The 136,414-nt window shown below is 60.2% G+C and overlaps 2 protein-coding genes across 5 annotated transcripts; both read left to right on the top strand.

The window, feature by feature from the left end:
* The first annotated feature begins 5,906 nt into the window (after positions 1-5,906).
* Positions 5,907-14,386, top strand: FXYD6 (FXYD domain containing ion transport regulator 6). The gene is made up of 13 exons (XM_068916448.1): positions 5,907-6,081; positions 7,596-7,658; positions 7,962-8,000; positions 8,132-8,206; positions 8,337-8,373; positions 8,628-8,677; positions 9,261-9,364; positions 11,881-11,950; positions 12,694-12,732; positions 12,897-12,971; positions 13,753-13,789; positions 13,933-13,963; positions 14,195-14,386. The coding sequence occupies exons 1-12, from the start codon at positions 5,922-5,924 to the stop codon at positions 13,955-13,957; spliced, it is 774 nt and encodes a 257-aa protein (XP_068772549.1). The 5' UTR covers positions 5,907-5,921; the 3' UTR covers positions 13,958-13,963; positions 14,195-14,386.
* Positions 14,387-22,219: 7,833 nt separating this feature from the next.
* DSCAML1 (DS cell adhesion molecule like 1) lies at positions 22,220-135,443 on the top strand. Of its 4 annotated transcripts, XM_068916433.1 has the most exons (33): positions 22,220-22,390; positions 31,910-32,227; positions 36,381-36,527; positions 106,441-106,587; positions 107,071-107,349; positions 108,216-108,491; positions 109,155-109,451; positions 111,659-111,931; positions 115,783-116,061; positions 116,326-116,445; positions 116,642-116,818; positions 120,390-120,589; positions 121,335-121,431; positions 121,576-121,704; positions 122,331-122,498; positions 122,759-122,829; positions 123,512-123,752; positions 124,487-124,633; positions 124,713-124,868; positions 126,152-126,291; positions 127,332-127,485; positions 127,712-127,829; positions 127,944-128,107; positions 128,233-128,331; positions 129,669-129,857; positions 129,976-130,263; positions 130,345-130,500; positions 130,647-130,677; positions 131,038-131,156; positions 131,605-131,757; positions 131,854-132,048; positions 133,133-133,444; positions 134,577-135,443. In XM_068916433.1, exons 1-33 carry the CDS (start codon positions 22,348-22,350, stop codon positions 135,020-135,022), a joined length of 6,129 nt encoding a protein of 2,042 aa, XP_068772534.1. In that variant the 5' UTR covers positions 22,220-22,347; the 3' UTR covers positions 135,023-135,443. The 4 variants fall into 4 exon arrangements, with proteins under 4 accessions (XP_068772534.1, XP_068772533.1, XP_068772535.1 ...); XM_068916432.1 differs by having other exon boundaries at positions 130,647-131,156; XM_068916434.1 differs by lacking the exons at positions 22,220-22,390; positions 31,910-32,227; positions 36,381-36,527 and adding an exon at positions 101,197-101,301 and having other exon boundaries at positions 130,647-131,156.
* Positions 135,444-136,414: the final 971 nt, after the last annotated feature.

The raw sequence follows: 136,414 nt of genomic DNA, 5'->3' as shown, positions 1-136,414 counted from the left end.
GTACAGTGTAGTTAAGCTGCCGCCGAGCCAGGCCACCTGTTACAGCTTTCACTTGGGCCTGCAGGGAAAATACCCCCCAGGACCTGTGAGATGTGGGGCTGGCTGCATCTTCCTCCTGCAAGACTTATCTTTCATACTTGTATTTATTCTTGGCTTATTCCTTGGTGCTTATCCACTCGGATCAAACATCACAGAGAGCCACAGTTTTGCCGGGAGTTTGGACTCCTGCGTTGAGGCTGACTCCCCAGCGAAACAAGCTGGAAGCCTTGGACCTAGCCGTTGCCCTGTGCTTGCCACCGGGATGGTTCCCGGCTTGCACGCCGCCAAGGGGCGGCTGACGACGGCGGCGGCGGTCGTGCAGCCGCCTCGCCTGAGCGAGGACAAAGCACTGCTCGCAGCGGGTGCGCGGAGCCGTCCTGCGGGGTGGGCGTGCGGGCTGCTCCGCATGTGCAATCACAGCCGCGCTGGCAGGAGGCACGGCTGCCGGGGGGGGGGCACTTCTGTTTGCCTTGTGTTTGGCGGTGCTCAGAGCTGACGTTAAAAGCAAATCAGAGCAGATCACCCTGGAGAAAATGTCTGTTCTTTGATGCTCTGCTGGTTTTGGAAGTATTGTAGTAGCCCAGGAGACACGGAGGCTTGAAGTAACCCTGTTATTTCAGTGTTTTCTGGTGATTTGGACTTCTCTCACCGCCTGGACCTGCCAGGTAACGTTTCCTTTGCTTTTGGCTTACCTGTTTTGTTCTCGTCGTGCTGATGCCGGGGCGCTGCACTGGCAGACCTGGCCGTGCCCCGCTTGGCCGGCTGAGCCCAGGACTCGGGCGATGGGCAGCGGGGATCGGGAGAGCTGGGTGTGGCTGGAGGATTTGGTAGTTCAGGCAAGTGCATTTGCAGCATTTTGGCTTTCGCGTCCTGACTATCTGTTGCACAAACGAGGAGAGACCAAGAGCAGCAGACTTGGCGCCTCCTAAAAAGAGGTTGTGTTGTTTATTGCCTTACCCCGAGCCAAGGGGGGGTTGCTGCCCGCTCTCCCTGAGGCAGGCAGTGCGACGCCCCCCCGGGCTGCCATCGGCTCTGCTGTTATTGCTCTGGAGATCTGCCTTGAATAAAGGGTTAGTGGAGCTGGTTTGTGCCTGCCACTGCTTATTTGAGGAAACACGTATCATCGCGGTGGGCTGAGGACCGGGGGTGAGCCAGATACCGCCACGCTGATTTGGCTAACGCTCCTCGATGTGTTAGGGCACGATTGCCTGGGGCGGGGAGGAACGCTGTGGGAGACAGGCACGGTGCTGTGCTGCGGGAAGGGATGGAGCCTGGGGTGCAGAGCCGCGTCCTGGCTGCGTGCAGTGGCTCTGCGCGACTGCCTGTTCCTGAGCGCGGCGACCTGCTCAGGGCTGGCTCGGGTGGCGTCTGCCTGCGAGGCCGGGCCAGCAGGCGCTGGGCTCGAGTCTGGGTTCCCAGGGCTCCTGCAAGCACTGGGTTTCCTTTGAATGTCCCCTCTCCTTTGGGGAGATACCCCAAACCCTCAAGGGACAATTTGATCTTAGTAAAATCTGTGCAGTGCTTCCTGTCCAGTCAGCCTTTGAATCAGCGCCAAATTTGGGGAGTGCCGTCCATTTTAGAACAGTGAGGGCCGGAAATCTCTCCTTCTTCCTCATTTAGGAATGAGAAGCACAACAACAGGCACATTAATAGCCAGATTGATGCTGACGTGAAATGGCAGAAGAGCACGTCTATGCATAGCTGGAAATGTCCATTCACACATGCACACTCCTAAATGCTCCAGGCAACGGAGCGGCGCTGTCACGGTCTTGGGGGCTTTGCACAGAAACTGGAGATTTTAACTAGGTCTGATCTTCGGGAGATGCCCCGAGGACCCTGACGGAAGGAGGAGGCTGCCCGGCGTTGTGCCGTGATGGCTGAGACTTGACAGGGCTGCTCCATGCAGAACAACGAAGAGGAAAAGGGTGCTTCAAGATTCAAGAGCATTACGAATTTACCTGCCTTGTTCTAGCATGATTTTCTGTGCCACGGAGAGCTAGTCGGTGAGCAGCAGAGACTGCGTCTGTCTGCCTGAATCCCCCACCCCTTCCCCTCTATCACACGCACACACAGAGTCACGCTAGCCTGATGGCGTGCAGACCAGCGAGGAGGGATTGTCAAGGAAGAGGAGGCTGAGGGAGAGCCGTGGCTGTGCCTGGCGCGGAGGGAGCCCTGCTGGCCGCCGGCTCGCGGGGGCTGAGCTGCCCGGCCAGCTCCGGCGCGCGCGAGCTGTGCCCGCCGGGGTACGGGTGGCTCCCAGCTCCGCCTGTTCAGACCCCGAGCGAAGCAGGAGACGGTGGCCCTGAGCCTGGGTTGCAGGGTCCCCCCAGCACACCCCGTTCCCGGCATTCCCGGGGCTCTGTTGCCATGGCGATGGTATTGGGGACAATAATTTTTCCCTCCTAGAACTGATGAGTGGGTCAAGGTGAGAGGGAAGGAGAGCTGTTCGCCGCTGCCCCGCTTCCTGTGTGTCTGCCATTCGCTGTACCACAGCTCGTCTCGCCGTTCTAACAGGAAAAAAACATGTTTTGGTTCGGGTCACACGCGAAGCCCGTCGCGCTCCCCGTTCAGCGTGGTTTGTACGAGTGCGTTCCGGCGTGATTTGTGATTGCGAACTCGGCGTCTCTAGCAGGGAGAAAATGGAGAAGTTTTGTCTTGGGCGTGCAGGGCCCGGGAGGAGGGCGCCGCGGACGCGCGGCTGGGGGCAGGGGAGCTCCGTCCCTCGCTGTGCAGCTGCTATTTTTCCGCCGTCTTTGTGCAAAGGCGCAGCTGGAATCGCGGCTGAATAGAGGGCAGTGAGCGGCAGCTTCGTGCCTGGAACGGTTTCGTCTGAAGGCGCAAGCAGGGAAAATGGCAAACCTTTTGCAATGTTTGCTCTTCTCACTTTACTTCAGCTTCACCAAAAAGTGGGTGGACGAGCTTAACACAACCCAAAAAACCTGTATCACTTTGCAAAGCATATGCTTCCTTGGAGGAGAGCTGGGCTCATTTGCACTCCAGCATGTTGTGATTGTTTTTCTAGCAGGGACACTGCCAGTCCTGATGGTTAACTCGTGCAGAGAGAAGTTGTAACATGCAACAGTGTGCAAATTTCAAGACTTGGGTCAGCAAAAGAGAGAACGTTGTCTTAAGGAAAAACTAAACTGTGCTGGCACTAAGCATCAGAAAGCAAAAACCAAGCAGGGAACTGAAAACAGCTTCTGCGAGTAGCCGGGCCCCAGGCCAGACCCCAGCGCTGGCCGGCTGCGGGAGGGCGAGCTGGTGAGCTCTTGCGAGCGAGAGCCGGGCGCCGGGCCGCGAGGAGCTGCTGTGGCTGGAGGCTCTGCCAGCTGCCCCGGAGCTCGTGTCCCCCGGCGGCCGCGGAGAGGCCGGCGGGAGCTCGCTGTGAGCCTGGGCCATCTCGCCCGCGGCCACGCGCACCTCACCGCCTTTTCTGCGGTACGCCTCCGTCCGATCCCTGACTTCTGCCAAAGCTGCCGTCCGACGGGGAAGGTCTGTGCGTGCCTGGAAAGGCAGCCGTGATTTGTAACGAGACCTGAGAGCTGGCGGGCGCTCCCCTGACCGCAGGTTTTGCCGTGGCAGGTTTGTGCAGCTTGGATGCTTCTGTCTCAGGGCAGTGAGTTGCTCACACGGGTAATGACCCCGCTAGAAGTGTATGTCTTGTTTCTGGCTGGGATTTGTCTAGCTCTCCGGCTCCCTGCCATGGCATCTTGTTATTTCTGTGTCAGCAGAGAGCCTCCTGGAGCGCTCAGGAGCGCAGAGCCAGCTCTGCGGGCAGGTGGCACCGGGACAGTGAGCGGTGCAGTCGGAAAACATTCGGGAAAACCATTTGGAGCCGTTTGCTGTTTCCTGGGGGGCCTGGAGGGCCGCCAGGCTGCTGCCGGCCGTCAGCCGAGGGGCCAGAGGTGCAGGCGCTGGCCTGTCCTGCCCTGCAGCGCCTCTGAGCCCGGCCCCGCGGGATCGGGGAGTCTGGAGCAGGAGCACCCACCTCTCACTCTGCCTCCACAGCGCTGGGAAAGGTGGGAAACAGGAGCTCGGGCGTGAAGGGAAGAGCCCCAGAATAGAAAACGTGTGAGGGTAGGCTGCTCGCGTGCGATCGGTGACTCGGCCTGAGACCAGGGGTGCAGGGCGCTGGAGGAGAAATGCTGTCGCTGGTCCACCCCTAGCTGCTCACCGGCACAGCGAGGACCCTGGACTCGGCTGGAAGCCGCGAAATTAAAACCTGTCCCTGGCTTAGTGTGTCAGGAGTTATCCGGAGAAAGCAGGTGTTTCGATTGATACCATTCATCTAGTGGTGGCATGTGCTGTACTGTGTCTCCACGCGCACCTACAACACTCACTTCAGGTAGTGGCACTGATTTTATGCGGGTGACATAGGCAGTAAATAAATAAAGGACATAGGAAAATGTGCAACTAAAAGTTACTGTATCACCAGCTGTTGGGTTCTTTGTACATGTTTCTAAAACGTAATTAGGCAGAATTACGTGCCTTGCCGAACGAGGGGGCTGGTCTGGGCGCAGGGAGCCGCGCTGCGCGGCAGCCTGGCAGCGCAGCCCCGCGCTGCACAATGGCAGCGCCAGCTGCAGCCACAGGAAATGAAACCCTCCGCTCTTCAGATAAAACGCATTCGCTTCCAAATGACAAGGCGTGGAAGGGGAGGGAAGGACATGAATTATGATGGGATGCAACTTGTTCTGGTGAATAAAGAGGGTGCTGGGAATGGGTTCCCTGAGCTTGCAGGCCCAACGTGATGCTGGAGGCAGAGCTGGAGGTGGGTTTGTGCCCTGTGGGAACAGCGAGCAGCCCCAAGGCTGCGGGATGGCTCCTGGGAGCAGCCTGCGTCCCCTGTCCCTGCTCCCCCGCATCCACTTGTACTGCCAAGTGCACGGGAGCAAAAGGCGGTGGGACAGGGCTGAAGGCCATGGGTGCTGGGAAGCACCTTCTTCTCCCTGGCATCACCGTGGTGCTCCAAGCAAGCCCAGCATGAGCCCAGCTGTGTAGATGGAGAGATGACTTTTCCCTTGGAGGAGAGCTTATTGCTGGGGATAACTCGCTGCTTAGCAGTGTCACGTGGCCTCTGAACCAATACGCACAACGCTGGCAGCCTTGCCATTGGGTTTCCCATACCTTCATCTCCTCTGGTCTTCTCTGCATGGCTTCCCCTTTGCTCCACTGCTCCCCGTGCTCGCGAGGAGCCTGCTGAGGGGGCAGCCTGCACGTGGCACCGTCGGCAGCCCTCGGCTTCGAGAAAATGAAAGCCGTGGGGCCAGGCTCCCCTTTCGGGTGAGTCCACCGCCTCAGCCCGGCCCCAGGGCAGACGTGCCCGACTGCACTTTCTGTGCACGGTCAGGGGGCGGCGGCAGCCTCGGTGCATCCCCTCTCGGCCCCCCCGAGAGCTCGGGCTGTGCCTCCGGAGTGGGGACGCTGGTGACGGCGAGTGACGGCAGCGAACCGGTGCTGAAGGTAGCGCTGGTGACCGGCCAGGGAGCATCCAGCCGGGCAGGGGCCCCATGCGGGCTGTTCCTGGGCGCCTCGCTGCCAGGGCCGAGGGGCTGCGGGCAGGTCTGGGGGAGGTGGGGGACCCTGGTCCCCGAGGAGGGGCCCTGCCCCGGCAGCCAGAGTGGGCTGCAGCCGAGCTCAGAGCCTGGGATGGGAAGTTGATCCGAATCAGGTCAGGCTCCAGAGGGGCCGAAGAGCTCGCCGCCGGGGATCGGCAGCTGTCAGCTCGCTGAATTCCTGTTGGGTCGTGGGCCCCTTTCTTATCTGCACTAGTGCAGCGCAGCAGCGGCGGCCGCTCGGTAGCGCTCGGAGCTATCAGGGCTGTGCAGAGCTGCCAATAACCCCCTTCCTCGCTTCCCAGGGGGCTGCGCTCTGCCCCGCGTATGGCCGCGGCCCCGCGGCGGCCAGCAGGCCCCGGGACGGGCCCTGCCGCGCTTGGCCGCGGTGCGGAGGAGCAGGGCGCTGCGCCGCAGCGAGCTCTGCTCCAGCACCGGCGGCTCCGCGCAGGGCTGCCCCCGCTCGGCGCGGGGAGCCCCGGACCAGGTGAGTCGGGCGTGCGGGGCGAAGGCCCCCCCGGCCGCCGCTGAGCCCTCCGGCTGCCCCGCTGGGGCCAGCGCTGCCTGGGGGCGCTTCTCCTCCTCTTCCAGCTTTGCACCCGTTAGCCGAGCACGGGTGCCTCCCCCCGCCGCGCACGCTCTCGCAGGCTCCTCTCCGAGAAACAAAAGAGCAGTAAATCCATATGGTCGGGGCACTTAGCAACTGCCTGGCAGCAGCAAAGCAGATAAACACCCGGGCGGGCGAGCTGCGGGTGGCACGAACCTCCCCCTGCCCTCCCGGGCCGTGGGCTCGGTCCCTCGCGGGAGGCGCCGGCCGCACCGCTGTGAAGCCCGCTCCTGCTGCAGAGAGGGGTCCTTCTGCCCACGCCTGTCGGCCAGCCGCCGCGGAGGGGCAGCCAAAGCGCCTCTGCCCCTGACGGCAGGGGAGGAGAGCCGCCGCTCCTGGCCTGCGCGCGTGCCTGCTGGAGGAGATGAGGGGACGCTTGCGGCAGCCTTGCTGGGCTCGGTGCGAGTTAATAGGTAACACGCGCGCCGCCAGGGTCCTCCCTGCGCAGGGCGGTGGTGACCGGTGCTGGCTGGCCCTGCCGCGCAGCCCCACGCTCGTCGTCCCGACGGGTGCATCGGTGGGGTTGTCCCAAAGGGTGCGAGACTGGGTGCATGCCAATGGGGTCACCCCAATGGGTGCATCCCAGCGGGTCGGCAGGGCGCCCGCGCCGTGGGCACCAGCTGCCCCATGGGCTGGGTGCGCGGCGGTCGGCAGCCGGCCGTGCTGCTGCGAGCGGGGCTCTGCACCTGAGGCGCAGGTGACCGTGGGGAGCCCACCCCTTGCTGTGCTTGGTATCTCCAGACCCCCCGCAAGCCACAGCGCATCCGTGCCTGTGAGGGGACAGTAGCGTGCTCAGCTGCGACGTGGGGCTGAGCACTGTTAACAGTGTCTCCGCGCTGCTGCAGGCCAGAGCGGGAGCCGGCGGGAGCAAGCGCAGCGGTGGCCTCGCCGCCCCGGCGGAGCTAGAGGCACTGCTGGCGCCCCGTGACACATAGCGGGGGTTGTGGTACCGTCCGGCCAGGGCCAGGGCCGGGGCCAGAGGCGCTTGCTACAGGAATGTAATTGCTATGCTAATTGGGACAAATTAAAGCACGCCGTGGGAGAAGGGTACAGTGCTGACCTTCATGGAGAGATCATGGCCCTTTTGCTGGCCCCAGAGTGCGTGGTGCAACCTTGAGACTAGGCAGAGGTCTTGCATCTGCGTGCTCAGACCCTTCCTGGCACCTCCTTCACCCCCGCAGAGCCGCCGCCGTGTCCCCGACCCGCTGCGGCCCCAGGTCTCACTGCTGCAGCCCCCGTCTCCCGTGCTCTGCCCGCCCGTGCTGGGGCCCGCGATGGCTGAGCCGGCCCTGGCCTGGCGCCTTGTCCCGCCCGGGGGTGCGAGGGCTGCTGCCCGTGTCCTCCTCCTGCCGCCCCGCGCCCGGCACTGAACCCCGCTTCCCCCCTCTCCGCAGCGGCCATGGAAGCGGTGCTGATCTTCCTGTGCTCCCTCCTGGTGCCGGTGGCTCTGACGGACGGTACGTACCAACGCTTCCCGCGCCGGCGAGGGGGAAGGGGCACCGCGAAAGGCTCCCGGGGCCACCAAAGCTGGTTGCCTCCCTGGGCAGAGGGGCGTGGGGCCGCGGCGGGCGCACGCGTGCCGGGCGCCAGGGCCTGCAGCCGTGGCGGGGAGCGGGACCTCCGGGGCGATGGGCGGCAGCGGGGCAGCAGGGAGAGCCGTGCCCGGGTGCCGTGAGCGGCAGGGAGCTGCCGGCTGCGGGGCTCAGCCCTGCGCGGTCCCGCCGTGCGTGGCTCACACCAGCTTGTCTCTCCCTTTCCAGTGGCCACCCAGGAGAAGGAGAACGATCCCTTTAACTATGGTGAGCGTTGCCGTGCGCGTGCGTGGGGATGCGTGAGCCGGGGGGGTGTGCAGCAGGGAGCCAAAGACACTCCCCGCCTCCCCGAGCCCGGCGGCCGGTCAGAAATGAGCCTCCGTGTCTTCTCCCCCTAGACTACCAGAGCCTGAGGATCGGGGGGCTGGTGTTCGCCGTGGTGCTGTTCACCGTCGGCATTCTCCTTATCCTCAGTGAGTTGGGGGCTAGGGGGGGCGCCGGGTACGGGGCCGGGCCGGGGCGGTGGGCCCGCTCCCGCGGGCAGGGAGGGCTATGGCTCATTCCCTCTTTGGCCACGCTCACAGTTTTTTGCTCCTCTTGCAGGCAGGAGGTGCAGGTGCAGTTTTAACCAGAAGCCCAGGTGAGTGTGGGGAGCATCTGCCTTGGAGGGTCCGTGCCCTGTGCCCGGCTCCTCCCGGGATCCCTCCCGCGGACAAACCTAGCCGCTGGCGGGAGAGCTGTGAGCATCCCCCTCGGATGCCCGGCCCCCGAAGCGGAGGGAGGCTCGGGCTGCGCAGCTCCCGGGTGGAGAAGCGGCGGTGCGCGCCGCGGGGCAGCCGCAGCCGGGCCGAGGCGCGCGCCCCAGCTGCTCTCACCGTGCGCCTCCGCTTGCAGGGCTCCTGGGGACGAAGAGGCTCAGGCTGAGAACTTGATCACCTCCAACGGTAAGGTCTGCCTGCCTGCGCCGTGCGCGTGCTGCCCCTGGCCTTTCGGGGCGCCTGGCTGCCCAGCGAGCGCGGAGCTGGGCGCAGGCGAGCTCTGCAAACCGCTCTGCCTTTCCCCTTGCAGCAACGGGAGCACCGAAAGCGGAGAACTGAGCACGAGCCACGCGGTGAGTCGCGGGCTGCCGCAGACCGGCCCGGCCGGCGCGGGCTTGCGCCGTCCAGGCCAGCGAAGCCTCTGTGCTGCGGAGGGCGGCAGCGGGGGCCGGGGCGAGGGAACCGCTGCGGGGCCCCACGTGGACCAGTCTGCTCGGCCGGGGCTGCTCCGCGTGGTGGTGGGGTGCAGGGCCCGGTGCTGGTGGGGCCCTGGCAGGGCAGCGTGCGCTGCAGGGGTCCTGGGGGTCCCGTGCTCTGCAAGCCCCAGGTGGGGCGGCCGGCTGAAGGAAGCCTCTGTCTGCCTCGGCCCTTGCTTTGCATTTCCTTTCCTCCGGCTGTGGGTGCCCTGGTGCCCTTGCCCCGGCGGCTGAAGGCCCCGGTGAGGGCCGGGGCGCTGCTGCCTGACTCGCTGCCCTCCTTCCCCCCGCAGACCTGCAGGCGCGAGGACGGACGCTCGGACTGCCCATGCCCGCGGCCTGCAAGGAAGCTGAGAGCGCAGCAGCAGGTCCCTCCGAGGAGATGCCAAGACGCTGTGTCTGTGTTCCCCTCCGTATTTCAACACCAGTTCTCTGTTTACCGACCCGACTAAACTCCACTCACCGTCCTCTCTGCCTCCAGTAACGTGTAATGTTAATGTGAGATGACCGTTACCTCTAGGGCTAGTTGTTGCTGATGTTGTAATAGTGACTCTCTCCTCACCTTTCTCGTGCTGTCTGCGTGGCGGGCTGTGCGCGAGCGCCAGGCGCTGCCCCGGGGGCTCTCCCGCAGCCGCCGGCCCCGGGCACGGGCGCTGCAGGGCAGCTCCCTCCCTTCGGTCCCCTCTGCCGCCTGGGATCGGCTGCGTGCCCTTTACAGGCTCCGGCAAGGAGCCGAGCTGCCGCATGGCCCTCGGGCAGCAGCAGCCTGCCCCTGCGCTGTTTGCAAAGCGCCGCGTGCGTGCATGGTGCTGCATAAACTGCAGCCGCTGCCCGCTCGCTCCGGGCCGGCCTGGGGGCTGCTGCAGCCGTGCCCGCTGCAGCCGTGTTTCGGGGACGGCTCCAGCCGCTCGTGGGCTGCGCGCCGCAGCGGCGACGCGGTGCGCGAGGACGGGAAGGGAGCCGGCCCCAGGCCTGCCTCCGGAGCCCCGCTGCCTGTCGCCGTTTCAGCAATAATGCCCCCGCACCCACCCAGCGCTCGCCCGCGGGCGGCCGCAGTCGGCGGGACATCCCAGGGCTCGTCTCTCCTTGGTGCTGGGTTTAAGGCTGCAGGAGCCTCCGAACGCAGCTGCTGCCTCACGCTCTCGGCGTGCCACGTTTGTGGCCCGGGCTGAACCCAAGCCGGCAGCGCGGGATGCTCTGCCAGCCGCGCGAACGCCCTCGGTGCCAGGGAAGCCCGTGAGATCCCCGGCACGGCGACCCTGCGAAAGCGGCCGGGCCGCGCGCCGGCGAGACGGAGCAGAGCCGAGGCAGGGAGCGACGCAGAGCTGCTCGGCGGCAGCAGCGAAGGGAAGGGGCAGAGCGCAGCAGCCTTTCCCCTGCTGGTCCGTGCCCGAGCCCAGTGCGCCGTGCCCTCTGCAGCACCTGCGTGCAGCCAGCCCTGGGGCCGGTGCCCGCTCCTGCCAGCGCGCGGCCGTGCGGCGCCTCCGAGCGATGCACGCCCAGGCCCGTGAAGACGTCCAGACCCCGCAGGGAGGTTTCGAGAGGGCGTTCTGCTTTGTCGGCTGCCGGCGGGGAGCCCGCGCCGTGCCGCCCGTGCCAGGCAGGAGGAGCGTGTCTGGCGCGCCTCGGCCCCCCCGCCAAAGCAGAGCACCCACCACCTCCTTGCTCGGCACGGCTCGGCCGCCTCGGGCACGCCAGCCCCTTGCCGGCCAGCCCTGCGTTAGCTGTGCGCCCGTCCCGCCGTCGGTGTTGGAGTGACCGTGCTGTCCGTAGTGTGCCGTCCGTGTTAACACGAAACAAAGAAAACCTTGTGGTGTCTGGAAATGGCAAAATCTTGACTGTTGTAAAATAAACCCGAGCTATTGTCTTTCCTTCTATGTAGGCAAGTGTGCTGCTGAGGCAGCGGGCTGCTGTGTTCTGCGCTGGGGCCGAGGGGGGAACCGGAATAAAACATCATTTCTATCGGTGTCTGGCTGCGCGCTTGGCGGGGGCTGCGGGTTTCCGGGGCACAGGCTGTGGGGCCGGAGGATCCCGGGCGGAGGCGGGCAGGGGCACAGCACCAGCGGGACGTAGCCCTGGGAAGAGCGGGGGGACAGGCAGACCCGCGCCAGGCGGCCCGCCGAGCCCGGCCTCTCTCCGGCCGGGTGGCTCCCGGAGCACGCAGGGGCTGCCCCGTTGGCAGGCACGGCCGGCCGGCCGGCTCCGGGCATCGCTCTGCCTTGGGCCTTTGGGGCGAGCAGCCCGGGCGGCAGGCGTTTGCCCGCGGGAGCGCCTGGGGCTGCCGGCCGCCCAGGCTGCAGCAGCCCTGAGCGGCGCTCGGCGGCGGGGCCCCGGGGCGGGCGCCGGGAGCAGCCGCGGCGGTACAGACCGGGCTTTGTGCTGGCGGCAGGGACGCTGTCCAAGGCACCTTTGTGCAGCGCGCTTTCCCGCAGCCGTAGTGACAATAGCGCGAGACCGGGCGCAGGGAGGGCGTGAGCAGCGGGCCCGTCTCCGCGCTGCGCCCCAGGGACGTGGGCACAGAGCCCCCTTGTTCCTCCGCCTTCCCCAAGCCTCCCGCAGCGGGCACTAGTGCGGCGCTGGAGGGGGGTGCTGATGGCCGCCTTGCCTTGGCGGCGCCCGGGCCGCCGGGACAGCGCCGCGCTCCCCCTGCCAAGAGCCGGGCTTCAGCCCGCGGCGTGGGAATGGAGGACGCCAGCGCCGGGAGCCGAGCCGCGGCGGGCTGGGGTGCCGCGCTCCCCGGCCGGGGCTCGCCACCCGCACCGAGCCCGTCCCCTGCCCGAGCCGAGCCCGCAGCCCCCTGCCGCGGGGCCTCCCTCGCCAAGGCAGGCGGCAGCCCCGTGCCTCCCCGTGTGACCGCGATAAACATTACACCGTGGCCATTAATGTTTAATGAGCTTTGCCTCCCAATTAAAGCGCTGTCCTGGGGGTGCCCGCTCGCAGAGCGAGACACCCGCCGGACGACGCGCTGGCACGATGGGCGATGGTAAGGACGCGGCGGGGAGCGGGGCGAGCTGGGCCTCGAAAGCAGCCCTGGCCGGGGACGCCGCACCCTGCTCGGCCCGGCCGCCGGGCTGCTGCAGGCAAGGGGTGCCCACGGGAGTAGCGGGCGCGAGGAGGGGCTGCCTCGGACGCCCTTGCTGATGCTCCACGGCGCGAGGAGGCGCTCAGCTCTCGTGGGAAGCGGAGGGACGCGTGCTCAGGACAGGTGACTCGAGCAGCCGCACGCCGCCCTCGGACAGGATGAGACTGCCGGCCTGCAGGGCGGCTGCCGGGATGCACCGCGGTGAAAGCCATCGGCCTCCGGGGCTGTGTTGCACTCCTGCGACACGAGAAAGCAAGCTCTGCCCCTGCCTGTGTGCTGCGCCGTGCCGTGCCGTGCCATGCCGTGCCGTGCTGTGCTGGGGGGGTCTGTGAAGACCGCACTGCCCATGCACAGCCTGAGCGCCCGGCTCCTGCAAACGGCTGCGGCGGGCCGCTGAGTGCAGCTCATCCGAGGTCAGGAGACTCCCCGCATCCTGGAAATGCAGGGTGAACTTTAAACTTGCTGGGACAGAAAATAGGAATTTGGGAATCCTTTACTCACTCAGCCAGATCTTAAAGAGATTGATGCGCACTTCCTTGCCGTCCTCTTTCCTGGTCTTTCCCACCCGGGCGCCCCGTAGGGATGCCCACAGCAAGCCCAGGGCCCGGGCCCTGGCTCTCACTGGGTTTTCTCCTCTTTTCCAGAGCAAGTGCCCGAGCAGGGCCTGGACCGGTTCACCTACGGTAAGTCCACGCGGTGTGGGGCCCCGAGGGCTGTGCGGGCTCTGGCAGGTGGCAGCGCCAGCAGAGCCGTACCAGCGGGTCCTCGCGCCGCGGCATCCGCGGGACCGGCCCAGCGCAGCCCCGCTTGCCCTGCCGAAACCGGCACGGGTCTCCTTCTGCCCCAGACTATGACACCATCCGCAACGGGGGGCTGATCTTCGCCGTCGTGGCTTTCGTCATCGGGCTCCTCATCATCCTCAGTAAGTGCCCTGGGCGGGCTGGGTGCTCTCGGCAGCTCTTCTCTTCCCCGCGCATCATCGCCCCTTCTGCCGGACCGCCTGCGGCCGGCTCCGGGCCGCCCGGCCCCCCGCCCCGCGACGCCGCGGTGGGCGCCCGCCCCAGGAGGGGCTGCCTGGGGGGCTTCCGGCTCGGCAGGCTCCCAGCACAGGGCCGGCTGGGCAGGAGACCACGTAAATATTTAGTGTTTCCCTGCCAACGTCAAGGCTTCAGGTGGAAGGTCACTAATTAAAAATAGCAGAGAAAACGCTGACATTTCCAGAGTGAGAAACCAGCTTTCCCGGAGCCCGCAGGGCGCCGCAGCTCCTGGAAAGGCATGGCGCGGGGTGGGCAGAGCCCCTGCAAAGCGAACCTCACACGCGGGCTCCCCGCCTCGCTCCGCGGGGCAGGGGGCGGCTGCCGCCTGGCAGCAGGGCACCGTGGTGTTACCCAGCAGTTTTGGGGAGGAAACACAGAAACTACCTGCATTGGTGACTGCAGGGACGGCTCTGGGAGAAAGACTGCAATCCAAGAGTAACCCGGGGCTGACTCCCCTGCCTCAGGGGGAAGGTGCAGACTTTTGGAGAGCTTCTGCTGGTGCGCGGAGGCGTGGAGGGCTCAGCCCTGCAGGCTGCCGGGCCCCGAGGGCGCTGGCGGGGGGTGCTTTGCCGGGACAGCGCTGGGGGCGGCAGCCGTGGGGCTCGGGGCTCAGCAGGGGCAAGGCTGCAAGGCACAAGTGGCCTCAGATGCTCCTCTTGCCCCCAGGCCAGCGGTTCCACTGCGGAGGCAAGAAGAAGAGGAGGTGGGTATCGCGTGGTTTCAAGGCAGCCCCGTCTCCCCTCCCTGCCCCAGTCTTGCTGGCAGAAAGGGCTGGGGAGCCGGCTCTCACTCCCTCTCGTCTCACCATGTTGCCTGGCGTAACTCTCCTTGTTTTTCGGTCCCCAGACAAGGAGATGAGGAAGACCTGTAGCTGCAGGTAGGTGGAGGAGGGAGCACGGGGCTGGCGGCCGGGCTCCTCCAGGCGCGCCTGCGCCGGCAGCGATGCTCACAGCCCGGTGAGGTGCCCGTGCATCAAGGAAGGGACTACGTGGGGGGCTGGCTTGGGAAGGGAGGAGGCGGCAGCCGGGCCCCTGAGAGCCGTGGGACGCGCTGGGTAACCCTTGTGTCCCCTCCGCCCCTCCGCGGCGTAACCCTTGTGTCCCTGCAGTTTCAGAGCTACCGTGGCGGTGCAGAGGGAGCGCTTCATCCAACGCAGCAAAGTCCTTGCCGAGAGCCACCCCCTGCCCCGCTCCAGTGGATCCATTACCCTGCTGACCCCGGGCAAGGCCAGCATGCAGATTGCCCTCGTGCTTTCCCCTCTGTTAGATCCAGCAAGAGTTTCTGGGCTAATAAAGTTCCAGCTGAGAGAGGTTAAACTTTGTGCCCGAGGCTTTTGAATCACCCACTCTCCTGGCCCAGCACCAATGACTTTTCTGCCCTACAAACGTCTTGAAACAGAGCCCCAGCACAGGCTCCCGCTGGCCTCTCCGCACACACCCACGCGCAGGGCAGCCGGCCATCTCCGCTCTCGGTTTGGGTGGGCACCACTGCAGAGAGGGACTTCCCTGCTCCCGGCCACCCTGACGCCGTCCAAGAAATGCCCCTGTCACCTGGCCCGCAGGCTGGCTGCAGGCACACGAGCCCGGCCGCGTGCAGCCTTCCCCGGGGTGCCCGGCGAGGGCTTTGCCGCGCTGCCCGCGCGCCCTCTGTGCAGGCGGCAGGGCTGTGCGGGGCGTGGGGTGCGCACGCGTGCTGTGCGTGTGTACCCCACGGCAGGGGCTGCCCAAGGCAAGGGCTGTTCGTCCCGCTCCCTTGCTGGAGTGCGCGAGCTGGGCGTCCTTCCCGGGCAGGAATTTTTGCAGGGTTGTGGAATTTTTGCATCCAGCCCTTTGGTTTCTCAGCCTCGCTCATCTTTGGATACTGACCAAAAACACTCTCCTTTTAAAAAACTCTCCTGCCATTGAGCAGCGAGGGAGGAGGGAAGTTGGCTCGGGAGTGCCTTGGCGCGGGGTGACTCAGGCCGACACAGACATCTAGCGACGAGCTCACGCAACCGCACGGACGGCCGCGCTGGCCCCGGCTGCTCCCACAGGACACGGCGGGTGCCTGCCCCTCCGAACCGGTGCAAGCCGCAGCCTGCTTGAAGCGTTCCCCTGGCAGCTTTGCAGCCGAAAGCGTGCCTTGGTTTGCTTGACAAGCCTCAAGCAAACATGGAAACTAGAAGTTACACGAGTAAGCGAACGAGAGCGCTCCATCCCAGCTTGAGATGCACGCGTCCTCGCTCAGCCGCCCCCCTGAGCACGGGCCCCTGCCCCACAGGGCCGGGGGCGCACGGCAGCCCTGTCCCTCCGCCTGCCCTGCAGCGCCGGCTTGGGTTGCGGACGCCAGCTCTGCCTGCTGGGAGCTCGGCACGCGCCTTTGCCTTTTAGCGCTCAGCCCTCAGTCCTGCGCGGGACGGTCGCTCAGCCGGGCTCACAGCGGAAAAGCGGACTTTCTGAGCAAACCGGGGCGCCGCAGGAGCCCAGGGCTGCTTCAGCGTCTGCCCCATGGCCTGCGGGAGCGCCACGGCGGTGGGTGAGGCGAGGGCGGCGCGGCGGACAGGCTGCTAGTGCCGTCCCGCGCTCGGAGAGCCTCGCACCCGGCGCGCGCGGCGCCGGCGGGGAAGTGGCCCCCCGGCCTTTCCGCAGGGACCTCGGAGGGGAAGCACGTTCACCTTGCAGCAGGAGCGCGACAACGGCTCTTCTCTGAGCTCAAGATCTGTCTTAATGTTTTTAAGTCCCTGCAGATGCAGAGCCCTGCGTGGCTTCGAACACGAGCTGCTCGGTATTCCCGGAAGCCAAATGTCCCCGCAGCTGGCGGAGGGGCACGGGCTCACCTGGGTAGCTCTGGCTGAAATGGAGGTCAGACACTGGCAGTGAAATAGGATTAGCTGTGGGAAGGTTATTAGGCAAAATCCATGCAATTTGTATAATCTGAGGTGCTTATTTAACACAGTAAGGAGATTATGGTGAAATATAATTTTGACTTGACACTGACCCATTAATAAAGACTCGTTACGGCTTTGCACAGCTCAAACGGGAAGCGGAGCGCTTCGGCGGTGGTAGGAAAGCTCCCGTTTAACGGCACAGAGGAGCCGAAGGGGTTGCTCGTTCCCCGCTGCGCTTGCTGGCGAGGAGCGCGGCTCAGTTGTGTTTCCCGAGGGAAGGAGCTGAAGGGCACAGCAGCCGGGGGGGGAGCCGGCACGCCGAATGAAGCCCAGCCGCTCTGGTCCTCCGCGAGGTCTCGGGTGCCTGAGGCCCAGGGCTCCCCTGTCGCCCAGCGCCCTGCTCTGCTGGGCTCGGGGCGCAGCCGTGCCCTTCAGGGCCCGTGTCCTCCGCCTGGGACGGCGACAGCCCGGCAGGCAGGGCCCCCGCAGCTCGCAGCCGAGAGATTAACGGGGGCAAACAGCCGCGTTTGGCTGGCCGCGCCGGGGATGTCTGCCTGGGCACCAGATGGCATTAATAGCATTACTCTGCGCTGCCCGCAGACACGCAGGCGCGCCCACACGCGGCCCTGGCGGGGGCTCTGAGCCTGTGCCGCAGGCGGCGGGACACGCCGGCAGCACCCGCGGGCTCCTCGGTGCCTGGGCGCAGCTCCCGGCGGAGCCTCGGCCTCCCCGCAGCGGAGGGCAGGACGCCGGGGCCCGCGCGGGCAGAGGGCAGATGCGCCGCGGCCGCTGGCAGCCTCAGCGAAGAGGCGTTGGTCTTCTGCCTTGAGCCGGGCAATCTCGGAGCATTTCTCTCGCTTTCCCTTGAGCCATTAATCTGCTCAAAGTAGATCCCCTTGGTGCTGGCTGTTCCCCTTGGTGCAGCCTCCGAGAGACAGGTACAAGGGAGAAGGCTCTGGCTGCACGGGGCCTAGCCGGCTTTTGTGCTTAACGCATGCCCACAAGCGCCAGGGACCCCGGCGGCTCATCACACGCAGTCCGGAGCGCGCCGGGCTGGCCAGTGCTGCTCCACTGTCTCTGCAAGGGCCAGGGACCAGATGGCCACCAAAGAAACATGAAGGCAAAATGTCTCCTGATCAGTGAAAATGAGAGCAGCAAATGGTGACTAATGGAGCCAAAGAGGAGCACCCGGTGGCGGGGAGAGACGGGGCCGGGCTGGCGGGGAGCCAGGCGTACGCCTCGGTCTCCCTTTGTTCTGCCCCGAAAGGCAGCGCATCCATCACCAGCGACGTGTCTGCCGAAACAGCAGCGCCGCACCGTCTTCAGTTATCCTCCTGACCAAAGTAAATAACGTGTCAGTTCTCAAATCCGCGCTGCATGTACCCCAAAGCAGCAGTTATTGCAGAACAGCTGATTGCACGTTAGATGGGTGCAGCGGGGCCGGCAGAAGTGCCGTGCACAGAGCCGCTCCTCAGGCTGGCTCTCTTGCCAGGTGGAAGCAGGGAAGCCCAGAAGGGTCCTCGCGGATGCAGTTTGTGCCTTTTAGGGCTCAGGGCCGTGCCTTGACCCTGCCGAAACTTTGCCGGTGACTCCAGGCTCATGCTGGAGGCAGCGAGGGCAGCGACTGCCACGTGCCTCTCACAGCTGGGACCTCCCGGGCTCGGGGCAAAGGCCTGGAGAAGGGGCTCAGGGCCCCACAGCCCCACAGTACTGGACATACTGTGATCTGCACTTATCAGTGCCTTGCTTTAATGCTGCAACACTAGGGGGAAGCAAAAAACAAGCTTCTTTCCTAGAAAGAGTCTTTGCTGGGCCAGAAGCAGAGAGCTGCCAGAGAGGCTGCGAGACCCCGGAGCATCTGCCCTTGCCCAGCTGTGGCTGCCCCTGGGGTGGCAGCGCGGCCTTGTCTCTGGGCACGGGGAGATCCCGTCGCCCTGCACACGTCTCTCCAGCCCAGGCCTCTGTCCTTGTACGAGCCCCTGTGGTGGGCGTCCTGCCACCCTGTGCGCCAGGCTGGGGAAACCGAGGCACAGAGCGGGCTGCAAGGCACCTGGGGCAAGGCACAGCCCCAGGAAGTGCCCCACGGCACCGCCTCGGGGGTGAGCTCAGCCTGGAGACCCCAGCCCCATTCCTGGCACGGGAAGGGAGCAGGGGGATGGGGACACATGTGACTACAAGGAGCTGAGCCCTGCTAGGGGGGCCTGGCCCTTTAACGCCCAGGTGTGGCTCTGCAATTAGCCCAGGTGAAACAGGGAGAGCAATTAGCCCAGGTGAAACAGGGAGAGCAATTAGCCCCAAAGGCTCTTTAGTCCTCTGCCGGGAGGGAGCTGGTTTTTTGCTGGGGGTTGCTGGTAGGTTTGGGCAGTGGGGCCGTGCATGGGGCAGGGGGCTGTGGGGCCAGGCCCCCTGACTCACCTGTGCTGTGCCCCAGCATGCTGTGGCAGTGGCGAGGGGCTGCAGCAGGCTGTCTCGGCTGGCTGGGAGGTGCCAGGAGGCCACAGCTGCCACCGCGGCATGGGCAGCGTGCTGTGGACGTTGGCAGCAGCTGGTGAGTAGCCGTGTACTTTAATGCCTGCTTGCTGGGGGTTTGCTTGGGGGGGGACAGGTGAGGATGTGGGGCTGGGTCAGCATGCGGTGCCCCAGGCAGGAGGCAGCTATGGGGGGGTGGGATGATCCCTGTAGTGCCCCATGCCTGTCCATAGCACCCTTTCCAGGGGGAGAGGCCCCCAAGCAGGACAAAAGCCTCCTGCTGTGGCAGTTTTGCTCGTTTGTTTGCATTTTAGTGGAAGCAATGCCCTTAGGTAGAGAAGCACCTGGCATGCAAGCCCTGTATCTATGTAATCCTCAGACTTCTGGGGCGCCAGGGGCTCAGGGACTGGGTGTGAGGGCTGTCTGGGGCTAGGGCAAGAGCAGCTTGCTGAAATTGGAGCTGAGAAGGAGTGGGGAGACTGCTCAGGTTGGAGCTGTTGTGTGCTGCTTGCCCTGGCAGTGAGGTGGAAGTGTGTCTTTCACAGAGCAGGGGTGTGGGGATGTGATGTTACAATTCTTTGTGACTTGCCTGGAGTTTGGGCTAGGGAAGGAAGCTGGCAGCACGAGCACAGCCTTTTTGCCAGCAATCCTTGCCGGTAGCTGTAGCAGGTCACTTGGTCCCCATTTGCAGGCTAGTTCCTAGCAGAAGGTGTGCCAAGCGTTACTTTGGCCTTGCTTCCTTGGAGCCTCATACATGCTGCTAAAGGCTGTGTTAGAGCTGCCTGAGGAATTAATTTGATGAATTTTGCCTCTTCCTGATCGCAGCTGTATAAAGCACATGATACTGTTCCAACCCCCTGATTGGGTTACTGTTAGCAGTTTACCAGCTTTATGGTTTCAATGCTCATGCAAAGGAGATGTGCAAATGCTTCCTGCAAGTATTCAAACAGAGGGGCTGCAGGGATGCTAATACAACTAAACTCCAGCTGCTCCATGGGAGCTGGAGCACTGGTGCAGGCTGGTATGAGGTGGCATTGAGGCTTCTGTCCCTCTGCTTCGTTGAGCCCACAGGGCTGGTGAGAGGTGGCATGCATCTGGGGTGGGAGGCTGACAAATGGTCTTGGCCAGATGCTCAGTGAAAGAGCGAAAGGGGCAGCGATGAACAGGGCAGACAGCTCAAGGGCTCACTGTGGTTCCTGAAGCATGGGCCAGGGCTGGTCATCCATCCTGTTGTCTCCACTGGCTACTTCAAACTCTCTAGCAGAAGCTGTTTTGCTCTGGGGGGAGGGAGCTTTGCGTAGCATGAAGCTCTACTACTGCAGTCTGTTTCTCTGGGCTAGAACTGAGGAAACTCGCTGGAGATGCTCTGCAGCCAAGGGAGCTGAAAATGAGCCACTGAGTAGCATTTACTCCCCCTGCACATGTGCCTCAAACGGAGATTTGCAAGGCCCTGCTGGTGTGGTGCCAGCGAGTGTCCCGCCAGCCTTCCCTCTTGCTCCTGCCAGCCCACGTACCCTTGTTTCATTCAGTGCTGTGTGTAGGAGTGCAGAAACTGCACCTGAGTCCAACACGTATGCTGGGTAGCAAAATGCTGTTGCAGTTTTTGTGGCCGGAAGATTCCTGTTACCAGGCTTGCCTGTGCTGCCATCCAGCAGCAGCTGCTGAGGAGGGAACGGGGGCAGATGCCCAGCATGTGTTGGGGCTCCCCAGAGCCTGGGATCTGCTCATTGCCTTGGGTGAGGCTCTGAATATCAATTTCCTCACTAGGTATCAGCTATCATCTGTGTGTGGATGTAGCTGGCAATTGAAATGCACCTCGGCTCCAGAAGGGATGTGTGGGAGCAGGGGGTGTACCAGCTTCTGCTTCCTAGCGTCTCGGGACGCTGCTGCTGCTGAAGCCTCCTGCAGCCCTGGGAGCCTGGTGGGTAGTGAGCGAGTCAGCAGCAAGCAACTTTGGGCTAGGGAACGCACGTGTATGTGTGGGTGTTGCATGCGGGAGAGACACCCACGCACCGTGACAGAGCTGCTGAGGCTGGCTGGGAACGTGCTTTGCTGGGGATGGTGATGGATCTCAGCAGCACAGAGGAAGGTGGAACGCAGCCGTAGAGAGGAGGAGAAGGGAAAGCTATGGTTTCTGTTAAACTTAGACCTGCACAACCCGAGCACCGGCTTCTGCTCCTGGCTTTGCTATTAGCTTGTCAGCACTGAGGTCTGCGTGGGCCTCATCTGGCTCATCAATAAAATGAGGGTTATCTCCACTGTGGCTGGGGGGGTCCTGGTGCTGGCATCCTCTGGTCCTGGTGGTGGGAAGGGTTTGAGAGCATGCCCTGGCTTTTCTGGCATGTGTGGGAGCTGGGGGCCTGTCTCTGGGGAGAAGTGCAGCCTGATACTGCCCATGTTTGAGGACCTGTATGGCTGCTCTCTGGGCTGACAGCCAGGTGGGACAGTGTGCTAGGATGGGGGATGGCCTTGAGTAGAGAGGGGAAGAGGGATGTGATCTCTAGGGCAGGCCAGTGGGATGGGTGTGCTGCACCCCTGGTGTTGCCAGCTTCTGTGTCCTCAAACTGTATCTATCCCTCCCTTGCAAAATGTGTTGCTTGCCCAAGTGGTGCAAGAATTACCCCTCAGGTGTGGGTGAAGTCTCCCTGGCTCTTTCAAAGACCTCCCAGGTGATAAGAATTGCCATGAACTGGTGCAGGTGGAAAATGAAGAAGCTGGTTTTTGTTTTTTTTAACTGGGGGAGAATGTTTAGGGTTTTCAATTAAATCTGAACTGTGTTCTCTGAAAATCCAAGCATGACATTTTCCTACTTGTTTTGCTTAAAATCTGAATACTCCAATCTTTATTTTTGCCAATTATTTTGGCAAGTTGGGGTTGAGAAGGTAGTTCTGGAAAGCAAAGAAAACCTACTATAAGACCCTTGGGCAAAAGAGATTCTGAGGTGCTCTAGTGGTCTGTGACTAAGTCTTTGTGAGTAAGAACTTAGGCTTGAACTAAGCCTTAGATAAATACACCCCAAAGTAAAGCATTAACGAGTATTCATTTGTTACACGTGCACCATTCTAGCCACTGGGTAACAGTCTCCTGGGCCCTATCTTGCTAACAGTTCAGGGGAACAGCAAGGGTGAGTGCTGTTTGCGCTGTGAAAATCTCATTTCTGATCTCTGACTGCTAAGTTTCCAGGAGGCTTGGGCAGGAGGAGTGCTGGAAGCTGTAAATCTTAGGTGACCGAAGCATGTCTCAGTGCACATGGGCTTGAGGAGCGGCTCTGTGGATAGGACGAAGGTGCAGCCGCAGGCTTGCTGTGCAGACAGGATGGAGAAGGTATTAGCTGTATTCCAGTCTCTCAGGGCTTCAGCGCAACACTCGGCTCAGCTTATGGAGCGTGTCCAGCACAAGCTGGCTGCCACTGAACCCATGCGCATGCATCTGGCCCGCACTCCATAGACGGCTGAGCCGTGCTTAACGCTGCTGCCCTGGGTGCTCCTGCGGGCGCAGGCAGCTGCGAGAGCGCCCAGGTGGGTGCCGCGGGGCTGCCTTGGCACGACGGCTGGCCGGGCTGCGGCGGAGCGCGCGGGAGCGCAGCCCCTGCTTGCACCGGGCTGGGTGCCGGCCGCGGAGCCGCGCGGCCCTCGAGGGCGGCCGGGGCCGGGGCCGTGCGCGCCGGGCGGCGGCCGGGGCTAGCGGCGGCGGCCGGCTCGTGGCCCGGCCGGGCGAGCGTGGGCGGGGAGTGCGCGGGAGCCCGGCCCACTCGCCCGCCCGCCCGACGACGCTGCTAGCCGGGGAGGGGCCGGAGGAGCCGCTGCGAGCTCCGCTGTGGGCAGCGCAACCTGGAGAGCACCGCGGCGGCAGCGAGCGCGGACGCCGGGGGCACCGCACGCTCCGCTATTGCGCCGCACCCCGGGGCCATAGGTGCTCTTTATGGCATGTGGCTGGTAACTTTTTTCCTGCTGTACTCTTTGCGGAAAGGTAGGTTGTCGCCGGGGCCGGGGCGGGAGGGGCGGCGGGCACCTGGCAGCACCCCGCGGCCGCCGCGCCCGGACCCGCTCGCCCGGCCGGGCGCCTCGGCTGCGCTGCGCCGCGCCGGGCGAGCGCGGAGCGGAGCCGGCCGGGGCTGCGGTGCGCGTCCCCGGCTGCAGCCGGCCGGGGCCCCCGGTGCGCCCCCTCGGGCAGAGCCGGCCGGGGCCGCGGTGCGCGTCCCCGGCTGGAGCCGCCCCGGGCGGAGCTGGCCGAGGGTGCCCGGTTCGGCCCGTGCGCCCCCCCGGGCTGGGCTGGGCGCGGGGCGGCCGCGGTGCGCCCCGGCGGAGCGCGGTGCCGCCGTCGGGTTGCGCGGCCGGAGCCCTCCCGGAGCGGCTCCGCGGCGGAGCCCGCCGCTCGCCCCCCGCCTTGCGGAGCTGATTGCATGAATATTAAATATCGTGCCGACGTACACAGCATCTTTTTGTGCCAGGCAGGGACCCGAGGGCTGAGGCTCGCAGCGGTACTTTCGAGAGCTTTGTTCCGGTGTCCCCACTTCTCCGGGACTACTTACGGCAATAGTCTAATCCCATAAAACAGGCTAAATCCAGCGCTGCTTTAAAAGTCGCATCCTTCTCTCTAGGAATGCTGTATTAAATGTAACCCAGTGGTTTGATATAAATCAGATTGGGTGAAAAAAAATCATGGAACAAGTGTGTCAAGGAGATGCACGCTTAAAGATTAAAGATTAATTTAAAGTTGGAGATTAAAAGAATGCTGTCCAGATCTGTAGAGGTAATACTCTAAACCCAGTCTCTGCTATATGTGCAATTTAAAAAGAAAGCCGAGGAGCTGCACGTAACATGGGTAGTTAAACCACGGTGCGTTTGTGAAAACAATCAATCGATGTTACATAAAGGAATTGCCCGTTTCTGATACTGCAGGAATTTTTAATTATGTTTTTATAATAAATTACCTCTTTGCATGTTAGCCAACCTGCAGATGTACTGCTGAAAGTGCACACCTTTTGGAAAATTGTGTGCTTGGAGGATATTGAATGACATTTTCTCTAATTATCTCTTCTGGCATTTGACAACAGCAAGAGGGAATTTTTCAGCAATGAGAAAGGGGAGAGAGCTACCTCCTTATGTGAGACTTCTGTTGGTGTCTTAAATTACTCATTTATCATAATGATAATCCAATGAAAAATACTTACTGAGGTTTAACAGGGCATCTTGTCCAGTTGTGTGATAGCGATCAATTATTTAATCAATTATTAATTATGGAATAGCTGCTTTATTATAGCTGGAGTAAAACTGCATTTGGGAGGTTTAACCGAAATAGCTATTGTGTTTAGGATCTGCCGAGATGAACGTGCCAGCATCTGCTTTGCTTACATTTGCATTTTTACTGAGCTAAAAGGGAAAAACAAAACCCAATAACCATCCAGGACACTACGATTCCATCCTCCCCCCCCACCCCCCGACTAAATAATAATGAGCTGCACTGGGTTTATTGCTTTTGCATGTTTTCAGCCCCAGCTTCTTGGAAAAAGGATCTCTGCCCACAGAGCTCTCTTCTGAGAAGAGCAAATTAAAAGCCTCCATTACCATTAGCACAATTCCTCATGGCCTCATTTTCTTAAGAAATAAAATATATCTTTGCTATGGAACAGTTTTGGTGATGGAAAGTGTTAAAGTGAAACAGTTCCAGAGAGAGGACAGCAATACAATGGAAATTTCATTATAGTAGGATAAAAAAAAATTACTTAACGCATGATAAACCTTTCGGATATTTAATATTTCTGGGTGTCGAAGCACAACCTTTTAATATGTTCCTGCTGTAGAACAAGAGCTCAAGTAGAAGCTAAAAGCAAATAAACATTTGATCCAGGGGATCACTGAAGTTCAGAAATCTCTCAATGGGCTATAGCTGCTTATGTCTCCCCTGCTTACAAAATAAACAAAAATAGGTGGTTGACAAGCAAGCAAACAGGGAGTTTATCAGAAAGAAGGTCTGGCAGTGCGAGTTGGAGCAGCCACACTGACGAGGAGGAGGGGATGCGAGTGGCGTGCGGTGTCGTGAAGACCGTACTGTCAAAATTGAGAGCTGCTGAGCTGGGAAAGCATCTCCCTGCCTAATTTTGCTGGGGTTCTCTGCCTCCTGATTTCTTTTGGCATTATTTTTACATTATGTTCCTGTACTGGGTGCAGTGAACTATGCAGCTTGCGTTTTTTAATCTCTCCCTATCTCGGCCCCCCAGTGTGGCACAGGGCTCGTTTGCCTCTGAAATGAAACATGGAATCCTCATTAAATGCGCGGAGGAAAAGCCTGCAGTGCTACGCTCCTCTCTGTGCCCGCTGTTGGTCGCTTAGCCCGCGGATAGCCAACGCTTTCCAGCACTGAGCCACGGTGGCAACTTGCCCGGAGCCATTACCTGCCCTCGGCATCGACTTAGGGCTGCTCGTGCCTTTGAATGGGACAATCAATATATGCAGCCCTAACGTTTCTTGGCGTTTGTGTTTGCCAGAGGAATAGACTGTGCCTCGCTGAAGTTTGCGTGCTGGAGATCTGATACTGAGCAGCCCTTCCCAGAGCCGGCCTGGTTGGGAGCTGTGGATTTAGGGCTGCTGGTGCTGCTTCGGGCAGCCCCGGTGCACCGTGCGTTTCTGCTGCGGCGCTCTCGTTTCTGCCCATATGGTACTGAGGTGGAGCGACGAGGAGCGCTCTGGCCTCCTTTGAGGCAGTGGATGAACCGAGGGCAAGAATAAAACTGGAAGTGTTTCTCTGCGGCAGGAATTCTTGTGACATGGCAGCATGTGAATTTAGAGATGCGCCTTGGATAATATGAAGTCATCTCACACCCAAATAAGCAGGCTGTTAATAAGTGTGACTTCCTAGGAGAGCATGGAGGAGGAAGATGTTCAATTGTTGCAGCAGAAAAGCACGCTTTAATGGGAGGCTTACGCAGTGGCTAGTTTGGGCCCAGAGTGTTTTCTGTGTTTGAAATCTGAATTAGATCCAGCTATGCAATTTTACATTATTATAATTTTGAGTTACCCTTTCCCTGCTTGTAGATTCTTAAGAAATGTAAAAATAACTAGCACGTACGATCTGCATATTGCCATCTTCTGCTAGCAAAGCTCTACTAAATATTTAGAAAATCCATTTCTGAACCCTTGCTAATGTTTGCTGCCCAACCCAGCAATTACCTTTTGAAAGGTAATTGTTTAATTTGATTTCTATGAGAAAGAAGAGGGAACAAGGAATGATCAGAGCTCAGAGGGGAAAAGGACGAGATGAAGCAGGTTTCAGAGCTTCCTTTCACTGGTTTTGCAGATTTATTCCTCTTGTTTCTCATACCTGTCGGCTGCGTGACAGCGGTCGTTCTCGGTGCTTTTTAAAGCTAGCATGAGCTTGGGGCGGCTCAGGACAAAGCCCAGCAGCTGATGCGTGCGGCCTCGGCGCGTCTCATGCCCGGCCTCTGGTCCTCTGCTCGCTTTGGTCCCGTGTCAGGAGCTGCCGGCTGCGGCCCTGGCGCGTTGGCTCAGACGTGGTGCTGGGTGTCCCCCTGTGACTTGGGGGAAAACTTTGCAGGCTGTGCTCAGCATCCCTGAGAGGTGGAGCAGGGCAGAGGCGGTTGCCTGTGCGTCCTGGCCTGGATCCCTTGGGCTGTCTTTCCCTGCCGTGCCGCCTCGCGGGGGGAGGAGAGGGCCCCTCTGGGGAGGGCCGGGGGTCCCAGCGGGGAGCAGCAGGGAGGCTCTGCGCGTGGCAAGGGGGCGACTGTGGCTGCGGGGCCCGCGGCCATCCGGTGCCACGTGGATGGGGCTGAGGCTGGTGCTTTCGGCAGGGTGACGTGGGAGGTGACCCCAGCGTCGCGTTTCGGGGGCCAGGCAGGTCAGTGGGGAGTGCTGCTTTTCCCAGATAAAGGGTATTGCCTCGGCCTGGGTAGGAAATGGGGCACTGGTGTAATAGCTGGAGATGGCTCAGCTCTTTGTTTCCGTGCAGGTCTGTTCAGGAGCAGGCAGTGTGTGCTCCCAGCACATTTGGGCACAGCCTTTTACCCGTGGGTGAGCAGGGGCAGCGTTCTCCTTTGCTCTCTCGCAAGTCCTGCTAAAAGCCACCGTGTGCCCCAGGCAGCTGTGCTGCAAGGGTGGCCGCGCGGCAGCCGAGACGGCAGCAGAGGGCAGGCGCTGCGGAAGCGCGCTCGCCATCACCACCTCTGGTGCCTTGTGGCCGTGTGCGCTGGGCACCAGCTGGATGCCCCAGGCCATGCTCAGCATTTCAGTGGCACTGTTTGTTTCAGTGGATTGCAGAGAAATACTGTGTGCTGCTCGGGTGTCGTCCTGGCCTCCCCCGAGACGGGTCCGGGAGGGGTGTGATGTGGGGGGAGCGCGGCTGTGTAGCCGGAGCCAGGGCTTTGTTAACCCTTGGGCCGGGAGAGCGGCTGCAGTGAGGTGCCACCGCGGGCAGCGGGGCACGGGCTCCTCTTGTGCTCTGCCAGCAGATGCTTGCCGAGCGCTTGGGAGAGCGCTAGCTTTGTGTTTCTCACCTCTCAGCTGCTCGTCTCCTCGTCCGTGAGCGGTTCAGATGTCGCTTCTCACTGTCAGCTCTCAGGTCGCTCCCTTCATTAGGAGAAAAGTTATTAAGTGCCCTGAATATGCGGGCTTGAAGGAAACCCCATCCAGGGAAGGCCGGGGACTGCTCCCGCATTACAGTGCGCGGGTGGCGTGTGACAACTGCTGTCACGTCTTAAGGCAGTAGAGAGGAAAGGTTGGGGCTTGCCACCTACCTGTAATTCCCACCCTGAAACGTGTGCCAAGCTTCAGTGCGTGTTCTCCTTGGACAGGGCAGGTGTCGGACACCCTTAACGAGCGTAACGAATGAATGGTGTGGCTGTGGTTACCCTCGCTTGGCAGCGGCTCTGCTGCCTGCTGGAGTGGGAGTAGCCCTGCTGGCAGGTACTGTCCCTTTGCCTGCTGGCGGGTGGCCTTCCTGCTGCCGTGGGTGCTGTGACAGCCTCTTAGGTGGCCTTGCAGGAAAGCTGCTGTGGGCACCCTGGTGATCTGACCTCCAACCCGGAGGGGGAGGTCTTGGGGAAGGTGCTGCTGGTGGGGTGCAGTGAGCCCTGATCTGGTGCCTGCCTCTTCTGAGATGCTGCACAACCTTCCTTTGAAAGGCAGCAGCACCTCTGATTGTGGCAAGTAATCGCCCCTTCAGTGGTCCCTCCTTTGTAAAGAAGTACTTGGGCACTTGCTGACCTCTGCCACCCTTTACTAACGCTAGCAGGCCAGGCTGGACTGCTCATGCCCAGTGGGCTGCATGTGCTTCCTTCAAATGCCTCTTTAGCCTTTTCCTGTCTGTGTGTTTTGTCAGATCAGATGTGCAAAGGCCTCGCTTGGCTTTCTGAAGCTTGCAGGGTCTTGGGCATGGGAATGTGGAATCCTGAACAAGTAGCTTGCTAACACAGATGACCTATGTGCATCAAGGGCAGAAAAAGACTTCACACGGGAGGGGGAGAAATGGCTACCTAATTGCACTGGCATGACGTTGGTCATTCTCAGCTATGTCCTAAATCCACTCAATTAAAGCAAAGGAACAGCCCTTTCCTATGAGGGTTGGAGCAGAGGAAGGATTGTGTTGCTGGGCTCTCATCTGGGAGGTGATGGCATTTCTGTGCGTATGCAGGCTGGAGACTTCAGCCTGTGCAGCTTCTCATGCAGGTCTCGCACCTAAATCGCAGCTGCCTCTTTCTGAAATATGTGCCTTTGTGATAGACCCTGGGTCAATTTATGGCCGCTCTGCCTTAGCCACTCGTTAGAGTAAATGAGTGCTTTCTGTACAGTGCATCTCTTTGCAGTGCTGAGACTGGCTGTGCTTCTGAAGATATCAGAGTTTGGAAAGTCCAGTGAACAAGACTAGTAAATATTCCTAAGGGATGATAGCAAAATGACTTGCTTCTCCCAGCAGAGATAGAGATATTAATATTTCAATACCTCTAGGTTGTAATTTACTACAATTTAAGAAGATTGCGCTCTGATAACTTAAAATACATGCTTCCCAGAGTAGTCAAGACGGTGTCCGTCTCCACACTGGGCTTTGCGTGCAGGTTCTGGCTGCCAGCAGTCTGGTCTGTGGCATCTGGTCCTGCGTGCCTGCTCTGCTACGTTTCCCCCAGTAGAAATCCTTCCCTTTTGACTACTCGAACCCCATCTTTGTTTCATGTGACTTAATGCCCTCGATATTTAGGTTAGGGTCAGCCCAGCTGACCAGATGCGAGCAGTAATTTCTGGTTTAAAAATATTGCAGTGCTATTTCTAAATTTTTAATCTCTCAGTGATTTGGAGACAGTTTTATGAAACATGGAATTAGGATGCTGCTCATTGCTAAATGGTAAAGGAGATTATGTGGATTTAACTCTATGCGTCTGTCACATAACTATTGCCAATCCCATAACTTCCATTTTCTATTAAAAATCTGTTTCCCCTTTTGACCTGAAAAAGCTTCACGGGTAATCTGAATTTCTGTTTATGAGGTATTTTTCCATTCTTCATCCCAGCCCCTCACCCTTCTCTTTCTAAACCTTCATGAGCAATGCCTGAAGATATTTGCCTGTCAGGTTGTGGCTGCTCTCCTACCATTACTATGGTAGGAGCCTTCTCCAAGCCATGGTCGTACCACGTAGGCCACTGGGCTGAATGAGGCGTGGGGGGAGCCCGCGGTGTACCGCGCGGGTGCCGGGAGCTGCACGATACTCCTGAGCCAAAGCTCGCACGTGGCAGATGTGACTACAGGGAAAGGTGGCTCTTGGGCGCCTCGCCTCTCCGACCGGCATGTCTCCAGCCATCTTGTGCTCTGCTTCGGCAGCAGACGTTACCACAAATAGGGCAGGGCTGCTTTCGCTTGCTTTGTTTTCCTTCATTTGATTGTAAATGTACGTTTTGCTCTTTTATGTCTGGGGAATGAGCATCGGGCTGTTCTGATAAAGGGGAATGCTGATTCATGACGACAAACCAGCTGGGAGATGTCACGAAACGACATCCGCAGGGCCATGCGGTGGCCCCGTAGCTCTTCGAAGCCGGGTGCGGCTGCTCAGGAAGCAGGGTGGATGTAGGGCAGTTGAGGGCGTTTGACACCTATTTCATAATAATTCTGGCATCGGTCAGGGAGGGAGGAAAAAAATAGATGACTGTCTACTTCTACCTGAGCATGGGCACAGAAAACTGAATGCGCTGCAGTATGGGGAGAGATGAAGATGCTTTCTTAACCTATGAATGTGTTTCATGTGTAGGGTCGCTCTGCTGGAGCTTCCTAGGCAGCAAATCCATTGCCTCTGCTAGCTTGCTGTGTAGCTCTGGCTGATGGGATGTTGATGTAGGGCTCTGGGTAGCCAGAGGAGGCAACGTCTGTCATCGTAGATGCTATTTTGACATAGAATATGTGGAGGACAAGAAACAGGCTATCTTGCTTCTGATGTAATGGGTGGTGAAAGAAGCATGAGGTTGCATTCCCAGCTGGGAGAAGATCAGAGGGGAGAAAATTGTCAGTGGTTGAAGCAGGGGGCTTGGGAATTGTTCTCCGCTCTGGGAGGGGCTCCGTGCTGGTGTGGAGGGCAGCTGCTCGGGCAGGAGGGTGGGTTTGCTGATGCTGAGGACTTCACTTCCTGGTGTCTTGCTCCAGGGGAGTTTGTGTGCTGGGCCTCAGCCTTGCTCTCTAAAATGGATGTGCTTGGGCTGCCCTTTGGGAAGGGGTGAGGTGGTTTGGACTTCCTTCTCCTGGCATGGTTGAGGAAGGCATGAAGCAAGCTGGCAGCCCAATGCTGAGCCGGGGAAGGAAGACACTTCCCAACACCCTTCTGAGGAAGATGCGAGTGTGTTCTGGGGGAGGAAGGCGCTGGAGGACAGCTTTGCAGTGGGATGCGAGTTGCTGTGGCCAATAACACTTAAATAGCCTTTCCTCAAATGAGCAACCATGATGCACTCTCCCTGAAGGGGCGGCTTGGAGCTAAGATAAGAATATTCATACAGATGAGACTATTTTTTTTTCTCCCCCCACTCCTGTCCCCTCCTCCCCAAGCTAAAGAAATTGAGGTCAGGGAGGGTCCCCTGTGACTTGTTTTAAACCAACAGTGCGGTAGTTATTTGCTTATTGGCTCTGCGGCACCACAAGTGGTGTTCTCAGCCAGAGCTATTAATACACCCCCGCCAAGGGCCGCTTTCTGTATCAGTGTCCTTCCGCCCACTTGGAAAAGAGTGCAACTAAAAAAAGAAAACCGGATCTAAGTGGCTGGGGGCCTCATCCTTATTTATAGCAAATTTTGCTTGCTTTGGTTGAGAAGGGAGCTGGTCCTGGAGTGGGAAGGAGAGACTGGAGGAGTTGGGTGAAAAGCTCTTTTCCCATTTATTGAAGGGAAGTGCTTTTTTATAGCTGTTGCAGTTGCTCCAGAAGGCTTCTCCTGGGCGTCCAGGTGGTTGGGATCCTCTGCCTTGGACTGTGGCCTGGAGACCTCTGCCTCCGCTTGGATGGTGCAGCGTGGCCTGGAGTGAGGCAGCAGCCTGTAGTTAGGGCAGGGTGATGCTGGGTTTCTCGCTGTGGTCGATGTCCTGCTATGGTTGGGGCAGCGCCTTGGGAGCTGCGAAGGCTTATGTGCGAGGTGACGAGAAGGGAATTTCTCCCTATGTGCCCTCCCTTTCCTCTGGCTCTGGAAAGAGAGCAACACCGAACGTGGCTTTCCTGTCCCCCTCCCGTGGGCTGTGGCTGCAGTGTTGGAGTGGTGGGATGGCGGGCAGAGATGCCCGCCCTGCTTGGAGGAGGCTCGGTCCGAATAGTGCCAGCATGGCCCCTGGACAGTCTGTGCTGCAGCCTGGCTGCAGCCAAGCTGGAGAGCCGATGGGGTATCGGGGTGCTGGCCATCTGCTGCTCTGGGCTGCAGGATGTTCGGGTTTGTAGTAGAAAAAGGATTTGTTGCGTTTGAGTGCCGGGTGCAGGCAGCTGCTGTGCAGAGCTGCACAGAGGAAGCCGTTTCTAGCATGCGTGTGTCCTTGGGCCTGTGGTGCTGCGGCACAGAAGCCTGTGCTACGTGTGTGTGTACACCCCCAGGGCCCTGGGAGGATGGTGTTTCCCCTTCAGTCACCATGCTAGTGATTTGGGGCTAATCATCTGGCAGAGGAGCATGCTTGTGGGAAGGCGTCTTCACACTGCCCCTTCCCTCTTTTGGGCTCCTGACCCTGGGGAAGGCTTTGGGGAGACCTGGGCATGAGGCATCCTACCGTGGGCACCTTTTCTTGCTTGCACAGCCCCTATTTATCCTGGTTAGCTGCTTGTGATCCCTGATCCGTATTGCTGGCAAGAGCACTGGCCTGTGAAGGTGGCCTTTATGCTTCCAGTCTGTGCACTGATGCTTTCTCGGCTACTTGGCTCGGCTCTGCCAAGTGCGTGGTCCAGGGGCTGAGCTCCTGGGGCAGCCCTGCTGGGAGCGGTAGTGATGCCTGCAGTAACTCCCTGCCGTTGTGGCCTCTGCTTTCTCCACAGCACATGCTGAAGATGTTGGAACCAGCCTCTACTTTGTGAACGACTCTATCCAGCAGGTTACCTTCTCCAGCACAGTGGGGGTGGTGATCCCCTGCCCGGCAGCAGGGTCACCCAGTGCTGTCCTTCGGTGGTACCTCGCCACAGGCGACGACATCTACGATGTGCCCCACATCCGGCATGTCCATGCCAATGGGACTTTGCAGCTCTACCCCTTCTCGCCGTCAGCCTTCAATAGCTTTATCCACGACAACGACTACTTCTGCACTGCAGAGAACTCGGCAGGCAAAATCAGGAGCCCAAATATCCGGGTTAAAGCAGGTAGGAGCCTTCTGTGGGGGTGCTGGGGCTTGGAAGGGCGTGCTGGCAGCTCTCTAGTCTTCTCCATAGTCTGTTGGCTAGCCTGTTCAGCAGACCCTGTTTGGCTTTGTGTCTACCTGGCATATCTGCCGTGGGACGGTGATCCTGTTGATTGACAGCACTTTGGCATTGGGACAGCAGTGCTCTTGTCTGACAGAAGGAGCTGGGGTGTTTTGAATTGAGACTAGGACCCAGGAGTCCTGCTGCCAACGGTGTGGCCTTGGACAAGGTGTTTTCAGCACTTTTCTGCACTTCACCTGTGAAGAGCAGCAGGAACGAGTCCCTGCTCACTCGCAAGGGGGCTGCTCTGCGAAGCCTCTCTGCTCCTGAGTCTGGTGGGCTCTGCTGAAAGGTGCTGCTGGGTTAAGTGCTCCTGTTCCTGAGCTTGGAAGGAGAACTGGTGAAGCACAGAACTGGGACTGTGGTGGCCTATTGCACAGGGATCGATTGCTGCATGGACAGATAGCAAACATAAGGGCAGGGTGTTGGATAAACAGGAGATGGCCTGCCAATACATGTTTACAAAACTGCATCCTACCCAAGCTGAGAGCAAGCTCTGTAATTTGGGCCCTGTACTGGCAGGGAGAGCACTATGGAGTGACAACCAGCAGGGAAGAGACACGCAGCTTTGGTGCCTCCAGCTAGTGCCTGGTGGCAACGGTGCGGCTGCAGCCTTGGGGCAGGAGAGGTCGTCCCCCTTCCAGACCATACTGTCGCACCCAGCTGTGCTTGGGGTCTCTTCATAGCCACGTGAGGACCTGGATTGCATCTGTACTTAGTGGAGAGACCCCCTGTACTGGTGTCCCATAGCCCTTCCAAAACCTATCTGTCCCCATTGCAGCATCTAGCCCAAACATACTGACGCTTATTAAGGGGAAAAAAAAGGAAAATGGCAAAGAGCTGATTTCAAAAGCCATTATAGTAAATTATTGACCAGGCTGAGTAGGGCTAATAGCCAAGGAATGGCTTCATTATGTAACCTATTAAAAGCAGGGCTAGCAGAGGGAACATGACAGGAGTGACTACAGGGTTTTTTATTTTAATACCTTGTACTGCAGAGTAAATGGGTATTAACCCCCTCTCCAGAGTGAATTATTTACCAGCATTATCAGGTTAGCTATAAACCGCAGCCCAGCGGGGAGGACAGACAGCAGCAGATAGGGATGTAATAAATGCGGACGTGCAACAGGTAGCTTGTGTGGTTTAGGTATGGCAGGACCTCGGCTAGCTCTCGTGCGGGCCTCTGTCGGGAGGCTGTGGCCCTCCTGGTGCAGAGGGAAGCCAGTGTTGGGGAAGGTCCCTTGATTTGCTCCTTAGCCTCTGGTGGGCCAGGGTGAGTAGCAGCACCTGGGACAGCAGGCTCAGTTTTCCAGGGCTCGTGCAGCAAGGTTGGCTACTGTTGGTGTTTGGGAAGTTTGTGTCCTGGCCGTGCTCCAGGGAAGAACTTGCCTCCAGTCTTTACCGTCCTGCCAGGCAGTCAGCCTCAGCTGTGGCCTTCTCACGGAGAAATGTAGGTCGTATGGACTCCTTGGAGATCACGTAGCAGGTCAGTGGCGGAGCGGAGTCCTCTGGTCCCCCTCTCCAAATACTGGGTTTAATGCAGCATTGCTGTGAGTGGGATTTGAGCGGATGTGCCTGGCTGGGAGTCCAACCTTCTCTGTCTCCTTAGCATGAGACCCGAGGCTGTAGTGGAGAGCCTTATGCAGGGCGCTCAGAGGATCACCGGGAGGGCTCAGTCTGTGGCAGCTTGAACTGCTTTGGCTTTATGGCATTTGGAAATGGCTGTGAAACCTTCCTCTGCTTCTGCTTCCATCCTGTTGTCTTGTGTCCCGGTTGCTCTCTGCTGCTTTGTAATGGCAATACACCAAGTGAAGACAATTTCGGCTGTACAAAGGAAGCAAATAAAGCCCAGTTAAAAACAAAGAAGAATAATTGGGAAAATCGCAAAGCTTTGGAAAAACCTGATAGCACATGGAATATCAGGCTCTTTTGTCTAGCCAATGGAAAGTTTTGAGTGTGCTAGTTGTGATTTTTAAATTACCTTTTTGGGCACAGACAGCTCTAAACTTGCAGGAAGAAGCAAAGGAAGCCTCAGTGCGTGGAGGCTGGCTCATTTCAGAGTAGTGGTAGCTCTTGTGTTTCGGTTGAAGGATGCCCTGGGAAGCCATAGGCGAGCAGAGGGTGGGTGCCTGCATGCCGAGTCTGCTGTCGGCTGGGGGGTGGATGCAGAGCCTTGACTGTGCAGGAAGCCAGACTGGATGGTCATCACGGTCCCTGCTGGCCTTTAAAGCCTGTGAATAAACCTCCTGCTCCATGTGATTTAGGAGGCTTTTGCTGGCTAATCTGCTTGGGCTCTGCAGTCCCTTTCTGTTGTAGGCTGCTCCTGTATCCTTGCTCTGCCAGCCCTCCTCCTCCCAGCACCTCTGCAGCAGGGATGCCTGCTCCAGTCTGGGGCTGGGCAGGCACTATGCCCTCTGGCTGCAAAGCTCAGTGCCCAGCTGGTGTGTTGAATAAATAATCAGCGAGTTGAAGGCCTCTCTGAACCCTCTTTCACTGCCTTTGCCACCCTGGGTGAGAGGCGGGGGCCTCCTGCAGCAGCTGGGGTTCAGCGCTGCTGGGTGAGAGGGTGAGTGAGCTGCTGACGGGCAGCTTACGCAGGAGTAGCTAAGGTGGGGCAGCTCCTACAGCAGCTTGTCATTTATTGCTTTATGGGTGTTTAATGTCTCCTTTGCCGGCCTGCTGGTGTGCAGAGCCTGCTGGAAAGTTTCACTGGGCTTCCCAGAGATGGAGCCTGGGATGTGCTTGCCTATAAATTGCCATCCTGACCTCTTGCAGCAAAGCAGTGTGCCCTGAAAGCCAGGGGAATGGAGGTGGGAACACGATCGCCCTCCTGCTGCTTGCTTGTGTATTTGACATACGAGATGCATTGTCAATAAGTGCTTTCCATGCTGCGAGAGCAGCGTCTTCCTTTTGGGGCTGTGAAACTTTTGGACTTTTATCTTGAGATTTGAGCTGCTTTTGTTCTGGCCAAGGGGTGTCGTTAAATGACCAAGCAAACGCTTCTGTCTAATGGTAGCAGCACACAGGTGCCAGTGTCTTCCAGGACAGAATCCTTATCACAGTAAGGAGGTGCATTTTTGTACTCAAACTTTAGGTGTATACGGTATTTGCTTCTGGAGTGCTGACATCGTTTTGCTCCTGAAGAGGCTTGGCAGATCCAGCTTGTCTAGTGAGTGCTGGTGAGGGGTTTTGCACAAGTCATTGAGGCACTGGGGAGTGTCTTGACACTGTGCAGTCTTCAGTGGGGTGCTTGTGTCCCTGTGGGCAGGGCATGCGGTGGGGACAGCTCACTGCTCGGGGCCCTCACCACTGCATAACTTGCAGAGTTGCCTTCTGCTTCCCTAAGTGTGCCTCCCCTGGGCTTTAGGAGGGTGTCAGGTTGTGTCACGGGTTTTCTCTAGCAGGTGTCTCACTACTGCATATTCAGCCTGCATCGGCCAGTGAAATGAGTACCTTCAAGGTAAGAGGGTGGAACACTATAGCTACTGAGTGCCCTTGGTTGCTGTACTGAAATCTGGGTGCTGGAAAACTCTGCCTTAGCAGCTTTAGTAAAATACAAATCCCTCAGCTTGGCAACTCTGCCCTTTGTGACAAGTTCTGGTCAAGCTGGGGGCTCCTGCAAAACATCCCAGCAGCAGGAGCTGGGCCAGGCGTCGCCTCCGCCCTCTAAGCCCCAGCGCGCGGGTATCGAAGGAGAACCAGCGCCTTGCCCGGGGAGGGGTGCAGGACTGAGCGCGGATGGTGCGGGGTCTGTGGAGCTACCCGCAGACCAGCTGCCCGCGGAGGGAGGAGGCAGAGTCTGCTGCGGTGTGGATCGGGTACCCTGGGACAGGGACTAGACTGAGCATCGGCAACTGCAGGGTTGAGGAGGTAAATGTCTAACTTTTCTCTGTCCCTGCTTCCTGGCTAATGCTGGGGTGAGCCAGGTGCTTTGGATGGAAGCAATTTGTTGCTGGGTGGGTTGGTTTGCTTGGGAAATGTGGTATTCAAGCAGAAGGAAGCTTTGTCGTCTTCTGGCACTGTCATGCTACCAACCATCTGCTTTTCTCTCTAGTTTTCAGGGAACCGTACACCGTTCGTGTGGAGGACCAAAGGTCGATGCGTGGAAACGTGGCTGTTTTCAAGTGCCTCATCCCCTCATCAGTGCAGGAATATGTTAGTGTTGTGTCCTGGGAGAAAGACACCGTTTCTATCATCCCAGGTAAGAGAGGAGCCACTGCTCTCTTGGCAACTCTGACCTGCTTTGCCGGCTGTGAAACCCACTGTTGCGGAGGTCGCTTTTGGTTTATCATCTGTGCCTGGGCTGCCACAGCAAAGGCTTTTATTGATGACTGCCTTGTGGCTTCATCCTGGGAAACCCACGTGGTGTGAGCAGATGCACTGTGTTTGGGGTCTCCTTGGAGCTAAGGCCAGTACTGTGTGTGTTACAGGGCTCACAGCTGTGTTGGTAAGCATGACAACAAGCACTTTGCTTCCTGGTTTCTCCTGCATGCCTGTGACTAGCTCCCTTCGATGGGTAGGGGACAGCTGGGGTTTGGACAGTAGGAAGGCAGTCTGTCCCTGCTCTCAGCCCCCTTTTTCTGCACTCGGAGCTGATTTTCACTGTTAGGGTGAGGCAAAAGGAAATATTCTGGGCTCCCTTGAGCTTTTACAACTGCTCCAGCCATGTTTGAAGCAACTTGGTAGAAATGGCATCCTGAGCTGCTTCCTTGTGTAGGCCCCCGGAAGCCATTTGGCCTCCTACCTTTTCCCAGTGCCAGCATGATCTGCTTGCATTAGTCTGACTCTTCAGCCAGTGCGTGTCCCATTCAGCACTGATGCTGGTGTACTTTGATTTGTGTGCAAGAAACCTGAGGGAAGGATGGTAGTTGGGGGTTTCTTTGCAGAGACTTCGCAGCTCTGGCTGTTTTGCCACTGTGTAGAACTGGGCGAAATCGCTGGCAGCTGAGGGCAACGCTCGGTTCTGCAGGGTGCTGGCATGCTCCGTGCTCCTGCTGTCCAGGAAGAGGCAGCTAGCTCCCCGGGCCCAGCTGGGCAGCAGAGCCAAGGCCTTCTGAAAAAGCCCCAGAGCCTTTCAGTGCAAGGCTTGACTGCCTGGAGCCGGGATAAGGAGGGTCACCGAGAGCTTCGGGCCGTGCTAGCCCACTGCAGAGCGCTGGGCTGGTGCCTGCAGAGTGCTGGCAGGGTGTTCCCCATCCCTTTGTGGCAGGGACAGAGCTTCCCAAGTCCCCGTGGGGCCAGGCAGCCCTTGATCCAGGCCTTTCCCCTCTCCCGCACGACATGAGCGGCACGGGAGGTGGTGGGCTCAACATGTTGCTGCATCCAGGCAGCTGCGCTGTCCTGCGACTCGCTGCCTCGCGACCCTTCCCTGGGGAGCAAGGCTGGGCCCCTGTGTGCCGGGAGCCCTGCAGCAGAGCTCTTTGGGGCAAGGCTGCAGCGGCTCAAAGTGGGAGGTGCCCTCGCTGGCAGCCTGCGGGGGGCACAGAGGATGCTGCAGGGTGCTGGGGTGGGATGCTGATGCTGTTTTGCTGGGCAAACCGGAGCCCTGGAGCAGTGTGGGGGAGTGCGATGGGCAGAGCAGGCTGGGAGAGGTTTGCCAGCATCGGTGCCCGTGTGCCGGGGTGACCTTTCGCCTCCCTCCTCAGCAACTGTATTGATGGCAGCGCTGACCGCCCTGTGCAGCGTGTGTAAGCTAGTAGTAAAGCAATCAATACTGCTTTCCTGGGGGGATCCAGAAAGAATTAAAGGATTTTGCCCATAGTGAACGCTCCGTGGGGGATGTTTGCTCACAGGCCAGTAAGTCCTGGTGCTCCTCTGGGGCTCAGTGTTGCAGTGCTTGTGTTGTGGGGATGCCCCTCGGGAGCAGGGGCTCCCCGGCGAGGTGTGGGGCGAGTGGCCCAGCTGTGGCTGGGAGACTGGGGCAGGGGCGGATCAGGCATGAGAGGCGATTTCCTTTAATCAGTCTTGAAGGGATGTTTCTTTCTAAGGAGCTTATTGTGCAAAGTGCTTCACCTGGAGGGGGCTGAAGGGTTGCTCTTGGGGGCTGTGGTGGAGGCAGCACCTGTGTGCAGCTAACCTGCTGATTTGGCACTGCCCAAAAGCCAGCCTGGCCACGGAGGGCAGGCAGTGCCGGCGGCCGCAGCTCTCCGTCCTTCTGTGCAGGCTTATGCTGCGTGAATGATGGGCCGGTCGCGGCCCCCGGGGTTGCGATGCGTTGGGGGCATCTCTGCACAGTACCCTGCACAACGGGGCGCTAGTCCGGGGCTGTAGCCCTGACCCGGTGCTGCTGTGAAGTGACAAGCAGCAGTCATGTTGAATGATTGAGCGGGCAAGCGAGGGGACCCCTTCTGACAGAGGCTGGGCCTTTTTGGCACTGGCACAGATCCTGTTACAGTTTGTAGATCTGGGGCTGTGAGCCAACTTCCTCCTCTCAGTCAGGATTTTAGTTTATAGCACCCTTCCTCCCCAGCACTGACCCATTTCTGCCAGTCTCGGGATGAAATGTAACATTAAACCTTTTGCCTCGGGAGCGTGGTCTGCCCCGAGACAGGAGTTCAGGATGATGGTCTCAGGTTGCTCTGGTGGTAGGCAACCAGCCCTGGTCTGCAGCAGCCCCTTGCCCTGAAAGGGACCTTTCTGTTCTGCAAATGCCCTTCTTGCATTCTCTGAGAAGTTTTCTGGCGTTTTGGGATGGTTGGAAATATTGCAGTCGTGTCCTTTCCATTTCAGTAGGTGAGAATCTCTGGGTCTCCTTTGGAAAAGCCTGTTTCAAAGCTTTTGTGCTGAGATATGCACTGAAGCCAGCTGGTGTTTGGAAAAAGCAAGGCTCATTCTCGTAGGGTGCAGAGTTGCACCACAGCCTTGTCAGCCCTTCTCTGCTCAAAGAAAGCATGCTTCTGCGAAGCAGCTGCATCTACGTGAATGAATAACTGCAAGGCGGATTTGAGTCCTGTCTGCAGGACAGAAATCCATGAGTTGGTCTGCAGTACCCCTTCTCTGCTGTGGTGCAGGGTGATGGTGTGCCTCACAGGTGTCATCCAGCAACCGGGCTGTGGAGAAGGCCTTCAGCATCAAAACTCGCTGTGCTGGTCCCTTGGCAGCTAGTGCTGTGTTAACTGGCAGTGCTTTCTCTAAACTCAGTGGCTTCTGCAAAATGCTGTGTCGGCCACTTCCAAGAGTGCTCAAAAACCCCACGCACTTTAGAGATTGCTCCGAAGTGAACTTGTCCTGTGCAGGTGTGCCATATGGACCACAACTGATGTGCTTAGTGTTTGTATTACTTTGAGTGATTTCTTAAGCTGCTTTTTGCAAACGATGAAGTGAGTAGTGCTTTGCCAGGGCCCTTCAGCTCTTGCTTCCCTCAGCACCTCTTGCTGGGACGGACTGTGGCAGTTCCTGTTGCAAGAACACGCCAGCGCTTTCGGAGCTCGTCTGCTCTGGCGTCTTGGCTCCTTAGTGTTAATATATTTGCCGGCCGTGCTGCAGTGTGGTTCCTTTTCTGCAAAGAGGAGGAAACAAATGACTTCCAGGGCTCAGCTGGGCCCTGGGGAGGTGCCAGAGTCTGCGATGGGCTGCCCGTGGGTGGAGCGAGGTTCCTGGTGGTGGGGACCCCTCTGTGCAGACAGATCCTCTGGGAAAGCTCAATGACGTGTTCTGCTCTGGGGACAAGTCTGTGTCCTAATGCTGCTCTTGCCTCAGTTTCCTTCTTGCCTCAGAGGCCTTTTGTGCCGGCAACGTGCTTTGTCCTGCTCCTTGGATGAAGGGAGCAGTACGGCGTTTGCAGTGGTGTCCAGGCTTCGGTCGAAGCGCACAGTCGTTTCCTCAGCACCAAGTTTGTGAACTGAGCATCCATGCACTTGCGTGATCTTAACCCGGACTTGTTCTCAAGTTTGCTGTTGCAGTAGATTTTTTTTAATATGATGATTTAATTAGAGTGGAACGATTTTAACATTCTAAAGCAATAATTACCCTAAAGACAGAACATATAAATTGTGTTACAGTGCAGAGTCAACACAAGCAAACATGTTTTGCTGTTGGATTACAAATATAGTATCTGCCTGAAGCTTATTTTTTTTACTTGCTCTTGTGTTAGAGCTAAAAGTGGCTTTGCTGTTACCAAAAACACTGTCTCTTCTTGACCTCTGGTGAACTTCTGGTTCCGTCCTAGTACTTGGCAAGGCAGACAAGGAGTGAAGGAGGGGTTCCCTGCTGTTTTGAGTGAAGGACGTGAGTTTTGAAAAAAGCTGAGATGTGGTTCTGAGGCCTAATAGCTCTCTTTCTGTCTAAAAATGCTCTGTGGATTACAAGATCAAGTGGTTGTACCGATACAGCTCTACCTAGCTCTGCTCCTGTCCACCCACAAAAAGAAAAGGTCTATGGGAGCACTGCAGCTTTTTCAGAAGTAAATCCAAGCCATGTTTGAAGCTAGCTCTAAAACCTAGCATTTTGTCCTCACATTAGTGTACCCAGCTCACTTTTTTCCCCAAATTTTTCTCTAGCACTTTGTAACTGGATTGTGCATCTCTCTAGTAAGTCTAGGTGCATCAGGGATAAATTCCCAATTCTCAGGCTGGTCAAAAACCTTCCTCCAGACCTCTCTATGGTGGAAAACTAAGTGAGTGTTTTCATGGGAAGTTTTTGCTTTCCTTAAAGCTTTTCTCCTTTTCTCCCCACTGGAATGTAAAATATTTTGTAGCTTGGCAATGGAGGAGAAAAGTCTCCTCTGCAAGGAGGAGCGAATGTTTCTGTAGGGGCTGCTGTGTCCTTGCAAGCTCCGGCCTCTGTCTCAGTTAAGTGGGTTGGGTGGCCATTTTACGAGATTTCTTGGGCTCTTTTCATGCTTAATTGGGATTACAGAGCTACCAGCTGCTCCCTCCCCACAGCCCAACCTCTGCTGCTTTGCTTCTGACTCTTGTCTCTTCAGATCCTTGTCGCCCTTTTGGTTGCAGTTTGCTGCTGGCTGATGGACTGTTTGGTTTAGGGTCTGGTTTGGGCTGGTGCCAAAGGGGCTTGCTGAAATGGCCTCAGGATGAGCAGCCCTGCCTGGCCGAGTACAGAAACGTGGCTTTGAAGGCAAGCGCTGTGCAGTGTCTCCTCTAGTTCAAGGTTTGCCTCGCCTCCTCGTTCAGCATCGTTTCAGTCCGAGCCTGCGGACAGAGCCTGGCGCGTGTGCACGTTGCTCAGATAGCTGCTTCTCTTATTGCGGCTCTTGACAGCCAGAAGAGCTCTGCTTTCAGTGGGTGTCTCTGCCTGACTTCTTTCCATTTCGTTCCTGACAAGCATGTCTTTTTCAGGAGCACCTACTGGGTCTGTTTTAGAAGAGATCTTAAAACAATTGCGGAAAGGTGCTTTGTGTCTGTATTGCACTGCTGCAGGAGGGGGATTTTGGTAGTGTGTTGCATTATTAGGTTAACTTGGCAACACTGTAACTTACCCCCAAATCAAAGATAAATTTGTTATAGGAGGTTATCCTGCACATAAATCATCATTAGTGTAGCTCATTTTTGTTTAATGCCTACCTTACTGTGCTGTAGTCCAAAAATGTGTGTTTAGTGAAGTCAAGGGTTGCAGAGAAATTATAGGGTTTTCAAAAACCCATTTACTTGGGTGTTCACATCAAAATCAATCTTGCCTTTAGTTCTCAGCCTTGTAGCAAACATGCAGCATCTGCCTTTTAATGCAGGCTAGTACTTGTTCAGAAAAAAACAGCAGTGCTTACAAAATTGTGGACTGCGTGTAAGATTGCACTTCGCACCAAGGCTGTGATTTTCAACTCTGTTGTTGATTGTTGATGAATCTTAATATTTAGGGGAGGGGAGGAGGACTGCAGCTGAGCAGAGCATCTTACCGGTCCCCCTCCTTCTGTAGGGGAAGAGGGAGATGCTCCTGCCATAAACTAGTTTAAGAACTCAACTTGGTAAACAGCTTTTTTTTAAAGCACAGTCTCCAGGCTAGTTAATGTGAGGCGTCTAGGAAGCAAATCCATGATTTTGATTTGTGCTGGAAGAAGGAGCTAGCATATGTGACTGAAGCTGCTTTGGAGTCACTGTGCTCTAGTTACTGTGACACAGAAATGGAAACTTCTGTGGCAGCGTGTTGTTTTCTACAGGTATTGTTGCAAATGTACCTTGGTTTCAGCAGTCACAGGATCTGCAGAGCTAGGCATGTAGCAGTCGTACTAAGGTGGATCATCAGATATATACTGGCACTATAGGAGTGTGTCTGGCCACACTTCTCAAAAGACAGTAGTGATGTAGTTAGTTAACTTGAGACACTAGAAAGTGGATTTCTGAGACGTTCAGACCCCCCTCTGTGGCAATGAGCTCCCTCCTCTTCTGGAAACATGTCAATTTGAGCTTGGGTTGATTTTGTGAAATGTCACTTGTGATGCTGTGAGCAGCATGTGTGTTAGCGTGTTGATGCCGGAGCTATTGCTCTGCTGGATGAGCGTTGTATGTATAGCTACGTCTGCTTTGGTACAAGTGAGTCTTCTGTCCTGGTTGTGCTGAATTGGGCTGCTGGCCTAGGACCTGGGCTGCTTCCGAAGGGTGAGTGCTGGGCTGGGACTCGAAAGGTGGGTGTCGCTTCATGCCACACGCAGGGCTGAAGTTCTCAGGGTTGGCTCAGCATATTAGCAGAAGTATGATCCTTGCGGTGTAGCCAAAGACGGCGTTGCTTCAGTTTTCCTCTCTCCATCTTCCCTGACTTTTGGCAGCCTATGACCTATGGAGGCAGCATGGAAAGAGCAATTATTTGGAGGCAATAAGCAGCAATGGACTGGCAACCCCAGATCTGAGCTGCTGTTTCATGCTTCAGTGTTATGTACTTGACTGGATTGGAAAAACCTCCAAGTACAACACTTCTCAGCAAGGTGCAGACAGGTTTCTAGGGGGCTGCTTTTCGCAGCAACCCTAATGCATAGCCTCTGAGGGCTGCTGTTTAGTCAGTAGCTAACCACAGGTCCCTTCCCTGAAAACCAAACTTAGAGCTTGTCAAAAGGGTGGAACTGGAAAAATTTCCTTAATTCCGCAGAAATTTTAGGTAGATTTCTGTGCATGTTTTTGACTGAACTGCCGCCCTTTAGCTTAGATAGATCAAACTAAGTCCATATCCAAGCCACTAGAAAGAGCTTAGATATCTAAGCTAGATAGGGTTAGCTTAGATATCTAAGTAGCCCGTTCTGCCCCATCCCCTACAGTGTCGAAGTCTGCGTCTACGGGAGTCTTCAACTCATCTCAGCAACTGTTTAGCGATGAAGGAAGTAAAATGGTACCAGCTTTCTCATGGTTAAACATACCCGTTCACCTCAGTGACATGTGCTTTTCTCTCCCCTCTCCTGTACCTTGGAAGATTTCTCTCCAAAATATCAGAAGCAAGTGTAACTATGTACCAATCCCGTTTTAATCTGCCGCAAAATGTAATGAGTCTAGAGAGACAGCATGAGGCTACCGAAAATTAAAACCACCACTAGTATTTATGGGTCTAATGCTGCCTCAGCAGGTCCCTTTACGCAGCGCTGGAGCTGCTGCACGGCGCGGGCGCTGCGGGGAAACAGGTGGTGGTGCCTGTGCTCTCCCCCAGCTACAGGCGTGCGCTGCCTGACGGGGCCGGGACGGACATAATGGAGCGTTGTCCGTGTATCAATAGGCTTGGTGTAGGGGCTGTCAGTCGCGTGTTACTGGAAAAAAGCTGGAAGCTGGGGCAGAATAAACACTGAGGCGAAAGGCAGTCCTTGCTTGTATGTTCATCTTTGTGGAGATGGTTTGGAGACAGGAGATCAGTTCCTGAGGGTATTTACCGGCTGCTAGTACTTTTGCGTGGTTGGTTTTGCTTGGCTGCAGAACCCCCTCAGCTGGTTCGGTCGGAGCTGGCTGGCAGCGCTGAGCGCGTCGGGGCCGCGAGCTGTGCTGCCTGCCCCTCCTGGGCAGTCACCTGCGGCACGCGCGGTGGCTTTGTGCAGCGCTCCCGGCTCAGCCCCGCTGAGCCTCTGCGACGGGAGGAGGCAGCTCTGCGGCTGTGCGCTGCCCTGCTCCCTCCTGGCGCGAGCGGGGAGGGAAATCCTGGTGGCTGGGCAAGGGTGGAGCAGTTGGGCAGGAGGACTTTGGGTGCCACCTTCTCCATGACTCCTTCGCTTCTGCGTGGCGTGCTTCGTGGTGTGCCCGCGGTGCCTGGAGAGCGTCCCCAAGCAAAGGAGCTGCCTGGGGCCGGCTGTGACCCGCCACCGTACAGCCTGGGGCAGCGCTCGGGGGCTGAGGGACCCTGCTGGTGGGAGCTGCGGGAGCACAGCCTTGGCTGGCACAGAGAGCCTGTGGCCTCTGCGGGGTGCAGGGTGGGAGGATGGGGCCCTTGGAGGAAGGTGCTGCTGGGGCTCACAGCCCACCTTCCTGGCCAGCTCTGATAAGACTGCCAGTCCTTGGAAAGCATCTTCTGCCTTGGGTGGCCACATGCACTGCTGTCTAACGGTTAGGAGGGACGGGCAGCCTAGCTTCCCTTCCCAGGACTGGCTCTGTCCTGGCTCCTGGAGTCTGCAGGATGGTAGGAGCCTGCAGGACTCACTTGCTGAAGTGAGGGAGACCCAGCTGCACCAGCCTCTAGAGCAAAGGTCTCACCGCCTGCCTGTGCTTGCTCCCCCATGCAACTGGGTGGCAGCTGGACGTGTGCATGGGGCGAGCTGCAGACACAGCTTGGAGGTACAAGAGGTGACCAACGGGCAAAGGAATGGCTAGTAAGTGGCCTTTTCAACTGCGTTTTGCAGCTTCTCCCTGGCGCTGGTTGACTTGCGCCATGGAACAGGCTGATGCGATTTAGGTGAGCATTGTCCTACCCCACCCTGTCTAGGCGTACTGCGAAACCTTTTCCTCTGTCAATCCCTACTGCTCTAAAGGTGTCCAGGCTTCTCCCCCACCCCTTGCCACCCTCACTGGCTGCGACATGTGCCCAGACCTGTTACAGAGGGAAGTAGCTCTAGGCGTTATTCTCACCAAGTGGGGTGAGATTCTGTCTGAAATCATTTCATCCTTCCCCAGAGACTTGGCGTGAATTTTATCTAATCGCCATGGCAACAGATAAAAAAAGGTGTGAGCACATCTCCTTTTGCTGTGATAATTCAGATTTATATATTCAGATCAGATTGGAGTTAGAGATTTTAAAAGGAGCAGATGCAGCAGAAGGTGTGACTGCAAATAATGTGGCGAGAACGTTTGATGATCCTGCCCTTTAAGAGGGGAGAAAGCTTTCCTGCAGTTTTTTTGGAATATAATTATTCCATCAAATCCATTTTAACAAGGACTCATTATAGCCCTGATAATGCAGAGTCACGTTGGAGACAATCTCACACACATGCACACACACCAAAAAGGGACTAAAACAAGTAAATAAAATGCATGTGAGTAGCGAGGAGCGAGCGCTCTGTCCCTTCCAGATGCACCCACGGAACAACAGCCCAAGTCTCATAGGTCAGGCAAGGTTTAATTGAGATATAATTGCATTGGCCCAAATGCAGCCACAGCAGAGGACTGTCAGGTGTGCTTCCCCTGCTGCCACATGTTCCTCGTGCCTGTCTGTGCTGCAGCGTCCCTTGCGAAGTCTGTTTGCAGGATGCCACTTTAGAGATGCTTGAAACTAGCTCTTTGGACAGACGAGGCTGTCACGAAACCCCTTAGGGTCCTGTGTGACAAAACGCTTGTGATTAAAGGTCGGGAGAGCTGCAGATTTCTAGAGGTAGCTTTTCTGGGCACAGCTTTGGTTATTTTCCCCTTCCAGCTCGCGTTGTCGCCTGCCAGACGGGTGTGAGAGGCATAATTTTGCAGAGCAGGCTTGATCAGGCGATGCTACCAACGCTGTTCGTCTCCCATGCGGCAGGTCTCAAATGCCCCGTGCCCCAATGAAGCATTGCTCGAAACTGCCTGGGCCGTTCTGCGCTACAGCTATTTGTTGCTTCTGCTGTGCTGTTGTGGCTTCTGCAGGAGAGAAATGCTTCGGTTTGAGATCAGAGGAAGGAAGTCTGACTACTTTCTCTGAAGGGCAGACATGAAAGGACATGGTTGCCTGAGACGGAAAGGCGCTGTTGATCTAGCGTTTGGCATCCGAGTCCCACGTAATGGGCTTGCCCGGCTCCCAGCCCTGCAGGACGATGGAGCGCTAGCCAAACGTGGCATGACAAGCTCCAGGATGTGAAATACAGACAAGCCTCCTTGCTTGGAGCAGCCATCTCTGTGTACACGTAAGCGTAAATCTTTTGCCGCCCTGAGGAATAGCTGTGCTGTAGGGAATGGACAAATGGTGCAGTGAGCACAGGATGGATGGCTGTGGGTTTGGAGCAGACGTGGGAGGCACGTGGGCTGTAAATCTCTGCCTGACACCTTACCCCACACCCAGCAAGAGATGCATTTCATATTTTGTGCCGCTGGCCCTGCATCTGCCTCAGCTGCTGTGGGCTTGGGATTGGTGTCAAGCTTCAAGTGGCAGAGAGGTGAGAAGAGCGAGTGCAGGGCAAGCATTGCTGGGGTGAGAACCCAGGTCCCTGCTGTAGTAGGTGGCGTGCAAATTCAGGACATGGGCATATCTTACAGCTGAAGAGGCAAGAGGTGAATGTCTACGGGTGCAGTGGGAGGTACCTGAAAGCAAAGGGTGGCGAGCGTATCTGCTGTTTGCTTCATGAGTTACTTCACGGGGGAATGCCTGAGGAGGGTGCCTTTTCAGAGTCAACAGCTATGCCATCCATTGGATGCAAACTTTGAGCAACGATTCTGGCATGAGAATGAGGTGATCCATGTGCAACTGGTTTTAAGTGGAGAGAGCAGGGGAGGATGAGATCAGGAAGGGACACAAGGAAGAAAGTCTGCTACAGACAGTCACCAAGATATGTTGCACGGGCTCTGAGTCCCAGGGTGCCTCTGCACACTGTTACTGATTTTGTTCTGGTCACGCTCTGAATTGCAAATTCTGATTTTGCAGGGAACTAGTAGTAGGGGTGAAGAGCAGAGCCTTCAGGAGCAGCCCCTCTGGCACCCAGGACAAGGGGAGCTCCTGGGCAGGACAGGCTTGCAGGTGCAGCCAGCTGCTGATTAGCCTTTTGTGCTGTTGGGTGTCCTTTGCCTTTCGAGCAGGCTGGCTTTGCCTGGAGAAGCTCAGAGCCCCTTGGACTGTGCGCTGCGTATCCTTGAGAGATGTCTCTGAGGCAGCCCCTGAGAGAGGGCTAGAGGGTGCAGCTAGCAGTGGAGCTGAACGGTATAATGAAACCTGGTGCTACACGTGTGCTGTCTGTATCTTGCTGAACTTGTTGCTGCTCCTTATTGCCTGCATAAGTGGACTCAGGACGTACAGGTCCCTGCTAAATGACCTGGGCTCTGGTTCTGACTCTGTTGACAAGGTTTGTCAAGTTGTAATGCTTCCTTTTGTGCTTTTTTTAAACCTTTCCTGCTCAAGGAGGGCTGAAATCCTTTAAGGTATGAATCTCTTGAAGGTGCTGGACCAAGGAAAGGATGTGATGGATGGCAGCCCTGCGGGCAAGGGTGGTCTGTGTGCGCACACGGTGCAGGAATTGCACCCTTGCAGGGGCTGTGGGGACCTCCTAGCAAGGGGGATGGGGGAGGTGGTGCCAAATGGGCAGCTGCACTCTTGAGCCCTGGCCCTGTCCAAGTGCTGGTTTGGCTAAGGGTCCTCGCAAGGCAAACCTGCGTCCAGACTTCTCTGCAGGGCTTCCTGGTAAGGCTGGTACCAGCTTGATGGGCCTGGAAACCACTGAAATAGCTCTTTGAAAATGCCCACGCCAGCTCTGATAAATGTGTTCGGAGGGGAGAGGGTTTGCTTCACCAGCTGTTTGCTGGCGTGTTCAGAGCCTTCACTCTGCCTGAACGCCTTTTGTTTCCTTTTATACCTCATTTTTAATTGTCATCTCATGGAGTCAAGATGGTGCTGGCTCCCATCGTGCTCCCTCAAGATCTCCACGGCGAGCTGTGCCCGCTGAGGCAGCGGGGCAGTGATTGCTGCAGCAAAGCCCAGGGGTGGGGAAAGCTGCACAGGTCAAAACTTGCTTTGAAGCCACATGTTTCCATGAGCTTGAGCCACCTGCCCCTGGGGTCTCATGTTGGCCTGGGGAGAGAAGGCGCTGGGGTGCGTGCAGAGGGAGAGGAACCAGCATCGCGCTTAGCAGAGCCACAACCGTTCCTGCTGTGTGCCGTGGTCTCTGCACTGCCCACCAGAGAGGCAGTAGTGTGTGCGTGCGCAAGGAGCGTGGCCAGCCTTCGTTGTGCACGCCGGGGCTGGCACCCCTGCCCTCCGAGGGCCACTCTGGTGGCGGCGTGGGTGTGCGTTTTCCTCCCTCCTCCCTGCACACACGCGCAGATGCAGAAACAATCATGGTCATTATTCCTGCCATGGTGACAGTGGCAGAGATGCCAGCTTCCTCGCACAGGCTCTGCTTTATTTCATCTCCTCTGTTTTTCAAAGCCTCTTTCATTTTGTATGAGGAGACAGATGTGAAGGGCTGCAGGCTGATAAATTCTGCTGTCTTATGAAAAGAGAGGGTGGGTTTTTGTTGTGGTTGCTTCTCTTCCTCCCTCCCCAGCCCCCTTCCAGCCGAGCAGCAGCAGCCTTTTTAGTGAAAGGATGCTCCCTCCTCCTGGAGCTGCTCACTGTCTAACGGTGGTCTCTTTGGGGTGGGAAGGGCCAGGCTTCTGTGTAAACCTCCAGGATGATTAGTGGGTCTGAATTTCCTGATGTCCTGCCCAGGAGACCTCAGGGACGTGGGGGTAGGCCCCTCAATAGGGCAGAGTGAGCAGCGGTGCTGTTGATGCCTCTCAAACTCATCCTCAGTGCCTGGCACCGCTTCCCTGCGGAAGACCCAGAAACGAGGTTTGCTCAGGGAGGACCTGATCTCGGTTGGCTGAGCAGAGCCCAAAATGGAAGGGGCTGAGCCTTTGCCTGGGCCTACCACCCAGTCATCTCTGTTATTGCTCCTAGGAGCTGGTGTCCCTGCTGAGCTGGGCTCTCTGGGTTGCAGTTTGTGCCTCAGAGGACTCAGGCCGCTGTGGTTGCGGTCCATGCCGCCCAGGGGCTGGTGCTGGGCCCAGAGCCCGTGGCCAGGAAGGAGCAAGGAGAGCAATGCAACCTGCGCGGTGCTGGGGCAGCTACCGAAAGCAGGCGCTTGGCGCGTCCGGGAGCTGCGCGAGCCGGCTGGAGCGAGCGTGGCGGCGGAGGGGCTGGCGGAGCGCAGTGCTGCTCCAACACCTGCGCTGCAGGCGTACCTGCCGCCAGCCCTCGGCAGCGCTCCGTCACCTCCGCTGTGCTGGCCCGCCTGGTTCGCGGCGGGGTCCTCGCGCGGCTTCGCTTCCTCCTCTTCTGCGCTGCTGACGATATTTCTGGTTTAAAAATAAATTGCTCCGTCTTTAATTGCGGTTTAAATAACTGCTTCATTTTTATTTAAATGTGGCTCTGTAAGGCTTGGAGAACAATTAGGAGAAAATACAGGGCATTGCTCTGGTGCATGTGTTCAAGCATATAATTAATTTTTTTTATTATACTGATGTTTGCCGAATCTGGAAAAAGATCTTATTGTTCCTCGTGATTTAGTCACGCACCAGATCTACAAATACACCAGCCATTTCAGGACTCCATTTCATAAGTCATGAAGCCTCGGAGCTTGCATCGCCGAAGTTGGGCCCCCCTTTACCACTAGCGGTTGCCATTTGTGCTGTGGCACGGATGGGCAACGCGCCCCGGGCTGTGCTCCGGGCGGTCTGCTGCCTGGAAGTAGGGGAGATTGGCACCTTCCTTCCCCCAGCCCGCCGTTTCAAGATGGTCTGCAGGGGCTCGGCACCTCCCAGAGAGCAGGCTGGCGGGCCCAGCCTGCGTCCTTGCTGGGGTAGCATCCTCGCCCCCTTCCCAACGCTTCGGGTAACGGCACCTCTTGGCTGGAGGCTGACTTGCTGCCCCATGATCTTGTGCTTTTTGTAGATGCATGGTATTAGAAGGCTAATAAATGACTGGGGATGTCGGGTGAAATCTTTGAAAGGCTCTGTATGACCCGGGGACCTTTTCCACAAGTGAGCTAGCCATTCAGCAATATAAATCTCATTCAGAGTCGATAGGGATTAGGTTCCTAAGTGCCTGACACAGCTAAAGTGCTTCTGAAAATGTTGCTTGTTAGAGGGCTGCAGAGGGGAGCCGTATGTGGTCGGGATGGCTATAAGCTGCTCAGTCAAAGGTGCTTTACTTGGTGACAGAAGCCGCTTGGGGTAAACAAGCGGCTGGCCTTTTGGACTCCGGACAATTTTTTAACCGTTTATTAAAAGAACTATGCGCTCCTCTCAGAAATGAAATCTTAATAGCACACGTGGCATAGATTTTTCACAGATGGCAGCACTGCCAAAAGCAGGCGTTCGAGAAAGCATTCATCAAAAACATTCATTTTTTTCAAAAAGAAACTGACGTTTATAGAGTAGACAAATTTGGGACTCATTTGCTTTGCCTTTCAGTTTCTGGATTTTTAGAGGTCACGTTATTCTGCACCTCGGAGGGCTAGAGACTGGGGTTATTTTTAACCGAAACTGAGATTCCCTTGGTACGGCGAGCGGGGTACGCAGGGCCGGAGAGAAGCGGAGGCGGAAGGGGCTTCCCAGGGTCCCTCTGCCCGGCCGCTGGCCGCTTTGCTTTCGGCTCCTGCCTGGGCTGAGGCGGCTCCTCCTCGCAGCTGATGTGTTTCTGCATCTCTTGGGCGCTTGGGTTTGCTGCGCGTGCGCCCTGTCCCGAGCAGACCGTCCCCGTCACCTGGAGGCGAGGGGGCTGTCACCCCGCGCTGCTGGGCGAAGCGGTTTGCGCGGCAGCGGCGGGTGCCGGCCGGGCGCTGTAGTCCGGCCGCTATCAGGCAGAGGGCTCCCGCACGCTGCCGCTTCCCGGCAGGGAGAGCGGCCCCGGCGCGGGGCATGTCGCGAGGAACTGCCGGCCGCGGCCGAGAGGATGCTTTTGCAGTGTGTTTTTAAAAAGCCAGAAATTCCCTTAAGAGGGAGCAATTCATTCGCTGCTCATCTCCATTTCATCTGAAGGCTGCACCATGCTGGGTTTCAGCCTTGTTATGTTTTCTCCTGAGCAATACCTTTTATTTCTGCAGTGTTTAATATTCCTTTCTGGAGCCTCAGTTGCCTGCTCTGGGTCTTTCCGTTGAAAGCAGCTCTGCAATTATAAATTGCCTCGGCCGAGCTGTACCTGCTGTTTGTGAGCCGCAAGCGGCCGCCGCGTTTCACGTGCGCCCCTCCAGCTGCTCGGGCGCTGGGGTTGCTCCCCGGCCCCCTCGCCGCCGCGCCGTCTCCCTCGGGCCGCGACGGCCGCGCTGGCGCGGCGCTGTGCCGCCGGAGCGGGCTGCCGGGGCAGAGCTCCCGTTGCCCGAGCCAGCCGGGCGCTGCCGTTGCGCGAGGGAAAGGCAGAGAGAAAGGGGCTCGCCCCAAAACAGCGAGAGCCGCCTCGGGACGCGGCGCTGGGGCTAGGCAACCGTTTATCGCAGGGCCTGCGGGGAGGCTCGGGATGCTGAGCGGGGCAAGTTGGCGCTGTTGAAGCTTTGTGGAAAAGCTCCTCTCGGTTTTGCTTCTGCTCGGGAGATGCTTGCAGAGACTCGGTCAGGGCTCGGGGAGCCTGTTGCTGTTTGTTTCTTGCCATGCCGTGGCTGCTGGCCGTGCGACCTGCCTCTGGGTACCACAGGGGCTGGGACTGTCGGGTGGTGTATGTGTATTGCAAATACAAAATTACTGTCTCAAGCGTGCAGCAGGCGCAATACCCGCGCAGGGAATGGTTACGTGGCTTCTGCCGGGCACGTCCTTCCTGTGAGCTTGTCACGGCCTCCCCCTGCACAAACCCACTCGAACTGGCTCAGGGCAGCCAAGAAGTCCCGAGACGAACAGTTGAATCCTCTTTTGCTGCTCGACCTCAGGGTCCGCACCAGCCCCTTGTGCACAGAGGAGCGCCGGGGGAAGCTGGCAAACTGAACGGACCGTACCCAGCCTGGCAACGCTGGCGCCTCCCTCGTGCCAGCGGAGGGGAAGCGCAGATCCTCATCCCCCCGTTGCTGGGGAACGTTGGTCGTAGCAGAAATCAGAAACTTTGCGCGAGTTGTCGCTCAGCCTTCGCCAGACCCTGCTCAGACCCGGGCTGATTGCTCGTAGCTGCTTCTGTCTGCAAACCAGACCTCATTTGCATCTTGGAGGAACATTGTGCTGCAGGCAATGAAAACTGGTGACACCACTGGAAATTGCTTGTCGGATGTCATTTAACGTCCATTTGCCTTAGATCTCTTGCATTTTGTTTGCATTGTTATGCTATGGGCTTAATGGTATCATATGCCAAATGGATGCCTGTAATTGCGGTGCTTTGCGTAATGTCGCTGCTTCCTGAGCGGTTAGGAGCGTTAGCGTCTGTGCGTATCCCCATGCAAAAGCCGCCCAAAGATGTGAGTGCGTGCAAGAAGCCGGTTTTATATTTTCATGGGCTGCAGGAGATCACCACGCAAACTTCTCGTGCGTCCCCTGGGGTAGCTGCGCTACCCGCTGAGCGCAAAGGCGCGGGAAGCTTTTGCAGGGATTTGGTGCCAACCGACTGCCCTGCTAGGTGTGCCCGGGCGGCGCTGGCTGCCCTCAGCTCGGGCAAGCGGGGCAAAGCTCTTGCCCGTTGCCCTGCCTAAGGAGTAGCAGAGGAGCGGGGGAAGCGCTCACTTGGGAAGAGCAGCCGCGGCATCGGTGCGAGCCAGCGACAGCGCGCGCGTGCTGCGCGCTCGAGTAGCGTTCCTGAGGACGTGCTGGATCGGAGCGGCGGGCGCCTCTGCGCGTGCCAGCGCCGGCTCGCGTTGTGCGGTCTGGGGGAAACGAGGAGGAGCTCGCGGCACCGCACCTCCTCCTCCTTACGCCCTCCCGGGCCTGGCTTCTGTCGCCTGTGGCTGCTGGGTGGGAGGCTGCGGCTGCGGGACCGAGGTTTCTCTGAGCTGTGGGTAGCCTTGCTGCTCCTGCGATCAGCTCTCAGGCTGTGGGTTGTCGCGAAGCTGCGGCAGCCCTTGCTCTCTCAAAGGTATAATTGGCGACTCCCTCGCAGAGCCCTGCCAACTTAGGTGACACCTTAAGCAGCGAGGCACGTTCCCTGCTGCAAAGAGCTCACGGTCGCCGCGCTGCTCGGCAAACGCCGATAACGGCCCCGGACGCGGCAGCTCCGGCGTGGCCGTGGCACGGTGCCCGGGCCTCCCTCCCTGCTCGTGTCCCCCGTACCGCTGCCGCTCGGAGCGCGAGCCTTGCGGCTCCTTTCAGGGAGATTATCGCTCGCTTCTCCAGGTAAAGCCACGCTGCCTCTTGGCCTGCTTCCATGTACTTAGCGCTACCCAAGCTCTGCTACTGTATAATCGATCAGACATCCTGGCACGTCCCATTGTTTAAACAAGAGCTATGGATATTGCATACAATATATGTACAACATGCGCGTGATGGTGTCAAGAATTAACTTTGTAATCATCTCTGATCTGCCTTGGCAGAACTCTGGCATAACCTGTCGTGTTGTTTCGGGCGATTACGTGTGAGTTATAGTTACCTCCAGCCTGCCTTTCTGGATAAGATCGATTGCAGGCTTTGCAGCTCCGTTTGCAACAGCTCTATCAGGCTTCCTCCCTGCTGTCCAGCCGAGCCCAGAGCGGCCGCTTGGCTTCCCTGAGGCTCTGGGGCCGGAGAGCACTGGCTCTGATTTGCAGCTGGATAATGTTTCCTTGGATTTGGTGTGGGATCTCCTGCTTAAAGGTTAGGGAAGGACCCAAGGCGTAAGCCTCAAAGACGTCTGTAAAATACTTCCGTAGCATCTTTAGGTCAGCTTTTCAGACACCCAAGGGCAAGATGTAATCACAGATCTTCACGCACATACACACGCACAGAGCGGGCGAGAGCACTGCACGGGCATCAGTCCCTCCAGTAGCTTCTCTGAGCGTCTTTGGCTTCCTCTCTTTAGCACGTGTGCGGGAGAAGCAAGGAGGCAGTTGGAAGGAGCTGCTCGCGCTTGCCTTTCCTTGGAGGTGAGCGCGGCTACGCGCCTTGCCGGACAGCAGCGATGTTCGAGTCACCCGGCAGGCAGAGGGCACGGCTCCCTGGGAGCCCCTGGCCGCTTGGCAGCACGATATACGCTCTCCACCCGAGGCACTCGGAGCGTCGTGTTGATGTTTAAGCCCCCTGCTCTCCCAGTGAGAAGTGCTTTTTGCTTCCTGATAGATGGAGGGTGTAAAAGAGAACAGCCGTCGGAAAGGCGCACGGGTATGGAGCTCACGGAAAAGGCCCCGAACGCTGATTTCTGGTCACGCTGGTGACGATCCCGGTTGCAGGCACAGGCAGCCCTTTCCTGGCAGCCCTGGTGCACACCTTGTGCCTTTACTGGGCTGCGCGCACCTGGCAGCCTGACGTTAACGCACGGTCCGTGCTGGTCCCTGCTCCTGGGCTCGGCGTGTGATGCGGGTGGCTCTGCGGTGCGTCGGGGGGCCCCTCGGGGCTCCTCCGCCTTGGGCACCGAGCAGCCCGGGGGCTCGCTGCCCTGCGGGCTCACCTCTGAGCCGGGCCGGCTCCCTGCTCTGCTGCTCGTGCGGTCCAGTCTGGGTTTGGCACTCGCTCTTCCGTCTTTCACTGAGCATCGGCCTTGAGCTCTTGATCGCTATGGACTCGACTGCTTTTTTCTTAATAGTTGCTTGAGCGCAGGCATTTCTCTTTCCTGAAGGCAAGGAGTCTCTGGAGATCACAGTTTTGTTGCAGTCGATACCAGATTTGACCGAACGCCTATCTCCGCCTTCTTGGCAAGAGCATCTTGTAGCGCCGGTTTCCTGACAAAGGTGAACGGCTGAATTTCCACTTTATTCATTTATGTGTGTATACACATACGCAATCTCTGAAACAAAGAAGTTACGAATGATGAATTGCAGCTAATGCTGCTGTGTGATGGCGATAAGACCTTAATTGTTTGTTTGGGCAGCTTAAGTCAACACCAGCAGCCTGACGGAAAATAAAGCAGTAATTTAAATGTGTTTGCATGGGTCTCGTGGGCTGTGTGACCAAGCATGAACTTATGTCACCGGCTGGTGTGATTGTCATGCTCACGCATGGTTAAAGCAGGGCGCTTGGTACCACTCTTTACGTGCCACCTTAGATCTTGCCTGGGCCTGTGTTTCTGGGGGGAGCTGCCCTTTAATTTATTCCCTTCTGGCAGGTTTAGCACCTCTGCGCTGCCTCAGTCTCGGCACTTCGCTGCTATTATTTATGGTACAGGTAGGATGGCGTGCCGGGAACGAGCCCGTCCAGCCCGCTCTGACGCAGGCTGCGAAAGCTGCCGGGGCGCCCCGGTCCTGGGAGGGAGCGAGCGGGCGGGTGGGTGCCGGGTCCCCGCCGCGCGCCCCGTCCCGCGGGCAGGCAGGGCCTGGCGGGGGGACGCCGAAGGCCCCGGGGCGAGGCGGCAGAGCCCCTGCAGGTGGGGCCGGCATCAGCAAGGTGTTCAAAGCCTCCTGACGCTCGCCCGGTGGCGCGCGACCCGGCTGCCCCCTTGTACGGTACGGTCCTCGGCTCCCAGCGCCTCTCCCCATCTCCGCCGCCTAGACGTGTCCTGTGCGCTCCTGGGCACCTGCCTCTGGAAGCCTTGGTTTTAAGGGCGATCACAGAGGCACGTAATTTATGTGGAAGGGGGAGCTGGAAGCCCCCACCTCGCTTCCCTTTTGCCCTGCTAAATCTTTCATCTCCTGCTTCCACAGCCTTGTATCGGCCGTGCGCTCCTTTTTTCAAGCGTCCCTCCAGACAGCTGAGCCGAGATGCTGTCGGGGCGCTGGAGGTTATCTCTGGCGGTTTCCAGCCGCAAGCGAGAGGCAGCGAGGCCGGCAGATGTGTGCCCTGTAATTAGACCACTGAGCTGTTAGCGGGGAGGAGAGCGGCAGCCCGACGGAGAACAGCGCTGTCCTGGGTCGCTTGGCGGGTTGCCTTCCCGCGCAGTACGCTGCCGCCCTTGAGCTGGGCTGGCCAGCGCGTGGGAGAGGTCTCCAGCACGAGCCCCAGGCGGTCCGGGGGACGGGCTGTGCCCTGCGCTCCCGCCACCTGCACGTTAAGGGGGTGGCGGTGCCCTCCGTCCCCGTGCCACCCTGGGGACGGTCCGGCAGGCGAGACCCGGGCAGGGCGCACCTGGGACGGCCCAGCGTCGCACAGCGGCTCCTTTGTGGAAACGTAGCCTCTTGCTGTCTGATTTCTGTGGCTTTAAAAGGGCTCGCAGAAACCTCCTGTTTCTCATTTGGAGAGCTGGATATGCCCCAGAGGTTCTAGCCAGAGTTCGCAGTTGTGCAGCTTCTGCATTTAATTATAATGAACATTTCAGTTCTTTAATCTGTGTTTAAAATCGGGCAAAAACTCTCTTGTTCCAGTGCTGATCTCTCCTGTCTAAAGACACGGACACTTGGAGCATCTTCTTTCCCAAAGTACCTGCGGGACTCCCAAGTTGTTCCAAACGCGCTCAGCTGCGGCAGCAGCACCGCATGGCTTTTGCAGCCAGTAGTCGAACACGTTTTCACCACCCTCCCTTTGCAAGTGCCTTTTCAGACAGCGCTATTCCCTGAATAGTTGTATTGGTCTGCGCTTTTTTTTTCCCTTCCTAAAGATACAGATTCAGCAACTGCTGCTCGTTAGTCACGTATCTACTTTCTCGTTGGTATGAACAAGAACAAAACTGGTCTTGCTGAAATCTGGAAACACCGAAGCAGGCCATGCTGGAGAGGGGTTCGTTTCAGTCCAAGCTTTTTCTGCAGCACCTCTGAATAGGGGTGTTTTTGAGAAGGAGGGCACTGTAGAGGACGTAGACTGGTGAATGCAAGGGTCAAAAGGTGGATCCGTGGCAGCTCATTGTAGTCCAAGAAAAGCTTTTGCATCCTGCATTGCCAACGTGTATTTAGACTGCAGCGTAAAGGGGAAAAATGCACATAGTATCGACCGATGCACTTTTTATCTTCTTTATGGCTTATAATGCTGTGGCTGGTTTTTTAAAAAACACTAAAAGCACAAGCATTAAAGCAATTTTCCAGAGTAATATAGCAAGAGGTCTACAAAAGCTCTGCAGCGTTTGATAATAGTTGCCATCTTCGGCTGAAGATAATGATGCTAACAAATGTAATGGGAGTAATGAGTGGAGATTCAAAAAGCAGCTTTTGTTTAATTTTTTTGTCATGCAAATGAGTTTGGGAATAAAGAAGGAGAGCAGAAAATAATGAAAACTTGATTTGAAACGAGTCTTAATCCTTGCAGCCAACTGTTGGGGGGTAGGAGGGAAGGAAAAGGGGAGGGGAGGCTGGGCTTTGTTTCAGAGCTGAGCAAGGTAGCGCTGTGAAATTAAACGATCCTGGGAGGGGAATTGTTTAGATGGGTAGGAGGAGAGAGTCAAACCAAGTATGAAATAGTGTTCCTGTCTCGGCTTCGATGTGCAGATGGGATGGGCTGGAAACAGCTGGGTCCCAGGGAGGAGAAGTGCAAGGCTGTAGTTGCCTTTGGTCCTCACTGCTGAAGGATAGATCCGTGTCGGTGCAGAACGTGACCTCTTCTGTCCTTCAGAGAAGACGGGCTACTGCAGTTAACGGCCGAGCTCCTCGTAGGCAATGCTTTGCGCTGATTGCTGCGTCCTGCCGCTCGGGCAAGTCGCTTTGGAGCAAAGCAAGAAGTTCCTTCTTTTTCCTGCTAGGAGGCTGGAAGTACTTTGCTTTCTGCTTCTGCAACACCTTCCACTTTAAAATGATGCAGGCTGAATTCAACCTTGTGGCAGCCCAGTGACTCCCTCTGCCCATCAGAACAAGCAAATTTGCTCCCAGCCAAAGTGATAGGTAGGAGGTTGGCAAACAAGCATGCTTGTGATGAGGACGGGCACTTATGCATGTGCAGAAAATTCAGGTCTGTCAGTTTGTGTCAGCTTGCCTCGCACGGAGTGTTTAATCTCATAACCCTTGGCCAAGAAACGCATTAAGAGATCTGCAGCAAGTAGGAGCTAAAGAACCGAGCGATGCCGGTGCCTGCTCCTCTGCTGTTAATCTGCCCACAAAGGGATGGGAAAGGGGCAGTGGGAGGAAGCACAAGTAAAACCAGGTATCGCCTGCAGGAGGGCTGTAGGAAGTGGAGCTGCTAACTGCAATGAATTGGAGGAACTGAATAACACCTCTGCCTTTTCAACAGGCTCATCTTAAGTGGCTTAAACTGTGTCTGAGAACCTCATTCCCCCTTCGGAACGGGCCTCTAGAAGTACCGGGAGTGAGGTGTGACCCCGACGCCAATATTGGACTAAGGCGATGCGGTTGCACTGGAGCACGAGCCCGCTTCCCAGGCGGTCGGGAACCTGAGCTGGACTGTGCTTTGTCAGTGAGCAGATGGTGGTCACGGTTACTTGAATGTCCTTGGGCACAAAAAGCAATCTCCCCAGCCCTGGGGGATGGGGCACGTCTGTCCCCTTTCGATGCTTAGCCTGACCCAGCTGCCTGGCGGGGCAGGATGGGATCCGCTGCTGATTGCCTTGACCCAGGTCTCGGTGAAACCAGAGCTTGATTAGATGGATTTGGGCTGCTCTGAGGCTCCTCTCCCCCCGCCGAGGAGAGGGCCACCTTTGGCCACGTGCCCTCCACAGCATACTCTCTCCCTGCACGTTGGACTTCATTCCTGTGATAGCTGGTTTTAATTTTATTGTTCAAGTTTCTCTCAAGCTTCTCCCTTCCCCGTGGTACCTGCTCCTGGCTGCACACCAGCAGCCTTTTTGCATTGCTGCCTTTGACAATCTGCGTGTGTCGGGGTGGAGGAACACGCTGGCCGCTGGAAGAGCGCGGGGACCGAGGAAGCGTAGCGTGCCCTTTACGAGCGCAGACGTGCCAGCAGGCAGGCGTCTTCTCTTGTCCGAGTAGCTGAAGAAGCCCCGGGAGCACTGAGCAGCTCCGTAGTCACTAGCCTCACCGCAAAACCGAGTCAGTGTTACTTGGAAAGGAGAATAACGCTTGGGGTTGGTTTTTTTTTAAACTTAACTCCCTGGAACACGCGAGTTTCCTCTTGGGGCTCTCAGGAAAGCAGAGATGTTCAGCCTGCGATCGCTGCCTGGATCACAGGGAGGGCAAAGCGATGTGGCTCCAGGCCGAATGCGACATCTTGAAGGAACAGGCCATGCTGTAAAAATGAGAGACCTTCATGTTCTTGTCTCCTTCCTTTTCTTGGAAGGGTAAAGATGTGAGTTATAGCATCTGGCTGTGCAATTTACAGCTTTTAATTAATCTGAAATTTCAACATAGATTTTTATGATAAGCAGGGGCACCTCTGCAAGCTGGGAGGGAACCTTAATGATGATCAAAGATGAATCTGCCCGATGAAATATCAATGCAATAAACAAGGCCGTATAAAACAGAAATGCAAAATAATAATAAAAAAATGCCTAAGACAGCAAAGCCACGATCTATGAATGAGATCTCATTTTGGAGCTTTTCCTTGTTCCAGCAAGAGCTGTCCCTACCTGTAGATATTTGTCAACTGCTCATCACTGTGATATCTGGGCTAATACAGCAGCTGTCCCTTTTAACAATTTGTTAGCTCTGCAGAGATTATAGCAAGCCTGTTTTTTGCTTTAGCATCTAATAACGATGAAAAGTGAGTATCAGGACCTTAGCTGTCAGTGTGTTTTGATACTCCATCCACCATTGAAGGGCTGTTAGGCCAAAGGAAGGAGAGGTCTGTCGAGTGAGCCAGGCTGGTCCAGTGCAGACTTGAAACCTTGGATCTGGGTGGTTACTAAAATAAAAAGTTCTCATTTTGGTTTCTGTCACAACCAAACTGCTTATAATCTGATTTACCCTTCCTTGCTGACCTCTGGGCCCCGAGCAGAGTAACTGACTGCACGTGCACGTGCGCGGCGGGGTCTGTCTGCTTTCTAGGAGCTAAGCTGATTTGGGAGCAAGCCTCATTTCCTAAAGAAGCAAGCAGCGCTCGTGCCCTCAGTCTGGAGGTGTGCTGGTGAGTGCGTGTTATCCCTTGTACAAGCTGGCTGATTTCTGTTCTCCCTGAGTTCACGGCCAAAGCCAGCCTTCCTGCAAGTCTGCGCAGCCAGCCGTGAGCCTTGGCCTGGGCCGGCCGTAGTTAGAGCGTGCGGTGCAAGGTCAGCGAGCGCCAGCAGGGTGACGTTTCTCGCCTGGAGCAGAGGGACCAGGGACAGAGGAGAGTGGTCCGAGCTAGAAATGTCATTCGGCACGTAGCCCCCTTCCTGGTCTCCTCAAGTGGGGCTCATCTGCGAATGCTGTTTGCCACCGCGTGAAGTTACTCCTGTGTCCTCGCCCCTCTTTCAGACTGCTCTATACTTAACTGCTCTATGCTCTGAGCATGCTCTGTACTTAACGAGGTAGCGATTAGGCAAGTTTTCTTGCACAATTGGGATGGCGCTGCTGCCTTATGTGCTCGAATGCCTCTCGAATTCGTCGTGCTGAGCGTTGTGGCACAAAACGGGGAGCGCTGCTTTGTACGTACCGCTTGTAACGTGCAGTGCTCGGGTTTCCTTGGTGAAAGGCACGCTGCTTTGCGGCCACCGGCTCATGGGACTCGTCTGGGCCTGGGCAGCGGCGTGGAGCCAGAGGTGGGTCCCAGCCCATCGAGCACACGCCGGTGGCCACCCGCTGCTGTAAAACCGCACGTGCGTGCACAGGGCTCAGCTGAGTCTCAGCCTGCTGTGATTTCTGTGTCTGGTTTATGGGGCTCCCTGCGCTGAACAGGCCTCCGAGAAGGTTGACCGAGCTGGAAATGGCTTAATTTGCCCAGCGGCATGAGCAAGCGCATTAGAAATGTGCTGACATCTACCTTGTTTGTTTATGTGTGCAAACCCTAACTACTGCACGGATGGTGGGCTGCAGAGCGAGCACCCGCCGTGTGCCCGGGCTCACCTACGCGGGTGCAGCTGGGGCTCGGTGGCCCCCTCACCCCGTGGCCACTCGGTGCTGTGCAGCTCTTGTGCCGGGGTATGGTCGTGCAAACGGGTGCTCGCGGGGCTCAGGCCCCCCTGCCCATGCTTGCACCCACCCTCGGGCAGCTCCGGCAGTTTAATGCATCTGTTGGTGCACACAGCTCAGGTTCAGTCCTTGCAGGTGACCGGTTTTGAGCGCTGTTGGTTGCAAAAGCCTGACAGAGGGATGGGCACTGCAAACGGCACCGTACTGCTTGTGCCCTTCTGCGGGGGTCCAGCAAGCCCCACGTGGCTGCCGGGGTCCAGGAAGCTGAGAGGAGGCAACAGGATGTTGAGGTTATAGAACTGCTTTGGTCAGAAAGCTCAAAACGAGGCTTGTGCTGTTCTTTTTTTCCTTCCGTTGCTTTCAGAATGGTATATAATCCTCTGTTTTCCTTCTTCAGCCACCTAAACTCTGGAAAATTGCAATAATGAGGGGTAATGATACAGTATGGGGAGTAGGCTTCCATTTAAAGTCTTTTAAAAGCGTATAAACAGAAGCAGAAAACACTTATTTACAAATATTTTCTTAAAAAAAAAAAAGAGGGAGGGAGGAAACAAGCTCTTTTTGTCTCAGTTGGACAAATCCTTTCTTTTTTGTGAGCTTTTCTGCCTGCTGATAGCCTGTGAGAGAGGAAGAAGGCAGCTCAGCGTGCGTGTGGCCAGCCCCTTCTTCCGTGCTGCGGGATCAAATCCCCCGCTTGCCCTGGGGCAGGGAGAGGCGTGCGGGCGCGCAGGCGTGCGAGGGATGCAGCCCGGCCGCGTTGCCCGTGCCTGCCCCAACGAGGGGGTTTTGCTTGTGTTTTGCCAGCCTGATCTGCCGAGAGGAGCGTTACAGGTTAAGAAACGGACGCCGCTCAGCAGCGCGTGTTAGGGCCGCGCCGCGGGAGGCATCGTGGACCTGATGAGGCTGAGCTGCCTCGGGAGAAGCCCTTTGCGCGGAGCTGTCCGTTTCATCCGCGGAGCACGTGCATCCGGCGCTCGGTGCAGCTTGTAGCCTTGCCGGCGGTTCAGAGGTGGAAGCGGGGTCCTGTGCGGGGATTTGTCCTTCGCTGCGAGCCCCTGGCTCTGGCCACGGGTGCTGCAGTGGCGGCGTGCTCCCTCTGCTCCTGCGGCTGCTGCTGGGGAGCCGGAGACGCGCGGTCCTCAGGCTGCGCGATTGGTCCTGGGTTCACGGCCCCTCGCTGGAGGAAGGGCTGAGGGTTTCGGCAACAATCGATTGGCCTTGCGTGTTTGGAAGCTGTGGAAGTGGGTCAGGCTGGGGTGAAGGGAAAACACCAGTGGAGCTGTTTGGGGAAGGAAGAATCGCTGTTTTGCACCATCAGCCAGAAACAACCTTTTGCTCTGCGGACACCCTGGACCTAGTCTTAGTAGAGCTGCTTCTAAACGGACGTCCGTCCTCCCTCCGACATCATCTCCCTGCTCGGGCGCAGCGGCCTGTCCGGTGGCGCCTCCGGAGCGGGTTCCCCGTGGCGTGCAAATCTCATTTGAAATGCAAGTGAGGGGCAAGGCAGGAATTTGCTTTTAACATCAATATTCAGAAATAGTGCATGTAAATAATTGATCAGGCCTGGGAGTTGGGGCCTGTCTGTCTGTCAGAGCGAAGCGGAGGTGACAGGGAGACAGGCTGGGGTGGGGGGAGACTCCTGCCCCTCCTGGGGGACGCCGTCAAAAAAGGCACGCACGCGGTGGGCTCTCGCTTGCGTCTTTGCAAAGGCTCCAGGGCTGCCGTCAGCTGCCGGTGGCGGGCTGGGGACCTCGCCCCTGGCCTCGAGCAGGTCCGTCTGTCCAGCGTGGTCTGGGGCAGGGCAGCAGCGCTGCTGGGCCCATGTGCCGTGGGGCAGCAGCTGCCACCAGGTACTTGCTGGTGTCCTGCTAGGCTGCGGTGACAAAGCCGTTGTTGACTCGATGTTTTAGGTGAAAAATAATCCGTCAGCAGGATTTGCCTGACCTTAAATCATCTCTCGCATCAAGAGCTTAACCCCCATTGCTCTCTTCCTGGGTCAAAGTCTCCTCCTTCCCCCAAGTCAACGTGAGTGTGCTTTTATTTTGCTCTCTTTTCAATATCTTTTTCTCCTCCTTTGGGGTACCCTCTGTCTTGCGGATGGAAGCGCAGGTTCTGTCCTCTTCCAAGCAGGCAGAGGCTGCCGTGTTTTCTTTCAAACACTAGCAATTAGGCCAGATTAGCTGGCTCCCTGATGATGACGTGCTGTGCAATATTGTTAAAATGCTTTCGGTGGCCGGCACGTGTTCCCCAAGAAGTGCGGGTGCTGCAGGACTTGGGCTGGAGGCTGCACCTCTGCAGCAGTTTTAGCCTGCGCCGGTGCCCTGAGGGGGCCGTGGGCGCTGGGCTCCATGTCCTCCCCTGGGCCAGGGAGGGGGTCAGGGCCGCTGCTGCGCCGCGCCAAGGCATTAACCATCGTTTGCTTCGACCGGTCGGCTCTGGAGCACGGTTTGCTTCAAGTCCTGTCTGCAGCTTAGGTTGCCCGAGAGCCTGAGCCCGCAGCTGAGCTGCTCCCCCCCGCAGCAGCTCCTGGGGTCAGCCGAGGCGGTCTCGGCGGCTTGCAATAGTGCTGGGTCGCGCGAGGGAACGCGGTGCCCCTGCCGTGGAGACGGCGGCGCTGGGACTGCCGCGGCTGCCTGAGCTGGAGCGGGTCCAGGCTGCGCAGGGGCCCTTCCGCGCCTCCGAGGCCCTCGGTACCCCGCGCGCGGGGCCGGCGGCGGCGCCTGGCGAGGCAGGCACGCGTCGCTCCGGAGAGGCGCTCGGCTTCGCCGGGGCGCGCGGGCGGCTGGCGGAGTCGCGCTGGGCGCTTGGCGCGGGGACGAGGGTGGGAGGTGCGGGAAGGGAAGCGTGTCCGGGGTTAAGTGAGGTTTTGTTGCTCAAATACACAGACAGTGTTTCCTTTTCCTCTGAAAACATTTACATAAGGTATTTACAGAGCTTATAATCTGCCAGTGCGTTTTGTGGTGTGCGGCGCAAACGCCTCAGTCCGACTGCATTATCATTTATGCAAATGTAATTATGGTGGGGAGAGCACCTGCTGGGCTTGACCCTCGGATCCCCGCGCTGGAGGGCAGGGAGCGGGCTCCCGCGGGCGCCGGGCCACCTCTCTGCTCCCACGTGGGTGCTACCGGGAGGTCGTCCCTTGTGGCATGGCCCTGCCTTGTCTGAAACGAGGAGGGTCTTCAGGCAGGTCCGGCGGAGGCCTAAAAAAACGGCCAAATTCCACTGTTCTGGGTTTCTTGGGAAAACATTCTCAAGATTCGCTTCTCTGGTGTTTTTCTAGGGGTGTGCTGAAAACCAGCCCCTATGCAACGTGTCAGGCGTCATCCCCACCATGCCCCCGTTGGGACGGGAGGCTGGCGAGCGGGGCGGGCAGCCCCTGCCGTTCTGAGCCCTGCGGCGCAGCAGGGCCGTGCGCGTCCCCCTTGAAAGCCTCCAGCCCTTGCCGCAGGAAGCGGGGAAAGACGGACCTCCCCCAGCCGAAAGCGAAGAGGAGGAGAGAGGACGGCCGTGCCCCTGCCGCGCAGCCCCGAACGCGAGGGAGGAGCGGGCTCTGAGCTGCCTGCCGTTCCCTCTGAGCCGCTCCGCAGAGCAGCCTCGCCGCGGGGCGAGCGAGCTACAGCAGGAGGGTTTCAAGTTGTGACCTTAGCAAATGTATTAGACGGGAGAAAAGAGCTTTTTTTCCCTTTCCCCCGCTACGGCGTCAGCATAGCCGTGGCTTTTAAAGCACGTTAGGCAGGCTTGTCATCCAAGATAAAACGTTATTAAGATTAAATGCTACATAAGGAACGGTAGGGCCCTTCGCACTGCTGCGCTCCCGAGCGGCCGGCTGGATGCATCGCCGGCAGCGGCGCTGCAGCCGGAGCCCCCCGTGCTGGCCAGCCCCACGCCGGCTCCTCAGGAGCCGGGGGCTACGCTGGGATTTGCTGGGACCTAGAGGCTGCCGTGCGGTGCGGGGCCGAGCGGCTGCAGGGCGGCCGTGCCCGGCGCGGGGTGGCGGAGCGCGGGGGCGCGGGCGCGAGCGTCAGAGCAGCGAGGGCCTGCGCGGAGCTGACAGCGAGCATGTGGGAGGCCGAAGGGCCTTCCCGCGGCCCCTCCTTCACGGATCACGGGAGTCATCAGCTGCCTCCGTCTCCTCTGGCTTTGGTTGGCGTTGCAGCAGCAGCCGAACGGCCCCGACTCCCAAAGTCATTATCTTCCCATATGCTGCCAGTCGCTCTCGCTGAGGGTTTCGCTTCTCCTCCCGCCTCTCTCTCCTGGGCTATTTGGTCTCAACTACTCCTGGCAGCAGCAGGCGGAGGTGCCCGGGGCGGGAGGCACCGCCGGGCTGCCGCAGGCACGGCTGGGCAGGGTGGCCCCGGGCTGCCTAGGCGCGCCGGCCCTGGCCGTGAGCAGCTCCGTCCTCTCGGCCCGGGCGGCTGCGCGTGCCTCTTGCCGCTGCGCGCGCCCGAGCGCCGCACGGCTGTCTACAACCGCGCCGGGAAGGAAAACGGCGGTATTGCTCGCACAGCGTGCTCTTGTCCCGGCCTGCTTGTTTGTAACCAGCCTGGAGCCCCCGCTCGGGGAGGGTGAAACCGGCCGAGCCTAGCTGACAGCACGTCGATAGCGTTAATGTACTCCAGCCTCGGCTCGCGTCTGCGGGAGGTCTCCCCCTGCCCCTTGCTGCCGCTTCTGCGATGCTGGACGCTTGCGCAGCGTGGCTGCGACGTTGGTGTGCTGCTGTGGGCGGGCAGGGAGACGCGCGAGGCCTCTTAGCAAGGGTTCCTTGGGGTGCGAAGCGCTCCCCACGTCTGCTTTGCTCAGGGAGAGGTGGCCGAGTGCTGACGTTGGCCTCCGCGCCGCCCTTGAGCTTGCCGGCGCTGCCGCATACTCTTGCTCGCGTATCCTCCATCCTGCGCCATGATCTGCTGCCCTCAAGTCCAGCAGATGTGGAAGGTTCCTGCTTATGTGGGGCAGGTTGGGAGGCAGAAGTGGGATCTTTCTGAGAAACTAGGCCTAGTAAAACCCCAGCAAGACTCAATCCCTCTCCGTTTCTTCTTTCTGATGTGTTTGGGAGCCTTTTACTCAGCTTGGTTTGTCCCTTGGAGCTTCTCTTGAGGTCTGTGGACCCATCTGCCAGTGACAGGGACATCCCTAAAGATGACTTGAAGAGGGTATTGCTCCAGCACGTGGCCCTGCTTGCGCTGCGCTTCCTCTGCCGCTACAGAGGGAGAGGGCAAGAGGCGTCTCGCCTCGGCTCCGGCAGGGCTGGAGCGAAGGAGGGACCCTGCGGACCCCGCGCAAACAGAACACGGAGAGGGAAGAGCTGCTTTGACCTGACGCTAAGGAAGGAACAAAAAGAGGGAAGAAAGAGAAGAAAGAGGCGCGTGTGCTGTAGTTACAAGGCTGGCTAATCCCACCGTTGAGCCTGGCGAGTGCTGTAGCTGGAACATTAACTTGTCCTGAGCGTGTTCGGCTTGTAACAGGGATGAATGTAAAAGCAGTGCTGTTAGCAGCCTTATTAAAGGCTTGGAGCTCAGTCAATATGTGTGCGTCCCAGGTGGCTTAGTGCTGTAATTCCTAAAGCTTCACAGCTCTTTGCCAGCACTTCTTGCTTTGAGGTGTTTCCTATGTCATTTAAACCCCCAGCTCTTCCCCACCCGCTTCGTTGTCCTGTTTTTGTCCCCTGTGTGGGGACAGGATGGATAAGGTACCTGGGCAGGGCACGAGAAACCCGGCTGGGCACCATGAGCTGGTGCCGTGGGGCCTGCCCAGCCCGCGTGCTGGGTTCAGCGAGCGCGGCTCACGGGCGCGTGTCGCCCTCGCAGCCCGGAGCGAGGGCATGCCGGCGCAGGCCTGTCGCACGAGCTTGGAAATCACCGCGTTTGGCAGTGCCGCGGTTGCCGTATGCTGTCGCGGCAGCTGGAGCCGGTGGCTCTGGGGAAGCGCCCGCGGTGCCGCTGCAGTTTCCATCATCGGTCCCTCCCTCAGGGTGTAAAGTAGGGCCGGGACTCGTGGTCCTGACCCCCTGCCATGCAAAGCCCCGTTTGATGGACGAGCCTGCGTGATTAAGCCATAAACCGATCGTGCAACCTTTGGTCGCTGTGCGATTTATGAAGCTGCCAGAGTGCACATGATTGAACGTGCGACGCTGAATGCCTGACTCGCATCTGCTGTGTCTGCTCTGGTTAGCAAATATTTGCAGGCAGGACGAGATAATCCCTTTTGATATAGGTATTTACCGATCACATTCAGCTTCCCTCTGATTCCCTGCCCGCCAGGTGGACAGGGCTGCGCGGTCCCTGCGTGCCTGGGAGGGCCCCGCCACGCAAGGAGCCACGCTTACAGGTTCGGTACTGGGGTGTTGGGGGACTCTCACTGCACGCTCAAGGCTCGGTGCAGGTTCCCATGGGCTTTCACCGTCTGTTGTCCAGGGGTTTTTCCTGCTCTCCTGTACTTTTCAAACCCCAAACCTCCGTATAGTGCTGAGGGATGATCCCGTGTGCTGGTAAAACTGCTTTGCCCCCTGCAACAAGCTCTGCTTCGGTGGTGTGTTCCTGCCTGCTCTTCCGCCGCTGTTTGGGAGAGCGGCAGAGCTATCTGTCACCCTCTCACGAGGAGCCCAGTGGCTTGGTCCCTGTCACAAGGCTTAAGGCCTGCATCTGTATGCCAGGGCAGCGGTAGCATGCAAGAGTCCCGCCTGGGTGTTTTCCTAGCAATGTGTGCAATATAAGGAGTGATTCTGTATTTCTTTTTAAGAGCAAAACAGTATATGAGGATCAAGAAAAAGAGAAATCCTGCTCCCTGTATTGCAGAGTTGCTAGACTGTCCCTGGGCTTGAGCCTTGCTGATGGCACGTGCAGCTCTGCCCAGCCTTCTCCCGGGGCAGAGGCGTCCTGCACTGCAGGGTCTGCCCGGAGCTGCTCCCTGCTGCGGCCGGCCGGAGGGATGCCCAGGACCAAGGCGAGAACCAAATGCTGGTCCTGAAAGGGATAAATGATTATTGTTGTTGTGGGAATAGCTGCTCCATTAACACTAAAAGGCCTTAATGGTGCAGGCAGTCACAGTACTAGGCATGCTATTCTCTTAAGTAATGGGTTTTTTTTTAACCTGGAGATGTCCCTTAGAAGCTAACAAAAACGTGCAGTAGCCTAGACTGCCTTAGCTGTGCAACGTTTCTGTTTGCCCTTCCGCCAGCCGGAGTCACAGGCGCGCGTAAAAGCCCGCGAAGGTGGGAGCCCCCTTTCCGCCCGCCCGCCCGAGTTTCGGGGCAGGGGAGAAGGTTTGCACGTGACACGGAGCTTGGCTGGAGCCGGCGAGGGAGGGCCGTGGCTCTGGGGGCTGGCTGCGCCCCCGCAGCTGCTGCCGCGGCGCCGGTCGAGGGGTAGCCGCTCTGGGCTGAGTGGGCTAATCTGTGCCGCGGCCCAGGGCCTGCTTGCGTTAGTTTTGCCCGATCAAATTAGACTGCCAGACAGCAGATCGGATTAAAGCAGGGGAGGCGTCCGGCACGCCACCCCCCGCTGCCCCCGACCTGGCTAGCTGGGGTGCCGGCCCCGTGGCTGGCCGGCCGGACGGTCCCTCCGCCGCTTGTCCCCGAAGCGGAGCAATGATCCTTCCTGGAGGGCGGGCGGGCGGGCGGCAAAGCCCCCGTCCCGTGCAGGTGCATCGCTGCGGCCAGCCCGCGCCGAGGCCAGCGCTGAGCTGCCTTGCCGCCCCCGTTACTTTAATTTCCTTTCCTCGCTCTCACGTGCAGGGCAGACCCAGCTGCAAGCGTTGGCAAGAGGCTTGGGTTTTGTGCGCCCTGAATAGCGGATTATGCAGTTCTTAATCCGGTTGTGTGTTTGGAGGCCCGGCGCTGGGTTTTGACCAAAGATACGCGCAATGGGATTTGGACTGCCTTGAAATGTAATTACTAGCAGAGGTGATCGATCGGGCTATTGATTAACTGCTATTGATTAGCCTTACGTGACTCTGAGACAGCTAGGCTGCAGTCTGCACATAATCCAGCAGTAATTACTTCATCTTGCCGTGAGATCAGTTTCTATTAAAAGATGCGTGTGCACGTAGGGCTGCAACTAGCTGTTTTTATTTATGAAATCGCAGCAGTGCCGCTGGACTCTTTCCTGAGGAGCCCTGGCTGCTCTTGCTGCTTGCTCTGAAGTTATTTATTTGCTCGTGAAAGTAGCTGGTGGCGGGGAGCGAGAGAGGTTGGAGGAGAAAAACGGTTCGCAGCCGGGCAGCAGCCCTTGCCCGGAGGCAGCCTGGACCGGCGAGGCCGAGGGGCGCCTCGGCCGCGCGGGATTGCTTGCGCCCGTGGCCGTGGGCTGGCCGCGCTGCGGGGATGGAGCCTGGCCCTGCTTCCGGGGGTGCGAGCGACCCCCGGTCCGGGGGCGGAGGGCCGGGGAACGGCTGTTTGCAGACGTGGGCTTCTGGGACCCGCTGCCGGGCGCTGCGAAGCTGTCGCCTCGTCCCAGAGCCAGCGGGGCTGAGGCTTTTTCGGCTTGATTGAAGACAGAGGCAGTACAGGGGTGGGACGGCGATCCCTGGGAGCATAATTAATATCAATTTCTCTGCCCTGCTTATTGATTCAGTATAGAGCTAAGTCTTCCAGGATGGCTTCGACCGTTGCATTCATGGTGTTATTTTGTCGTGCTTGTGCTGAAAACCAGGTTTGGTTTGGCCGTGGGAACGTGTGCGCTGCGGACGCCCGCGTGCGCCCCTCCTGCTGCTGCGGCACGCCGGGGCCTGCTGTGGCCGGCGGCGCTGAGCAGCTACAGCTCTAGCCAGAGAGAGCTTGGAAACACCCCCCAAAACCGGGGCTCGTGCATTGCGCCTTGCCGCTGAAGCGCGCCCTCCGTTAGGGAAGCAAACGGCCGATGGCTGCTGCCCCGCGGCGGCCCGAGACGCCCAAGCGGGCTGGGACGCAGGTGGGGAAAGGCGGCAGCGTTCGGGCAGCGGATGCTCCGGGCTCTGGCCCCGCGGCTGCAGCGAGTCTGCGCGTTTCGCGCCCGAGAGCTCGTCCTTGCGGGGAGCGACACGTCCCGGCAGCCGGGCAGCCCTGGGGAGCTGTGTCCCCCGGCTGCAGCGCCGGGTGGACGTGGTGCTGGAGGTGGTGCATCCAGCCGCGGCTCCTGCCGCAGGTTCGCAGGCCTTGTTACGGCTCACCAAAACACGGCCGCTCTGGGTGGCGCGGTGCAGGAATAAATGTTTCAGTTGCGCTATAAATAATGGAGTGAGCGAAGATGTTGTGTAAGTGGTGCTCTGGGTTTTGCCAGAAGGTATGTAGTTTGTTGTTGGGGTTTTTTGTTGTGTTGTGTTGTGTTTTCTGAGCTTGTGTTTTACCTTTTTCCCCCTTTTTTTTTTTCCAGTCCAACACAGAAAGCTTCACGCTGGGGACTTGAGGGAAGGCAGCTCCGCTGCCAGCAAAGGAGAAGATTAAACTGTTGAACTAAGTGAATCAATTCCTATCAGTGTACTTTGCAGCGCTGTGAAGTCAGCCGCGGTGCTTGGACACGGGCAGAAGTGTCCTTTTCCAGACCCCGGGGCCTTCTGGCCGGAGAGCGTCCCTCGCTGCCGCTGCCGCCCCGCGCCGGGGCGCGAGGGTGCCCGCGGCGCCTGCGGAGCGGGTGGCGGGCAGAAGGGGCGCGCGCTCGACCTCAGGAAGGGTCCGATGCGGGTTTGGTCCTGTCCGGAAGGTAGCTGGAGCAGGAGCTAGTTTTCATGCCGTTGCCCGGACCGTAGTTGTTGTGACGCTCTGTTTTCCACCGCTGTTTTGGCTGGCGGCTGCCTGCGTGGCCTGGAGCGGTGGCTTCATCTAAAGAGGGGCAGAGGCCTCCCCCTCATCCCGATCCGGGCTCCGACATCAGCACCCGAGTGCTTCTGGTGGTGTAAAACGGCCCAGAAGCACTAACGCGGCCGAGTAGTGGAGAGGGTCGCTCGCGGGAGCGCGGCGCCGTCTGCTTGCGGACGTGCAAGCAAAGCGCCTCGGCGTGCGTGCAGCTCGGGAGCCTGCCGTGCAGGCAGGTGGAAGAGCTGGCATGTACGCGCCGGATTTACAGCTCCCACGTCCAAACTGAAGGCCGTGTGTAACACAGTGTGTCCGCGGCGCCCGCCCAGGTGTGCGTGTGTGCGCTCCCTGCTTGGCGCTCTCTTGGAGCGCGAGGCGTTTGGGGCCGGACTAGGATGGTGTGGGAGACGGTGATGGTGCCCAGCGCGATTGGCTTCCCGTCCTGTGTAGGGCCTTTTAGTGGGACTGGGATATACATACTTAAAAGTAATTACCCCCAAGAAAAACATACTGTGTAATTGTGACTGGTAATATTATGTTGTTAGAGCCAGAAAACCCAGCTGTGTGTAAGCACCGGCTTGTGTGTGCATGTGCTGTGAATGCAAGATAATTGAGCGCGAGCGCGTGACGCTGAGGTCGCGGGTAAATGGGGCAGTCCGTTTAAGGCTTGCCGAAGTCCGAGACGACTGGAGGGAAACTTTATCTGCTAAGGCTGATGAGAGCCAGCTATCTGCACCTGGATTTTTCTTTGTCATTGTATACCAGTGGCAAGAAACAGTCTCCAATAACAAAGAGCAGCCTGTGCACGTGGCGAGCCCCAGGCACGGGAGCGTCCCCCAGGTGTGGGAAGGGGCTGTGGGCATCGCAGTGGCTTCTCCCGCTGCTGCCCCATCGCACGCGGGCTATTGCCCAGCCTGTTGCCTGCACTCTCCTAACAGGCACAGATACCCACGGTCCCGCGTTGGGTGATGCCTTCCTTTTGCACCCGCTCAGCCGGTATCTCAGGATATCTGGATAGCCTGATATTTGGCCCTTTCTGATGCATTAAGCAGAGTTTGGCCTGTCAGTGTTAGAGCTGCTGCCAAGGCAGGAGGTGGCTGCCCTGGGTCAGAGGTGGGGGCGTGTTGACCAGCTGGGGGGACCCCTGGCTCTCCAAGGCCCTCCATCTGCCAGCAGGAGCCTCCAGCAGCTCCCGCTGTTCCTCCTCCTCCTCCTCCTCCCTGGGCAGCGCACAGCAGCGAGCCTGGCTGCCCAGCTCGTCTGGGGAGCTAGTGGGGGTGCTGGAAGTGAGGCAGCCCCGTGCTAAGCGGGTGAGTGGATTAGGAAGGGGCTTTACTTCTCTCATAGATCAGTGCTTTTAAGCATTCGTGTGGTGTTGTGCGTCCTGCTGAGAATAAGCCAAATGTTCAGACAGCTGGTCAGACCCTGGATTGGGCTAGATTTACGTGTAGGTGTTGCTGCAAACAAGATCTTAATTGATTTATCTGGGCACATGACTCTTAACTTCATGGTGGAGCTGGGTGTTTCCGCAGACGCTCCAGCCTCTCTGCCTCGCGGACAGAGAGGATCCAGGCTCAGACAGGACTGTGCGTGACGTGAGTCCCCGAAATCCCTGCCTGGCCAGGCCCCCTGCGTGCCCTAGCGATGGGACAGCAGCAGGCACGTAGCTCTCCAGGTGACCGACCCGGGGCGGTCGGGGAGGCAGGCGCGAGCGGCGGCCCAGAGCGCTCCACCAGGTCCCCATCCCGGGGAGGGCAGCGTGAAAGCGCCGTGCGTGCACACGCGCGACTTAAAACTGCTGCCTCCAGCAGCTTGCTTTGAGGGTCGCCAAAGGTGGCGGCGGCACTGCGTCAGGAGAAGGCGCTCGCTGTGCAGGGGGCGCGAAGCAGCGTGCTCGGCGCGCTGCGGGCTCGCAGCTGCTTGTGCAGGCGCTGGAGCACAAAGAGGGAGCCGGGGGACGGCTTTGCCGAGGCTCGGCGTGCTTCGGCTTTCTCGGTGCCGTCACTGCACGGTGTGCGTTTCAGCCTCCTCCTCGGCCACAGTCGTACCCAGGCTTTCCTGGTGGAGGAGGGCTGTGGTAGGTGCCCATGGTTTGCTTGGAAGTCCTCTTAAATTGCTGCAACCAACGCGCTTTGCTGGGAATCCCGGAGGGGGAATGCGCTCTGCAGAAGCAGGAGAAAGATGCGGGCTGCCACAGTGCATCCGTGCACTGTGGGACGGGGGTCCCGCGGCCCGTCCCCTCGTGCTGCCCGCCCTCACGCGGGATCAGCGACGGTCGATGCAGCCACCCTTCCTGACCGGCCCCGGCGGCCGCTGCTTCCTCGCCCGCCAATACGTGCTTCGTGGCAGCCGCTCCGCGAGGTGCTGGGAAGCCCGCGGCCGAAGCCCCTCGCTCTGGGCTGGGGGGGCGAGGGGGGGCTGCAGGACGGCCGTCTCGCGGCGACGCTCCGGAGCTGCCGTGCGGGCCAGGGCGGAGGACAGCTCTCCCTCCTGCCCTTCCTTTCTGCTCCGCTTCGCGGGGAGGGGGGGGACACCAGGAGGAGAGAGACCTGGTCGCAGGAGCGGCAGCAGGCATGAATATTTCATGGTGCTCGGCGGGTCTGGCAGAAACGGATGGACGGGGCTGTAATTTCGCTTGACGGGCGCCACGCTTCCCACGGCCTCTGCGCCGCCGCTCCCCCTGCGGCGCAGCGGGGCCGGCACTTCGGTGCCTTTTCCAACAGGAGCGGGGTCACGCGCGCAGCGTAGTGCCGGGGGCCTGTCCTGGCTGCCAGCATGGCAAGCAGTACGGAGAGCCGCAAAGACGGGGGTCTTGGCTTCCAGTGCCACGCGTTGCCGCCTCCTCGGAGGCGGCGTTCCCCGTCCCGGAGGAGCGGGGAGGCCAGGCGCCCACCTGCGCGCAAGCCCCGGGCAGCAGCCCGGGCGCTGGCTGCGGGCGCTCTGCCGGGGAAGGCGCCCGTTTGTTTGTGCCGCGTCGGAGAACGGCCTGGCTGCCGGACGGTGCGGAAACGCCTCGCGCGGCCCTCGGCAAGCCGGCGCCGCGCAGGGCCGCTCCGGGGGCGATGCCTGCGAACCGCCGGCGCGGAGGGGCCGCGCGCCGCTGTTCGCTCAGGCTGTTTGGGAGCCTCGGTGCGGCGGAGGGAAAGAGTTTGGCAGCAGAGATGCCCCCGCTGCAAATGCCTGCCGGGAGCCTGGGGAGCTGTGCAGGGAAAGGTGCGTCCCTCCGCTGCCGCTGGGTTTGGCTGTAACTGCGCGTTACGGCCGTCCCGGACGGTCCCAGATCCTTGGCTGCAGCCCCGCGCCGTTGCTGCGCTCCCCTGCTCCGGGGGGCTCCGCCGCTTGCCCCCGCGCCCGGCGGCCGGGGCCCGGCTCGCGGCAGGCAGAGCGCTTCCCCCGCCTGTCGGATCGCGTGCTCGTCGGCGCGCTTGGCGGCCGGCGCGAGGCAGGCTGAGGGGTTCGTCAGCCCGAGACAGCGGCAGCCGAGGCTTCGCTCTGTCCTCCATCACTTCCTGTAGAAAATCACTTCACTTACCCAGATGCGAGTTTACAGACATGCTGCCTTCGGGCTGCCCTCCGCTCTCCCGCGGAGCCGGAGTCTCTTACGCAAATCGCTTTTCTCGCTTCCTTAATTGAAACTGTCAGATGGGCTTTACCTTTTTTTTTCCTACAGAGATGCGGACATATTAATTCCGCTATGGATATCCCAGCAGCTATGAGAGATCGATAAAGTGAGGTTGCATCTCTGACATATATATTACAGGAGCGGCACCAGCAATATTTCATCAGGAAAGCAGAGCCAAGCACGCGCACGCAGAGCACCGCGGCGTGCACGTTTAGCCATGTAGAAGAGGGAGTTATTTTCTGGTTTCAGTGACGCTGGTTTTCCCTATGTTGTTGTGGAGCCGCTTGCGAGCCGGGCTGTGCAAAGGACAGTTGTCAGTCTGGATCGCACCCAGTGGTTGCTTTTATAGTAGGCTGTGTTTTTAATATAACTTTGTTCAGAAAAAAGAGAAAAGCACGAGGCTGTTTAGGAAAGGGTCAGACAGCACCCGCAGTCATCCGACGTGGGGAGAGGAGCGTCTCCCACAGCATCCGCGTCTAGCGTAGCTGGGGAAGGCATGGCCCTTGGCCGGCGTTGACTCCCCTGGCCCAGCTCTCCTGCCGCGTGAGCGGCGAAACCCCTGCCGCCCTTCCAGGTGCGTTCTGCTCTTGGGGAGGGGAGATGGGCACGGCTGGAAGGGGGCAGCGAGCCGCGTGCTCTCCGAGGCCCAGCTGCAAATCCACGCGGCCCAGCAAGGCTGCGAGGAGCAAGCTCCCCTCTGGCCTCGCTGTGCAGGAGCAGCGTTATCGCTGTGTGTCTTGGACGGGTTCCCTGCTGAACGGTGCCTCCTGCATCCTCTGGCATCAGTGCCATGTTGTTCCAGCTCTTCCCTGGGACGTGCCTCTCCCCTTCCTGCCTTTGGATCCGTGTCTGTCTGGCACCTGCCCTGCTGGCAGCCGGCACTGTCCCCGCGAAGGCTTCTTCTCCAGGATGTTGCCTGGGAGGTCTCTTGTGCCCCACTGATTTCATAGCACCGCTTTGGCTTCCCACTTTAAATGCGGTTTGTCATGGCTCTTGATGTGCTCCTCAGAGCAGTGACAGCTTCGCCTTGCTCGCTCTAGCAAGCGGAGGTGCAAGGGGAGCCGCGTGTGGGCCCTGGGCAAGGCGCGAGCAGGGGTTTGCCTTGCGCGGTAGTGCGGGTCCTGCAGCCCGCTGTCTGCCTTTCGAGCTCCTCGTGGTCCCGGCAGCCCTGCAGGTGGAAAAGCCCTAGCAGAGGGCACCTGCAGGCTTACTCGAGTAGCCATACCTTCTCATCCGCTGCTGCAGAGCCAGGGCCTCCAGCAGCACTTGGCTGCAGCCTGGATTTGGTTTGGCGCGCTTGGAGTTTGGTCTGGCGTCGGGTGTGCCGTGACTGCGCGTGGGGCCGGGCGGGGGGCTGGCGTGGTGGCTCCCGCGGCCTCCTGCCCCCCGCTCGCTCCCCTCCAGAAATCCCCGCCGTGGGGATTTGTGCTTTGATTGTTTTCAAATACTGGTTTGTGTAAAATTTGATTTGAGGAAACATTTTTCTCCCACATGCTGTAGGATTGAGGGCGTGTAATCCCTCCTAAATCGCACGGACGAGGTTTGTATTGCAATGCCGGTATCAGAGCTAACAAAAGGGGATTAGACGGGAAAATTCTGCATGAAAACCTGCCGCTCTTTGAGGGCTTTTAGTACAAAGAAGATAAGATAGGTAGAGCAGAGCCATTTTTAACCCAGTTTTTAATGCACTCGGTGCCTCTCCTTTCAGATGCAAGGCAGAGGGGAGACGGCGTTTGTTTTAACCCTTGTGCGTCCTCTGGATGTGACGGGTGGGCTGCTGTTTGCACGTGCTGACGGGAAGCCCCTGTGCGAGTGGCAACGCGTGCGGGCAGCGGAGCGCTCTGCGGGTGGAAACGCCGCTGGGAGGGACGCCTGCTAGCGGCTGGTGCCCTCCGGGGGCCTTGCCGGCTCCCGCGGGCGCAGCCCGCTCTGCCGCCGCCGCGCTTTCCGAGCGGCCGTCTGGGGAGGGGGGCAGCCCGGCAGGGTGCTCTCCGTCCCGGGCTGCACTGACAGCCGAAGCGGCCACCGCTGCCGGGCGGCCCCTCCGCAGCGCCCGCAGCCTTTGGGAAACGCGGCGCGTGCCGCCCTCCTGCCGGCGGGGCCCGCCGCGCGCCGCCTGTCACGTCCCCGTCACTCAGGAGGCGGCGGTGTGACGGAGACAGCTGTCAACCTTTGCAGGCGGGCAGCCGTCTGCAAACACATGGCAGGAGCGCAGCGAGTGCCACGGCACATCAGACCGGGGGAAGAGATGCTCCGGGGGAGATGAAAGGATCCCTTCAGTGGAATTCATGTGGAATAAGCTTTCCACAGGAGATATTTCCTCCTAATCCTCCTTAGTGCTCAGCTGATGCCTTGAAGCATCAGGGGTTTATATGCCTTTTAAAAATTCATTCTCTCCAATAAAACAGTGGGTATATGTATTATCCACGGAAATACCCAATGCTTTCTGCGTCACAGCTGAGCTCTTGGACCCGGGGACGGTCATGCTGCAGCGAGTTGCACGGGTCCCTGAAGCGCTGGACAAAAGTAACCCCCCTCTTCGTGCCCGTGTGAAATGCCGCTGCCTAGTCCGGCGCTGGGGCGAGCGAGACCCGGTGCTGTGTGTGCACACTGCGCCCTTGGGGAACGGCAGCAGAGGCTGGGTGTCTCCGGAGGCCGGGGGAAGGCAGTGGTGGACGCTCGGCGCCGAGCGCTGCCTTGCGGGGTGGCAAGATGCACTTACTGCTGCCTTCGCCCCCATCCATCTGCCTCTGCTAATTGCAGCTGGACTTGAAGCATAATAGTCCACTTATCAGGTCAAGGGATACATGTTGGTTATTACAGTTGATTACCGCTAAAACCTGTCTGATACCCGGATTTACGGTGTGGCGCGCGAGCCAGGCTGTCTTCAGCTCTGAGCAGCCAGGATCTGGCACGCTCTCGGCCGGAGCAGTGTTTCCATAGGCGTTTGGCCGAGAAGAAAAGGTGAACGCTTTGCCCTCGTGTAACGGGCAAACAATGCCTCGGGAATTGTCTCCTGCCTCCAGTTAGGCGTCAGCCGTGCCAGCGCCGCAGCTCGGCGGTCCTGAGCTGCCCGGTGGAGCGCTCGGCACCACGCCGGGCTGCCGGCAGAAACACGGAGCGACTCCCAGGGAGGCTCGAGGGAAACTTCCCCGCGCTGCTTCGCTGGTTGAGCTCCGCGTGCCGCGCTGCTTTGGAAGGGAGACCCTACCTAGGCTTTCTCGTGGCCGGTCTCCTCTGTCCCGCGGCGCCCGTCACGGGAAGAACCAGCCGTGCTCTGCGTGGCGCGGGCGGCTGCAGCGCCGCTCTGCCGTTGGCACGGGGCGCGCGGGCAAGAGCCGACGAGGGCAGTGCCGGCCGTTACGGGCCCGAAGCTCGCCCGGGGCTGGAAGGGCAGCGCGCTTGGTGCGGCAGGGTGGCCTCGTGCTGGCCGGGAGCGCCTCTCCGCCGGTCCTCTGCCTCGCTTTCCCGCGGTGGCCTGGGCTCTGGGGGCGGGCGGGCAGCGCCGGGCGCTTCACTGCGGTGCTTTATGGGCTCGGACCGGGCGCAGAGAGGAGGGGAGCGGAGGCTGGGCCCGACCGGCGCGCTCCCAGGCATCCCCTCGGCGCGGCGCAGGCGTTGCTTCATGCCGGCCTCGATGGGGCGGCAGGCGGAGAGGAGCCCGCGCGCCTCCTGGTCGCGGCCAGCGCGCAGCGGCTGCGGGACGAGCGTCTCGGCGAGGCGCGGAGGGGCTGCAGGCAGGGCCAGCCGGCGGAGGAGAAGGCGGCTCGGAGCTGCCGGAGGAAATAACGAACCGCGCTCTGCCTGGAACGTGCGGCGGTCTAACAAGAATTAGAAAATTAATTATCTTCTGTAATTAGTGTAATGACCTACACTATTAGAGGTTATTTACAGCGGGAATAAAACTTCCCCCTATAAATGTCAGGCGGCACCACCAGCACGGGAAGGCTGGGGCCAGGGCCCCGGTGCGGGCGCCGGGGGGGCATCGCTCCTGCCCGAAGGGGCCTCGCCAGCCCAGACCGGGACGGGAGCGTGCCGTGAGCCGGGGGCTCGGCCGGCGTCGCCGACACTGCCCGCCTGGTGTCCGGCCCCGCCGGACGGGGCAGGGGGAAGGGGCTACGGTCTCGGTGGGGTCTCCTTCTGCAGAGCCGGGCCGAGAGGCGAGGCGGGCGGAAGGGAAGAGGGTCCCCCCCCAGCAGACGTGAGAAGCTGTTTCTCTGGTGGGTTTTCTCCTGCAGCCAGGGGCTACTGCCCCCCAGTCCTGGGGATGTCCGGGTCTTCCCTTTGCTCTGGGCTAGCAAGGCCTGATTTCCCCGGGGCTGGAGCGGGCCCTTTCCTTCCCCGAGGCCCAGGTCAGCTGCAAGTGCACGGCTCGATACGGAGACGTTTGGCTGCTGTCGTTTCCCTGCCCTGAGGTCTTCACAGCTCTGAAATCGTCCTTTTATGTGACTAGGACATATTGAATTGGTCTCTAAGCAGTGCGTTTCTGGCGCGCTGCACAGGGAGCAAACTGCAGTGCACAACGCCTGGCCGCGGCGGGCGCAGGAGCCTCGCGGGAAGGTTTTCCGCTCCCTAGCGATGTGTGCCTGCAAACTCGACCAGCTGCTGCAAGCGGGACCTTGCTGCCGCACGGCACGGAGGGCGGCGAAGGATGTCCGTGTGCAGCTCCGGGATGCAAGCGAATGGTCCGACTCGAGCATCTGCCCGGAGAGCCGGGCCGCGGCTGGGGGCGAGCGGGGAGGATCTGCCCCCGCGGATGGGAGGTTTCCCAGGGCGGCAGGCGAAGGTGGCCGGGGCAGAGGAGTGGGACCGCCGGAGCAGCGTGGTTGTGCAGCCCCCGCGTGGAGCCCGCTGGCCACGGCATCTCGTTCGCGGCCGCGGTCTTCCCCGGCAGGCAGCTGGCCTGCCTGCCAGCAAGGGGCCGGGACGCGTGGCAGGCGTGCGTGGGCGCTGCACCGCACCGCGCGCTCCCCCTGCACTCCCCGATGGCACGCGAGACCCACTGATGTTTGCATTCTGCAGTTGCTTCCGAAACGGGCTTTTGGGGTGAATCCCTTCAGAAGGAGCACTAGGGCTGTTTTGGCCCAGCTAGTCCATTGCAGCGGTAGGGCAGCGGGCCCTGGAGCGTGCAGTGCCAAGCCTTTCCGCGGGGCCGAGCAGCCTAGCCGGCCCCGTAGCGCGTGCGGCTGGGAGACGGCCAGGTTCCTCCGGAGGCCGTGCTGAACCCCGCCGGGAAACGCGGCGTCGCTGGGCGGGGGGTTTGCGGGGCTGCTGCCTGGAGCCCGCAGCACCCCCCGCACGGGCACGGTGGGGGAAAAGGTCTCATTTGGCGAGGGGAACCTGAGAATTGCTTGACATTTTAGTGCAAAGTATCATGACTCCTGCATTATTAAAGAAGCAGTGATAAAGCGCCTTACCTGTCACTGAGAAGCTACATCAATAATTTAGTTTGGCACCTGGCGATTAAGATGAAATAAGGGCTGGCCCCGCTGCCGTGCAGAGGCTCGCGGCAGCGTTGCAGCGGCAGGGCTGCGTTTCGGTCGGGACTGGCCTGCCCGCGGGCCGAGGAGGCTCCGCCAGCTCTTGGCACCTCCAGCACCTGCCAGGGTCGAAGCCGGAATAGCTGAGCCTGGTTCTTGAACCAGCGGCCCTTGGAACGGCTGCAGCGTGGGGCCTCACGCGCAATTTGTGTTACGTTAGTAATAGAATTGGAAAAGATGCATAAAAGGCCAGAAATTGGGACAAAAGCAGCAGGGGGGCACAGATCGCTTAGCCCCGCGGTGGTGGGCGGGCTGCCGCCCGCTGCAGCCGCTCGCGCCGCGCGGGTCTCGGGCGTGCATCGGGGCCGCGGGCCGGCTGCGGCGCCCGTGTGAGCGCAGCCGCGCGCCTGCCTGCGCGTTGCTGGCCGGGCCCGGCTCCGCTGGTCCGGCCGGCCGGCCCGCAGCAGCGCCTGGGGCTGCTGCTAAACCCCCTTAACGTCTCGCGTAACCTTATTGTGCAAACAGAACAGAACTGCGCTCTTGAAACCGGCAGCGCGTTCCTTCCAACAGACCCTTAATGTAATTTGAATGTACAATCGAGGGTTTTTATAGCTTAATATTCCAGTGTTTGTGGCGCATCCTGGAATTTAAGTGTCTTAAACGTAATTATTGTTAATTGCTCACACAATTCTATAAACTCATCCAATTAAAAAAAAGTTATTAACTTTATAAAATATTGCAGGCATCCCACAGTGCAATATATTTGCAGGAAATAACAGCACAAGCAGGCAGAGCTAATATGTAAAGAGGTAAATCAGTGATACCTTTTATGCATCCCTTTCTTCTGCCCTCTCCTTAAAACGCTGTGGAAATTTGTCTGCTTAACTCGCAAGAGCGCTCCCCGCACCCCGGGCTAGGCTTTTGCGTGCGCCCGCAGCTCAGCCCCGGGAAGGTGCTCTGTGGGTTAGGGAGTGATCTGCAGAGCTTTGCCGCGGACCCCGAGCCGGAGCGTCGCTCCCTGCTTGCGCTGAGGCCGGCCCCGTGAAGTACCTGCGATGGTGTTAGGATTGCACCGAGCGGGATGCAAAGCGGACAGGAATCTTGGGGAAAACGGTCGGGGTGAGACTATTGCCACGGCAGGGACAGGGCCTAAGCGTAGAGCCCTCCCTCCCAGGCTCGGCCGGGATCGCTCCCTTTCCGTGGGCTAGGCTGAAGGCTGCAGCCGGCAACGGGCGATCCTTATAATCTTAGAGTCTAGTGCCAGAATTTACAGCCAGGATTTAGTGTCCTCTGCTTGTTCCGTGCTGCAGTTGAAGTCATGCCCTGCGAGAGTTATTTTACAGCCGTTTTACGCTGCTTTACGCGTGCACGTCTTCTGCAGCCTGCTGTTGCCGTTACCCTTGGGGGCCCCGGTCCCGGTCGCCAACCGGAGCGTCCACAAAATCAGCGGGGCGGTGTGATCCTCCGTTGCGCCCTCTCCCCGCGCGCTCTGCCTCGGTTTCTCCCCTTAGCAGTCGGCGCCTCGGCGGTCGCGGGAGAGGGACGGCGTGGCTGGGGGTTCGGCCAGCTCCTGCGCAGCTGGCGTTTGGCCAGTAGGAAGGTGCCCCCGCCTTTTCGGACCTGCGGTCGCAGGCAGCGGGCACGGTGTACCGCGACCGCTCTTTCAGTAGCGAGCGGCGAGCACACGTTAACTGTGTGGTCTGCTGTCGGGTACTGGCTCCTCCTGCAACATCGCTGGAGGAAGCGCTAGTTGCACGCGTTCAGGGAAGAAGGGGAGAAGGAGGGCGGTGCTGGGCAGAACCTACCCGCTCCCGGCTGCTTTTGAGGCTTAGGGTAAGGTGTCCTTTCCCTCTTCCTTTCCCTTTCCGTCCTCCTGCTTTTGCAGAAAAAGCAGGTAGAAAAACGAAGGGTTTGTAGGAGGGAGAAGAGAGAAGGAGAAAGGAGGCTGTCTCTCAGTCGAAGACAAAATTGAATTCCGTTCGTGGCCAAAATGAAAGATGTGCACAAAAGCTTCATTTTGGTGAAGAAGTATTTCCTATGGGATTGATGTTATACAAAAGCCTGGGTAAAAAAGCTGTTACAGCTGGTCAAATGCTTTCTGTGCCGTTTGCCTTCTCCGCTTGCCTTTGCATCCCTCTCGGGGAGACCTTTGGCGTGCAGGCGCCTGCAGCTGGCGGGGCCGAAACGCTGCCCGGCGGCGCGCGCGGCGAGCCCAGCCCCGGCGCGGGAGCGGCGTCCGGCAAGCGCCTCCCGCCGGCCAGCGTGCCTCGAGCGGCCTGCTGGAGAAGCGCAAGCCGTTCCTCCGTCGTTTAAAGAGCAGGATTTTGCAGGTAGATTTTCCGTTTGGAGCGGCTGATGATACGGCGGCTTCTGGGAGGGTGACGGGCTGCCAGGGAGCCTGCGCGAAGCGGCGCGCCTCCGACTAACGAGGCGTCGTAAACGACACGCACGCTTTTCCCTTCCGCTTGCCCTCGCCCCCGCCTCGCGCGTCCAGGGCGCGGGCAGCCTGTGGAGCGCGTCCCCCGCTCGCGTGCGGCAAGACTGTGAAAATACAGCCCGTCCCCTCCTTTTCCTGGGAAGCTTGAAGCAGCTGGTACTGATCTCTTTATTACCTCTGTGAAGGGCAACTTCCCTTTCCAAGCCAAACCACCTTTGTGTCAGGGAGAGAGAAGTTGAGCTGGAAGTGGCGCCCCAGAGCCTGGCACTTCCCAGCAGGTCTAAGCATCGCCCGTTTTGGCCCCCGACTCTCCCCCTCGGTAATTAGGAGTGTTGTGCCGAGCCCTTTGGCTCTGGAAGAAGCCGGTTGTCAAAGGAGCAACGCTTGGCTCCAGCAGCGTCGAGCGGCGGCGGGGCTCCCGCACCGCGGCGAAGGCACCGCCGCCGGCCCCGCGAGCATCTCGGCGCCGAGCTCCGCGCGCGGCTTCGTTTTAGGATTGTTCCCGTCCCACTTAATTGGCTCTCGGGCTCCCTGTGCAAGGCGCCCAGCGCATCTTAACGAGCGCTTCTCAAAGCCTGTTTTTTTCCTGGGACTGGAGCGCGCTGCTGTTTAATATTCATGCGTAGCGCCGCTCATTTGAAAGGTAACGAGGGAGTCGGGCTCCCTGCCGGCAGCGAGCGGCGACGGGCGCTGGAGCGAGCGGCCCCGTGCCGGCGGGCGGCAGGGCGAGCGTGCGGGGCAGCGCTCCCGTCTCCGCGCGGCTCGTGCCCGGGACGGGCTGCAGCTTGCCACCAGAAGTCCCCGAGGTCAAGTTATAAGCAAAAAGCAACGGGATGCTGACACGCCAGGGCGACTTTGCAGGGCTAAAGTGGTTAAGGACGGGCACGTCTAGATAGAGCCGTTACACCTCTAGCTGCAGGCAGGGCTTGCGCTGCTCTTCCACCTTTCTGCCTAGCCCAGCCCTGCCCGTCGGGGCTTTCTGGAGCGTCTCTTCCTGCCACCGGGCGCTGGATGTGGTGCGAGGCGGGATGTGGCGCAGGCTGGACCCGGGCGCCGATCCCGCTTTCGAAATGCAGCCGGCCACCGATTGCAGCGAGAGCTCGGGGGTCGTACCGGGGCGCTGGGATCGCAGGGAGAGCAGCCGAGCTCCCAGGCCGCGTCGCGGACCGCTCGCCAGCCGTCAGGCAGGCCGGCCTGCCGCCCCGGCGGGGGGCAGCAGCGGTGCTCGCCGCCCATTGCGTCGGCCCGGCCCTGGGCGCAGAAGAGATTTGTGGCTCCTGCTTGTTGTGAGGAAACGGAAAATAGCCATGGGGAGCGGAGCCGTCACGGGGCTTTTGCTTTCCATCTGTTCCTCTGATTTTACTGCCATCCCGATCTGTCCGCACTTGGGGGGCTTGGAGGAGGCGGCTGCGTTGAAAGCACCGCTGGGCGTACGCTGCCTTTGCGCGAGCACGGCAAAAGGGTGGCTCGCAGAGCTCTTTCCAGGGGATAATTTTATTGAGTGCATTCCAGCTGCACGGAGCGGACCAGACCAATTTCATTTGCACACATCGCCTATGCGCCCTGCACCAGCCCTTCGCTCCCCCCCGGCACCCCCTCGCGCTCCTGCCTGGAGAAGCCTTCGGAGCACGGGGCAGACAGCTTGCACCTTGCTCGTTAGAGAATTAAGCTCCTGTTCTTAGAAAAGATGCTTTCCCCGTTTCCCTCTTGCTCTCCTTCCCTCTTGCTTTCCCTCCTTGTCATTTTAGCCTAGATTAAAGAAAATAGGGTGCAGCGCTGTGCGCATGTTCTGAGCGGAGCCTTTTCACAGCGCCGTACTGATGCCAAGCAATAATGACAGGTTCAAGCTTTTCTGCATCACAAATGAACTGCATGCAAATGGCTAGTCTTGAGCGGAGCATAATTGTCAGCATGCGGCGCCCTGCCTCCCGAGGATCCCGCTCCCGACCTTCGGAGGGGTCCGGCCTTTAAACGGTTAATGCGGATGAAAACATCGAGATAGCGGGGAGCTGCCGTTTCCACTCTGCTAGAGCCTAACCTGTTAGTGCAGAGCTGTGTGAAGAATGTCAGGGATTTGTTCCGAGCGTTATCGAGATGTGGCTTTACATCTGTAAATCCTTTTACGCTTCGCAGCTCAGCCGTGAGGCTTCCCCACGTGACGGGGCGCGCTCGCTGCCCGGGCCGTCGCGAACGTCGGCGGAGCCCGGCCTGCCGCGTCCCCGCGTCCCGGAGCCGGCGGCGGATCCGCCGACTCTGGCGGTGGCGGTGCTTTCGGCACCCATCGCACGCTCGCCGCTGCTTTTCGGTGAAACGCTTGGGGAACGTGGCAGCGTTTCGTGTAACTCCGGCTAACGGTGACCCTCGACCAGCTTCTTCTCCTGCGTTACAGTATCTCCGCACCTCATCTACTTCGGTGCCTTTAATGTCGCCCGTTAGCGTCGCGGGCAAACGCGCTGTCTCCATATCTTGCCCGCGTTGATTATTTTTAGTTAGGATCGTGCTTCCGAGAAGCTAAGGGTGAGAGCACGCAGCTGGCTTTAGCCAACCCTGGTGGAGCTGCTCCAGCTCACGTCACCTGAGAAGATTTGCCTTAGCGTTATATCGGGAGAGGAGCAAGTATCGCTGCTGGAACTGGACTGAGAAAGCCGTCGTGCCAGTTTCCAGCACCATCAGAACAACACGCTCCAGTCATTCACTGCGATGTGTGCTGGGGGGGCCGGGGGGCTACGCGGAAAAGACCTGCTCACCCGTCAGCAGCTGCGTGGTACCGTCGCCGGGTGAGGAACGGCTTGCCAGCGGGACCTAGCGTCACTCGCTAGAGACGGGGTACAGCGGTCTCGTTTACTCCTCGGTCTTTCCACCACTTAACTTAGCTTTTGCGTTTGACTTGGCGCGTGAAGCTCGGGCTCATTTTCAGCCTCTGCCTGGCCTTGTGCTCGGTTCTTGCTCTCGAAGCCCAGTCACAGCGCATGGGTAACGCGCACGCGGGAGGCGCGTGCAAGCCAAAAACCTGTCACCCAGGAATTTAGTGAAGTGCCGTTAGGTTTCTCAAAGCAGTGCACGTGTTTCAAGAACGGAGACAGAAGCTATTTCACTTTCACTTCGTCTTAACTTTCCAAAACGCCTTGGCCGTTGCTTGATTTTTAGCTGGATTTTTTTGTTTGTGAGCTTATAATTTTCGAATAAACCTGCAGTTTGGTACGGGGTTTGAGTAAGGCTCTTAGCACCGTTGGGATTGCGTTTAACTCAGAAGAGAAAAGGGGCTGGAAAGCGCCAGGACGTGGAGGTTTCCCCTGCAGAAACGGAGCCGGGGGCTCGCCCGGGTGTTTGGCAGGCAGAGCTTTGCCGGCGGCTTGGGATCCGAGAAGCCCGTCGCTGCGGGTCGGGGGGTGTTTTGCCGCTGGACCTGAGCGTTTGTTCCACCTCGCTGCGCGGGGGTCCCCCAAGCGCAGCCTCGCGCAGAGCGGGGGGCAGCCCGGGCCCCCTGCGAGCTGCCGGGTGCCCCGCGGGCGCCCTGGCCGGCGGGGCTGGCGGCTAGCGGGGCGGCTGCGCGTACCGTCGCGGCGGAGCTCCTGGGCGTCTCTCTCTTTCCACCCCGTTTCTGTGGACAGAAACGGTCCTCTTTGTTTTTAAAAGGAACCCTGCTATTCGCCCGTCCCTTACTGCGTCATCTAAAGCGCATCCTCTCCTCGCTGATTTACATACGCTGGCTTGGGGTGAATTTCAGGCTTGACGCGGGCAAAGGACCAAGTAACATTAAATTGAACACTGGAACGACTAAGCGATGATTTGGGAACAATTCTGCAAGATGCAGGGTAGAAAACAGGAGCATTTGACAGCGCCCGGTTTAGTGCGGCAATGACAAGGAGCATGTCAGAAGCAGCCTTCATGTTTTTTTTACACCAGTGCTTTGTCACTGCAGCTGAGGTCTACGGCACGTCCGCTGTGCTGGACTTCGGGAGAGGGCGAGGAGCGGCCTTGTGTGAGCTGCGGGGGAGCAGGCGGTAATCCCAGGCCGTCTCTGCGCGCGGCACTGGGAAATCAGCGCTGTCGGGCACCGCGGAGGGGGCCCACTGCTTTGCCCGCAGCGCTGGGAAAGCCTGCCGTGTGCGAGGTGGCGCAGAGCTTGTACTGAGCGCAGCGAAGGGCCTCGTGTTGAGAGACGCAGCGCAGCGATAATTCTGCAAATTCCCGAGCGTTAGGGTTATGAAAATGTCGGGCTGATATCTTCCTCAGCGTTAAAACTCTTAACGCACTTTATCCTTTCAAACTCACGGGGTCCGAGTTGAAGCAGGAGAAAAAGCGCTCACCGGGCAGAGGATTAACAAGCAAGCAAGAGCGGGATGCCCTGTTGCAAGGCTGCTGGGCAGATAGCTTCCTTTGGCACTCGTGCCCTTCAGTCAGGTTGAACTCCAGCAAGGTACGCTCGCTTTAGCGGTAAAGGTGTGAAATTTGCTCGAGTCTCCAGAAGGGAGCGTTCATAGCCGCTCAGAGCTTGTAACCTTGTCGGAAAGGAGCTGCTTTGGTGAGATGTGGCCAATAATCGCAGGTGCACGTGCAAACTCCTCCGGCCCACCGCCACGTGGCAGGAGGCAAGCCCCTGTATACCTGGCGGTAGGAACCGTGCCTGGGGCTGGTGGCCGCCCGTGGCCTTTTGCTTATGTCCAGGTGATATCTCAGGGCAGAAACTGCTCAGGAAAATGAAACCCCACACGCGTGGGGTGGTTGTACAGCTTCAGAAAGCTCCTGGCCTTCCGACCATCGTGGACGGCGTTTCCTAATCCTGGGAGCCTCGGGGAGGGGGGCGGTGCCAGTCCATCGGCGGGAGGGAAAGCAGGCTTTGCAGGGAGGAAGAGAGGAGAAGCTGAATTCCCATTTTCCTCTTCCGCCTGGAGACCGCCAGAGCCCCTGGGGTACAGAAAGCTTCGCTGCTATCTTGGGCATAAAAGACACGAGTTGTTTCTGCCGTATAACGCCCCCCTGCAGCCAGCCCCCAAAGGCTCCGCTCCCACCTGCTCGGAGGCAGCGAAGTCCCCCGTGCCCCGCAGCGGTGCAGCGATGCAGCCGGCGCCCGGGGCTCCGGCATCGCCTCTGCAGCGGTTCAGCCGGCAGCGCGGCGTTGAACGCGCCTCCGAGGCACGCGACGGGCTTCCTCCGGCCTCGAGCGCCCGGGCGTTAGAGCCGCTGCCCGCGGTGGCGCGGGCCGCTCTGGCAGAGCGCTGGCTGGCTGCCGCCCGGCGCTGCCCGCAGCGCCGCTCGTCGGGCGCAGGCACAGGGGAACCCGCTTCCCAGGCAGCGGATTAGGAGCGGGTAGCCGCTCGATTTTCATCTCTGCCGTAAGAAAAATCTAATGTAATCGTCAAAACTAAAGCAATGTTTTCCACGTCTTTGCCGTTAGGGATGGCTCCTGCTACTGCGCTCGCTTTCCCTCCTAGCCCCGCTTTGCTGAGGTCTCAGCAGTGTTTAAACCTCATGGAAATGTACTTCTGGATGGCAGCAAAGGGGGGGGGGGGGCTGAATAATCTCTCAGGCTATAAAATTCCAGAAGTGTTGTGTTCCCTTGATAAAAATATTTTTTATTTGGAAGCATAAATGTTATTTTTCCAAAGGCGGCATCCTGCGTGGGGCTATTCTTTCTTGTCCTGTAGCTTAAGAGATTACAACTCTTGGGAGACGTTCTCCTGGTTTAGCAGCCGTAACCTTACAGTTATTGCGCGTGCGGCCGCGGCAGCCCCCTCACATAATTTTGTTTAGGGCTGTGAAATTTGCCTTCAAAACTGAAATTGGATCCCGTTCTCCGCTTTCAGCAGTGTGATGGGTTTCTGTGCCTCGCTCTTTCCCAAGGATGTTTGCAGTTATTGATGCTGAGTGTGGCTATTTATCACAGACAATACAGAACAAAGAAGAATTTATTAATAAGCCTCCTGTTCCCAGACGCCTTCCCGAGGAACCTGAAGCACGCTGTTTTCTTCTTGCCCCATTTATATCTACACGGCTTCGCTCCTGTCCGGGGAGATTAAATGCTGGCTGAGGAAAAGGGCTTGCTCGATAGCGTATGCGCTGCTTAGGGGCACCGCGTGGCGAAGGGCTACGCGGGCTGCCGGCAAAGGAGGCGGCGGCCCGTGGGAGCGTCAGCGGGGCCCGAGCCGGCGCCAACGCCGGCGCGGCGCCGCCAGCCCTCGCCCTCCCGGGGCAGGCCGTTTCGCCGGGATCGGCGGTCCCCACCACTCCTATTTGCGCTGCGATGAAAGGGCGGTGGCCGGTGGCGTGGGCGCGCGGCTCCGTCCGGCGGCTGCCCGGGCGGCAGCGCCTGCGCCTGCACCTGCCCCGGGGGCGCAGCGCCGGCCGCCGCGCCTCGGCCGCTTTGCGGTCGGGCGGGAAACGGCCCCCGCGGGGCGCCCGGCGGCGGTGCGGCCGGGGAGAGCCGCTGCTCGCTGCGAGGGGAGCCGTGCTGACGGTTAGCGCAGGCGTTTTGAACGCAGAACTCGTCCCCGTCTTCGGTGGTGGTGAGCACGGGCGGCGAGCTGAGACGCCGTTCTCCTTTCTCGGTGCGCCCACCACCCGTAACTCGGAGGGGACTGACGGCGCCAGTCGCCGTTCCCGAGTGCGTCAGGCTGCCCCCTCCTTCCACGGCTGCCGCAGCGCCCCGCCGTGAGCTCGGGCACGGACGCTCGCTCGGCTTTTCGGACCGCGCCGCGAGGCTTCCCGGGCTTTGCCCGGCTTCGCCCTTGCCTTTCAGGCGGCCCTGGCTTGTAAGAGTCGCGGCGCTGGGGGAGAGGGGCCGCGCGGCGGCGCCTGGGCCTTTCGCTGGACGCCCGATTTGCCGTGTGTGAAGACCCTTCCCGGAACTGGTTTGCGTCCTGCAAAGCGTTTGTATTAAGGAGAAGGCGTTTGTCACGTGCGTTTGCTGGAAAAGCTGGTGGCAGCTCAGGAGCTCCTTTTATCCATCCGGCGTGAGTAGGAGATGGACTTTGTTTAAAAACGAAATAAATATCACCCACCCACCCCCCGTTTTTAATACAATATGGCCCAGCAATAATCTCTGAAGCAGACTGCAAAGGCCGCAGAAAGCTCCATCTGTGGCATTTTAATATGCAGCATTGTCTCCCTTTTGACTACACCCCTTTTGCCAGGCTCGTGTTTGCGTGACCGAGATGCCGTCATCTTCCCAGGTCACATTTTGATGCTTGAAATTAGCAGAAGCGGAGATGGGTTGGGCTGCGGCGCCCTTCCCGTATTAACACGCATATTTTAGAATAATTGATGCTGAATTCGGTTTGCAGCCTCGTTTCTCCTCAGCCTTCCCCCAGCCGCCTCTTCCCTACACGCAGGCAGGAAATCCTGCCGTGGGTCCAGATGGCAGCGGGGGGCTCCGGTCGCCGCGGGGCCGGGGCGCGCGCTTCGCTAGGCTCCTCGAGGGCAGACGCAGCCGGAGGGGCCCCAGAGGTGCTGGGGTGGCAGGGGGCAGCCCCCGCAGCGGGCCCCGCGCGTCTGCCGGGCGGCGGGGGGGGCGAGGTCTGGCTGCCCGGCGGGGCCGCGCCGGCCAGCGGAGCTTGCGGCCGTATCGGCCGAGCTGCGTCCCTTTGCGCAGAAACGCTTGCGTCGAAGTGCTGAGGCTGCGGACTTGAAGACCCCTTGGAGGGAAGGGAGAATAAGGCTTTTACCCGTGCTTCAGAATAAGACGTTTTGGAAAATACTGTACTAGGGGATCACTTTGGGAATTGCTCCCGTGTTGGGATTGCCTTCGATTATCGTTTGCTGCAAAAAAGAACAGCTGTTTTGTAGCAAAACCTGAAAATTAACACAGGGTTGTTCCACTTTTTTAAGACTATTGAGGAGGAAAGAGCTTACAGAAAGGTAAGCGTGCTCTACGTAGAAAATTGTTTGCGCTGACACTAAGCAGGGCGTTCTTGGCCTTTTTAAAGAGGTTTTGACCGGCTGGATTTCCACGTTTACGGGCTGTACAGTTGTGTTTTATGCCTTGGGGGAGATGCTGAGCATCCCTGCTGCGGGGCAGCAAAGCAGCCCGCACTTGCAGCTCAGCCTGCAAATAATCCTTTGGAGATCAGAGGGCGTTTCATGTGCTTAAAGTTAAGCCTGTGCTTAAGGGCTGGCGGGATTTGGGCTGGAGCGCTGAGTCCCGCGCGGGAGCTGGGCCGCTGGCCTCCGTCCCCGCGGTCGGGGCGCCCCGGCCGGCGGCTCCGGCAGCGAGGGGCAAGGCCAGAAAGGGGACGAGCACGCAGCGGGTGAGGCCGTGGGTTCACCTGAGCCCGCGTAGGCTTGCAGCAATTGGAGTTTTCGCCCCTGGGAAGAGGAAAACGGCGGGGCCCGGGCGGCGCGCGCGGGCAGCCCCGCCAGCGCTGAAAGCCGTGCCGGCCGCTCGAGCGCGCCGCGCTTGCCTCCTTCCAGAGCTCCCGCCGGCAAAGCCACTCGAGGCGTACGCTTCATTATATCTCCGCGGATAGCAGCGGGGAAGTGATTTATTGCTGGCTTTGGTTTCCACCCGCACCTCACCTGCAGGCGGTTGCGCTCGGGCAGCCCTCGCCGCCGCCGGGGCTGCAGAGGGCACCGAGCGCCCGGCGTTGGGCAGCGGCACGCGCGGTGCCGTGGCGGGGGCGCTCGGTGTCCACGGCCTGCGATGCTTTCTGACGCGGTTTTGCTGCCCCGTTTCCCTTCGGAGCACGCGCTCACAAGGACGAGCGTGCGAAGCAAGTCAGCGCCTGGGCGACGCGGCCCGGGAGCAGCCCTGTCCGCTCTTCCGCACCTTTCCAAAAAAAAAAAAACCACCCGCCCCAAACGGTCAGCGGTTTGCATGCAGCCGCCTGGCTCTCGGCGGCCTCCCCGCGCGGCGCGCCTCCCGCCGGCCCGCTCTGCCCCGGGGGGGAGCCTGGCTGCTGTAATTACTGCTGCCGGCTGCAAACGCCGCCGCAATTAGCCGCGCCGCAGAGAGCGCGCGCGCTCGCGCAGCCCTCCCAGGAGCTACCGGCTCCTCGCTGCTTCTTAAGGAAAGCCGACAAGCCGAATTAGCCCGGCGCAGCCCGGGCCGCGGCAGAGCCGAGGCGCCCCGACGCCTGGGGCCGGGCCGGGGGGCTCCGCCAGAGCGGGACGCGGCCCCCCCCGAGGCCGAAAGCCGGGCCTCGGCTGGTTGTAAGCGCCGGCGAGGGCACCGGCTCTCAGCGCGCCCAGGGAGAGGGCGCTCCGCGGGCCGGCCGGCTCGGGAGGTGCCGCGGCCCCAGCTCCCGGCCCCGGGCGAGGGCGCTAGGGAACCCATCCCTCGGAGCAGCCGCTGTGAACAAATCGCTGATTATTTTTCCCCTCGTTATTCACCGGACAGAGGAGCGGGCTGAGCGATTAGTGAGCGCGCGTGAACCTTGCAGTGTTTTTCGGAATAGCGCAGTTGTGAACTGGCTGGGCGCCGGCCCCGCTGCTTCGGTCCCTGCTCTCGTCAAAACGCGTCACCCAGGAGCATCGCTACCCCGCATCATCCAGCCCTCCCTGCTGCCGCCGCTAATCCGAGCGGCGAACGCGGCTTCTTGCAGCAAAAGCACGCTCATCCTACCCGATGCCGTCACAGGTCCCTGCTCTGCTCTTCGTGCAGAACGTGGTCGCGTTGCCTTCCTCGCCGCGTTTGGACGAGGAGCCTCCTCGCGTGGCTATACGTACTGACGCTGGGCTTACTCCTCTTTGCCCAAAGCAAGAAAATCGCCGTGCCGCCCTTAGCCCGCCCGTCCCGGGGAGCGTCGGAGGCACGTGGGTGAGGCAGCAGCTGCCGGGGAAGGGCGCCCGGCGAGGCTGCGTAGCCCCTGTAAGAAGTGAACAATTGGTATGCCCTCGGTTTGGAAAGGCTTGTTGGGAGCTGGAGCTGGCTGCGCTGCTGCAGGGGCAGGGGGCCCTCCCAGGCTGGCGAGGGGCGAGGAGCCGGGGCCCTGCCCCGGACGGGAGGGAGCGCGACGGAGCCGCAGGCAGAAGGCTGCTGGCAGAGGAGGTGTCCCCGTGCCCAGGGTGACGGCGTGCACACCGTCCTCACGTCCCCTGGCCGGGGCGATGCTCCGAGCTGGCGCAGGCAGGGAGCGAGGCATCTCCCGAGAGCGTTTCCGAGAGCAGTGGAGATATCCCGACCGTCACTGGCAACTTTGGGGCAAGATTAGGACAGAATGGGCTCAGGTCTCTTGCAAAACCCTGTGCGTGTGTGCGTGTGCTGCAGGTAAGTGAGATGCTGTAGGTCGCACTTTCTGAGTCATTAGCAAATTATCGGGTTGTAGCTCTCAGGAACCAAAACAGCCTTGAACACCAGGAGCCCGGTGCAAGCGTGGGGGTGTCGTCCTGTGTTCCTGTGCCATTGCGATGACAAACGTCCTTCCGTTTTCTGGAGGGAGCGTGCTTTCTTAAAATAGCCGGAGACCCAGATTGGCTCCGGGCGCAGGAGGACCGGGTGTGCCCAGGCTCTCTCGCGGTGCTCCTGCAGCCCCTCCGGCCGTGAAATCGCCCGGACGGCCGAGGCGTGAGGCCGCCCAGCCAGCCTGCTTGCAACGCCAGCCTTCAGAAAGCCTGACCCCAGGCACGGCAGCTTATTCCAGGGTTAAATTTGTCTAAGTTCAGCTTCCAGGCACAGGATCCTGTTATGCGTTTGTTAGGGAGGTGCTGGAGCTCTCTTCCCCAAGCCTGCAGCCTTGCGCGCAGTGACCGAGTCACCTCTCCCAGACGAACTGGAGAGATTGTGCTCCTTGAGCCCGCCGCTACCTGACTAATTCTTCCAGCCCTGCAACACTTTTGTGATCCTGTTCTGATCTAGCCGTAGTATTTCCTCCTCATCTTTGAAGCATAAACTGTTACTCAACAAATCCCACGACGCTACAGCTGCAGGGACTCACTGAAGCTGGGAGGAGATTGCTTTAATAGAAAGTATCTGTACGCACAGTGGGTAGCGAACTCCTGTAATTTGCTGCCGCAGAAGGATGCGGGAGCAGATAGTATCGCCGGCTTTGAAAGGGATTGATTAGATAAATGCATCAACAGTGAATCCATAAGCTGCTACTGAAAAGACTGGGCAGGGATGTCCCCTCTTACAGCCCGCGTGCCCCGTGGATGCCGGGGAAGCGGGAGGGAAGGGGCTGCAGCGAGCCCAGGTGCTCTCCCCGAGCCAACAGCAGCGGGCCAAGGCTGGGCGGGCGGTTTGCCATTTTGCCCGGGGAGCGGCGGAAGGAGGAAGATGAACAGCGCTGGGAGCGCGGCTGCGAGCCCGCGAGTCCTGCCGCCTCCAGCTGCAACCGCTCGGCCCGTTCGCCTGTGCGATGTTCCTAGTGCCTCCAGCGCTCAAGTGCGGTGCGTTGTGAGAGCTGCTGCCTTGTGACAGCAGCTGAATATGCTGACAGCGACAATAATAATGAGCGGGGCCTGGCAGTGCTCGCTCCTCCTCGTTGGCTGTGAAAGAGGACCCTTCAGCGGGATTACCGCGCAGGTGCCGCCTGCTCCCGCTTTGTTAGTGTGCGCACCAGGCCCCGGCGCTCCGGTGCGGAGCGCTGCTGAGCGAGCGCTTGGAGGCAGCCGGCTCGAGCCTGGCATAATGGGAATTTATGGTCCAGGGGCCAAACGCATATATAAATGCTGCTAGATGAGCAGGTTCCTGACTCCCCGGGCAACGCACTCCTCCAGCGACACGTGCCGAGTCCTGTTGGTTTTGTTGGCCGCAGGTGTCAGGAGTGAAGGCTCCTGGCAAGGATCGCTGGCCGGGGGGTGCCGGGTGGGGAGCCGCGGGGCCCCAGACGGCGGCAGGACCCTGTTTGCAGAAGAGGTCGTCGGTGCTGGCGCTGCTCGTGCGGGTTGCTGGGTCTCTGGAGGCAGGCTGTGCCCCTGGGGCGCGTTTTGGCCCTGTTCGCTTCGGGGAGAGGGAGAGCGAGGCAGCTCCTTCCTTCTGCCTGCGCTGCCCTAGGCTGGTGGCAGCGCTCGGCGCAGTAGCCTACCCGGCGCTCTGCTGTCACCTGCCAGCCCGAAGCTCTCAGTTGTCTTGGAGCGGGGCTTCAAATGTAGCCAGTGGCCGTGATGTTGCGAGGTACCAGCAGCCAGACTGACCCATCTCTGTCCGCCGCTCTCTTGGAAGGGTTGGGGTATTAAACGAAGCCCTCCTCGTGGTTATTTGTCGGGGACCTCTAACTAGGTCAGCACGCATTTGCCGTGTCTTAATAATTATTGATAAGACGCGGCTGATGGTGCGCCGCGCGGGAGCGAGGCTCCTCCTCCGGCTGCACGGTTCCCATCGGAGTCCCTGCCTACGGAAAAGCAGCTCCCCTGGATTTCGTTTGCGCCTGCTCTCTGTTGCGGGGAGCCAAGCTGACGCTACCAGAGGGCCGCTGCTCCCCCCTTCTAACGCGTGCAGCTGCCCAGTTGCTCTCCGAGCCTTTCCAACCCTCAGATTCGGTGGGCGGAGAAGGGCTCGTGGCAAACACTGGCACCTTTTGTGGCTGCGGAGCCGTTCCTGCCTTCTCTTCCCCTCCGAGCCAGACGGCTCCATTGATCTGCCCGGGCGTTTTAATCTCGGCTCTTTATTAGTAGCAGCGAGCTGCGGCGCTCAGGAGGCAGATGGGAGAGGAGCGCAGCCGATGCCTCCGCCACCGAGCCAGCGGAGCCTCTTCGGCTCCCGTCTGCGCCCTCCCCGAGCCCTCGGGGCTCCCGGGGCGGCGGCGGCCCCGGCGGGGCGGCGCGGGGACGCAGGAGAGCGGCGCAAGCCGGGACGGCTGCTGCGCGCTGCCGGGCGCGGGGCCGCGATGGGGCGCTCCTGCCCGCGGCAGGGCACGCACGCCTTCGCGCCCAGACATGTTGTCTGCCCGAGGGCAGCTTTTTGCAGATCCTGCACGCATGAGGTGTTTTTGGGGATACCTTTGTAGAGAGGGGCTTGGTATACTTCAGGCATGCGCGTTGGTAATAAAAAGATGCGTGCTGGCTCTTTGTGCGAGGTGGAAGGCAAAGAAGAGCTCTAACCACCCCCTCCAAGCCATTCAGGCTTCAGAGTCCGACACGAGGTTATGTGCTGGGGATTTCTTTTTTGCTTTTGCAGCTCTAATGAGCTGGGAGGAGGTTCTGCTCTTGTTCGAGGGGTATTCACCACCTCTGCCCCGGCCCCGGTGAGAGGCAAGGAGGGGATGCACCGCGCAGGCACGGCAGCGCGGGCACGCGGGACCGTGGCGGCAACGGCGGCACGGGATCGCTCAGCTGCGCTGCCGGCTTTGAGGCGCCAGGAGCCCCTGTGGTGAGGCTTTTGGCTTTCCCCAGCGCATCTCAACGTGATCTTGGCTTTAGCAAATCCGTTCAGGCTCTGTAGGAGGCCCTGACTTTCGCTTGGGCAGGTGTGCGCGTGCGTCGCGGTGGCTCTGCAGAGGGCAGCTCCTTGCCCCGTTGAGGGCGTTCCTGCCGGCGCCCAAGGCAAGCGACGGCAGGATGCGGGCCGCGCGCGCCGGCCCCGCTCTCGCCCGCCCCGAGCGGCCGTGGCCCCCTGCTCGGCGCGCTCTGCCGCACGCCGCTGCCTGCGGGCTGGAGCGGCGCGGCGGGCGCCCCGCCGGCACTTCCCTTTGCCGCCGCGGCCTCGTCGCGGAGCGGTGCCGGGGGTCCGTGCCCGCAGCCCGTGCCCGCCGCCGTCGCCGCCCCACCCTGCCCGGCCCTCGTGCCGACCGACCGCGCCGCGAGGCTCGCGCGCGGCGCGCCGTGGGTGTCGTGATCCCGTTTGTCTCCGGCTCTCCGAGCCGGGGGGTAGTTTAACCCAGAAGCGGCTTGCGAGCAGGAGCGAGGTTTTAGCCTGCGAAGCTTAACAACCCCCTCTGGCCGTGAGTCACAGAGCTGAGGTCCGGGGCAGGCCGGGTTCGTGGCCGATGGTTACTACGACTGTTGGCTGTACTTAGCGTCAAGGGAGGACGCGTGACTGCAGCCCTTTAATCTCATGGAACGGATGTGGTGGCACGAAGTAACGCATGGAGCTGCGGTGCCAGCTTTGCACGAGCGCTGTGGCTGGAGCTGGGAAGCTGGGGCCGGAGGAGCCGGTCCCCTTCGCACGTGCCTTTTATTCTTCCTGTGTCTAATCAAGGAAAGATTTACTTACCGAGCCGCAAAAATCATTACATATGCTGCTAGTGGCCTGGTTAATTAAGATATACAGTTCTCTGGGTAGGAAAAGACGACCTATATTTACTGTATGTAGGAAGACATCTGTCAGCTCGAAACGCTAGATATCCCAGTGCAGGTTTGTCCTGCTTTTTGCAGGCTCTGAATTGCAACTGTTTGTAAGCTCTGATGCAGACCAAGTTAATTTTGAGATGACTGTTACTATTCTTAACATAAGGAAGGGCATATTTAGACTCTCAGTACTCAAGAAGGCAAAACCCCCTGCATGTTTCTAGTAATTTTTCCCTAACAGTTTGCGCAAAACAACAACAACAAATCCTATTTGGTTTCTGCAAAAGAATATGTTGGAGGGTGATCGTAAAATAGATTATTTTTAAATCTGCAGATGGTTTCCACGTATTCCTCCTCAGCTCGCTGCAGCTTTCCACCTCAGTAAACTGGTTTGTAATTTAGCCGAGGGCTGTGGAGCAAGCGTTCTGCCGTCTTGTTTTCCTTGCTGCCGTTCGTTCTCCCCCCACCCTTTTTTGTCCCCGTTCTCTTTTATTTCCCCTTGTTTTTCCTCCTTCGGCAGCGGCTCGGTGTTCAAAGCCGCTGCTGAGGGTTGCTCGTTTTGCGGCTCGCCTTGCACGCATCCCACCAGCTGAACCCTTCCCTTTGCCGCAGTCCCGCTGGGCTCGGCACCATTTGCCCCGCGCTGGCAGGGAGGGTTTTCTGCAGGGCTCCGGCGGAGCTCCTTGCCGCAGCGTGGCCGGCGCGCTGGCAGCCCACACACAGCGGTTAACCTGCGCGCTCGGCGCGAGCCCCGCCGCGGGGAGCCGCGAGCTCGACGGCTCAGGCCGAGCGCCGCTCCGGCCGCCCGCCGCGGAAAGCGCTCTGGAGTTTCTTGCTGCTTGGGCGAGCGATGCACGGCCCTGCAGAAGATAATTAGAGAAAAACCGCGCTTTCGGTCCTGTGATTGCAGTTATCCCCCCCCCTTACACACACACACACTCCCTAGGAAAAAAAAAACACAGCTTTTTTTTTTTTCTTTGTTCTTTCACGGTTCGGCATTATAATTATTGAGATTTCACTGCAGGGCAAAATGATCATTTGACAATGTAAGCGGGGAAAATAATTCTCGTGTTATCCATCAGCCTTGCTCTTATTATAATTATGGTAAAACTCCTGCAGATTTCAGTGGGGGGAGAGAATTTCCTCCTATGCAGGTATTTGTCTTTTCCAGATTTCTCAGGATGTGATTGCAAAGGTTGGGATTTTTTTTCCCCTCCTCTGCTTTTAATCACCTGAGGTTGCTGATGGACTGAAAAGCACGAAGCACCCATTGTTTCTCCGATTGTTTTCATGTGGCGTTTTCCATTGCTGTCATTCTCCTCGGCGTTAGCCTTGGAGTTGTAGGAGCAAAGATCTGGGGTCAGAGCTGTTCGCAACTGGTGGCACGATAACGTCCACAGCAGCAACCAAACCCAGTTAAAAAAAAAAAAAAACCCCAGAGTAAATACATCACGGGAGATGTGAGGGAAAAGCTGCAAAGCAGTCCATCTGAAGGGGACAAGGGGCCGGGCGGCGGCGGCGGGCGGGGGGAGCAGCGCTTTTCCCGAGCTGGGCATTGTGGTTGTGGGCCGGAGCCCCGCGGGGCTGGGGAGGGGGCGGCGGCGCGTGGGAGCCTGCTGGCAGCCGGGTGGGGTGCTGGCGTCGCGCGAGGGTCCGGCAAGGTTCGCTCCCTGCCTTGCTGGCCCGGGCGGCAGCGCTGGCCGCCGGGGGAAGCGGCCGGGGCCGGGGCCGGTGGGCCGGGTGCCAGCGCCGCGGAACCCGCCGGGCTCCGACGGCGGCTCTTGCCCCCTGCTGCCCCGAGGCTGATGAGAATGAGCTGACAGAACAAGGCAGCATTAGCCTAATTATGGCCACAAACGTTACCGCCGCGCTGGATTCTCCTTTCTCCGTGGCTTCCTGTTTTCCTCTTTGACATGCAAATTTTTGCACAGTCCTCGATCCAGATTCTCTTCTCATTAGCATGAAATCTCGCTAGCTCCGCGCTGCTTTAAATAGTGGCTTGGGGGGGAGGGGGGGGGCCGGAGCCTGGGCACCCCCAGAGGGGCAGCAAAGCCTTGCGAGCCGCCGGGGCAGGGTGTGGAGGGAGGGCTTCGTGGGGCGCAGCCCCCGACCTCTCGGCGCCGCGGCCGGGGCTGCTGGGCTCTCGCGGAGCCGCGCGTTTTGCTTCCTCCTGGAAAACGAGGCTCGTCAGAATAAAAGGCTAAAAAAAAAAAAAATTGCACTAGAAAAATCATTTTGAAAAGCATTTTTCTTTTCTTTTCTTTCTCCTTTTTTTAAATGCCTGCTGTAATGTGTACCCGCTGCAGCGCCGAGCTGGGAGAAGGCTCGTAATATATCTGAAGCAGACGGCACTATTTTGCGGTAGATGTCATTCGAGTAATATTTAACTGTCCTTGGAAATGAAAATACAATTTTCGCTGAAGTAACGGGCACAATTTAGCGATGCAGGAGCGCTGGCAGCGCGAGCCGGGGCAGGGGCCGGCGGCGGCGCGGGAGCCTCCCGGCAGCGTCGGGCGCGCGCCCCCCCACCGCCCCGGCCCTCTCCCCAGCCCCTTCCTGCCCTCCTCTCTGCAGCACATAATGAGTTTGATAAGAAATTGTCTCGTTAACAGGATTAGCCATGGAAATCTCTAGTCCCCTCCTATTCATTCTGTAATGCTCTTCATCCTGTTCTGTAATTTTCTGCTGGCATTAGGCGTCTGTGGCCCACTGCGGGAGCCAACCCCCCCGCGCTCCCGCAGGGCGCGAGCGCTGGCACCGGCGCATCCGGCAGCTGGCGGCCGGGGCCGGGGCCGGGCCGGCCTTGGCGCTCCTTCACGTCCCCCCCACCCAGCTCGCTCCGCGCAGCCGGGTGTCTCGGGAAACGCTCCGTCCCCCCGACCTGGACACCTCCCATCGCCGGGGAGCGCACGGCAGAGACGCCTCTCCGCGCCGCGGGGAATTCCTGTTGGCTTGTTTGGATGAATGAAACCGCCCCAAAATACTCGCTCGATATCCCGGGAAGCATCCATCGCTTATTTTAGCAGTCGTTCGCCCCTGAGAAGCTCCAGTGACTCACAGATGTATGAAAACCTGTAGGGACGAATCCTGCTCTTGTTCGTACCCGTCTGTGTAAATCCGGTTTGGTAGGTCGCATCACTCCGGGTTTGCTCCCTCTGGAAACACGTCCTGCGGTTGGCCCTCGGGTAAATAATTGCTCTCGGTTTGAGATCTCCTGCTAGCCCTGCAGGATACGTTGCTTCCAAGGCCGTTGGCTGAAAGAGCTCCTCCTTAACGACTGCTTTCCCACGTTTGCTGACTCCAAAGTCCGTGTTTGGGAGGCCGCATCTGGATAGCGGCTCATCAGACCCGCGGCCACGAGCTGCTGCCGGTGATGGAACGGGAGGAGGAAGACGTCTGAAGGAAGTGTGCAGAGAGCGTTGAAAAAACTTTTGAGGTGGGGCTTGGACCAAAATATCAGTATATCAGATTGAAACCAAATAGAAACATAAAATACGAAAACAGGAGCAGCATTTCCCTTTTTTTAATGCTAGATGAAATTAACGTTTGTGAAGGTGATTTCCTTCGGCGTGTACCTGCGTCGCAGTTGCAGCTCTAAAAAGCAGCCTTTTGCTTTTTTCATTTGAGAAAAACTCTCATGCACAAAATGGAAACGTCTGGTGCGCGGCGCTGGCCCAAAGAGAGACAAATGCCGCGAGCAGACACGTTGCACTCAGAATAAGAAGATGTGGAGGCTCACTGGTCTTTGGGCCGTAAAATGGGAAGCGGCAGCGCGTCTGTCGTTGAGGCCGGGAGGCCAGGGCCGTCGTGCAGGTGAGCTGTAGCAACATGATTCTCGCTGGGCAGATTCCTTGTGAAGAGAGTAGTTCGGTCATCGACTTTTGCTCCCCTCGATTTGGGTGTCCGTGAGCACATTGACTTCCTCTGCTTGCTTTGAAATGGTTTGTCGGGTGGCCAGCGACTACGTTTTGCAGCGCGGCTTGCAGCGAGGCGGCCGCCTTGGGTGCGGGAGCGGCGGGTTTGCTCGGCCACGCTCGGCTCCAGCGGCGGGCTGGTCCCCAGGGGTGCTATTTCCCAGGCTACCTGGAGGCCACCCTTGGAATAGGATTTCTGATGTGAGCATTTGAGTTTGCAAGTCCAATATTTCTTTCAGTGCCTGTTTTCAAAGCTCTGCCTGAGAAGTCCGTGCTTTTGGAGGTTGCTTCTGCGCAAAAGGTTGGCCACCCATCCACGGCAAAGCAGCGCCCAGGGAGAGAGGACGGGCAAGGCCCCTTTTTTGCAGCACATGAGCAAACATTAACTCTTGCACACTTCAGCACTTTGACCCTGGAAGCTGCCCAGCTGGTTCGTGGTCCTCAGCTTCTCTCCACACTCCTTTACAGGTGTTTGTAGCGGATGTTTGCACGCCGCAGCTCCACCAGCTCTCTCCAGGCTGTAAATCCGCTGGCCAGAACCAAACTCAAAGCTCAGAAAAACCCCACTGCAGTTGCTATTTTGTTAAATCCGTTTTCCCCCAACAGACTGGGGTTCTGCAGGTAATTCTGTAGACTGTTAATTCGCTGGAAAATTACCCGTTGCTCAGCCGCGGCTTTGAAGCGTAAGGAAAGGGGCTTGCCAAGGGATCAGCGTGCGGGGACGCACCTGCGCTCCGGCTCTGGGCGCCGTGCGTGGCCACCCGGGGCTCTGCGGGGCCCGCCTGGGCCGCCGTCGTCACCCACTGAAAGCCGAGCGCGTGCCCAGCCGGCCGCGGGGTCTCGCGGGAGGCCGGGGACGTGGCATCGCGGCCGCCTGGCAGCGGTGCGGCGGCCGGGCGACGGCTGCCTCCTAGTTTGGGCCTTTCCTCCTCTTTTCTGCTCTCCCTCTCTCCCTCTCTCTCTCTTTTTGTTTGTCTCTTGCTCTCAGAAAACCCATTTAAATGCAATCCCATTCTTAAAACGTCTCCCTCATGCATGTCTAATGAATGTCAGGCAGGCGCGCTGACAATGGGCCCAAGCAGGAGCCAATCTTGCAGAGTGTCTACAAGTCATTTGGAAGAAACCCTGGGAGCGCGCCCAGTTTTATTACAGCATAATTAGAAATAAAATCTTGTTGCAAGAGGAGGATGAAGACGGGTGTTAATCCTGTAACAGGAGGAGATAGAGCCGCGCTTCCGAAGGAGATTAAGGAGGGAAGGCGGAAAGGCGGTCATGACTCCCCGACTTGCATCCCTCCTTTTTTGTTTTCCCCTGTCGCCGGCTCGGCAGCCTCCAGCGGAGGAGAGGCCGGCAGAGCCGTCGGGGCCGCGCGGGGGCTGGCTTGGCGTTGCGCTGCTTCCCCGCGCGTCGTTGCTGCCGTGGCCCGCAGCGCGCTCGGGGCTCAGCGCCTCTCGGGCCGGCGCGGGCCGCGCTGCCAGGCTGCGTGGGAAGGCGCCGCAGTGGGGGCCGCGGGGCAGGAGGGTGCGCGCCAAGCCTCGGTGGCTTTGCGTTCAGCAGCCGGAGGCGCCTCTCTCCACAGGCCTTCCAGAAGGGGCTTTTTTCGGGCTTTGCGAAAGGCGGCGGGCGCCTCTGCTCCGCCACGTGCTCCCCTCTGCTGCTGGAGCGGGTCAGGCCCGCTGCAGGCTCAGCGTTTTTCTTCGATGAAACCCTTTCTCAGAACGGTCCCCTTGGGGCGCTGGGCAGAGTGGGGGCTGCAGGCAGAGCTGCCTGGGCATGCGTGCGGGCATGCACGCACGGGGGTGCACGCACACACGGGGGTGCACACACACACATGCAGGCACGGGGGTGCGCACACGCACACACACACACACACACACATGCATGCACGGGCATGCACGTGGGCATGCACGCACGGGGATGCACGCACGCACGGGGGTGCACACACACACATGCATGCACGGGGGTGCGCACACGCACACACACACACACACACATGCATGCACGGGCATGCACGTGGGCATGCACGCACGGGGATGCACGCACGCACACAGGCTCACTGCTGCACAGGGGCAGGGCCGCGAGGCCGAGGGAGCCCCGACGGAGGAGCGGCGGGCGCCAGCGGCGGTGTGGCTCTCCCCGGGACGCGCCGCCGGCAGAGAGGCTGCGGAAGCAGCTCCTGCAGCTTCCTCAAGCCGACGTTTCTAGGGCACGTTAGTCACTTCCACACTAAGCCCTGTTCCTGCTGGATGGAGGAGGAGGAGAGAGGAGACAAGGAGCCCTTTGGTACAAAGCGTGACCCACTTACTCGGCTGGAAGCGGTTATTTTGCAGATGCCCACGAAACTTCAAGGTGGAGCCGTTCTGCTGGGTGCTTGGCTGCTCGCCGCCGCTCGGCTTCACCTGGCTACGTAGGGGAAGCGTGTTGCCTTTGAAAGGCACGGGGAGCCTGTGACTGCCTTACAAGTCCCCTGGGCTTCGGTGTGCAGGGAAACATGTAAATAAATCTGTCAGATACTGTGCAGCTCTTATTAAATTTGCATTGGGCTTGAGTTGCGGTTCCTATTTGACATCTCCAGGATGGATGGAGGGATCTTTAATCGAGGAGCCAAGTGCAGGCGCTCTCCGCTTTGGGTATTTCCCATGGCCTCGAACCTCGGGTCAGCCTTCTAATTCAAGCGCCCCGGTGAAAGGGACCCGTAGGGCGAAGCCGGCGCGGGTCGGCTCACCCTCGCCTCGCCAGCGCCTCGCGCCCCGGCGGGGCTTTGCATCGTGGCGCTCGGAGAGCCAGGGAGGCGTTGGCCACTTGCTTGGGCAGCCGAGAGGTTCCTGCTGAGGGCAGCGCGGTGGTGAGGCGCGCGCGGCCGGTGGTTCCCCCTCTGCCTGGGCTGCGCCGGCGCCTTCACCCGGGGCCGGTCCCATGGCCAGCACGTGGCTTATTTGCAGCTGCTGCAAGAAAGCATCCTTGCGGCAGGCACCGAAAATTGCCAGCTTTGTTCTTTGGGGCTTCCCCCTCCGTGCCCTTCCCCCGGGGGGGCGTTTGTCACTAAAGACGTGGCCAGAAATAGCACCAAGTGGTTATTGAGTTTGTCCAGGATGCCTTGGGATGCATAGGCTCCAAGTATGGCTAATTCATAAATGCTGGCACCTATTGATTCCCTAGCAGTTAAAATAGACTGCGTAAGGAAATATTGGCCCCGGAGCAGCGAGGGAAAGTTATCTCATTAGTCTTGCGAACTATAAAATGTGCTCTCTCCTGAAGCCCTGACCCCATTGTTTTTATAAATCTATATTGGATGGAGCGGTAACTGGTAGCCTATATCGACTGTAATTTTTCTCCTGAAATGGGAAAGGCCCTTGGGACGGGTAGCGTAGGTTCGTGGCCAGCGCAGGCGGCTGGAGGCGGAAGGGGACTGCAGTAGCAGAGCGCTGGCGTGTGCGTGTGTGCCAGGCTCTCCCCGTGCTTGCCGTGCGCGGGAGCTCCCCTCTCGTCCCCTTCTCTGCCCCGGCCTGGCAGTTCCCTGCGCAAAGCGCATTGCAGCTGCCTTGTTGAATTTTGGGGAGCTGCGATTTGGAGAGGGGCAGCCTGTCGGGCCAGGACCAGGGGCCCGCTGCTCCTGCCCGCGCGCCGAGCGGGTGCATCGGGGGCCGCCCTGCGCCTCCCCCAGCCCCGAAACGGCCAGCTCCTCGCTCCCGGCTGGGATGTCTGCTCGTCGTTGGCTGCCTGGTTTGCAAGGGCCGGGAGCGGGGCCGGAGAGGCGAGCGCCCCGGCTGGCGGGCGCTTTCGCAGCGGCGCTTTCAAAGGCGGCAGCTCCAGTCTGGCGCGAAGAGTTATTAGTGCCACATCGCTCCAGTCTGGCCGCATACTTAATCCTCGGCTTGCTGTAAAGCTTTTCCACCTCCTGGCAGGCAGAAAGATCTGATTTTATTCTGCGACCTTCGACGTTAACCTCGCTGGCAGACTCGGCGATAAGTCACTTCGGTGAGGTCTCCGTCAGAGCCGTTTACATCAATTACTGCCCCACATCTTTCCCTTGAACCAGAGTAATGCTGCCCGACGACGGTTTTTTGTCCCTTTTTAAAAAAAAATTGAAGCGGTGCTGTCAGGTTGCGTAGCCCTTACGTTTAATACAACGGCGTCTTCAAAACCGTGACGGGCAAGGGGGGAGATGCCGCTCGGTCCTGCGGGGCAGAGGAGCTGACACTGACACGCGGGGATTTGCTGCACGCCGGGAAGGTTTGCGCGGGGAAAGGCTCTCCCGGCGCGTCTCTGCTGTCCAAGCGCGCGCGCCGGGCTCCGCTCCCCTTCTGCTCGCCGCGCGCCCGAGCTTGGCGCTCGTTAAAGACGCGGGGCGGATGTGGCGCAAGGTCCCTGCGGAGGGTGTCACGTCGCGCCGCTCGTTCCCGCTCTTGTGCTGTCGCCTTGCGCGCTGCGCCGGCTCTTGCAAGTCTTTGTTTCCAGAGGAGTAGCGCAGGGCTGCCGGGGGAGCGTTACCGCAGTCCACCACGCGCCGAAGCGCGGGTGCGTGCGAGTGTGCGGGGCTGGGGGGCACCGGCGCGGCGCTGGAGCAGCGCTTGGCAAAACGCACCAGCTGTTATCGTAGAAGCCGGCTGCCCCCTTCCTTCATTCCGGTGCACCAGTATCCTGGTTTGCTGGGAGCTGAAAAATGCATGCTTGCTTTGCATGCCGTTTCAGCGGCGCTCCAGGGGCCTTTTGCGGCGGTCGGAGCCAGTCCCAGGTGCCACTGACCCACAGCCCGGACCGCGCGACTCGCGCCCTTCTGCACGGGCTCCCGGTTACGTGAGGGCAAAGCACCCGCAGAGCTCAGGGCTGCCACCGGCTCGGCTTTGGCAGTGGGTGTGCTCCGGTTTTCGGGGGGAAGAGTCCTCTGTTCGGGCAACCCGTAGGCTGCCGGGGGGCTGCCGGGGGGCTGCCGGCAGGCAGAGGCGGCTGCGGCCCTGCTCCCACGGGAGACGCCAGGCCCTCCGGAGAGCGCTTGCCTTCCCTGCCTTTCCTCCGCTGACGTCTCTGCTGCCGTCAGGGGTTGAACGTGGCGCTTTCCCTCACCTCAGTCCCGAATATCCAGGTGCTTCCAAGAGATGCTAGGAAAACCCGTTGGTTGTCCCCATCACCTGGATCCTGCTGTAGCACGCGGGATTGGGGAGAGCCGTTTGGGGGTTGAGATGTAATGCTGAAGTTGTGACCGCTTATGGCCATGGCTGATTTAAAGTCTCGGCTTGCAGGTTTGAACCCTAAGCGTTTAGCTCTGCTGACGGCGTACCGCTTGCCTACGCTAGCCGTGTTTGCGCGGCGGCTGCCCGAGACGGGGACGGCGGGCAGGGGGACCGAGCAGCCTAACCGCGACTGTCCCCCGGGACAAGCTCCTCTGCAGCGCCTCCACGCGCCTCGCTTTCCACGTTGCTGCTGAGCTGTGCCACAGTGCAGGGCTTCCCCTTAACCCCTCCTGAAGTTCATCGCGAATTCGAGCGGTGCGGCTGGGCAGGGAGACCGGCTTCATCAAAGCGCCCTGTCCTGCTGCCCCCGGGCTTACGGCAGGGCCCGGAAACCTGGCGGCCGCTGGCGCGGCCCGGGTCCCCGCTGGCCTCCGCCGCAGCCTCCCCCTTGCTCAAATAGCAGCTCGAGCCCTCATTTGTTTTCACACGCTTCTAAGTAAGTTAGGCTAATCGCGCCGGCCGCGGGCGCCGCCGGGCGTCGGGGCCGGCTCGCTCACCGTTCTCCTCCCTTTGCTGTGTGTCTCTCCAGAAAATAGGTTTTTTATTACTTCTTATGGAGGTTTGTACATATCGGACGTGCAGAAGGAAGATGCCTTGTCCACCTACCGGTGTATCACCAAGCACAAGTACAGCGGGGAGACGCGCCAGAGTAACGGCGCCCGGCTCTCGGTGTCAGGTGAGCGCGCGGCCGCGCGCCCAGGCCCCCCGGCGCGACGTGCTGGGATGGGACAGCCGGCCGCCCAGACCGCCCCGAGCGGGAGGCAGCTGGCCTCCGCGCCGCACGCCGCTGCCGGCCCGGCCCGGCCCGCGGCTCTGGGCGCCCGCTCCCTGCGCGGGGTGGCGCGTCCTCGGCTTGATGGGTGGGCGGCCGAGGTGCGCCCGCCGGCCGGAGCCTGGCCAAAGCCCCGCAGCGCCTTTGCCAGCAGTTGGCACGGGCAGGGCGCCTCGTCCCCTCTGCCCGGCCCGGGGCCAGCTCGCCGCCCGCGCGCCCGCTCTCGTGCCCGGAGGAGGAGGCGAGCGGCCGAGGCTGGCGCGCGGGCTCGGTGCTCCGCGGGGGCCGCGCGCGGGCTCGGGCAAGACGGTGGGGTCCGGCCGGTGAAGGAGGCGGCTCTCGTGTGGTCCCCTTCGCCGCGTGAGTTTGTTTCCTCCGCCGCCGCAGACCCGGCGGAGTCCATCCCCACGATGCTAGACGGCTTCCAGTCGCGGGAGGCGCGGGCGGGCCGGCTGGTGGAGCTGCCCTGCATCGCCTCGGGCTACCCCAACCCCGCCATCCGCTGGATCAAGGACGGGCGCCCGCTGCCCGCCGACAGCCGCTGGACTAAGCGCGTCACGGGCCTGACGATCAGCGACCTGCGCGTGGAGGACAGCGGGACGTACATCTGCGAGGTCACCAACACCTTCGGCTCCGCAGAGGTCACGGGGACCCTCACGGTCATAGGTGAGAGCTGGCGGCGGGGGGAGAGGCTTCCCAAGGAGCCCCCACCCGGCCTCCGGCCGCTTTGGGAAGCCCCGTAGATGGTGAGGCCGGTGCTCGCTGTCGTGCGCGGCGCGAGGCACGCTGCAACCCGCCGCCTTGCTGCACAGCCCGCCCGACGCGCGCTCGGAGCGCGTGCAAGGGCTTTGTCATGCTGCAGCGAAATACCTTCGGGCCGGCCCTGATCTACCACTGCAATCGGGGGCAGAAAGGGATCGCTGGAAAATTCAGAGCAGTACCGCGAGCTGGGAGTCGCTCGACTGCGGCGTTGGTTTTATGTTAGGTGCCTCTGTGCTTTGTTCGGTGGATGTACCTAGAAGAAACTCCAGCCCAAACAGTAAATACCATCTGGGCAGGCCAAGTATTTATTGCCTGCTTTGCTGCTGGGGGTTCCTCCCGTCGCCGGGATCCTCGCGGCACCCGAGCCTGCGGGCTGGGCTGTGCCGTGGCCGCCGTACGCCGAGCCAGAGCCGCCCCGGCGCGTCCCCGGCTCGGCAAACGGCTCCGGAGGAGACCTGTCACCCCGTGACGTCTTCTTGCAGCCGCCCCGCGCCTCCCTGCAGCTGCGGCGCAGGCGGGGGCTCTGCCCGCGCCCCGCGCCGCCGGCACGCCGCGCGGCAGTAAAAGCAGGGGCTGTCCCCGCAGGCGGCGAGGAAGGTCTCACTGCGCGCTGGCATTGTGCGCGTAGTCGGGCTGACGCTCGCGGGGGTGGGAAGGCAGAGACGGTACCTCGGCGCCGGGCGTCCCTGCGCGCTGCGGGGTTTATCGCTCCGCCACCCCCCATCACGGCTCAGCCCGCGCCCGGTTTGCTCTCGCCCTTTCTTGCGCAGACCCTCTGCGGGTGACCCTCACACCAAAGAAGCTCAAAACCGGCATCGGCAGCACCGTCATCCTCTCGTGTGCCCTCAGCGGGTCCCCGGAGTACATCATCCGCTGGTACCGCAACACGGACCTCGTGGTGGTGGACGACTACATCTCCATCCGCGGGATCAGCAACGAGACCCTCCTCATCACCGCGGCGCAGAAGAGCCACTCGGGGGCCTACCAGTGCTTTGCCACCCGCAAGTCCCAGACGGCGCAGGACTTCTCCATCATCACGCTGGAGGGTGAGCTGGCTTCCTCGGGCGGCGGCGCCGGGGGCTTCCTCTGCGCCCCTCGGGGCTGCCCCAGCCCTTGCCGCTGCCGTTGCCGGGCCGCGCCAGGAAGCCGTTGGCCCGTCCTGTCTGTGCGGGTGGGAAGCCGAGTCTGCTCAGTAACGCAGCACAGCCGGGGCCAGCGGGCAAGGGTCCCTGAAGCAAGGGTCCTGCCCCGAATTACACCCCCGTCCCCTGCCCCTGGGCCGAGGCGCTGCCCTCCGCAAGGTGTCTTCTCCCCCTGCCTGGTGAGCAGTCTCAGAGGCCCATCTCTGGTGCTTGGGCAAGCAACGGGCGCCGCTGAGCCCGCCTCGAGCCAACGTGCACAGCAGCGGGCATCCCCCGTCGCCTCCGTCCCAGCGCCTCTCTGCTGCGGGGAGCCGGGGCGGCTGCGGCGGAGAGCAGGGCTCAGGCACGTGCGTGCGCTTGCGTATGTGCTATCGACAGGGGCTTGTATCGTGGCTCTGCCAGGGACTCCTGGCTCGTCCACGAGCCGGGCGCCGGGTGCTGTACAAACGCACCGTGCCCCAAGCGCTCCCAGCCTCAGCGAGAGCCGAAAAGCATCCCCTGAGCTGGGGGACTATTGCCGCGTGTGGCTGCTGCGCCCTAACCCCCCTCCCCCTGGGTGCCCCCCAGATGGGACCCCCCGCATCGTCTCCTCCTTCAGCGAGAAGGTGGTCAACCCCGGGGAGCAGTTCTCCCTGATGTGCGCCGCCAAGGGCGCTCCGCCGCCGACCGTCACCTGGGCCCTGGACGACGAGCCCATCCAGAGGGACAACGGGCACCGCACCAACCAGTACACCATGTCGGACGGCACCACGGTGAGCCACATGAACGTGACGAGCCCGCAGATCAAGGACGGCGGCGTGTACCGGTGCACCGCGCGGAACTCGGTGGGCAGCGCCGAATACCAAGCGCGAATAAACGTAAGAGGTGCCTGTCTACTTTTAAATATCAGAATAGGACTTTTACTGGGCTTTTGGTTTTGTTCTGTTCCCCGATAGAGCGCTTCTCCACCCCACCCTCGCCCTTTCCCAGTTGTGCCGGTCTCTTGTCCCTTATGCTCCACACTCCCCCTTCTCCCCGATCCGCCCAGCTTGCTCGCGCACTGGCGACTCGGACTGCCTGGAGGAGTAAGCTTCCTCACGGCTTGCAGTGGGGCATTTAACTAAGTACAGATTAGTCCTGTGAACCTCAAAGAGGTGACTTTCCAAAGGAAAAGGGCAGTGCTCTGGCCCTCGAGACTGCTCTCACCCTGTCGAGCCCCCTGCCTCGGAGCCTGTGCAGCGTCAGCCAGCAGCTCCCCGAAAGGAGCCTGCGTGCAGGCCCAGGGGAAGGTGCTGGCAAGTGGTGCACTGTCCTGTAGTGGCTACGTGCCGCTTGCTTGGATTTTTGTAGCAGGGAAGCGTCCCGGGTCCCCTGTACTGCCTGGCCTGCCCCCAGTTCCTAGCTCTATCCCCTCTCCATGGCAGCGAATGCGCCTGCAGGCCCGGGGATGCACATTGCAAATGATGATGAGCCAGTACGTGAAATTGTGGAAAATGAGCTTTGATTTGTCATGTCTGTACTTTCTTTGTCTGCTAAAAGCCATGGCCACGTTAATCACTGTGTTATTATGGTGAGAGTGTGTTGTTCTGCGCGTTACAGGGAATCCTACCGGGCAAAAATCTAAGGCACAAGGTCCGGTATTAGCCTCTGCCTATTAATAATCAGCAATTAAAGCTTCCTATTTTATAGGTGGAAGGTAGACACAGTCAAGGTAGCATGAATTTATCTACCGAGAAAGAGATGTGAAGGGCTGTGCTTGTCTATGTCTCAGGCTTGCAACGGATCTAGTGGCTTTTTGGCTGGCATCCCAGGAGAGTCTGAATTTTGCTGCCATTTACCGCTAAATTTGGAGCAAGTTCATCTCCCTAGCACGAGCCGCAGTAGTGATGTTTTCAATGAGGATGTTTCGTTGTCCTTTTTTTCCCCCCTCTTCCAGTTCTTGACTGCCTGTCAGTAGATAAGATTCAGGCTTTTTTAGCCCTGGAATCGAGCGAATCCCTCAGACAGGCCCAAGGAACGTTGTGGAGCGAGACCTGAATTTTTTTCCTGCTCCTTTTGGAAGCGCCTGCCCTGCCGTGCTGTGAGCTCCCCAGCGCTGCCGAGCTGCCCCAGCGTGCCTTCCCCTCCGCGAGGCCCGAGCAGCCGCGGGCCACGTTTGCCAGCCGCACGTTTCCAACCCCAGCAACAGAAAGAGCTGGTTTAGGGACGCGGGAGGTCTGTGAAAGCATTCCCATCTTGTGAGGTTCCTTGTGCCAGAAAAGACTTGGGTGAGCCCTTGTGAGACGTTTTTCGTTGAAAGCCTTTTGATAGCGCAGCATGGGCTCAGGTGCGGTACTCTGTGCGTCCTTAAGGCTGCCAGAACTGGGGAGATCTCTGGGATGCTGGAATATCTCTCTTTGCAGCAAAATTCAGGTTGCCAGCGGGCAGCTCCAAATGGTTGGTATTTTAGTGGAGGTAAAACACATTTGCAAATGGAAGTCAGGTGCCTGTATGCAGTTCTCCTGTCAAGGACACTCAGCACAACGCAGGCAGCTTCCTTCGCAAAGAGAGCGGCGGGGAGAGCAGCTGCGGCTGTGTCAGCGAGCGGTCCCCAAATTACCTTCTCGTTTCCTGTGGCCGCAAGCGCGGCTGGAGGAGCCGCGGCTGGACGTGGGCTGGCTGGCCAGTTCCCGCGGCAGGAGCGTCCCGTGCTCCCAGAGAGCGTCTACCGGCTCTCTGGTGAGTAGCAGTGGTATTTCCGGGCTGAGCTTCCCCAGCGTGTAAGCTGCACCTGCACAATTTGGGTGGAATTTGCTGAAGTTGGACAGTGGCTGAGGACCGTAGCACCCCCCCCCCCCCCGTTTCATACCTACGCTTTTGTAGGTGTGTGAGGGGCTCTAGTGGAAGGGGAGCCCCAATGAGTGGCTTTCCCCACGTACGCTCAGAAGGGAGCCAGTGCCTGCTCGTCACCCAGAAAGAAGGCTGGGTCCTAAGTATTCCTGTTGCCTCGTTTTCCTGTGAAGCTCGCTCTGAGATTGCAACAGATCTGTATGCGAACAAACCGCCCTTCGGAATTAACCTAGCCTGCCTCTTCCTTCCTCCCAAATATGTAGGTCCCCCGAGCATCCGAGCGATGAAGAACATAACAGCAGTCGCGGGTAGGGACACTTTCATCAACTGCAGGGTGATTGGGTACCCATATTACTCCATCAAGTGGTACAAGGACTCTTTGCTGCTGCCCGATAACCACCGCCAAGTGGTCTTTGAGAACGGGACTCTTAAGCTGATGGATGTCCAGAAAGGCATGGATGAAGGAGAGTATGTCTGCAGCGTGCTGATCCAGCCCCAGCTCTCCATCAGCCAGAGTGTCCACGTCACGGTGAAAGGTAAGCGGGGCCAGAGGCAGTCCCTTCCCACCCCAGGAAGCCTTCTGCTTTTTGCAGAAGCTGTTGCCCGTTTTCAGCTCCAGGGCCTCCTAAGTGGAAGGAGTGAGCCTTTTCTCCCATCCGGAGCCGGGTGATGTGCCAGGGTGTTCCTAGTGGCTCGAGAGAACGGCTGCTTTGCTGGAAGCTGCTCCTTTTGGGGCCTGGCTGGCTGGAGGGGATGTTCAAGCAGTGTTGGGGATGCCCAGTGTTGCAGCAGGGGTCCTGCAGCCGGGCCGCGGCCTCGCTCAGCCAATGCGACGCAGACGTGAGCCCGGCTCCCGTCGCACTGGGAGGCTTGTGGCAGCCCTAGCGAGCGGGTTCAGTTCCTGCTGCTGAATTAGCTACCTGGACCTGCCCGCGCACCTGCTGCTGCCCTAAGCCGTACCGTATCCATTTCCTGCTACAAGCAATGGAGCGAGAATTTACAGTGTAAACATAACGTATTAAAACATCTAACCTTTGCTCGGATCACCTTCGCTGATGTTTTTCTGTGTGTGTTAGCTTTTAAAAAAATAATACCCTCAGTCTTCCAAGCGCACAGAACATCTTAAAAGCTTCTGCAGGCCATCAATTATTCAGCCCCATTGAGGGAGCTATCAGTCCTAATGAATTGAGCCGGTGCATTCCATTCCAGTGACTTGCTGAGATTGTGTTATGAGTATGCCGTGCCATCCTATCTGCCATCCTCGGAGTTGTCGGGTCGTCTTCGCCTGTCGCCGGCTCACTCTTTGCAGTAAATCATTTAGACAAACACAGCCACGCTGGGGACGGAGCTGGCCAATTGTCTTTCGCTCTGTCTCACTGAGCAGGGTATTTGCGGACTGGATTTTGTTTTGATCCCCCTCCCTCCCCTCCCATCCACCATTTTCTTATTAGGAATCGGGTTAGCAAGGGAGTGCATCAAGCTGATTACAGATGCTACCACTTGATTAGCTAATGCTCTCCTCCAAGGCTTTGCAAACGGAAGTGTAGGCTGCGGATAACCGGTGTAAGGGCAGTGCAAAGAGGACTTATCTCCCCTCAGGTATCCGGTGCGGGGCATGGCTGGCCTTTGTTCTCCACAGCTGACACCAAAATCCTCGTGCGCGTGGCAGCCCCGAGACGCGCCCCGCGTACCTCTGAGAGAGCAACTCGCAGCCAAGACACGACTACCTCTCCGGGCTGCTCCGAGCCGTGGGGAAGGGATGCCTCCGGTTCCCTGGCAGTGTTAGCGTTAGCAGCTGGCCGTTTGCTCCCCGAGGCGGGGATGGGGATGACCCCCGCGCAGTTGCAGGACGTAGCCTCGGTGCGAGAGCTGTGCGTGAAGCGCTCAGAGCGCTCCCCTCCGGCCGGGGCACCGGCATCCCTGGGGCGCCCCGGGGCTGGAGCTGCCTGCTTCCCTAAGGCGGTCAGCACGCATGTCTTGTCCAACAGTTACGGCTTGTTGGAATGGAAACCTTGCTGCTTTTTGCTTAAGAAAGAAAAAGAAAGAAAAAGTTGGAAGACATTTTGAAGTGCTTGAAAAGAGGCCAGAGTTGGCGCGAATGCTGGCGCTCTCCCCGGGTGGACGAGACAGGCGCGGCTGACTCGGCGCTCGCTCCCCCACCCGGAGAGGGTCTGTACGGATGCCCGCACGAAAAGTTAAACAAGGCAATTCACCACTTCTCAGCCACTAGAAGGTGCCAGCAGAGAAAGCGGGATGTTGAAGTTCAGCCGAAGATCCATATATCGCGGGAAGCTACGGCTATGCAAAGCCGCCTGAGCCTGGATTTACTGCCTTGCTTAGTAGTTGGTGACGGTTTGAGGAAGTTGGGCTGATTGAAATGTTGCGCAGGCGGCACGGCAGGGCCGCGCTGACGGGCGCGAGACAGGTTTATTCCGTCTGCAGCGTGCCTGTTCGGGATTTACACCCGCAGCTGCTTAGCTGCGTATTTATTTGTTTTGGCCGTTAGATAAAAGGCCCGTGGAAAAGAATGGAAAATGCCCTGGAACACAATCGGAGCGAGCTCCAAGGAGCAGAGTAAATAAATACACCTGTATAGAGAGAGAGCGTGGGATGGCATGGAGCGCCGTAAAGCTTTTATTGCCGCAAGTGCCGGGCGACCACATTAAGTGCCACGAGTGAGTTATGCAGGTCTTTCCAGGCAAGCGGTAGTAAAAGCTTTACAGCCCCCCTCGCAGCAGCACCTCGCCTGTTGGTGCTCTTTGATTTGATCTCTTTATCCGCCGGGGGCGCGCGGTGCCGTGCGGCGGTGCCGCGGCGTGCCCAGCACCGCGGCAGGGCGCTGCGGGAGCCCTCGGCCCCCAGCCCGCTCCCGTTGCGGCAGGACGAGGCTTTGCTCTACCCCGAGAGAAAGCGGAGCCTCTTAATCCAGGCTTAGCGCTGCAGGGAGGCGGCTCGCTCCGCTGCGGACGGAGCAGCTCCGCCTGGCCCGAGGCCCGTGCGCGGGTGCCCTGGGCGCAGCCGTGGGCCTCGCGCGGCCGCGAGCGTGCCCGGCTGCACAGCTGGCTCCTGCCGCCGTTGGCTTGGTGCGTTTGGGAGCCTGGGAAGTGCTGCCGAAAGGGGAATTTGCAGCGGGAGGGGCGCTGGGAAGGGCAGTTTGCGGCTCCGCTTGAGGGGAGCCGGAGAGGGAAAGCTCTTCTCTCTGGGGCAGGGTGCGTGCCGTTTCCCTGGCTGTTGGGAAGGGGCCCATGGGCTGCGCTGGGGCAGCCACAGATGCAGCAGCTCGCCCCCGCTCTGCGATGGACTGCAGTGCGTTCCCAATTCATTAGTCGTTAATCACGGAGAACGGGCGCCGCTGGCTCCGGCGTGTCAAGCCGCGTCCCTGCGGCGGGCCGAGGGGCAGCCCAGCCCTGCCGCGGCCCCGCAGCCGCTCCCGGCTGCCCGGCGAGGCTCCGGGCTGCGGGCCGGCCCTGTCGGGGTGCGCGGGCGGCCGCCCCGGCCAGCGGACACCTTTGCCGCGAGCTGCGCGGGAAGCCAGCGACGCGCACGGTGTTGCGCCGAGCGGTTCTCTGCTAGGGGCTCCCGCGTCTAGGCAAGAGGGCATCTTATTTCTGCCGAGGGGACAATTGGCAGCCTGCTAATTTAATTATGGAGACTGCAGAAAGAGGATCTCATCTACCAGGTGCTGAGCCTTGTTAAGCTAATTGTCTCCCTCTCCCCGCTTTCTTCCCCCCCTCCCCCCCGACTTTGCCCGAGATGCTGCGGTTGCCTAATTAAGTTAGCAGAAAGATAATGGCTGGTTCTGAATCCAGTGCCTTTAAGAAAAGCATCAATCTAATGACTGCTTTTCCGTGAGCGGATAAGTGCTGAGGTGGGCTTTCCGGTGGGGTGTGCAGAGGGGCTGAGCGCCGCTTGCCCACCGGGCCGGGCCCGCTCTGTTCGGTGGGGCAGCGTTTCCCTGGCGTGCCCTTAGTTCAGCGCTTCTTTCCGGTGGGCAACGTTTTCCTGCCGCCATCCGCTCAGGGGCATCTTCCCCACTCTGCTGAACGCACTGGTGGCTGAAATAAAGGCCACATCGGTTTCTGGCCAGAGAAGGTCCCTTGGGTGATAGGGCCGTAGGTTTCTGAGCTGTTATCTTTATGGAAAACAGCATCGCTCCTCCCGCAAAGGCATGGGCTGCTCCGTGCCCTGTTGCGACGTGATGCTCTGAGAAACGGAGCCGGCGGACCGCGTTGCTCGCTGGGGCAGCGGGCGGGCACGGTGGCGCCACGAACGCCAGGCAGCTGCAGGGAGCAGGGGACGGGCACCGTTCCCCGAGCCCCAACTGTCCCCGGGAGGAAGGCTTTCCGTAGGCGACGCTTACAGCATGCTCTGCCTCTCCCCTTGGCAGTCCCTCCTCTGATCCAGCCCTTCGAGTTCCCGCCAGCCTCCATCGGGCAGCTCCTCTACATCCCCTGCGTGGTCTCCTCCGGGGACATGCCCATCCACATCACCTGGAGGAAGGACGGGCACGTCATCCTCTCCGGCTCTGGGGTCACCATCGAGAGCAAAGAGTTCATGAGCTCCCTGCAGATCTCCAGCGTCTCCCTCAAGCACAACGGCAACTACACGTGCATCGCCAGCAACGCCGCCGCCACGGTCAGCCGCGAGCGGCAGCTCATAGTGCGAGGTGAGCGCCCGAGGGGGAGCCGGGTCCCTGCCGCTGCCTGGGGCCGCGCTCGGCCTGGCGGGGCGGGCAGAGGTGGAGGCGTAACACGGCAGGGAGCGGAGAGAAGTTGGGAGGGAGGCTGAGGGCAGATAACGCTCTTCTGCAGCTGAGGGCTTGCCGGAGCAGCGCGGCGAGAGGGAGGGAGAGCCGGGGCCGCCACGTTCGCTTGCAAGAAGCGGGTGGGGTTCGCGCCGTAGTGACTGTCTTTTATCCCGAATAATGCAGTGCCTCCTCGTTTTGTGGTTCAACCCAACAACCAAGATGGCATCTATGGGAAAGCTGGGGTGCTGAACTGCTCCGTTGATGGGTACCCCCCTCCCAAAGTCATGTGGAAACACGCCAAAGGTAGGCGCCAGGCACGGCGGCGCGGCGGGCTGAGGGTCTGCTCGCGGGACAGGCGCGCGCGGGCTCTGCTTTGGGTCACGTAGCGCTTCGGCCCAGGGCCAGGGAGGCACCCAAGGGCCGTCCCCTCTCCTGGGGACCAGCGCCTCTCCGCCTTGGCTGCGCTCTCGTAGCTCTGCTTCTTTGCGTCTCCTCCTAGGAAGTGGGAACCCGCAGCAGTATCACCCCATACCCCTCACCGGCCGCATCCAGATCCTTCCCAACAGCTCCCTGCTCATTCGCCACGTGCTGGAGGAGGACATCGGCTACTACCTCTGCCAGGCCAGCAACGGCGTGGGGACAGACATCAGCAAGTCCATGTTTCTCACTGTGAAGAGTAAGTCGCAGGGCGGCGGAGGGCCGGGGACCTGCCCGCGGCCCGGCCGAAACGTCGGCAGCTCATCGCCGGCGCGCGGTGGGCCGTGCGGCAGCTCCCGCCGCCTGTCCGCAGCGGGGGCGTCGCGCGGCCGGCCCGCTCTGCCGGGCTCAGCGCCGCACGCCCCCGGCCAGCACCTGGCGAGGGGGGTCGCCTCTGCCCCTCCGGGGACCGGCCTCCCTTCCGCTCCTGAAAACGCTTTGTCCTTACCGAAACCAGGCCATCAATCTGCAGCCTTCAGGAGGGAAGGAAATAGCTTGGCGAATTTGACAGGGCCGGGCCGGGAAGTGCGGTTAGACACCTTGTTTGAACTGTGCTTATTATCGGATTCCTCTCCCGTTGCCGTCAGCAGAATACATAATCTGCAGCGCCTGCCTGCTTGTTCGGGTCGTTGCTGCCAGATTTGAACCGCAAAGGAGGCGGTGGGGGGGGAGGAGCAGTCGAGCCGCGCTCGGCCCTGCGGCGGGCGGCTCGCTGGTGTCGCCGCAGCGCGCTCCGTCTCGGCTCCTTGACGCTGCGGTCCCGAGCCGCCAGCCCTGCCCTGCGTGTCCTGAAGCCTCGGCCTGTGAAATATCGGAGCCGCCGCATCTTAAGGTTGGGAACGTCTTGTCTGGGGGCCGCCGTGCGTGCCCTCCGGCCGGGTTGCCTGGCGGGATGCTCGCTTCAGCCACGCTCAGGGCCAGGAAAGCTTTGGGGCCGCCGCTGGTGGCTTTCCGTGGCCCTAAAGCAGAGCGGGGCGAAGGCTGCCCGCGGCCGTCGGGGCGGCCGGGCCCTGGCTGGGGCGGCCCTCCTGGCAGCCCCGCGCCGCTCGGCCTCCTCCCCTGCCCATCTCCCCGCGCTCTTCCTCTTCCCCTCGCTGCCAGCTGGTTAATTTATCCCGCTGATTGAGGGGTTGCGAAGAGCGACTTCAAACGGCGTACTTCAATGAGGCGCAGGTACGGAGTCGAGGCGATGAATGCCGAGCGAGCGCGCTGAAGTCTCCGAGCCTGAGCTGCTGCCGTGTCCCTGCTCTCTGGTATAATTGCATCCCAGGACAGGGCGCTCGCTGACTTGAATAGCACATAACCTTATTATGCATGTGCGCCTGCCTTTCCTGGAGCCCTCGGCAGCCTTTGAAAAGGTTTGAATGAATAGGTAGACAAAGCGCCACAGCCAATTAAGCATTATATGGGGCTCTTTGTTTTGTTTCACTTTTTGATTTTTGTTTGTTTAGTGAAATGTCAGGCCAATTACAGTGAGATCAGTGCCGGCTTGCGTTTGCAGTCAGGCCAACGTGGACAGAGTTGAAGGGAAGTGAACGCGAGCCGGCGCGGGAGGTGCCGGCGGGGCAGAGGGCAGCAGCCCTCCAAGCGGCGCTGCGGGGAAGGGCCACGGCGCCCTGCAAGCCGGGCCAGGTCTGCACGCCGGCTTCCCAGACGCCGCGGCGATGGGCTCCGCGGCACTAGCCGAGACGGACAGGTAGCACGCCAGCCCACCGGTGCCGGGGCCGCGCGTTGGGTCCTGCCGGCCGGGTCGTGCCCGGGGCTCAGCCCTCGGCTCGCGCGGCAAAGCGGGGCTGCGGCGTTGCCATCTCAAAACGAAGGCAAAGGTGGCGCGCTGAGCTGGCCCGCCCCGAGCGCCGGCGCCTGCCTGGCCCCTGCCGGCGCTGCCGTGCTTTGGGAAGAACCTGGTTAGCATCGGGTGCCGCGTGCGGAGCGAAAGGAGGCGAGCGGAGGAAGCTGCTGCGGGGGGGACACGACGGTCCCCCCGGGGGGGCCGCGCGCGGGTGGGGAGAGCGCGCGCGCACGCGTGACAAATGGGATTTCGCACACGGCTGCACGCCTCGCTGGGCGGCGACGGCGCGAGCGAGGGGCCGAGAGGGTGCCGTGCCCGGGGCTGGGGCCGCGGGGCGGCGCGGCGGTGGGGGGAGAGGGGCGGCTGCCCGCGCGCCCCCGCCGTCCCGGCGCCCCGGGAAGCGGGGACGAGCTCGCTCGCCTGCTCCCGGAGCATAACTGATTGCTTCCGTGCAATTTGAATTAATCTCATGCTTCAGGTGAAAGTCAGCTAATCAGTGTAGAAAGGAAGGCGAAAGGGGTGCAATCACATTACCATGACAGAGGCAGCTCGGAGCCAGGCGGGGGGCGAGCGGGCGCCTTTGCTGCCCTCGCCGCGCAGCCGGGGAAGCGGCTCGACGCGCTGGGTGCTGACAGCCCCCTTTGTAGCAGCCTTATCCGCGCCCGGCGAGCGGCATCAGCCACTTGTCTGGGCCTTGTTAGCAGGGCTACGAGGCGGTGCCGCCGCGCGGCGAGGGCTGCGCGCCACCGCCAGCCGCGGCGGAGGGCGGCGGGAGCGCAGGGGAGCCGTGGCGGCGGCAGGCGACGGCTGCTGGCCGCCGCTCTCCCGGGAGCCGGCCGACGCAGGGACGTCGGTGTGCTTGCATCCGAGGCGCTGCTTTTAATCAAAGGCCAGCAAGCGCGTGGCAGCGAAGCGCGGTCTGCAGCGGAGCTCCTGTCCGGGGGCCGCCGCTCAGCCCGTCCTGCCCGCGGCTCGCCCTCGGCCCCGCGCCGGCCGAGCCTGCCCGCCGGCTCCTGCGCTCCGCTCGCGCGGGGCTGCCCGGCGGCGGGGTCCGCCCGGGGCTCTCGGAGGGCCGGCGGAGGCGCCCCTGCGGCCGCCCCAGCCTGCCGGGCGCCTGCCCTGCGCCCGCCGCCCGCCCGAGAGCAGCGCTTTCCTTAGCTGCTAATTGAATTACATTGCCACAGAAAGCCGAGAAGTCATAGCTCATTAGAGCCTCTTGTGTCCCATTATAACAGTGTGTGTTGCCTTTGCGGATTGCCATTACCATATATTACTGCGGGACTCAGCAGCGCTGTTTGTTTATGCATTGCATTTTTCCCCCGCTTGCCCAGGCTGCGCCCGTTGCCCCCCACCCTGCTTTTGCCGCCCGGCGCCCTGGGCACCGGCTGCGCGGGTGCCGCCCCGCGCGCTCGCCGGAGAAGGCGCCCCGCTGGCGGGCGCCGCGCTGCGAGAGGAGGGGCCGGCGCGGGGCGCGGAAGTTTCCGTGTCGCCGGCCGGGCTCCGGCTTCGGGAGAGGCAAACGCAGCCGGGGGGCCTTCCCCTTTTCCTGCTCTGCAGATTTGGGAGAGTATCGGCGGGTGGGGGGGGGAATCTCTCCATCTGCATCTGCAGTGCAAAGGCTGCCTGGCTGATGTGCCATCGCGCTCTACATTCTGCCCAGGTTTATGCGAGTGAATTATGCAAATCTGTGATGGAAAACATTCTTCCTCTCATCCCCGGGAGTGTAAAACCTTAGTCAATAATTCATACTCGCACGTCTCAGACTGGAGGCTTTCTCTTCATTACAGCCTGCGCTTGGTTATTTGTCTTTCACGTTTTATTGTCTATCCCGGTGTAATGCTATGCATTATAAAATTTATCTGCTTCATTATTTTATGATCCCGAGCTGTGTAAGGCAGCGGAACGATTGCGCTGCGGGCTGCGGTGCGCGCGCCCCCTCCCCGCCGCGGCCCGCTCAGCCCCCTCTCGCTGCCCGCAGTCCCGGCCATGATCACCTCCCATCCCAACACCACCATCGCCATCAAGGGCCAGGTGAAGGAGCTCAACTGCACCGCCCGGGGCGAGCGGCCCATCATTATCCGCTGGGAGAAGGGCGACACCGTCATCGACCCCGACCGCAACATGCGCTACGCTATCGCCACCAAGGACAACGGCGACGAGGTCATCTCCACCCTCAAGGTGAGCGGCAGAGCGCAGAGGCGGCGGTCCCGAGCGGGAGCCCGCTCGGAGGCCCGCGGACCCCGGAAGCTGCACGGGCTCCCAAGGGGGGGGCACGAAGGGGGCACAGAGGGGTGGCACAGCGCCCGCGGGAGGGCACGTCCGCAGCGGGGATGGTGCAGCCTGGTGCTGCCGGCTGGCCGTGCAGCCAAGGCGAACACCCTCGAATGGGGTAAAAGAGGCCCCCCCCCCCCACCCAAGACTCGGGGGGCTCCGGGGGGGTGGCGGGGGGGCTGCGTGCGCCCGCAGTGCCGGGAAGCCGAGGGGAACGAAGCCCGGCGTGGGGCTCACCCGCTGTGAAGCGGGGCAGGCGGGTGCGATGCGGCGCCGGCCGGCGGCCACGGAGGAGCTGCGCTCGCTTTGCTGCAGACCAAGTGCTAAAAACCAGCAAGCGGCCCCGTCCGGGGAGGCGCCGCTGCAGTCCTCCGTCGGCGCAAGGTCTGCCTGCGCCCAGTGCCGGCCCCCTGTGAGACGGGCTCCTGTTCTCGAGGCGGTTTTGCAGCGCTGGAGACTTGTCAGCCGGGGAGCTGAAGGGCTGGGGTCCTGCCCGGGCGGGCAGAGCTCCGCGCGGCGCCGGGAGGAGGCGAGGGCACGGCGCCGCGGCGCTCAGGGCCGCCGCCGCGGAGCCTTGCGGAGGGGAAGTTCCCGCTGTCGCAGCGGTAACCCGACTGAAGCGGCTTCTCTTCTCTCCCGGAAACATCCCTAGCTGAAGCCGGCCGACCGCGGCGACTCTGTCTTCTTTTCCTGCCACGCGATCAACTCGTACGGCGAGGACCGAGGCTTGATCCAGCTCACCGTCCAAGGTGGGAGGTGCCGAGCGCGCCGGCTCGCGCCAGCCCCTCGCCCTGCCGCGCCGCAGCCGGTGGCGGCCGAGGCGCCGGCCTTGGGGAGCCCGGGGCTGCTGGAGGCGCGGGCGGCGTCTCCTTACCTGCCCCGTCCTCCGCCAGAGCCCCCCGACCCGCCGGAGCTGGAGATCCGCGAGGTGAAAGCCCGGAGCATGAACCTGCGGTGGACCCAGCGGTTCGACGGCAACAGCATCATCACCGGCTTCGACATCGAGTACAAGAACAAGTCCGGTGGGTGGCGGCCGACCGCCGGCTCCCTCCCTGCCGCTGTCGCGTCTCCCGGCGGCCGCTGGGCGCCGCGGGCCGGGCCGGCCTCGGTCGCCCCGACGGCGAAGGCGGCTGGCGGGCCCCGGCCGTGGCCGGCGGGACGGCGCGGGGGCCGCTTAGGGTTGCGGCTGCAAAGCCGGCTGCGCCTGGCTGCATGGCTTTTAAAGGGAATATTCTGGCTCCCGCTTCCTTTGATGAAGAAAGGTTAGAGCGGCATTAATGAAATATGTTAATTTACGCTAGATGGGAGCATTTGAAAGGGAATATTAAAAGAGACAATATTTGCAAAAAGCCAAACTCGGAGCAGCACGGAAGGCAGGCGGGGGACGGCGCCCCTCTCTGCGGGGCCCGCGGGCCCCCCAGCCCTGCCCGGCGGTGCCCTGCCCCGGGGCTGAGCCTGGCGCCGGCCGCGGAGGAGAGCGGCCGAGCCGCGTGCCGATGGCCCTGCCGGGGCTGAGCCCGCGTGCAGGGACATCGCTCCCGGGGGCGCGCGGAGGAGCACGCTGCTCGGCGAGCCGCGGCGGCCGGCCTGGGCTTCGCGGAGCCGCCAGGGTCCTGACCCGCTTTTCCCACGCTACTGCTCTTTCCAGACTCGTGGGACTTTAAGCAGTCTACGCGCAACATCTCCCCGACCATCAACCAGGCGAACATCGTGGACCTCCACCCGGCCTCGGTCTACAGCATCCGCATGTACTCCTTCAACAAGATTGGGCGCAGCGAGCCCAGCAAGGAGCTCACCATCAGCACGGAGGAAGCAGGTGCCTCGCGCGGCTCGCTGTGCGCTGGGGCGCCGGGGAGGTGGCCGGGCTCCGGCGGCAGGGCAGAGGGGCCAGGGCACGGCACTCAGGTTTGAGTTTTCCCCTGCATCCCGCTTTTTTGTTTTCCCGGATGTGAAGTTGGCTGCAGCAGAGCTGCCCCGAGAGCCCGAGCACTTTTCCGATTTGGGGGGGGGGAGGCGGGGGGGGTGGTCCTTCTCCGGCGCTTCTCAACGCGGTCTTTTGGGTCTGTTTCACCACAGCTCCCGACGGGCCCCCCATGGATGTCACCCTGCAGCCGATGACATCCCAGAGCATCCAGGTGACCTGGAAGGTGAGCAGGGCCGGGTGGCGCGGGAGCAGGGTGTCGTGGGACCGGGACTGTCGTCAGAGTTAGGATGGCCGAGAAAAATCGACTCGACAAAATGAAAGCTTGGAGGCTGGGTGTGCAACTCGGCTGCATCACATGGGGTCCTTATTAATCATGTTTTATAACAAGCTCATTATCTCGTAGGTTATCTGTGGGGGGCACAGGGAAAGAGAGGATAAATATGTAAAAACCAAGGCACTTGGCTGCAAACTGTTCAGCAAATATCAATAAAATTTAGACTCAGCGTTATTTTTCAGAAGGTGCGTAATGAAAAATAAAATTGATTATAAAGTTAGGACCTCAGAACGAACTGGCAAGCCAATAAATTTGGGGTCCCAGCTTCTCCCCCTCCCCTCCCCTTAAGCGCTGAAAAACAGATTAATGAAAAATAAGATTCACTTGAAAGATAAGTCACTTCGTTTTAGGAGTATTTCGGCGAGATGGAGCGCTCTGGCTTTATAACATAAATTTGCAATCAGCCTTATTGATTTCTTAATGCTTCAGAGAAATATCGTTACGATCGATTTCAGCCCGGCCGCGCGCATTTTTAAGGCTGGCAGCCTGCTCTGCGACCGAGCAGCGCGGGCCGGTGGGAAGCCTTGGCGGCCGCGCTGACGCTGCGCCCTGCTGCCTCCCCCTTCCCCAGGCCCCGAGGAAGGAGCTGCAGAACGGCGTCATTCGCGGCTACCAGATCGGGTACCGCGAGAACAGCCCGGGCAGCAACGGGCAGTACAGCATCGTGGAGATGAAGGCCACCGGCGACAGCGAGGTCTACACGCTGGACAACCTGAAGAAGTTCGCCCAGTACGGGGTGGTGGTGCAGGCGTTCAACCGCGCGGGGACGGGGCCGTCCTCCAGCGAGATCAACGCCACCACCCTGGAGGACGGTGAGCCTGCCCGGCCCCGGCCAGCGGGTTCGGCGCGCCCGGGCGGTGGGGTGGCACCAGCGGAGCGCCCGCTGCCGTCTCCAGGCGGAGGTCCCGGGGGCGCGGGAGCGCCGGCTCGCCCTCCCGGCAGCCCCTGCCGGCCCCGAGGGCCTGGAGCGGCGCGGGCGGCTGCCGGCCCGGCTCTGCGCCGCCGGCGAGAGAGCGCCGGCCGCCCCGGAGTCCTTTTAGAGGCAACAACCACAAAGTTTTGCGCCGCCTTTGCTCGGCAGTTTTTCTTACTTAATTAAGGCTCTTGTTAGCCTGTCAAACCGTGAGCGGTTCCTGGCTGTATTAGCGCTCCTCCTGGGGTATTCAGGGGCCCCTGTTTTAGCAATAGTGTCTTTTCCCTAATTATATTACCTTCATTTTGTTCAAACGGACTATCTGTATTAGTTTATTACACGCAGTCCCTAATTACATGGTGCTTATATTTTTACACCTAAGTAATATGAAACAATAATCATTTTCAAGGAGCGTCGTTACGGTGATGTATTACCATTTAAATGCTCGTAAAAATTAGAGTTACCTCTTCTGGGGCAGTGGGATCTAATTACCTCGCATCCAGCCAGCTCTCCCGCTCTGCCCTCGCCGGGAAGCGCGGCGCCTGCCCTGACGGCCTGCCGCGGCCCCGGGGAGCGGGCAGGCGCGGCGCCCCGCTCCCGCTGACCGGCCCCCGGCCCTCTGCTCCTCCTCAGTTCCCAGCCAGCCCCCCGAGAACGTGCGGGCCATCTCCATCACGTCGGACGTGGCGGTCATCTCCTGGTCAGAGCCGCCACGCAGCACCCTCAACGGCGTGCTCAAGGGCTACCGGGTCATCTTCTGGTCCCTCTACATGGACGGAGGTGGGTGCTCCTGGCTCCTTGCCCGGCCGGGGCGGGCGGGCAGCGGGCTCGGCAGGCTGACGGTCCCCTCTGCTTGCAGAGTGGGGGGAGATGCAGAACATCACGACGACGCGGGAGCGCGTGGAGCTGCGGGGCATGGAGAAGTTCACCAACTACAGCGTCCAGGTGCTGGCCTACACCCAGGCCGGCGACGGCGTCCGCAGCAGCGTGCTCTACATCCAGACCAAGGAGGACAGTAAGTGGCAGCGCCAGCCCTGTGCCCACAGCGGGGACCGGCCACCGCGGTCCCTCTCATCCCGTGCCGGGCGCCTCGGGGAGCTGCTGGCGCTGAGCACCACCTCACCGGGCTGTTCAGGGTGCCGTGGCCACCTCTGATCGGCGCGCTCAAAGCCTCCCCGGCATCTGCACCGTGCAGTCGCAGCCAGAGGAGCGCGGGTGCCTCGGAGGGGTTATGCGTCTCTATAAAAACCCCTCGCAAGGAGCGCAGCGGCCGAGCCAGCGCCTCCGCGCTCAGCCCGCCGGCTTGGCTGCCTGCACGGCGGCGGCCGGGCCGGGGCAGGCGAGGAGGGAGCCGGTGCGCGCCGCTGCCATTTCCTCTGACCCTGATTGATAAAGCAGTAGCACGTGTTAATTAGCAGTAAGACGAGTGAGCGTTGCCATCAGCAATGAGTAAAGGAAGGCGGCTCGGCAGCCCCCGGAGCGGGCGGCCGGGCTTCTCCTGCCTTCCCTGCTCCTTGCGCAGCCGGAGGAAGACCTCCCTTCCCTGGCAGAGCTGCCCTGCCGCCAGGGCCTCGCGCGCGGGGCCGGCAGGGCCGGGAAGCAGCCCCGCGCGGGGGTCTCCTGCTGCTGCGCCTTGCCCTCGGCGGCTGCCCCGGGCTGCGCCCGCGGGAGCGGGGCTTTGCCCCGGGGACTGGGCTCCCGCCCCGCGGCCGCCAGCCGGCCCCGCTCCCGAGGGTCTCCGGACAAACGTATGCTCTTGGGCTGATTAGCCCGACAGACGCGCTGTAGTCCCGGCGCGGAGCAGCAAAGGGCCAGCGTGCGCGCCCGGCCGCCGGCTGTCCTCGTGCCCAGCGGAGCCGCCTCGGCCGGCCGAGCCCCGGCACCGGGCTGCCTTGCCGTCCCCTGCTCCGCGGGCGCCTCGCCCCGGCCAGGGGCAGGAAGGGCGGCCGTGGCTGCTGCAGCCTTGGCGTGCAGCTACAGGCAGGGCATTTCCCTTTTTTCTGTTTAAGTGCAGATATTTAAATATTTACACCCCCTGGCTGCCCTGCTTGAATGCCATTAGCTCGGTTCCAGAGCATTTCCCAGGCGCCCGCTGTCCTCGGGCTGCGAAGAGGCGGTGGGCCGCCGTCCCCAGGTGCTGGGGAGGTGCAGCGCGGGGATATGCCGGGCGGGCACGTTAGTGGATTAGGAGATACACGGGGGCAGCGCTGGAAGGCGGGGAGGCCGTGCAAGCCGCCGTCCGTGCGGGCCCTCGGGACGCTTCCCGCCACCGGCGCTGCAGCGCTCTCCCCTGCGCAGTTCCAGGGCCCCCGGCCGGCATCAAGGCCGTCCCGTCTTCAGCCAGCAGCGTGGTGGTGTCGTGGCTGCCGCCGGCGAAGCCCAACGGCATCATCCGGAAGTACACCATCTTCTGCTCCAGCCCCGGCTCCGGGCAGCCGGTAAGGGGGGGGGGGGCGTGGGGAAGGGGCCGGCGCGGTGCGCGTGGCCGCGCTCGGAGCGCGGCGGCGGCACGACCCACGGCTGCGCGTAGACCCGCCGGCTAGTGCCTTCCTCTGGCCTCTGCCCCACTCGGCACGCCTTGCGGAAGAGGGGACGCGCAAGACGTTTTCCTTGCTGGCAGCCGACCCGAAGTAAAACAGGACTGAAACCCGGCCCCGTCCCTGCTTCGCGAGGGAGAGGCTGATGGGAGGGCTGCAGACTAGTGCTTATCAAAAGCTCCTTCGCAAACTCATTTCACTATCGGAGCCGCTGGTTTCCAGGGCAACATAATCTTTTCATCAAAGCAACTGGTAAAACCGCTGGGATCCGATATTGTTTTCTTGGCATCTTGTCAAAACTGTCATTTGGTTAAAAAAAAAAAAAAAATTATGCGTACGATGCACTAGTCATATAGGTGCCTGCTTGTGGGGTCCGTTTCCATCCGTGGCCCCGGCCAGGGTGCGCGTTGGAAGACGGCGCCCGCGCGGCGAGCTGGGCAGCGCCGCGCACGCCACGCATCCGTCGCGCCGAGCCGTAGCGCCCTCGCTCCGTGGGCAGCCCCGCGGGCGCTGCGCCCGGCTCCCTGGCGCGCGCCTTGGGCCGGCTGCCGCGGGAGGCGAGGGCAGGCCGGGGGAGCGTGAGTTCCCTGGAACACACCGTGCCGCCGCAGCCATCTGCTCCTCCGGCTCCGGCCCCGTCTCCCTGGAGAAATTACGACACCCGCCGGTTTGCGCTGGCATTGAGAGGCGCCGACCGGCGCTGCGGGGAGCAGGAGCCAAGCAAACCGGTCCCGCCGGCGGGCCGTCCTTGCGCAGAGCAGGGCGATGGGGAGCTTAGCAGCGGCAAGGCGGCCGGAGGCGCCGGGGCAGGCGGCACCGGCGCGGGGACGCCGCGGCCCCTGGCCGGCCCGCATGCGGTTCCCCGCGGCGAGCTCGGGCGCCGTCGGCGTGCGGGGGCCGGGGCGCCGGGGGCTAACCGGGGCCGGCCTCCCCCCGCGCAGGCTCCCAGCGAGTACGAGACCAGCCCCGACCAGCTCTTCTACCGCATCGCCCACCTGAACCGCGGGCAGCAGTACATGCTGTGGGTGGCCGCCGTCACCTCCGCCGGCCGCGGCAACATCAGCGAGAAGGTCACCATCGAGCCTGCCGGGAAAGGTACGGCGGCGGGCTGGCGGAGGGGCTGCGGGGACGGGGACGGCCAGGGCCGTGCAGCTCTGCCCGGAGCGGGGCAGGCGCTCGGCTGCGTCCCGGCGCCGGTGCCCCGGCTGCCCCTTGCCTTCCTGTGGCTGCTCCGTAGCAGCTTGCGCCGGGGACGAAGCGTGCCCGGGGCGCAAGAGGCTGACGTCCTCCTCCTCCTCCTCCTCCTCCTCCTCCCCCAAAGCCCCAGCCAAGATCATCTCCTTCGGCGGCACCGTCACCACGCCGTGGATGAAGGACGTGAGGCTGCCGTGCAACTCCGTCGGCGAGCCGGTCCCTGCCATCAAGTGGACGAAGGACAGGTGAGGAGGGCCGGGGGCTGCCCGGCGGGGCGGGGAGCAGCGGCCGGCCGCGCCGGGCACGCGGGCAGCCTCGCACGCGGCTGACGCGCCCTGGGCCTCCGCTCTGCCCGGCAGCGAGGACACCGCCATCCCCGTGACGGTGGACGGGCACCGCCTGATCCAGGCCAACGGCACGCTGGTGCTGCGCTCGGTGAAAGCCGAGGACTCGGGCTACTACACCTGCACCGCCACCAACACCTGGGGCTTCGACACCATCATCATCAACCTGCTGGTGCAAGGTGAGGGCCGGCCCCTGGCCGGGCTCTGCCAGCGGGGCGGTTTCGGCGGCAGCCCGGCCAGGGGCTCCGGGGGGAGGCTCCGCCGGCAGCGCGGCGCGTGACACGGGCGCTGCGCTCTCCCCCAGTGCCCCCGGACCAGCCCCGCCTGACGGTGTCCAAGACCTCGGCGTCCTCCATCACGCTGGCCTGGATTCCCGGGGACAACGGCGGCAGCTCCATCCGAGGTAGGGCACGCGCTGAGGTCGCTGGCGAAGGGCACGCCGGTAATTGCTCGCGTGCCGGCGGCCAGGGCCAGCCCCGGTGGCCGCGCTGTGTCTCCTGGTGCCGGCGGAGCGCTGAGCCTGGCGGAGGACGATTTGTCCCCCCGGCGCCCCCCCGTCCCCAGCAGGCCGGGGGCTGCGCGCGGGCGCTGGGACCCTCCTGGCTTTGCAGAGCCTCCTTTCGGCGCTGATTCAGCTAATGAATTATACGTGGAAGCAGCTGCACTCCGAGGGGGGGTGGCGAGAGGGGAAGGAGCCCTCGCTTACAATTAATTAAAAGCATGAAAGTAATTACAAGCAAATCTCCCCAGCCAGCAGCCTTTCACTCCAACGGACTCTGTTGATAAATTTGGTTATAATTGGATTAGAAATATTAAAAACATGCAGCAGGTACAAAATAAATAAAGAAGTGGCAGCGGGTGCCCGGGCGGCTGGGCGTGGGGCGGCCGGGGGCCGTGCGGGCCACGCGCCCACCTTGCACGGCGGCTTTGCAACGCGGCGCTGCCCTCGGCTCACGGCGCCCCTCCGAGGCGGGCAAGCCTGGCCTGGCCGGCTGGTTCTGCTTGAGACCTGGCAAAAGAAAAGGCAAAAATCGCCAAAGCCGTCAATGTAATGTTAAAGTTGAGGGTGTGTTGGGTTTTTTTGGTTTTTTTTTTTTTTTTGCATAGACAAAAAAGGGTCAAAACCAGTCAAAGTTGCGGTTCCCGCAGCAGCAGGGTCGCTCCCGTCACGTGCACGCTCGAAGGCACGGTGCGCGGCTGCCCTGGGCGTCGCGCCGCCTCGGCCGAGCCCGGGCGCCTGCGGGCAGCCTCGCGAGCCCTTCTTTGGCCCGTTGCTGATGGCGGCGTAAGGGGTTTGCTCATCCAGGACGCGGCGCGCAGCCCAACGCGCGTGCTCACGCGAAGGGCGGCGGCGGCGGCGTGCAATGGCAGCAGCAGCTTCCCCGGGGAGCCAGTTAATGCTGCCGGTCCCTTTACAGCCCCGGCACTAGTCAAGCACGGTTCAACCTCCCCGATTTGGAGGCAAAACCCAGGGAACGGGCGGCAGGCTGCTGCAGGTGGGGCGCGCGCCCGGGCGCCCGCCGCGGGGAAGGCAAGGCCACCTCGAGCCAGGGTCGCCCTGCGCCCGCCGCGCCAGCCCCGGTTTAACGCTCTCCGACTGGAGGGCTCCCTGCGCCCCTTGCGGGCAGGGAGCCGGTTTACTAGCGCAGGCTGCGTGGCACTGGGAAATCGGGGGGCGGGAGGGTGCGGGCACGCGCCGGCGTTCACCCCGTCTGCGCGGCCGCCGCCGCCGCCCCGCAGGCTTCGTGCTGCAGTACTCCGTGGACAACAGCGAGGAGTGGAAGGACGTGTTCATCAGCTCCTCCGAGCGCTCCTTCAAGCTGGACAGCCTCAAGTGCGGCACCTGGTACAAGGTGAAGCTGGCGGCCAAGAACAGCGTGGGGGCTGGCCGCATCAGCGAGATCATCGAGGCCAAGACCCACGGCAGAGGTGAGCCCGCCGCCCGGGAGCCGAGCCGCGGCCGCACGGGCCCCACGGCCGCGCCGAGCGGGGACGCCGGCCCCCGGCCCGGGCCCAGCCGTCCCCGCCAGCTGCTCCTCTCCCGCAGAGCCCTCCTTCAGCAAGGACCAGCACCTCTTCACCCACATCAACTCGACGCACGCCAGGCTGAACCTGCAGGGCTGGAGCAGCGGGGGCTGCCCCATCACCGCCATCGTCCTGGAGTACCGGCCCAAGGGCAACTGGGGGTGGCAGAGCCTGCGGACCAACAGCTCCAGCGAGGTCTTCCTGACGGAGCTGCGCGAGGCCACGTGGTACGAGCTCCGCATGAAGGCCTGCAACAGCGCCGGCTGCGGCAACGAGACGGCGCAGTTCGCCACGCTGGACTACGACGGCAGTGAGTGCGGGGGGACGGGGCGGGCTGCCGCCGAGCCGCCCGGCCGCCGGCGAGGGGCTCACCGCCCGCGCTCTGCCCTAGGCACCATCCCGCCTATCAAGTCCGCCCAGGGAGAGGGCGACGACGTGAAGAAGCTCTTCACCATCGCCTGCCCCGTGATCCTGGCCACGCTCGGCATGGCCCTCCTCTTCATCATCCGCAAGAAGAGGAAGGAGAAGCGGCTGAAGAGGCTGCGAGGTGAGCCGGGCGCTCGGCTGGGCTCGGAGCACCGCGCCGGGGACCGGCCCGCCGCCGCTGCTCGCCCTGCCCGGCCCTCTGCTGCCCCGTTAGGCCCCACATCTCGCGCTCAAAAAGCTTCCCTCCTTTCTCTCTCTTTTGCGCAGATGCCAAGAGCTTGGCGGAAATGCTGATCAGGTGGGTCCCCGCCGCAGCCCGTTGGCGGCAGGTTGCACGAGCTGGGCTTGGCGGCCGAAGGGCTTGCTGTCAGCCCCGGTGCCAGCCCCACCGCGAAGGAGGCGACGGAGGGGTGCATCAGCCTCCTCGCGGCAGGGCTGCTTTTGGGCAGCTCCGCATGCCCGAGGGGGGCGGGAGGCCGGTCCTGGCGCCTGCAGGAGCTCGTCTGGGCCAGAGCCCACCGCAGGCGCTCAGCCGCGGCGCTGGGGGGCCTGGCTCTGGCAGGGAGGGGGGCTGGCTGCAAGCCCCAGCCCGCGGGAGGCCTGAGCCGCAGGGGCTTGTCCAGCAATCGCAGGCGCTGTGTCCTCTCCTACCTTGCAGCAAGAATAACCGAAGCTTTGACACGCCGGTGAAGGGTCCCCCGCAGGGCCCCCGCCTGCACATCGACATCCCTCGTGTGCAGCTCCTCATCGAGGACAAGGAGGGCATTAAACAGCTGGGTAAGCGCGGCGCCCTCCCCGCAGCACCCCGACCCCGGGCACAGCAGCAGCGGGCTGGGGAAGGGACGCGAGCCCGAGCCTGCCCCCCTGCAGGCCCTGAGAGGGGACAGACACGGGCCGAGGTGGCCCCAGGGTGTCCCCTCCCTCCCACGTGGGCAGAGCAGGGCCCCTGGGTCCGGCTGGGCGACTTGCTCCCCTTGCATCGGTGCCGGCCATCGTGGCAGCATCCCTCCGCTCTTCCCTGGGCGCAGCCTGCCGCGGCCCGGACGTGGGCCCTCGGCCAGGCCGCTCCCGCCCCGCCGTGCCCAGAGCAGCGCTGGGGGCTCCCTGCGGTGGGGAAGCCGGGGTGCAGGGAGCTCACCCTTTGGCGAGCTGGGCAAGGGCTAGCGGGTACCTGCAGCAAACCCCCGGGCGGAGGCGAGGTCTAAGCTCCAGCGTCTCTCCCCAGGGGACGACAAAGCTACGATCCCGGTGACGGACACCGAGTTCAGCCAGGCCGTGAACCCCCAGAGCTTCTGCACGGGCGTCTCGCTGCACCACCCCGCTCTGATCCAGAACACGGGGCCCCTCATCGACATGTCGGACATCCGCCCCGGCACCAGTAAGTCGCTGTGGCAGGAGGCGCAGTGCTGGAGAGTGACGCGGGGGCTCTGGGACCAAACCGATTTGACTTTGTCTCGGCCCCTCCCCGCCACAGACCCGGTGTCAAGGAAGAGCGTGAAGTCCGCGCACAGCACCCGCAACAGGTACTCCAGCCAGTGGACCCTCACCAAGTGCCAGGCGTCCACCCCAGCGCGCACCCTCACCTCTGACTGGAGGACCGTGGGCTCCCAGCACGGGATCACAGTCACGGAGAGCGACAGCTACAGCGCCAGCCTCTCTCAGGACACAGGTCAGCCAGCGCCGCCCGGCCGGCGGGTTACGGCCGAGCCCGCGGGGCTGCAGCCAGCCCCCGCCGCCGTACTCGGCTCCTGCCTTTGCTGTACAGCTTGTCGCTACCTGGGACGTGCCAGCGTTAGGCACGCGAGTTTATTTTGAGCAACCACCAGAATACACGAGGATCCCAGAATCCGAGTTCACTGTCAGGGTATTTAACAGTCCATTATTTAACCACTGCTTCTTGTGGTTGCGTTAACATTCGTGATCCAATTTCTGTAGAAGATCGTTAGTAATACACTAAAACAGACACACGTATCTGTCCTCTGGTGCAAATTGTCACCCTTCCCATGCACCTCCATGGCGAGTGGGCGGTGGTGAGGTTTCTTCCGCTTTGGGCTTGGGGCCGCTCAGGGTTATTGGGCATGCTTCAGCCCTGCACTTGTCCCCGGGGTGTGCTTTCCTGTCCTAGCGGTCCATGGCTTAGCTGTGATCATTCACGTTGGCTAGTTCCCTGTATACTGTATGATTTCCTTTGGGGAGCAGAACCGCCCTGTTGTACAAACCTAAGCGAAAACTGAGCTAGAACAAGTTATAAGCAGTAATACAGCTAAAACAAGCTCAGACCCACAGGACCTGACCTTTTGCGGGATTTTTGCTGTTACAGCACACACAGGACAAACAGCAGCCACCGGATCTGGAATAAGCTGCAGGTGCAGCAAAAGTTTATTATATAATTTTTGCAATTACAGCTAAAATCAAGTTTAAAAGGGTTCAAGGCCAGGCAAGGCCTGGTACAGCTAAGTACTGTTTTTGAAGCCTAAGGCCTAACACTACTACTGACAACACTGATTTACCTGCGCCATAGGCTTATACCATCTCTGCAAAGTCTGCTGCAAGCTCCTGGTCCCCCTCCCTGGGGGCTGCTCCATGGGTCTTGCAGTGTCTGAGCAGAGGCGGTCTGTGCCCAGGCTTGGGGCACAGCAGTGTGTGCACGCCAGCTGCGATACCCTAGACGTTTTGACCGCTAGGACGAGGTGAAAAGCAGCATTTCCAGGGCAGGGGAAATTCTGAGGTTTGGACCTGTCCTTCCTCCACAGACAAAGGGCGGAACAGCATGGTGTCGACAGAAAGCGCATCCTCCACCTACGAGGAGCTGGCCCGAGCCTATGAACACGCCAAGCTGGAGGAGCAGCTTCAGCACGCCAAGTTTGAGATCACCGAGTGCTTCATCTCCGATAGCTCCTCAGACCAGATGACCACTGGAACGAACGAGAACGCCGACAGCATGACGTCCATGAGTACCCCCTCCGAGCCCGGCATCTGCCGCTTCACAGCCTCTCCGCCCAAGCCCCAGGACAGCGACCGAGGCAAGAACGTGGCCGTGCCCATCCCGCACAGAGCAAACAAGAGTAAGTGTGGCTGCAAGGCCTGGTGCTGGGCGCGTCCAACCATATATCTGGGGCAGGGGGGAGATGATGTCTGACCCCTCTAGCTAAGATATCAAGGGGGAGCCAGCACTACAAGCAGTCCTTGCTTTTCCTCCGTCCCATAGATGGAGAGGAATTTGTCTCCCGAGGGGAATCCATGTTCCTGGCACATGTAAATACAGGTGTGGAGCAGAAACTCCTCTGTTCCTCTTATGGAAGCAGTGATTTAAAGCTAGCCACCACCATACCGCTGCGTTAACCAAAAGCCTTCAGGCACTGTGCGTGCTTGAACCTCTCACTGCCTCTCAGCTGGTTAGAAATGCTCGATCGCGTTAACTGCAATGAGGTGAGCGTGCAAAGGAGCGGGCCGGTCCTGCCCGGGCTCTGCACTGCAGATGTTAAGTTAGCAACGGCACCTGAGATCAGCGTTGTTGCACGGCCGTAGAAAGCACCTGTCTGGGTGTGGAGGTCTCCACCCTCGGGGGCACCAGGCCTCTCTTGCTACCCGCTCTCCCTCCCTGCTCAGTCCTGGAGCAGCCAAACGTCAGGAAGGTGCACCCGTCAGCAAGCGTGAAGCGCGAGACCCAGACCGGCCCTTCACACTACCTTTATTGCAGATGATGACACCCAACTGAGGCTCCTGCCAAGGAGCAGTATTTAAGGCTCTGATCGGTCTTGGAGAGCTGCCACCACTAAAAACACACAGGGATGACCCCAGAGGGGCTGTAATGAAGCCAGGAAATAATTCTCTTGTTTTGTGATTCCTTGCAGATAGTCTCCCCATTACCAGGCAGGCAGAGCGGCCGTGTACGCCGTATGTTAGGTATTTCCCTTTCGTAGCGTCAGGTCTCATTCATCTTCAGAGAGACGAGTATCAAAGAGCGGGGAGCGCTCCTCTCTTGACCTGCCAGGGAAGCAACAAAGGCAGAGCCAGTTCCCTGGGCTGCAAGCACAGTTCACTTCACTTTGTAGAGAGGAGGGCAGCAAAGAACAGCGGGAAAACAGGCGTCGGCTCTCCCACCCGCACGGGGTCGCGCCCTTGCTTCCAGCAACCAGCTCCCAACTAATCTCCGAGCGTCTCCGACACCTCACCCGGGTCTGCTTTCCCCCACAGGCGACTACTGCAACCTCCCGCTGTACGTGAAATCGGAAGCCTTCTTCCGCAAGCCAGACATGCACGACCCGTGCCCCGTGGTGCCGCCCCGGGAAGCCTCCATCCGAAACCTCGCCAGGGCCTACCACACGCAAGCGAGGCACACGACGCTAGAGGCCGGCAGCAAGCCCGCCGGGCTGCCTCCCCCGGCCTCCTCCGCAACGACGTTACCTCAAAGGACTCTCACGATGCCCGGCCCAACCAGCGCCGCCGCCGCCGCTGCGCCCGCCGCCGCTGCTCCTGCCCCCGCCAGCGCCGAGCCCGCCGCCAGCGCCGAGCCGCGCATGCCCACGCACACCAAAATGGGAGGCTCGAGGGACTCGCTACTAGAAATGAGCACATCCGGTATAGGAAGGTCTCAAAAACAAGGGGCTGGAGCATATTCCAAATCCTACACTCTTGTGTAGGACACTAGAAAACAAACACAACGAACTCCGCTGGTTTCCTGCGCTATTTATATTTAAATAACAGAAACTCTTGTACATAATGAACTCTTTTGTATAAATGAAACTATTTTCTTCTTCTCCAAACAGAAAAAGAAACCAGGGCACAAAGAATTTGATGTTACAGATTTAAAAATATAATATATATGTAAACATATATATATATATTTCACATCATTTTGAAAGGGGCACAAGGAAAGACTCAGCGACTCTTTTTCCCTGATGTTGTCGGTGGTTTTGAAAAAGGAACGTCTCGAAGACATTGCATGCTATTTTACTGTTCTGAAAACAACAGGAGTTGCTTCAATTTGCAAATGCTTATGTGTTAATACCTTTTTCTATGAAAAAAAACCCAGCGCTGTGTGCAATAAAGGTTATGTTTATACGTGGGTGCTTCTTAAATGAAGAGACCAACAGCTGGTGCAGGGGACGGGGGGAGGACGTCATGGGAGGAAGGGCAGGAGAGGGCACGGGGCGCCGGGGCAAGGCGCAGCGCGCTGGCCCGCTCCGGCACCTCCCCGCAGGCACCCCGGGGACGCCGGCCGAGCGCGGCAACTCGGCGCGTGGCTCGCGCTGGGCGCGACGAACCGCAGCACAGCAGAGCGGGCTGAGCGGGGCGAAGCGCGCACGGCTGGCCCGGGTCGCAGCCGAGCAGCGCAGCACCGTCCGGCGCGGCGCGGCTCAGCCCAGCTCGCCTCGGTTGCGGTGCGGCACAGCAGGGTGTCCGGTGACTCCAGCAAAGTGCAGCGAATCATGGCAAAGCTCCACCAGGTTGTAAAGTCCAGCACGCTCCCCCACCTCGGTTCCTCTTTTTCTCCCCAGTTACAGCAATTAACCTCTGAAGAAATGCATTAAACCCTTCCCCTTCCTGCACGCACAACTGCTAATGAGAACAAGCCCAGCTAACGCTGGGCAGCGCCTGTCACCAACACCCCCCGAGCCGGCAACCTTCCTTCCCTTTCCCTGCTTCCCAGGCAGGGATCACCTTCCAGAGGAGGTTCGGCTGCTATTTAAGGTCTAATCAAGTACATATGTTTCCTTATTTCCTCCAATTTCCTAGCTAATATTTCCAACTGTTCACCACTTCTCAAGCCATGCTTGGTACCCACTGGCTCCATCTCTTCCTTACAGTAACCAGATAAGCTTTCCATTTTAACTCACATTAGCAGTTGTAACATTTACGTATAACTTTTTTTTTTTTTTTAAAATCACTGTTCTTTTTCAACTCTTGAAAGAAGCACTGCTTTACTACATCAGTTACAATCACTTGTTATACAGCATTACCTTTCCTTAATACCTCTCCTAGATTTTGTTTTAACTGAACAAACAAGTCAATTACAGGCAAAGAACATAGTG

The sequence above is a fragment of the Struthio camelus genome, chromosome 22 (genome assembly GCF_040807025.1).
Source record: "Struthio camelus isolate bStrCam1 chromosome 22, bStrCam1.hap1, whole genome shotgun sequence".
Taxonomy (NCBI): Eukaryota; Metazoa; Chordata; class Aves; order Struthioniformes; family Struthionidae; genus Struthio; species Struthio camelus.
Note: the sequence above shows the minus strand (reverse complement) of the source record. Positions and strands in the feature narration are given on the sequence as shown.

Excerpts from the sequence above, each read along its gene's own strand:
- FXYD6 (XM_068916448.1), top strand. The coding sequence starts at position 5,922 with ATGGCCGCGGCCCCGCGGCGGCCAGCAGGCCCCGGGACGGGCCCTGCC. Across the intron at positions 7,659-7,961 it reads GCCGGTGGCTCTGACGGACG|TGGCCACCCAGGAGAAGGAG; the intron begins GTACGTACCAAC and ends CTCCCTTTCCAG. Across the intron at positions 12,733-12,896 it reads CCTGGACCGGTTCACCTACG|ACTATGACACCATCCGCAAC; the intron begins GTAAGTCCACGC and ends CTTCTGCCCCAG.
- DSCAML1 (XM_068916432.1), top strand. The coding sequence starts at position 22,348 with ATGTGGCTGGTAACTTTTTTCCTGCTGTACTCTTTGCGGAAAG. Across the intron at positions 120,590-121,334 it reads AGGTCATCTCCACCCTCAAG|CTGAAGCCGGCCGACCGCGG; the intron begins GTGAGCGGCAGA and ends AAACATCCCTAG. Across the intron at positions 129,858-129,975 it reads GGCCAAGACCCACGGCAGAG|AGCCCTCCTTCAGCAAGGAC; the intron begins GTGAGCCCGCCG and ends CCTCTCCCGCAG.